General features: G+C 35.7%; 13 protein-coding genes, 2 long non-coding RNA genes and 3 pseudogenes across 23 annotated transcripts; 13 read left to right on the top strand and 5 right to left on the bottom strand.

Annotated features, from left to right (window-relative positions):
• The first annotated feature begins 10,882 nt into the window (after nt 1-10,882).
• On the top strand, nt 10,883-17,493 carry LOC143607175 (E3 ubiquitin-protein ligase UPL7-like). 3 transcript variants are annotated; one of them, XM_077082717.1, is made up of 14 exons: nt 10,883-10,991; nt 11,729-11,851; nt 12,010-12,250; nt 12,509-13,077; nt 13,556-14,437; nt 14,980-15,314; nt 15,544-15,822; nt 15,896-16,148; nt 16,228-16,398; nt 16,487-16,579; nt 16,657-16,764; nt 16,913-17,029; nt 17,197-17,286; nt 17,397-17,493. In XM_077082717.1, exons 1-14 carry the CDS (start codon nt 10,968-10,970, stop codon nt 17,478-17,480), a joined length of 3,369 nt encoding a protein of 1,122 aa, XP_076938832.1. In that variant the 5' UTR covers nt 10,883-10,967; the 3' UTR covers nt 17,481-17,493. The 3 variants fall into 3 exon arrangements, 2 of the variants coding, with proteins under 2 accessions (XP_076938832.1, XP_076938836.1); XM_077082721.1 differs by lacking the exon at nt 10,883-10,991 and adding an exon at nt 11,501-11,549; XR_013148904.1 differs by lacking the exons at nt 16,657-16,764; nt 16,913-17,029; nt 17,197-17,286; nt 17,397-17,493 and having other exon boundaries at nt 15,896-16,138.
• Nucleotides 17,494-21,305: 3,812 nt separating this feature from the next.
• LOC143607166 (threonine dehydratase 1 biosynthetic, chloroplastic-like) lies at nt 21,306-24,910 on the bottom strand. The gene is made up of 9 exons (XM_077082711.1): nt 24,432-24,910; nt 23,270-23,449; nt 22,905-23,174; nt 22,620-22,826; nt 22,301-22,549; nt 22,115-22,188; nt 21,905-22,022; nt 21,687-21,821; nt 21,306-21,606 (listed from the first exon to the last, which is right to left on the bottom strand). The coding sequence occupies exons 1-9, from the start codon at nt 24,861-24,863 to the stop codon at nt 21,466-21,468; spliced, it is 1,806 nt and encodes a 601-aa protein (XP_076938826.1). The 5' UTR covers nt 24,864-24,910; the 3' UTR covers nt 21,306-21,465.
• Nucleotides 24,911-27,330: 2,420 nt separating this feature from the next.
• LOC143605533 (aspartic proteinase 36-like) lies at nt 27,331-31,110 on the bottom strand. The gene is made up of 10 exons (XM_077081616.1): nt 30,784-31,110; nt 29,462-29,591; nt 29,129-29,376; nt 28,818-29,045; nt 28,548-28,710; nt 28,392-28,465; nt 28,186-28,282; nt 28,008-28,071; nt 27,793-27,864; nt 27,331-27,723 (listed from the first exon to the last, which is right to left on the bottom strand). The coding sequence occupies exons 1-10, from the start codon at nt 31,023-31,025 to the stop codon at nt 27,569-27,571; spliced, it is 1,473 nt and encodes a 490-aa protein (XP_076937731.1). The 5' UTR covers nt 31,026-31,110; the 3' UTR covers nt 27,331-27,568.
• Nucleotides 31,111-42,101: 10,991 nt separating this feature from the next.
• On the top strand, nt 42,102-43,542 carry LOC143605524 (uncharacterized). Its single transcript, XM_077081610.1, has 6 exons — nt 42,102-42,150; nt 42,322-42,395; nt 42,501-42,602; nt 43,046-43,119; nt 43,258-43,347; nt 43,460-43,542. Exons 2-6 carry the CDS (start codon nt 42,348-42,350, stop codon nt 43,506-43,508), a joined length of 363 nt encoding a protein of 120 aa, XP_076937725.1. The 5' UTR covers nt 42,102-42,150; nt 42,322-42,347; the 3' UTR covers nt 43,509-43,542.
• Nucleotides 43,543-48,503: 4,961 nt separating this feature from the next.
• On the top strand, nt 48,504-50,042 carry LOC143605509 (NAD(P)H-quinone oxidoreductase subunit T, chloroplastic-like). The gene is made up of 2 exons (XM_077081594.1): nt 48,504-48,876; nt 49,558-50,042. The coding sequence occupies exons 1-2, from the start codon at nt 48,524-48,526 to the stop codon at nt 49,979-49,981; spliced, it is 777 nt and encodes a 258-aa protein (XP_076937709.1). The 5' UTR covers nt 48,504-48,523; the 3' UTR covers nt 49,982-50,042.
• On the bottom strand, nt 50,013-52,598 carry LOC143605515 (vacuolar protein-sorting-associated protein 37 homolog 1-like). Its single transcript, XM_077081602.1, has 7 exons — nt 52,520-52,598; nt 51,540-51,641; nt 51,218-51,305; nt 50,917-50,956; nt 50,776-50,822; nt 50,348-50,468; nt 50,013-50,281 (listed from the first exon to the last, which is right to left on the bottom strand). The coding sequence occupies exons 1-7, from the start codon at nt 52,540-52,542 to the stop codon at nt 50,109-50,111; spliced, it is 594 nt and encodes a 197-aa protein (XP_076937717.1). The 5' UTR covers nt 52,543-52,598; the 3' UTR covers nt 50,013-50,108.
• Nucleotides 52,599-58,977: 6,379 nt separating this feature from the next.
• On the top strand, nt 58,978-61,645 carry LOC143605499 (pentatricopeptide repeat-containing protein At3g16610 pseudogene; annotated as a pseudogene). The gene is made up of 2 exons (XR_013148556.1): nt 58,978-61,274; nt 61,312-61,645. The product of XR_013148556.1 is annotated as a pentatricopeptide repeat-containing protein At3g16610 pseudogene (transcript).
• A 988-nt stretch (nt 61,646-62,633) lies between these two features.
• LOC143607158 (uncharacterized) lies at nt 62,634-68,957 on the top strand (annotated as a pseudogene). Its single transcript, XR_013148898.1, has 8 exons — nt 62,634-63,003; nt 63,300-63,493; nt 63,566-63,691; nt 64,295-64,332; nt 64,413-64,581; nt 64,999-67,829; nt 67,992-68,110; nt 68,669-68,957. The product of XR_013148898.1 is annotated as an uncharacterized LOC143607158 (transcript).
• A 4,605-nt stretch (nt 68,958-73,562) lies between these two features.
• Nucleotides 73,563-75,824, top strand: LOC143605495 (uncharacterized). Its single transcript, XR_013148553.1, has 3 exons — nt 73,563-73,708; nt 74,494-74,686; nt 75,671-75,824. It is a non-coding gene; the product is annotated as an uncharacterized LOC143605495 (long non-coding RNA).
• A 45-nt stretch (nt 75,825-75,869) lies between these two features.
• Nucleotides 75,870-77,034, top strand: LOC143605488 (uncharacterized). Its single transcript, XR_013148551.1, has 3 exons — nt 75,870-76,660; nt 76,742-76,778; nt 76,866-77,034. It is a non-coding gene; the product is annotated as an uncharacterized LOC143605488 (long non-coding RNA).
• Nucleotides 77,035-82,704: 5,670 nt separating this feature from the next.
• On the top strand, nt 82,705-85,768 carry LOC143607141 (uncharacterized). Of its 2 annotated transcripts, none has more exons than XM_077082698.1 (7): nt 82,705-83,974; nt 84,635-84,755; nt 84,837-84,923; nt 85,006-85,087; nt 85,171-85,230; nt 85,314-85,366; nt 85,451-85,768. In XM_077082698.1, exons 2-7 carry the CDS (start codon nt 84,667-84,669, stop codon nt 85,698-85,700), a joined length of 621 nt encoding a protein of 206 aa, XP_076938813.1. In that variant the 5' UTR covers nt 82,705-83,974; nt 84,635-84,666; the 3' UTR covers nt 85,701-85,768. The 2 variants fall into 2 exon arrangements, with proteins under 2 accessions (XP_076938813.1, XP_076938809.1); XM_077082694.1 differs by having other exon boundaries at nt 85,006-85,090.
• On the top strand, nt 85,750-87,413 carry LOC143606192 (increased DNA methylation 1-like). The gene is made up of 8 exons (XM_077082045.1): nt 85,750-85,886; nt 85,963-86,086; nt 86,173-86,385; nt 86,471-86,535; nt 86,636-86,692; nt 86,782-86,875; nt 86,960-87,100; nt 87,183-87,413. Exons 1-8 carry the CDS (start codon nt 85,750-85,752, stop codon nt 87,276-87,278), a joined length of 927 nt encoding a protein of 308 aa, XP_076938160.1. The 3' UTR covers nt 87,279-87,413.
• A 519-nt stretch (nt 87,414-87,932) lies between these two features.
• LOC143605480 (putative white-brown complex homolog protein 30) lies at nt 87,933-94,322 on the bottom strand. Its single transcript, XM_077081579.1, has 14 exons — nt 93,963-94,322; nt 93,793-93,869; nt 92,618-92,911; nt 92,464-92,527; nt 92,221-92,367; nt 92,101-92,135; nt 91,464-91,537; nt 90,559-91,349; nt 89,859-90,155; nt 89,033-89,452; nt 88,809-88,957; nt 88,416-88,705; nt 88,200-88,330; nt 87,933-88,127 (listed from the first exon to the last, which is right to left on the bottom strand). The coding sequence occupies exons 1-14, from the start codon at nt 94,169-94,171 to the stop codon at nt 87,974-87,976; spliced, it is 3,132 nt and encodes a 1,043-aa protein (XP_076937694.1). The 5' UTR covers nt 94,172-94,322; the 3' UTR covers nt 87,933-87,973.
• A 2,750-nt stretch (nt 94,323-97,072) lies between these two features.
• LOC143607128 (uncharacterized) lies at nt 97,073-99,604 on the bottom strand. Of its 2 annotated transcripts, none has more exons than XR_013148893.1 (2): nt 97,669-97,693; nt 97,073-97,427 (listed from the first exon to the last, which is right to left on the bottom strand). XR_013148893.1 is itself a non-coding variant. In XM_077082684.1 (2 exons), the coding sequence occupies exon 1, from the start codon at nt 99,531-99,533 to the stop codon at nt 98,175-98,177; it is 1,359 nt and encodes a 452-aa protein (XP_076938799.1). In that variant the 5' UTR covers nt 99,534-99,604; the 3' UTR covers nt 97,073-97,427; nt 98,132-98,174. The 2 variants fall into 2 exon arrangements, 1 of the variants encoding a protein (XP_076938799.1); XM_077082684.1 differs by lacking the exon at nt 97,669-97,693 and adding an exon at nt 98,132-99,604.
• An 11,736-nt stretch (nt 99,605-111,340) lies between these two features.
• Nucleotides 111,341-113,712, top strand: LOC143605461 (protein NUCLEAR FUSION DEFECTIVE 6, mitochondrial-like). 3 transcript variants are annotated; one of them, XM_077081572.1, is made up of 4 exons: nt 111,341-111,471; nt 113,078-113,199; nt 113,328-113,382; nt 113,562-113,606. In XM_077081572.1, the coding sequence occupies exons 1-3, from the start codon at nt 111,341-111,343 to the stop codon at nt 113,333-113,335; spliced, it is 261 nt and encodes an 86-aa protein (XP_076937687.1). In that variant the 3' UTR covers nt 113,336-113,382; nt 113,562-113,606. The 3 variants fall into 3 exon arrangements, with proteins under 3 accessions (XP_076937687.1, XP_076937676.1, XP_076937681.1); XM_077081561.1 differs by lacking the exon at nt 113,328-113,382 and having other exon boundaries at nt 113,562-113,712; XM_077081566.1 differs by lacking the exon at nt 113,562-113,606 and having other exon boundaries at nt 113,328-113,535.
• A 2,253-nt stretch (nt 113,713-115,965) lies between these two features.
• LOC143607119 (phenylalanine ammonia-lyase 1-like) lies at nt 115,966-117,198 on the top strand. The gene has a single exon (XM_077082678.1). It carries the CDS (start codon nt 116,008-116,010, stop codon nt 117,196-117,198), a length of 1,191 nt encoding a protein of 396 aa, XP_076938793.1. The 5' UTR covers nt 115,966-116,007.
• A 10,625-nt stretch (nt 117,199-127,823) lies between these two features.
• LOC143605450 (synaptotagmin-3-like) lies at nt 127,824-133,177 on the top strand. Its single transcript, XM_077081554.1, has 11 exons — nt 127,824-128,298; nt 129,488-129,586; nt 129,666-129,716; nt 129,805-129,928; nt 130,045-130,265; nt 130,356-130,430; nt 130,505-130,581; nt 130,663-130,918; nt 131,375-131,743; nt 132,798-132,932; nt 133,006-133,177. Exons 1-11 carry the CDS (start codon nt 128,188-128,190, stop codon nt 133,132-133,134), a joined length of 1,647 nt encoding a protein of 548 aa, XP_076937669.1. The 5' UTR covers nt 127,824-128,187; the 3' UTR covers nt 133,135-133,177.
• A 2,692-nt stretch (nt 133,178-135,869) lies between these two features.
• LOC143607106 (large ribosomal subunit protein mL102 (rPPR5)-like) lies at nt 135,870-138,696 on the top strand (annotated as a pseudogene).
• The last annotated feature ends 2,983 nt before the right edge of the window (nt 138,697-141,679 follow it).

The following is a 141,679-nucleotide window of genomic DNA, read 5'->3' as shown; positions in this document are numbered from 1 at the left end:
AGAATTTTGTTTGGTTGGTGGAAAATTTTGGATTTTGAGGTTGGAAATTAAGGCTACTTGCAAGTGGGATTGATATATTTGAATCTGAGTTACCGTCATCAGATATGGCAGCCCTTTTTGGTTTGGAAATCAAACACGAAATAAAAATGGTTGGGACAGGTATTTGTAGATGATGAGCAGGTTGGTCCTAGAACCAAAAGCACTGCTCTGATACCATGTTATGAATGGATATCCAAAAATGAATTGAATGTATGTTTTGCTAAGAAGTACAGAGAATGATTTTGTTTTTATTACCTTTTTTCATCTTTCACAATGGTACAAGAAGAAATCTATACATACTATTAAAGCAAGATGCAATTTCTACTTGTCAACATCCTAGGGCCTCCACATCAATGTCACCTCAATGTCATGTCACCCATTCCTTTCATAATTATGCCAACTCATCATCTAACATATATTTAAACAATAACATTTCTTAATTTTTCACCCTAATCATGTTTTTCTATCTTTCTCTAATAATAACCAGACCATCTTTCATCCTCTCCCATATTCCGGCCACTCCATATCTATATCGTTATTAATCGTTTTTCGGTAAGTTTCTATTATATATTAAATTCCGATTGTTGATCTATGTATTTCCGGCAATAATATATTTTCTTCCGGTTATTGTTTTCTCATATCTTTTTATGTTTCTTCAAATAATATCAGTTTAGGTTTTAACTAAAGAAAGGCGATGTCTACAATTTTTCGATGTGCTTACTTTTTTTTCCTATTCTGGAGGTTAATGGTAATCAAATCAAACTTTACCATTCAATTACAACCTTGAAACTTGATTTCATTGGTCTTTCTCGTCTTTATATCTCTCATTCACAAAGGGTTCTGCGTTGGATCCAAGTTGAATTGACTAATCCGGTATATTTTCCACGTTTATAGGAGTGCATCTATGTTTCTGCTTTACGAATATGATATTTTTTGGGCATTTCTGATAATATCAAGTCTTATTCCTATCTTTTCTTTTCTCTCGTTTTTCTTTTTCAAAAAATGATCTTGGAGCTAGCAACATGATCATTGCTTACTATTCTTTTGGCACTAACTCAGGAAGGGATCCCACTGAATTGAATTGGGTCCAGGAATCTAAGAAATAGTGAGAATTCTTGATTCCTAAAGAGTAGAAGGAGTGCTTACTGCTAGGCTAACATCACTCCTTTCACATTTTAAGTAGCTGCGGGCACCCGACTTTCTGCTTTCTCACAAGATCTAAGTCGCTAGTAAAGATTGTAAATACCGGTACCGTACTTCAAGTAGGTGATGGTATTACCCGTATTCATGGTCTTGATGAAGTAATGGCGGGTGAATTAGTAGAATTTCAGGAAGGTACAATAGGTATTGCTCTTAATTTGGAATCAACTAATGTTGGTGTTGTTTTAATGGGTGATGGTTTGCTGATACAAGAAGGGAGTTCTGTAAAAGCAACAGGAAGAATTGCTCGGGCAAATAGAAGTCAATTTTAAGTTGGGTCGAATTAAGAAATGGATAGGCCCCATGGCTTCAATTAATTTCATTTTGATTATAGGGAAAGAAAAAGCAATCCAATGAACAACAACGATTACTTAGGATCAGCTTGCGAATTTGTGGCACCGTAGTAGAATCATTACCAATGGCCTTGAATAAAATGTTTCTTGTAACAATATAAATAGATATAGATATTTCAACCTAACGTTTTCAATTACGAAATCCAATTATCCAATTAGACGTTGGATTAGTTCGCAAATCATGACAAGAATTATATCTCTATATAGAGAAAGAAAAAAATCTATTTTTGGTGACAAGACCTGGAGATATCAGAAGTGAGAATGCTGACATGAGTAACGATAAATCCTGTGAAAAACACGATCGCCTCTGGTTTTTTTCAGATTTGGCGAGCATCTGTAATAACTAGCGAATTACAACTCTATTGTACCGCAATTGGTGCATTGATCTTTGCAGCGTTGATCCAATAGTGTTCCGTTAGATAGGAACAGATTTGATAAATACTAATAACTCTCGGATAGAGTATTAGAACGGAAAGATCCATTAGATAATGAACGATTGGTTCTAAGCCATCTCTGGCGATTAATCAACAATTCACAAAACCTTATACCTTTCATTACAAAACCAATAAACCAGAAAAAGATGGATTATTTTGTGAAAGAAAAGGCATTGCAAATGGCGTGCCCTTACTCTAATTATAAATAAAGCTCTTTTGCGCTCTTGGCCAGGCCCACAGCCGTTGACAAATCCGCCTTAGCCTCAGGTAGTTGATACTTTCAGGGGGAGCAGGATCATCATTTCCACTAAAGTCGTGGGATCAAAGAAACTAGCGGACTGATCACTAAATAGATACAAATAGGTGCAAATTCTGACATCACCACAGCCCACTTTGTTTTCTCGCTCCTAGGAATAAGATAAAGGAGGAGGACTTTTTTTACTTCAACCGAGGAAGACTCGCACCCGCGTCTTTGTTTAAATCACTGGCAATTCGGGCAGGCCCGCAGGACTGGAATTCTGAAAAGAAGGAATGTCTGGCTTTTCCTATTCTAGTGCAGGTTCTTGCTCGGTATAAATCGCTTCACTTTGAGTGGGCTTGGCCCGCGCCTTGTAGTAAGTATTGACGGTAGGTTTTTCCGGTTATATGTTATACTTATAACAATGATTGTTTTATATTTGTTAGTATTTTTTATTTTTCCTGTTTTTTTGTTTGACATGTTGTTATGTTCTATATCAAAATTATATTCATCCATCGACGGTATCAAAATATGAGATTGCATGGTTAAAAACCATATTTGTTTTTTCCGGTAAGACAAACAATTTTTCCGGTTACAAATTAAAAATCAAATATTCAATAATATTATACTTTCTGATTTCAGGTCAATGCCAAGAGTAACAGATCTTCATTTCTTCAATTCTACACAAAAATCCTACATTTGATTGTCATTGTCACAATATCGTTTTTCCGGTTATTAACTATAATTCAAAAAAATAATATCAAATATTAATTTTCGATTTCATTATTTCAGGTTATTGTCCGACTCATAGATGATTGATCAAGACTTCATAACATTTTTTTATTATTTTATCATGTATAGATTATTTTTTTTGAATAATCGTGTATTTCAATATTTCAATATAATATGTACATTATATGTCCTATGTCAATAATCATGTATAGATTATTCTTTCCCGATTGATCAAGACTTTATAACCTGGATGCATATTTTGTTTTCCGGCTCCTTAATAAATTACACAATTAACTATTCCATTAATTCCAATTATTCTCTTTGACTTTCCTACTTTATGGTCATAACATAATTCCCATGATTATATACATTGAATTTCCTACTTTATAATTTAAATTTCAATTTGTCTTCCTAATTAATGTTCATACTAATTGTTTGATTAATTTAAATTTGAATTTATAATTAATGTATAAGCTTATTTTGACTTTCCCTTTTATTTATCAATTGTTTGACCATATTATTTTTGTTAAAAAAATAATATCAATAGTTAAGGCAAATATAATTTTTTAAATACAACAAACGTAACAAATTAAAATGCACTTTATTGTCATAACGGAATTCCCATTGTATATACATTGACTTTCTCAAGTAACTATTTCTTAATTTTGTTGCTTAATACAACTTATTCCATTCAAATTTCATACACAATTTGTTTCCTTAATTATTAAATTAATAGAGATTTTACAAATTAAGTTCATTTGTTTCCTCATTTACTATCTTGACCATATCAATGTTGATTATACAATAACATTTACACATACATAGAACTATTTTGACCATATCAATTAATTTGACTTCCTAATTAATGTCCATACTAATTGTTTGACTAATTTAAATTTGAATTTATAAATAATGTGTATGTTTATTTTGACTTTCCCTTTTATTTATCAATATTTAATTTATTTTCACAGATTATGTTAAATTTAGAAATTATTAAAAATATACTTTACAATTTCAATTTTGTTTCTAAATTTTTAAACGGGTCCCAAAACGTTCCTCATTTACTATTTTGACCATATTCTTTTTGTTATAAAAATAATATCAGGCAAGTATATTTTTTTAGATACAACAAACGTAACAAATTCAAATATAGTTCTAAATGTTTCGACTTATATTATGATAAGCAATTCAAAAATATTTAAGTTAATTTGGTATTCGAAAATATTTAAGTTAATATTAAAGTTGATTTGAATATTTTTTGACCATCAAGTAAATAAGTTAATCTTGTATATTTTTGGTACAAGTTAATATTCACTTACAATCCATTATTATGTTATTAAGAGTTACTAATAATGTTGAAAATAGTAATCGTAAATTTTTAATGGTCTTTAAGTGAAGCATAATTTATGCATGTTTATACATATAATTGTGTATTTATCAATAATAATAAATTGGAATTTAATTATATTTTGACCGAAATCAAATAATTAATTTGTATTAATTGTATTAACTTTGCTTCAAGGAAAAGAAAAGATAGTGGACACATTTTGGATTTTTAAAAAAATGCATATATATTAGTTGACATTTTGAAGTCAAAATATGACATTTTAAAATTAAAAGTTAGACCTTTTAATTCAAACATGGTTTGTTAATTTTTTTTCAAGATGGTAGGTTACTAACTATAAATTTTTCAAGATGGTAATAATTAATTCAAACATGGCTTGTAATAAATATTTTAAATTGATGTGCAAATAAACACGGGTACTATCTTAGAATAATAAATATTACAGTTATTGATGTGTAATAAATGTCTTAGATAGTCTTTGTTAGTTTTTGTATGTTTTTGTATTTGATTCAAATAAGTTATAATGTCTTATAATTCATGTAAAAATATCATTTATTTATTAGGACAACATATGCATTTCATTAAATTTATATTATGTTGCATATATATTATGTTTTTAAATATGTCCCACCGTGTGTAACACGGGTACTATCCTAAATCAATATTGAAATCCAATTATATGTTTCTTTTAAGAGATTTGGATCACTTGAAGCTTGCTAATATTATAAAAGAAAGGATACATTTGGATTTGAAAAATGAAGTTAGTGATAAATGTTTTTCAAAATGGTAATATTTAATTCAAACATGTTTTGTAATAAATGTTTTAAATTGATATGCAAATAAACACGGGTACTATCTTAGAGTAATAAATATTATAGTTATTGATGTGTAATAGATGTCTTAGATAAAGTTTATCTTTTGACTCAGCATTGAGATAAAAGTTTTGTTGAATCGACATTGTAGAATTGTTTTATTGATTTGGAGACTAATTTCTTTTGTTTGCTTATTATTGTACTAACGATATAAGTTATAAAATATTTTAACTTTTCATTCATCTTTGTTAGTCTTTGAATATTTTTGTATTTGATTCAAATATGTTATGATCTCTTATAATTCATGTAAAAGTATCATTTATTTATAAATACAACATTTGCATTTCATTAAATTTATATGATGTTACATATATATTATGTTTTTAAATATGTTCCACCGTGTGTAACACGGGTACTATCATAAATCAATATTGGAATCCAAAGATCTGTTTCTTTTAAAAGATTTGGATCACTTGAAGCTTGCAAATGTTATAAAAGAAAGAGCACATTTGGATTTAAAAAATGAAGTTAGTGCTAAATGTTTTTCAAAATGGTAATATTTAATTCAAACATGGTTTAATGTTTTAAATTGATGTGCAAATAAACACGGGTACTATCTTATAGTAATAAACATTATAGTTATTGATGTGCAATTAATGTCTTAGATATAGTTCATCTTTTGAATCAACATTGAAATTAAAGTTTGTTGAATCGACATTGTAGAATTATTTTATTGATTTGAAGACTAACTTCCTTTGTTTGCTTATTATTGTACTAATGATATAAGTTATAAAATATTTTAACTTTTCATTTATCTTTGTTAATCTTTGAATGTTTTTGTTTTTGATTCAAATAAGTTATGATATCTTGTAATTCATGTAAAAGTATCATTTATTTATAAATACAAATTTGCATTTCATTAAATTTATATGATGTTACATATATATTATGTTTTTAAATATGTTCCACCGTATGTAACACGAGTATTATCCTAAATCAATATTGGAATCCAAAAATCTGTTTATTTTAAGAGATTTGGATCACTTGTAGCTTGCTGATGTTATAAAAGAAATGACACATTTAGATTTGGAAAATGATGTTAGTTAGAAGGTAAAATGGTTGTTAGAGTGTGAGAACTATAGGTCAAATTTTGATGATCTTTCAAACTCTTTGGAATCTGAAGATAAAATTTAAAGTAACACCAAAAACTTAGTTATGTAATTGATTACTCTAAATTTGTTACTTTCATTGTTTACTTTGTGTTTTCTATTTAAGTTATTAGTTTAGTTCATAACTAAAAACTTTCAAAAACATACAATAAACTTCTATAATTGTTTATTTTGTTTGTTAAGTTATGAAGGCAATTTGCTTTTTTTGGTGAAATTTTTAAGAAGTTGATGGTTGGTAAATTTGTCTATATTGATTTTGTTATTTATCTATTTTCAACCCGTGTTCACATAAAGTCATTATGATATACGTTAACATTTTTGTTTAATTCTTAATTGAGTTCCATTGTTTGTTTGTTTTTTTTCAGACTTTAAGGTCGGATGATTTTGTTTGAGGACAGGAATTTTGAAGATCATGTTGGTATAAAACTGTTATATCTAATATTTTCATGACTTTTGTTACAAAATTAGGTTTGTGAAATTAGTAACTGCTTATGTAAACAATGTTATTCTCTATATCTCCAATATAGAGATATATGATCTTTTTTGGTTGTAAATTTTATGATATCTTATGGTTGTTTATATACACTTTCTTACTTATCTAATGTCAACACGTGTGTAACACGGGTACTATTCTAGTATTAAATAAACAATGGTGTTGACTCTTAACAAGGAAAAAGCAAAAGACATGGAATGTCATATCCCATGATTTAAGCTCGAATGTTCAAATCTCTTTGCTGCCATATAATTTGTACAAATCTTCTATTTTGGGTAATAGTGAAAATTGATCCTTCCGAACTTATAATTATTTTATCTTCTAACATTTTCCATTCATAGAAGAGTAAAAACTACGGATCATCTATGAACTTGCAACAAGTTGTAAACCTTTTGTTTAAGTGGGGAAGTTACTAACCGAACTCACAACTTGGGCATCATTCATTTCAAAATATACATGGACAAGCTTAAAGAAACAATAACCAAAAAAGGTATGTTGATTCAGAAGCTTAAATTCTTATAGATGTAGTTGTTCAACCACATTAATTTGTAGTAGTGGGCAACGTCAAGAGTCATAAGTGAGCATATATAAATAAGTGCATCCTTCAAACTTTTGTATATAAAGGAAACACAAGTTCAATATCATTGTATTTTAATCTTATTATTATGATATTAGAGCTTTAACTAGGTAATAAACCTTCGCGTTGCGGCGGTGCAAGACACGTGTTCGGTCAGTATTGGTTAGATACGTTACGGTGACGGCAAACCGAAAAAGAAATTTAGTAAACGGTTAGAATAGTGTTGACAATCGAATAGACTTATAAAGCAAACATGTCTAAAACGACGTGCAGTCGGTTGGTAAAACACACATAGTGTGGCTGCTAGTTGGAGCGAATTCGATCGATATCGGTACGACGCTGGAACTAAACAAAAAATAAATAAATTCGTCAATGCTAAGATACAACTAACATATTAAAAAAATCTCGTGATACAACATTGAACCATAATTTGTCAGGTAGCGATGCTAACGCTACTAAATCGTTAACATAATTTAGTATGCTAATAATCATGTATCTTTTAAAAGAAATTAAGGTATGTGTTTTTTATTTAAAAAAATGCTTAAACCACTCACTAAAAAAGTACTCTAAACTGCACATGACCGAGTTTGGAAACTGAGCAAAACAATTTGTTGAACTTTCAAGGGATGCTTGGGAGACCACCAAAGCAACAAATAATAAATGATAATGCTTTCTAAATAATTATTTAAATGGTTGGAATGGGAGCATTTTGTGTCACCAAAATTCAATATATATATATATAAGGGTTCAGTTTCCTAAGAATGGTAAGAACCAATAAATTTTGGACATTTGGCATTACAAATATGGTGAAAGAACAATTCTAGGAAACTATGTCGGTTATAATGATAAAAGAGTAATTCTAGGAAACTATGTCGGTTATTGATAATTTTAAATCTCAACTATTGATTAACATGATCCAATATATATATATATATATATATATATATATATATAATATATAATTACGCTCTTGGTGGCCAAATCATTTATGCTTGTTTGTTTGAACTGACATTTACCCTAAACTTCAAAAAAAGATAGCACAAAATGCAACACAAGTATGCAAAGTAGAAGTGGAAGAATAAGAACATTCACATTTTGGTTTCTACTTCAAAGACCTAATTATTATCATAGCTATTCTTATTTATTTTTATTTTTTTTGTTTCAAGCTCCCATGTGTATAGTATGAGTAGGCATGTTAGAGCTTCCCCAAAGCGGACGTCTAGATCCGATGTGAAGTTGATGTGGAGGGGTGAGAATGGTGAAAAGGAAGAGAGAGGGCGGAGAGCGCCTGGAATTTTAGACCAAAAACTGAACGTCTGGATGGGTTTTGTGAGGGGGGGGGGGGATGGATGAGGGAAGAGAAGAGAGAGAGAGAGAGAGAGAGAGGCGAACTATGGTCTTAATACAACTGCGTGTTATTCTCATAGGGCACTTGATTTATTGCAATTACTTGAGTGACATGTAAGTGCTAAAAATAGTCATTCTATCTATGAAAGACAAGTTCCATGAGTAAGCCTCATAAATTTGATTAGATAATTGTTCGTATCTAATAAAGTCAAGTTCTACGACCAAAGGATCATTGTCCTATCAATATCAAGGTGATTGATGAAAGTTTGCATTTTCAGATGGTGAAAAAAGTCTTGTGATTGTAAAAATATATAATTTAGAGGTAGAGTTAAAAAGTATATGAGTTATACTATAACAAAAAAAAGCGATAACTATTTCATCATTTGAAACTCTATCACAAGATGTTTATAGTAAAAAGTTATCACCGGTGGTAATTTTAGTGTATGTTGTATCACCTTGAAAATAATATGTTTTTCATCAACATGCAAGTGAAATGGAAAAGAATACTTCACCGTATCATATTTTAGCTATCGCATCTCATTTTTAACGTACAATAACATATTTTCTAAATATCAATGAGATAAAACATCAAGCTAGGCATATTAAATAAGCGAACAATGCAAAATAAATTCCACAAGACCACCCAATTACAAGCACAGAAGACTCAAATTTCGTTACTTTCCCCCTTGTTTTAGGCATATACCCCCCCCCCCCCCCCCCCAAGCCAACATCACACTATTGTCCAAGCTATTGCCCAAAACTAGAGTTGTGCCTTCTCAAATGTGTTATAATCAAATTAAAATATACACGTACTCAATCGACAAAATTCAAAGAGATTTAAGAAATGCTTAATATACAATGGAATTCATTTTGTTACATACAGAGGGCTTGTTGTTGATATATAATGTATTTTTATAGAAAAATACAATGATATTTAGGATGCCAAGGGTTCAATTTAGATTAATGTTAATCTAATGAGCTTTTGTACCTTTTTTAATGATCTAAAATATGATGTACCAAAATCTTAATTCTATACTATTTTGTGCAATTGACCGTATCTAATAAAGACTATTATCATGGCAATTATTTCATGTTATAGCAAGTCAAAATTTTAATGGCATAGCGTAGACATGCTTAATTTAGAACATAGAGTCTTCCCACAATGTCTCATCTTCCTTAATTTTATCTCGTATACCACATCAACTTTTTTCTTATTTCTTATTTTTTTCCCCCAAACTTCATGATGTAATTCAACTTCTAATTTTTTTCTCATTTCTTCCCAAAGGGGTCCATCACACACAAAGATATGGTCTAGAGTGTTCCATGTCTACATTTTTACGTATAAAACATCTAAAAGCTATTATCTAGAGATTTCCATCAAAATATCTAGCAACTTGTGATATCTTTTGGGTCGTTCTAGCAGCTTTGGTCAGCCTTTTCTAAACCTTTCCATGTATTAAATATCTTGGTAAGTAGATAATGGTTCAAGGCTGGTCTAAAATCTTCCAAAAAGCAACTTTGTGGCTGAATACGTAGCTCTAGAAGCTTCTTTAAGACAGTTTCTCATATCTTCTATTGAACAAAAGTGTACATCCATTTTAGGCTATTTCAGAACGTTTATGAGTTGTTCTAGGCAATACCGAACATCCCCATATGGTCCATCATGTTGCGGGCACTTCTAGCATCCCTGGCCCTTCTTGGATAACCAGAAAAGTTCGGAAAAAACGATAAAACGAGATGAAAATTAAAAGTGCGTGACCGTTATGCTCCTATAAAATGTGATAAGTTAATAAACTATTTATCAACTTATATATATTAATATAATAACTAATTTAACGAATAACTTAATTTTTACTTAAATCAATCAAAATTAATCCCAAACACCCGGTAACCAATCAGTTAGGTCAAAAGTGCAAACCAAACATACCCGGTGATTGCGTAATGTATGTACTTCTAATGCAGATGGATGACCTCATCATCACATCTATCATCGATCATCTGCTCTGATTCAACTCAAATTACGTCCATCTTCTGCTCTGATTCATTCGCCATGGATAATAAACTTCGTAAACAACAGGTTACTTTTTATCTCTGCTATTATCATCACATGTTTAGCGTAATTCATATTAATTCGATATAGCATATAGATTAATCAATTTGTGGACTCTAGGTCATACGTTTGCCTCTGATTTGACTCAAATTACTTCGATCTTCTGCTGTTAATCGCCATGGATAGACTTCGTAAACAACAGGTTACTTTTATCTCTGTTGTTATCAAATTAATTCGATATCTAGGTATAGTTAGCATATAGATTAATCAATTTGTGGACTCTAGGTTATACTTTTGTCTCTGATTTGACTCAAATTACTTCGATCTATGGATAATAAACTTTGTAAACAACAGCTTACTTTTATCTCTGTTGTTATGGAATACGTGTAGCACAGTTTAAGATGATTCGATATGCTAGGTGTTGTTAGCATATAGGTTAATCGGTTTGTGTTTAATTATCAGATAGTTTTTTGACTCTAGGTCATCCTTTCGAGTTTCATCTCTGATTTGACTCCAATTCGTTCGATCTTCTGTGTCGAATCACCATTAGTAAGCAACAGGCTACTTTTATCAAGCATGTTTAGCGTAATTCAAGTTAATTCGATGTGTAGGTGTTCTTAGCATATTGATTAATCAATTCGTATTCGATCATCAGATGAGTCGACAATGCTAGTTAGGTCATACTGTTTTCTCTGATTCAACTAATAGTTTCGTCGATCTTCTGCCTTGAATCACTATGGATAGACTTCGTAAACAACAGGTCGCTATTATTTGTTCTATTATCGAACATGTTTAGCATTTAGATTATCAGTTTGACTAGATCGTGACCGTATTATATTGAAATCGTATCAGTATTCAAGTGGTGAATTAGTTGCAGGTTGGTTGGTTGGTTGAGTGTTTGTGTTATTTTTCTTCTGAATGATGTTTTGGTTGAATTAGGTCTCTCTTCGGGGAGCTAGCGCGAAGGAGATCACTAGGGATGCTTTACTTGAGAAGGTTGCTCAAGAGAGGGAGTTTCGCAATTACATGCGCCGAGCTACCACAGCTTCACTTTTTATTCAGGTTTTTCTTTTCAAAATAAGAGATTTACAATTTGAAAACTTATGTTATCATCAAGAACAAAAGAATTGGTCTCATGATTTTGTTCAACAATGTTGTGCTTTTTACTGCAAGCAAGTCTTCAAGTATCATGGCATGATTTTTTGTCAAATTTTGTGTAGAGGGTTTGGAGATGCTATGCTTCAATGAAGATGACAGCTGTACATCTTAGAGAAGAGTGGCTGGAGATGGTCAAATGTCTTCCAGTTCCTGTGAGCAGAGTTTGGATTTCCAACAGCCTATTGAGACCTTTTCTTTTCTTTGTTACAACTTTAGCAACTCGAGGTCGAAGGTTTGAAGATAGGGATGTAGATTGTATGCAGATTTGCTTCAGAATTCTTTTGGAGAGCATAAATTCCAGCGGTATGGTTTTACTGTATTAAATGTGAGATTCTTGGAAAACTTTATAGCATAATCTTCGTGCTTATCAGTTTTTATCTTTAACTTTAGCTGGTTCTTTTGTTTTGTTTCTAAAGATGTGTTTTGTAAGGCATAGATTAATAACTTAGAAGTTAATCTGCAGTCTCAAAGTTAATAATTTAATGCTTTGACATATCTGTCTATGATATTAAACAGTTAAAGCTGAATTCCATTTCCTTAATTGAACCTTCTCTTTTGAAGATCCACAGAAAAACTTTTGCACTCTTGCGACATCTAGCATCGAAGAACGAAGTACATGGAAGTATCAAGCAAGGAAATTGAATTCTTTATGTGTACTCATTCTTTCAAAATGTGATTACTCAGACAAAGAGGGAAACCAGTTTGTTGTTCTTACATCTATGGCAATGCGGTTTGTTGTTAGCTTGACTGATTTAAAAAGTTGGAAAGGTCATAATGATATTACCCTGCAAGATGCAGATACAGCAGTCAAAGATCTAGTTTGTTACATGTGCAGTGACAAAATTCAACTTTACATTTCCATCAAAAAATACCTTAGTAGATTGGATGTTCCTTTTTCTTCACCGACGAAAACAGTTGGCCATACAGATGATAGGTTCTTGATTACTGCAAGCGCAATAACTTTGGCACTAAGACCCTTCAATAATGACAACGTTAATATGCGGTTTGCTGCTGAACAGTACTGTGTGCTTCTGCTCACAATTCCTTGGTTTACTCAACGCCTGCCTGCTGTGTTGTTATCTGCTATAAAACATAAATCTATCTTATCACCTTGCTTCAGGGAAATATTGGTAAGGCTTATGGGAACGCATTCTGAAAGCATGTTATAACATCATAAATGATAACTTTTATGTATATTATATCACCTCTTTTTATCTGCACATGCAGTTAAGTTTTCTAAGTGCACACTTTTCATTTTGTGGATCACTTTATTAGGTGCAGATGTGGTTTTTGGGGGACATTAGTACAGTTTTAAGCTAGATTTTGTTTCTCTTCATGAATTTTTATGTTCATATTGTGAACTACTAAGGATTTAGAAGTAGGATTGACTTCAATAACCATTTCTAGCAATAGAATTACACAGCACATCATGTTATCCTAATCATATTTCTTGGACCCGTGTGACAAACTTTTAATGTTTAAGTGATTTTTTAGAATATTTGAGCTTTTATTCATTAGTCACACAGATATTCTTGTCAAACTTTAAAATAAAACTGCATTAATATATAAGGCATGAGAAGCTGATCAATGTTTGGCAGGTGATGGCAGATGTCAAAAGAGAGGGTTTTAAAAGAGATTTCAAATTTAAATAGTTCGGAACAGAGTTCAAGTCCAAATATTTTGCCACCTGTTGGTTGGGCACTTGCAAACATTTTATGTCTTGCAATCGGGTCAGACAGCAATTCAAAGGATTCTGGAAGGTTCACTCAAGATCTAGACTTTTCATCTTTCATTCGGGTTGTTATCATTCTTGCTGAAAACCTGATAACTTACTTTGAGAAAGTTGAATGGACCCAAGTTAATAGTGAGTCATTGGCTGAGTTATCCCAGAAACAGTCAAATATGCTATACACAGATTTACTGAAGCCCGTTTGTCAACAATGGCATTTGATGAAGTTGTTGACCTTGGTCAAAGACCCATCCATTCAGAAAGCTGATGAGAAGTGTGAATTAACAGATGTTGCATATTATTATTCTTGTATGCTTAGAATATTTACCATTCTTAATCCAGTGGCCGGGTCAATGCATATTCTTAATATGCTCGCTTTCACCCCTGGATTTATTTTAAATCTATGGGGACCACTTGAAAAGTCCTTTTTTCCTATATCAAGTTCTGCTTCTGAGACTAACTTATCCAATCATAACACTATTGAAGACTTAAAGGACGCGGTTTCCAAGAAGAAGAAAAAGTGGGTCAATGTATTAAATAAGATAACTGGAAAATCCCAAGGAGATATTGAACAAACAGAGTCTGTTAGTAACCTCAGTATTCAAATTGGGGATGACTCTTCTGATGTATGGAATATTGAGTCTTTGAGGAAGGGTCCTGAGGGTTTAACAGCTGATGATTCTCATCTAATCCACATCTTTTGTGCAACTTATTCACACTTGTTGCTGGTTATTGATGACATAGAGTTCTATGAGAAACAGGTAGTGTGATTCTTTCCCAAAATCAATATCAATATGTCCTTATTTCTAGGGGTGTGCAAACTTTACGGGTGCGCGTGGCTCAGTTTTAGGCTAAAACCGAACCGAAAACCGAAATTTTGGTTTTTGAAAACCGTTTTTTTTTCTGTTATGCCATTTGGGTTTATAAGTTTTGTGCTGAACAAAAAAATATTGGCTCAAAATAATGAATATGGTTTAAATCTTATTGTTAATTAATACATAATTATTTATTAAACATTTAGGCTGAAATATATAGGTTGCACAATGTTCGAAATAAAAAATGAAAATCTGTAAATTCGGTTCAGTTTTTTCGGTTTTTATTACATGCAAAACCAAAACCGAAGAAAAAGTTCGGTTTTTACGAAAACCTAAAACCAAACCTTCGTTTTTGGTTTCAGTTCCGTTATTTTGGTTTTATTTTGGTTTCCGATCAGTTTGTTCAGTTTCGTGCACAAGATGTTGCACGCCCTATTATTACTATTGTTATTCCTATTTGATAACAAGTCATATTGGGAAATGCGTAGGTTCCGTTTATACTGGAGCAGCAACGCAGAATTGCATCTATGCTGAATACTTTAGTTTATAATGCTCTGTCCCATAATGTTTCCCGCCAAAACCGTCCTCTTATGGATGCTGCTGTGCGCTGTCTACATTTGTTATATGAAAGGGATTGTAGGCACCAGTTTTGCCCTCCTGATTTGTGGCTTTCTCCAGCTAAAAAGAATAGGCCGCCAATTGCTGTTGCTGCAAGAACTCATGAAGTTATGTCATCTAATTTAAGATCTGATGATGCATTGGCGATTTCAAGCATGCACTCTGTTATCACTACCACCCCTCATGTTTTTCCGTTTGAAGAGAGGTAATTGCAAGTTAATGTGGTTATAGTTAAATCCATCATTTCATAATTTGTATACTATGAAGATTTTTGTTGGCATTAGATAAAAGAGTTTGTATTCTCCAACATCATATTAGACACAATAACAATTTCTTAAAAGTGCTACCCATTGAATTGTTTCTTACAAAATCAGTTACTGTTTATCATTTTCTTGGCAAATTAAAATGCTGAAAGAAGTCTGCTTGTTTGGCAGAGTTCAGATGTTTAGAGAACTTATCAGCATGGACAAGGTATCTAGGAGAATGGCTGGTGAAATAGTTGGTCCAGGCCCACAAGCTGTTGAGGTAGTAATCCGCCGTAGTCATATTGTTGAAGATGGATTTCAGCAATTAAATCCTCTAGGGTCAAGATTAAAGTCTAGCATTCATGTATCATTTGTTAGTGAATGTGGTCTCCCTGAGGCTGGACTAGACTATGGTGGTTTATCTAAAGAATTTCTAACTGACATAGCAAAAGCCGCATTTTCCCCCGAGTAAATATCTTCCACTTTTACACCACTTTCTGACTTTTAAAGTTATAATAACCCTGATTTTTGTATATTGTAGTTATGGATTATTCACACAGACCTCAACTTCAGACAGACTGCTAATTCCAAATTCAGCTGCAAGATTAGTGGATAATTCCATACAAATGATTGAGTTTCTCGGAAGAGTTGTTGGCAAAGCACTTTATGAAGGGATATTACTAGATTATTCTTTCTCACATGTTTTTGTACAAAAGCTGCTAGGTCGCTATAGCTTTATTGACGAGCTGTCAACACTTGATCCAGAACTCTACAAGAATCTTATGTATGTTAAGGTAAGCATTTATTATATACTAAACTGTGGTAGTAGAAATCTTTATTTTGGTTGCAATAAATAACATGTTCATATTGCAGCATTATGATGGTGATGTCAAGGATCTGTCACTAGATTTTACAGTTACTGAAGAATTACCTGGAAAGCGGCATGTTGTAGAACTTAAAGCTGGTGGTAAGGATGTCAGTGTAACAAATGATAACAAGTTGCAATACATATACGCTATGGCAGATTATAAACTTAACCGACAGGTATATATAATGTTATGTTCATTATATGAATATGATGCTAACATGTAAACCTTTTTTAGTTGATTTGTGTTCTTGATGCACATGCCAGGTGTTGCCACTTTCAAATGCCTTTTGTAGAGGATTAACAGATCTTATATCTCCATCTTGGTTGAGATTGTTTAACGCCGGTGAATTTAATCAGGTATTGTTTATTTGGGGTGTATGTGAATCTGAATTTGAATTTAAAGGGTAAGACTGATAGCTGGTGTCTGTTTTAAGCTTCTTTCTGGTGGCAATCATGACATTGATGTTGACGATTTGAGGAATAATACACGGTACACTGGTGGTTACACTGAAAGAAGTCGCACAGTAAAGCTCTTCTGGGAGGTATACATCCTTCCTATAGTTGGTTACTATTGGAACTTTCCATCTTGAAAGCTTATATTGTCTACCTCTAATAGTTGGTTACTGATTATAAAAAATATATTTATATCGAGTAGTTAACAATGACATTTTGCTGCTTACCCTGGCTCAGGTTATTAGGGAATTTGAGCCAAAAGAACGTTGCATGCTTATGAAGTTTGTCACAAGTTGTTCCCGAGCTCCATTGCTTGGCTTTAAACACCTTCAACCAGGTTTTACCATTCACAAGGTATTATTTTTTTACTTTTACAATCCATATTGTTACCTTTATTCCCACCCTTCTGGTGCTCTCTCCCATTTGTCTGATCGGAGATGATATAACATGTAAGGGGTTAATGTATACATTATATAGCAACGAGAAGAAGGAAAATAACTGTTGATTTAATCTGTATATAGGTTGCATGCGATCTACCTCTTTGGGCCTCGTTTGGAGGACAAGACGTGGATCGTCTTCCATCAGCTTCAACATGCTATAATACTCTAAAGGTATTATCAAACACACACATGTATATGTACATTATGTTTGGTTCTGTTTTGTCATTAGTTAAAGGAGTTAATTCAGATATGTATGTTGACCTTAATTTCGTTGTATGCAGCTCCCAACTTACAAACGGTCAAGCACATTGAGAACAAAGCTACTATATGCCATCAATTCCAATGCAGGATTTGAGCTTTCATAAATATTGAACATAGTATATGCGCATAGGTAAACCCCTTTAATTACTTTCGATTTGCAATTATATAAATGAAAAAAGGCCATGAGATTTGAGCCTTGGAGGTGCATGCTTTGTAGCCAACATGCCACTTAACATGTATGAGAGCCTCAAGAGAACTTTTTGAGTTTTTGAACGAGACATTTTTAGAGAGCATTTAACTTATTTGCATAGGGATGGTGAAAAGGGGGACTGAATAACCCGCATGATTCAGATGAGGTTCGGGTTTAACTTATGATTTCCCGAACTCATTAGTGCATACACAATACACCTTCTCTTGAATAAACCTTAGTTTTCGGCTTTTAGTCCTTAGTCCCTACTCCCTACTACTGATTCCATAAATCTGTGGGTGCTCGTGGTTCTGATTTTTCTTTAAAGGCAAGTTTTATTTAGTCAATTTACTCATATTCCTTGATTTCGAGTAGGGTATTTAAGTTTATATAATGCACATAACTTGCAAGAGTGCGGCTTTCCGTTTATTTTTGGATTGTGTAGTGTATCAATAGTTGATTACATTGTTTGATAATTCATTAAGGTATATAAGTAACTAGCTATGTTTCTTCAAAATGTTTTAAGATGTCTTTGTTAGTCAATTTTAATAAACACAATGAAACATGAAAATTTAACCAAAAGAAAACAGGAAAGTCGTAGCGTGCATGATCATAGTTGATTAGCTTCCTTTTAGTTCTGTGGTGGGTAAAGGTCTTAGGCGTGATTGTAGTATTTTTCAACGATTGTTTAAATTTAGATGTAGAATTAACCTCACTAAAGATGCTTACTAGATGTTTCTTGATGTAATGAGAAAAGTTTATAATTTTTTTTTCTTTTATAAGAAACATCGGTAGAATATGCTACTCACAGTTATACCTCCAGATAAAGAGTGAAGTATACATGTCTTATCACACAACCAACATAACAGCTGAGAGTAGGGTACGCGGATTTTACCTATTACCGAATGCCCTGAATTCTGAATGAGTAGATCGGTTCGGGTACTTTGGATTTGCATGTGACCGGGTTTCGGTTAAACTGATCTAATATAGTTTGGTGAATGGGTGGTAAAAAAACTGATTCTGGTTACCCTAACAACCAGAAGTCTTTCATATTTTGGAGAAAAAGGTTCGCCGGAGAAGTGAATATTAAACAAATCCGTGTTAACCTGAATAAACCGATGGTATTTGGGTTATATGGGTTTATGTTTGAAAGTCTAACCAATAACCAACCCTGTTTACAATCAAGTATTGGGGGTTGGTTAGGTTTAATTGGTTCTGGGTATTATATAGTCTGCTTAATATAGTGGACTTCAACGAGTTTGCTTTCGAGGTTTTAGTGAATTAGTGGACTTGAGTATGTGGGCTTGGAAAGCAAATTCACCGAAGTCTGCTAGTTTAAGTGCGTTGTTTAATACTCGAAATTCGATTAAACCAGCCTGATAACCTAGTACCTGATTAAACCGATTGTAATTAGGGTCGCTTATCGGTTAGACTTACAAGCGTAAATATCCGAATAACCTACCGATTAACCCAATTACCATCTTTTTGTTTCGGTTAGACCGAAACTGTTTAATACCCATTTTTTCTTGGGCGACCCTTCTCCCACATTTGAAAGTCGCTATATCCTGTTATTCCGGTTAACCCAAATCTTTTCTTTTACCGTCGATTCATCGAACTGAATTAGACCAGTTGAGTTGAAACCCTATCACATGCCAGTCCGATACCCAAACGTTCTACCCTTTCAGGATTCAGATTATTTGGTTACAGGTCAAATCCTCGGCTTTTAAGTATGAGTTACTATATCAGCTTTTACATACCGAGGCTTTTTATTGTTATTTCTAAGTATTCATTTTTAAATCATCACCAAAGCTGTTGAAACAGCTCTAAAAATCTTTAAACCTAGAACTAATACCACCCACCCCCTCAAAGAAAAAAAAATATATGAAAATCGTTAAATTGAAGTTTCTTATCTCCTTAGTTATTTCTTTTGGGAGATCTTTTATTTTTTCTGTAATTCAAAGTTGAATTAATGTACAAGATATATTAAAAGCTTACAAGATCTACCAAAAGGAAGCTTAACTACAAAATGGTACATAAAACTAGTTTGTAAATCGTAGATGTAGAATGGTTTTAAAAAAAATACTAAACCACAATTAAAACAAATTACAAAAATTTCTAATTATAAATTGCCAAAACATTGTATTAAACTGTTAATAGTTACATACTTACATAAACCCTAACACGTAACCTCAGGAAGCATCATGATTCACAACCCCAAAAAAAGAATAATAAATCCTATGGTTGAACAATCAACTTTGGTTCTCCGTTCTCATTCTAACAGGAAGCATTACAATGTACAAACCCTAAGAAAGACGGAAAGTAGCAGACTTGGCAGATTATATGCATATAAACCATACTCAAAATAGAGGACAAAAGGGTAAATCTATTGAGTAAAACTTACATTCACAGAATGATCTGAATCAAAAACAGTCGGGAGGAACCGTGACTTAGTTAAATTGGGGACATGGTATTTTGCTGGTTCGGTTTGAGGGTAAGATTGTGATGATGAAAATAAAAAAACCATACGTTGGGAATATAGGATGCATGGAAATATATTAAGTAATAACTATAAATGACATTAGTGAAGTTTGTTACTTTACTAGTTGTAACCAGAATTTAAAGTCAACTTGAGTAATTGTACAATACAATCGTAGGTCGTATATTTGTCACACCTGCTACCATAACTTAACGATCAGGTGCTTAACGATAACTGCTGTTAAAAGAACCTTACTGTTGCATGTAGCATGATCATATCGTACCAGTTGTTAAATTAGCACTTTCCCACAAACTACCTGTAACTTGTAATTTTCGATTTTAAAGATTAATATGGATGGTGTGGAACTGATTCATAAGTGTTAAATATCTTTTCGCAGGGAAAACTGCCTGGTAGGTCGATCTCGTGCTGATATAAAGACGTACAGACTGGAATCTCCGTCTGCTGCAATCTTGTGTTATTGTAACTATATTGAGAGTTGTATAATTTGCTTTGCGGTGTAAATAATATCACAGATTTTTGTAGACGTGTGTCTCTAAACAAGAACTAACACAAAACCTGATCTAAACTTTCATACATCGGCTGGTGTGTTTTGCCATAATTGCTTGCTTAATCACAGTTTATTTTCCTTATTTTGAGTTTTCAGCGAATTGTTGCCTTTCCGTATTCATCCGTAGGGGAAAAAATCCAAGCTATTAGCAATTTAGGCTTGTATTTAGCGCGTGACATAAAAAGTTTTTGAGCATTACTCAGAGTGTTTGTAACACCCAACCCCGTTAGGACTGACATGTCTTGGTATAAATGCTTAACTTGTTACAATATATCTAAGAACCACCTCAACAATTATCAGTTGTATTGGTTTAACTTTATTTTACTCGTATCAACCTTTTATTAGGGTGGCAAGTTACATAGAAATCATGAACAAATAAATATGGATCAAGATGCAACATTTTTAAGATAAACTAGTGCTACAACTAAGTATGTTTATTGTTTATTACATAACCCAAGTCGTCGAATATAGAACAGAAAGGGTGCACGTTTGTTAGGTCCGCAAAAACTGATCACACCAAGCTAATAGCGTGTTATCGTATTAGGTTCATCGGTTAATGGCTGAGATCTAATGTTAAGCTAAGACGATCCACTTATCTTACATCCCAACCCACACACACATTTATCAAATAGGTTATATGCATAACCCGTTTCCCTGTTTTATCGTTTCAGGGACTAAAAATGAAAACTGCAAGAATCAGCCAACGTACACACCCTTGATAAAGCCAATTATTCTGAGACATGACACATCGTTACAAGAGACATAAATCAAAAGTTACACAAGCACCCATATCTACAACAATGTCATGTTTTGGGTGACATAAAATTAATGTTTGAACCTTAATCGCTAACACGCATCTTAACGCATTAAAAGTTGGAATGCTTCATTATGGGTCTCAACTGCATACTCGTATCCAAGATTCTTTGCATGATACCGAAACTCATCCAACTCATTCGATGGAACTTGAATACCAACTAAAACATTTGCCCCCATTTCTCCCTACAAACACGAAAACAAGCTTTAGAATCGCTAACATCAAAAGGGTAAAATAGAAATTTCAGTTTGTTGAAAACCCAAACCTGTGCACGGTAATGAAACAAGCTTATATTCCAACGCGGGCTAAAAGCGTGCAAGAATTTCATCAAAGCCCCTGGCCTCTCGGGGAAAACAAACCGACAAAGAAGCTCATTTTCAACATTAGTTCGCCCTCCCATCTGAAAAGTCGAGAGTGGTTTTTGGTTTAACTATTAATCCATATAACCTAAATAATATATATTCCGATAGTAAAAAATGTTACCAGATGGCGTAAATGATCTTTAACCATGTCGTTATTTGTAAACTCAATAGTTTTCAGGTCATATGACTCCATTCTTTCGACCATTGCTTGGAGCTCAAACTTTGTATGAAGACCAACACTATAACAAATCACAAAACAAATATCAATTTAAAATTAAAATAAAAATACCAGAAAATAAACTTTTTTTTTAAATAAATTAAATATTCTTGCCTGTATAGAACTAGAGCTTGTTTCTTTTCAGATTCATATCTGTACTTGAACTCAGTAATATTCATCTTCCCAATCTGCCAACAAAATTATTAATATTATGCAAAAAAATTTAAGGGGTATATATGGCATTTTGTCCATAATGAATGACGTTTAATAGTTTTTAAAAAAAAAAAAAAAAAAACCGACCAGTTCGGCAAATTGTTTAAAACTTCCAGGTTCCTCGGGCATGAAAGTTGCAAGAACAGCCTCTCGTTGTCTACCAACGTTTGCAAGTTCGGTTACTAATCTTAATCTATCAAAATTCATGTTGGCCCCACTAGTTATCGCTACAACATTAATATCCTTAAGATTATAAAACTTGCAATATGCTTCCGCACCCGCAAGAGCAAGTGCACCTGCTGGTTCTAAAATGCTCCTTTTCTCCTCAAACATGTCCTACAAAACAAACACTTTCATGAAAAAAGATTCCATGAGAATATTCCAAACCGCACGAAAACGAACTCACTTTTATGGACGCACAGATGGCATCACGACTAACAAGAACCACTCCATCAATCAATTCCCTGCATAACCGAAACGTTTCTGAACCGACTTCTTTAACCGCAACACCATCTGCAAAGCCTCCAACTTGGTCAAGCATTACCCTTTGACCATGATGCAATGATAACGCCATTGCGTTTGCATCAGCTGGCTCTACACCAATAATCCGTACCTATATGAAAAAGTTGATTAAAAAGTATGTTTCAAGAAAATAAAAGCTTAAACGGTTATACAACATTTGAAATATTACCTCTGGTGATACTCTTTTCACATAAGCAGCAATACCAGCTATTAAACCGCCACCACCAACAGGTACAAATATGGCATGAATCGGGCCTTGCATTTGGCGTATGATCTCCATTCCAACCGTCCCCTGGCCCATTATAATATCCGGGTGGTCAAAAGGTGGAACGAAAGTTCGGTTCTCACTCTCTCCTCGTTTTTTAGCATATGCTTGTGCTTCATCATAAGAATCACCTTCAAGAACAACTGTTGCACCTAACCTCTTAACCGATTCCCACTAAACACGTCATTCAACAAAAAAAAAACTACTTAAGTTCGTATAAGTTATGTGTAATATGTGTAATGTATTCATGTTACATCAAGCAAGCAAACCTTGATCCGTGGTGTGGTGACTGGCATGACGATAACAGCATCACATCCCAGTGTCTTGGCTGCTAATGCAACACCTTGAGCATGATTTCCAGCGGACGAACATATGACACCTTTTGCCAGTTGTTCTTTTGGAAGCTTTGCCATCATGTTATATGCTCCACGAAGCTTGAATGAGAAGACCTGCAAGTTCAAATTTGGCATCTTAGTATTATTATTATTGTTAGAGTTATGAAGACTTGGTTGGCCTTTTGCATGGTCCACATGAAGAAACAAGAAAATGGGGGCAATCTTAATTATTTTAGGCGTAGCTAATAAAAATCCTAGTTGCAGCTAGGGGTGTACACAAGTTGAATCACGCCTAAACTCCTCTAGGCTCGAGCTTGGCTCGTTTTGACTTACAAGAGATCAGCTCGTTTCGAGCTCTTTTTCCTAAGTGAGTCATTTTTTCAAGCTCGAGCTCGGCTCGTTTTGACTTATGAGAGATCAGCTCGCTTCAACTTCTTTTCCTAAAGCTCGAGCCCGGCTCGTGAGTCATTTTTTCAAGCTCGAGCTCAGCTCGTTTTGACTTACAAGAGATCAGCTCGCTTCAACTTCTTTTCCTAAAGCTCGAGCCCGGCTCGTAAGTCATTTTTTCAAACTCGAGCTCGGCTGGTGAGTTGTTTTTTCAAGCTCAACTTGTTTATTACTTATTACATACTTTTAATTATTCTTATATGTTAAGAAAAACCTTAAACAAGCCTAAGCTCGGCTCGAGCTCATATGTAGCGTGTAAAACAAGCCAAAGCTTGACTTGACCTCGGTTGTGCGATGTGAAACTCATACATAGAAGTCCAGAAGAGTTAAAAACTTAAAAATACACAAAGCCCGTTAAGGCTCAACAAACCTAAACTATCTTCCCATACAAGGCTTGAGCTCAGGCTCGATAACTAAACAAGCATTATTCATTTATTTAAGGCTTAGTTGGCTCGTTTGCACCCCTAATTGGAGACGTTGACATAGGTTTCACATCAAAACCAAACCGCGTTTATTGTTTTGATAACAATAATTGAGATATCACAATTAGGCACATATGTACAAAAACCATCAATATCGGCAATCCGGCATACTAAACCTAATTCGAATCAAATTATTATGTAATAAAGGAGTTGAAGTTTTTCCTTACAGGCTGAAGATCTTCACGTTTAAGCCAAACATTCACCCCTAACCTCTCCGAAAGCTTGGGAGCAAGCGACAAGGGCGATTCAATGGCGACATCATAAACACGATTCGACGACAAGATATTCGTCAAATACTCCATCTCCGTCAACGCCCCATTCCCTTCCTCCACCTTATGGTCGGGTACAGCTCCCAACCGTCCCGATTCGTATTGAAACGAAGACGGTGAAACCCTAAGCCGTTGCTGTTGTTGTTGTTCTCGCACCTGTTGCTGCACCACGTCCGTTGATTTTGACACCGTGGCGACGACGGAGAGTCTGAGTCTCCCTCGGCGCCACGGTGTCGTGAATGACGCCGCACCAGCGGCATTACCATTGTGTGGTGCGGCGTCATTTGTAGGGAGATTGACGTACGGTGTGAAGCACAGGGCGTGTTGCATTATGTTAGTTATATTTATATGATGTTGTATGACTTATGGGGTGTGGAGGCGGGATTGTTGTTATAATGTTGTTGGTTTGATGAAGAGAGAGAGAAATGAAATCAGGGTTGATGGAGGTTTGTTAAAGGTACAGGGTTTTGGTAATGAAAGACAAGACAATTTGGCAGCCGCCGGTTTTTATTATTATTAAGATACATGTGTTTGTTAATTACTAATTAGGTCGGAGTTACGGATAGTGATAGAAGCATGTTAAGGCGACCCCATCGCATAAGTGTCAGGCTCAGCTTGGTGGCAAAGCTTTGAAATATATGTTATAGGGCCGAACTTAATATGTATAAAAATTTCATAAACAAGAGAGAGTCGAGCTCAAATTTTTAGTCACGGGTAAATTTACGTTGCGTATACAAAAATTTTCGCATGAAAAATTATAAACTTACACTAGCGAGCCAAAACACGGAGGGGGCCTGGGACTAAGCTATGCTCATTGCCTCTAGCTCTTTCTACACTATCAACCTATGTTATACTATATTCATAAATGTTCTATTATTTTATTATATTTAAATTTAAAACAAGACGAAAAATTATAAAAAAGGGAAAAATGCATTTGGGTACGGTGCTCAATGGCTTCCACGCCAATAGTGGTTTGCGGGTAGGAGCGCGGTGTTTCAGTGAAGCCACTAAATCAATAATGTTATCTCAGCACCACTAATGGTGTTTTTTAGTTCATACCACATAGACTAACTGGTGTTCTAGACTCATTCTACTTGGTTGAGTATTCGCTACTCATTATCCTTCCAAGGCGCTTTTTTTTCCAACTCGGCCTGTATTATTACTAGGACTCGGATAGTGGCAATCAACTCAACGCTACTCGACGATTACTTGGATCTTGTTGGTGGCCCACTTGGAAATACTCAAAGATTACGCAGATCTAGTCGCTGGCAAACTCGGAACTACTCGACGATTGCTTGGAGCTACTTGGTGATTACTCGGATTTAGGACATTTTGAATATGCGTTTGTTAGATTAATATTGATATTCATGTATTTTGTTATAAATATTAGTAAACTTATGATAACTAACATTTGATATAATTTTCTAGAAAATAATTTCTTTATAATTTACCATGTCGAGTACTCCTCGAGTAGGCCAAGTACTCACAATTCACTTGTCCACGGACCTAGTAGTGCCTAGCAAATTCTTCGATTCGGCACTCGTTGGGTTTTATCATGTAATTACTTGTAAGGCGTTGGATATACCCATAAGTTTGCTAAAACTACCCGTTGATATTCAAATACATTTTGTACTATTTTAACTTTTAAATAATTTTACTATCAAAGAAAATTAGAAGTTAATGAAATCCTAGATTGTTTTATTATTCAAGGACAAAGAAAAATAAAAAAGAGAGAACTTTTATGGTATTGTTCAGGTAAAAATGAATTTTTGTTTCGATAATTGGGGCGGGCGTTATCTAATACCATGGTCCATAGCCGTCCCATGCTTAATTTTAAGACTAGTCTAATAAACGGTTGCTGGGGGTAGGGGGTACATTTTATCGTTTTTATTTTGTCCGTTAAATTCTGGTTCATTTCCCCTTTGTAACTGAATTGAATGGGGAAACGTCCCTTGGTAAATGGTACAAGCTAGCGAACGGTCTAAAAAGTCACAAATCTTCAAGATTAATTAAGTTTGTGTATAGCATTCCTGCTTTTCAAATGTCTACATGTTAGGTTGTCATTTAAGAGCCTCATTAGTCATTATTATGACAATAATGATGTGATAAGATTCTAAAGGGTTATACACACAAAACACGTTTATAACAAGTTGTAAGAATCTCATAGGATTGGAATCTGATTCCGTGTCAAAACGGAATTATTTGAATTTCTTTACGAAGTGATGGAACCTATGAGTTAAATTGAATAAAACACGTTGATAATTATTGTACCATACTATATCACGCTATATTAAAACCATGAAGCTCAAAAACAAATTGTGTACTTCGATTATTTAAATAGGCTAAAGGGGTTGGCGGGCCAAATAAGTAGGCGGTTTTGTAATCAAGTTGTAAACGGGCTATTGATTCATAAAAAAAGTTGTAAACAGGTTGACGAGTTAAGCTTTATAAAATTGTATATTTTAAATTCTAATATTAAACAAGTTGATGGATCGACCCGTCCATTTACATCACAACTCGTTTATTGAACGTATTAGACGGGTCAGCCAGTTTACAACCCGAACATAGACCTAACTTATTATCCGTCTAAAGACCCAAACCCTAGTTAAAGCACAATAAATACAATATACAACCATATACATACAGTCTTACAAACATATGTTACAACGTAAGTTAACATGAAAAATCAATATTAATAAATATGTATATAGTTATTTTACAAAGAATAGTTACATAAATCATCACTAAAAAGTGGTTCAAAAAAAAAATCTAATAATTTTGAACATGTTACCACAACATGAAAATGGACAAAAACCCAAAAGATCGAAAACCGTGTTCTAAACAACTAGGACGACGGGCCCTTAACTCGAACCAAACTTAGCCAGAGTTCAACTTAACTCAAGACCACGGTTTTAATCTTTCCACAAGCAGCATAGTGCTGCCTGCTCATCGCCAAAACATGGGCCGACACAACCAACGGGCCAAAACAATGACTTTCGAGTTATTGACTTTTTGAATCATTTGTACTTGACTTTTTACCATAGTGAAGAACCAAGAGTAGCTGCTACTATATGAAGCAAAAGAGCTTGAATAACACTTATGGTTCTTGATGAACCGCTCTCACTCAACTCTCCTGCATACCGGGATTCGTCTTTACTTGAAGTTATCGACACATTTACATCATTTGAACCTGAAAAACGGGTGTGAAAAAGACGGTTTTGGTATAAAAAGAAAGTTAGGTAAAAAATATTATGCTTACAATCATAATCAGTCCATCCGATTCGTTTCTTCGATAAATCATAAACGAATATCTTATCTTTAAGAACAAGATCTGCATAAAAAAATAAATAAATAAAAAGGTGATCAAGAAGTAATATATGAAAAATTAAACGAGCGGGTCAAGTGAAATATTTTTTTTATTACAAATAACTAATTAATTAATGTATGATTTTAATCCAGACTATTTTAACTGACCTCCAAGAATTGATACGCCGTTTTGAACCTTTTGGAAGCCAATGCACCATGGTGTACCTCCGTCCTGTAAGCATTCGTGCAATCAATATTAGCTTAGTGCTTTTTGATATACACTTTCGTTTTGAATTTAAAAAAAAATGAATAATAATAATAATAACTGAATATTAGGAACACTCACAACGGGATCTCCATGTACAAGATAGTTCTCGGGCTTAAGGATCATAGCTGCACCGCCCGCAAAGTTTAAAGAAACATCTGGGAAAATCTCATTTATGCTTTTTTATAAAAAATAATAATAACAAAAAGAAAAAAAATTAGTTGGATGTCCAAATGACTACAAGTAAAAAACGAAAAATAAAATAAAAAATAGGCATCAGGAGGTACCTTGATGTAACCAAATAACATTGGGTGTCCTTGGAGAGAACAGGTGTTGCTAATTGCGAAACAGCAGCCGTTATCTACAACGTTTAATGTTGAACGAATCTGACATACAACACGTTTGACCACCAAAGTCAAAAACATAAAAAAACCAAAACTTACAGCATTGACAAAAGGTTCAAATGCTTCTGCGACAAGGTATGTCAAAGTTGTTCCAGAGTCAACAATGGTTCCTCGGTTATCTGACGTGGCAAAAACAGTCGGGTCAATTGGCAACATCTGTCCATTGACTGCAATGCTTTGCAAATCCAGATTGTAATGAGGCCTAAAAGATTAAACAAAAAATCCAGCATTTACTTATTTGCCAACTTCAATATTTGACTAATCAAGAAGTCGCGATTAAAAAAGTTAAAAAAAAATAATAATACGTACTGTGACGGGACAAGGGGACTATAAACCATGGTGGGGTCCATTATTTCACCAAGAACAAGCTTCCCACCACCCGTTCCGTCTCCTTTTAAGCAATGTGAAAATACCTTTAGAGTAATCCCGTGTGACGAGAGTTGTGACACGACAGATAAACGTTGTTGACCAAAACCAAAGATCCCGTCAATCGCCTTATCCGGTTTGGTCAAACTACCTGTTTGATATGTGCTACACCTATTACAAGTTATACAAAAATATAAAATTGTGACATTTTAAGAAAGCTTTTAAAACACATGACAAAAAAGCGAAAAACTCACCCGAAAGTAATGTAAGCCGAAGAGTTAGCGACCATGGAGGGTCCCACAATCGTGTCAAAATAAAACAAATCCGTGACATAATGACCCGAAGTTCCACTACCATCTCCATACTGAAACTTATAACTACATTGATTGCCTTCAGAACACAATGCATCCGAGGTTTGAACTATTGAAGAACACATCGAGTCTGAACATGATACCGTAGAAGCCGTTGTTGAGCTTCCAATATCAAAGAAATTGAGATCAATCTCTACATTATAAACCCCAAAAAACAAATTTTTAATAAAAACATTTTTAATAAAAATTAAAAAGCAAAAGAATAAAGAAGCGAACACCGAATCCGCTTGACTGAGGGCAGTCACTGCAAGAATTACAAGTAACCCATAAAATGTCACTCCCGGTGTCGATCTGCACATTGAACTCTTTTGGTGGAGAACCCAATTTCACTTTAGTAAAATACAACCTGTAACACGGATAAAATGACACATTTTGACTTTTTTAGTCAAACAGTTTCTTCAAAAACTTCATATTTGTTCTAAAGTAGGGGTGCAAACGAGCCGACTGCTCGCGAGGTTCTCGAGCTCGGATCAATAAAAAGTTTGAAACGAGCCGAGCCCGAGCCTTATAATAAAGCTCGTTCAGTTACCTAGCCCGAGCTTGAGCCTTGTATGGAGAGCTCGTTTAACGGGCCTTATGTATTTTTAAGTTTTACCTCTTGTGGACTTCTATGTATTAATTTCACACTGCACAGCCGTGCTCGAGCCAGGCTTTGGATCCTTTAAGGTACTACATGAGCTCGAGCTGAGCTCTAACTCGTTTAAGGTTTTTCTCAAATTATATAAAAATAATTACAAATGTATATAAATTAATTAATTAATAATAAACAAGTCGAGCTCGATCTTGAGAAAACAACCCACGAGCCAAGCTCGAGCTCTCATAAGTCAAAACGAGCCGGGCTCGGCTCGTTTACACCAATAATTATCTAAAGTATGCAACTTTTTTTAATAAAATCAATAGCCATATTAAAGTTACAACCAGCAGCTCCAAATGAACTATGTAGGTGATCAATAAGTGACAGAATCCATATTCATTTTTGTGTTTGTAAACCAATAAATTTGACTCCAAAAGGTCAAAATGTATCCAACTGTCAGTAATCATTAAGTCACATTTTTTAAAGAATCTATACATATCCATATTCACATTCATACTCAATATGTTACACAAATACCAGACAAACAAAAACATGATCACCGACAATAATGCATAATTCACACCAACAATATAAAAAAAATACCAACTTTAAGAAATTCAAAACCCACTAATAAAATCAAAAAATATTTATGGGTCTTCAGTAAAATTACATAATTCACACCACCAATAAATATAAAAATACCAACTTTATAATAAACTAAGAAAATCAAAACCCATTAATAAAATCAAAAAAATATTTATGGGTTTTCAATAAATTATAATGCATAATTCACACCACCACTAAAAAAACCAACTTTATAATAAACCAAGAAAATCAAAAAATACTTGTGGGTTTTATAATTCACACCAACAATATTAAAAAAATACCAACTTTATAATAAACCAAGAAAATCAAAACCCACAAATAAAATCAAAAAATATTAGTGGGTTTTCAATAAAATTACCCGCCGTAGTAAGGATCGGCGGTTCCGGCGACATTGAAGTCAACAATGCCACCGGAGAACCGTTGCAAGATTCTGGCGTGTCTCACACGGTCACGTGCTCTGAGGACTTCAACCTCCACCGTCTTATTCGCCGGAAACACCCTTTCCAGTGTCAGCACTCTCTCCGGAATCCCGCCGTCGCCGATCACCACGGCGGCAGCTGCCACCAGTAGAATGAATATTATTATTATTAATAGCTTCATGCCGGTCTTTACCGGCGGTTTAATGATTAAGTAAATTATTATTTTTTTTTACTAATTCATTAATTGGTTTTTGTGGGTGTGTAAAAAATTAAAGAATTAAAGAGTGTGGTGTGAATTGTTAACGGTTGAATGTGTGTGTGTGTGTGTGTGTGTGTATATAGAGTTGTACACGAAAGTATTTGTTTTGTAGAGAGAGAACTGAGGATGGTGGTGGTCATCATTGATTTTGATTGTTCATTTTATTTAAAGGTGCACTCCTCGATTGCTACAAATAATGTGTATAGTGATATCGATTAGGTTCGTAACAATAATGGCAATAAACTCAAAAGATAAGTTTGTAAATCAGAATGACGTTGACATGTGGTGAAGCTTGGATATACACGTTGAGGGGGGGCGGATTTAATATGTATAAAAAAATTCATAGACTAGAGAGGGGGCTCAAAATTTCGGTCAAAACGGGTGAATTTATACAATGTATAAAAATTTTCAGCTGAAAATGGATAAATTTACCGCCGAGTGAAAAAAAGGAGGTCGGACTCAAAATTTCGATCGAAAACGGGTAAATTTACTTTTGTATAAAATTTTCGGGCAAAAATTGGATAAATTTACACTACCGAGCAAAAAAACCGAGAGGGCCGGGCTCAAAATTTCGGTCGAAACTGGTAAATTTACACTATGTATAAAAAATTTTGCCGAAAAAGAAAACTTTACACTATCGAGCGAAAAACAGAAGGGGCCGGGGCCACCGCTGGCCCAACTAAAGCTACGCCCCTGATATTGACGATCGCATAATTCTGATACAAAAGCATATTTAAAATGATATGTGTTTTGAATTCAGTTGGTACCAAATTACATAACCAAAATTAAACCAAAAAATGCAAAATACAAAATACAAAAGCATATTTAAAATGATGTGTGTTTTGAATTCATTTGGTACCAAATTACATAACCAAAATTAAACCAAAAACGCAAAATACAAAACGTTGTTACGTCTAAAACTAGAACAAAACATGCACGTTGTGGTGACAAACTAACACGGATTCGGTCGGTATTGGGTTATGAAATCGAAACTAAACCAAAAATTAAATTCATTGATGTATATATACACAAATTAACATATTTAAAAAAAAACAAAACCCGTGCGTGACGATGTTGAATTGACGCAAATTCGGTCAGTACTGGTATTAAATCGTAAACAAAGTGGTGAGCCCAAAAATAAATTTAATAAAAATGGCTAACATGACACCACGACATCCCGTCACGTGTTTCAGTCAATTTCTTACGCTGATACCGATAATGCATATTAATACTAAGTGTAATATATAAATTAACAGGAAAAATAATAAAAAATTAAGATTGTTAAATATTAAAACTCTTGGGTTTTGTATTAAACCAAATCATGAGTAAGTGATCAAACGATATTTTTAGTTGAAACTTTGTATAAAGTTGATATATTAAATAACTACAAGCTCCATTCTGTATATGTAGCTTATTGAGCTTTCTACACTATGCTTTAATCTCAATGTGTTTCTAAACTATTTAAAGGCTTAAACCATTAGTTTGATGTTTAAATGATTATGAATCATTTTGTAAGAAACAATAAATGAGAGAGAATATTACAGAAAAAACTTTACATAGACCAATGACACATTTTGGTGCAAACGTGATTCGACCAAATTTACGTTTGGCATATTATATTTAATGATTGACAAACATGTCTGTTAATGTTTAGGACCTTAAGGTTTCAAGTTTGAAACATGACTCAATGGGGTTTTCTTTTTGATGGTGTAACTGTGTGAGTCAAGCTTAGAGCCTTAAAATCAGTTTCTATGGTTGACATCCAGTCTCAAGAAAGCTCACTCGGGTATTATGATAGTTTCAATGATTGTTAAAAAAAAGGTTTTGGAGCTTTCAGATATAGAGAACTGAGATAGAATATGAAGTTCACAACAATGCAAATCATAGTCATCAGTCATGTATCTTTATTCAAAAGTGTGTCAAAAGTTAAACTCATTAAAGACTTCTACTACAGTACTACTTGTTTGATATATTGTGGAACTTAATAAATAAGACATGGTTTTAATGAGAAAAAAAGTTTACCAAGTACATCAACCCCGACCTCTTATCCTTCGAAGCAGCTAAACAAGGCTTGTTTGTACATCAGTAACACATTTTGGTAATTGGTACATACATGATTTCATATTTGAAATTAGACCAAGAACATAGAATTTGATATCAATCAAGATTATTTTTTTATGTCAGCCTACGCTTGTTAAGGAAGCTGTCTATGTTTTTGACAAAGGGCTTCAAGCGGCGATTGAGGATATTGTGGTATATCGGGTCCGTTTTTGGGGATTTTCAATGAAGACTAGCCTCTCTCCCTATTCATTTCGGTGGTTTAGGGTTATATTCAGCTGAGAATGTTTCCACCTATGCTTTCGTAGCCTCGAGAGCATAATCTTGGAAGTTACAGGACCACATTTTGCGTGATTGTGGTGTTGATGGGTTAGATTCCGATTTTGGGTGTGCGATGGATTATTTGCACAACTCTATTCCCGATCTTGATTTTGGCGGGTTCGCTAATAAGGATGTGACATCTGCCCCGATCCGACCCGACCCAGGTACCCGTTTCTCTGACCCGATCTCTTTCTTTTATGATTTAGTATTTATTTATACTTATATTTTACTTTTAAAAATAATATATATATTTTCCTTCCCGCCTCTTTCTCTCTCTTTCTTTCCGCCGTCCCGTCCCTCTCCTTCTCTCTTTCCGCCTTCTTTTCCCTCTTGTCGCCGTCCCGCCCTTAAGCCTTGTTTCCCTCTTTTTCTTCTAACTCTTTGCTTGTCCTTTGGTTCTTCCCGCCTAAGGTTGTCTGCGCAGCTCCACGCGCCAGACTCCCTTACAAGGAATCCTGCGTGTAGACCACCTGTACAGCGATTCGCGAGACGAACTCTTCTCGCAGCGCGCTAAGAATTGTAATTCTTCTCGCAGCGCGCTAAGAACGGTAGTTCTTCCCGCGACGCGCTAAGGATTTGTAGTTCTTCTCGCAGCGCGCTAAGAATCGTAGTTCATCCCTCGACGCGCGAAGAATTATAGTTCTTCCCGCGGCGCGCTAGGAATTTTAGTTCCTCCCGCGGCGCGCTAAGAAATGTGATTCTTCCCGCGACGCGTTAAGGTTGGTTCTGTCTGCCTTCGCGCTCGCGCACTTTTGCCTTCGCGCTCGAGCCTTCTCGCGCTAAACCCCTTTGAGTTTTCTTCTGTTTAATCTAGCCGTTGCTTTTGAGTTGTCTTATCTTTTGAGCTGTTGACCTAATCTGCTTTATGTCTGAAAAGTTACTTTCGGCGCAGCATGCGCACCAACCCCATTGGTTGGCAGATAAAGTGACTGACATAATCTTTTGAGATCTGCTTTTGCCATGCTTGACCTGTACCTTTATCTGATCTGCCCATGCTTTTTACTGTTCCCTGACAGCTTTATCTTGCTCCCTGCAGCTGCCATATCTTTTGATATCTTTTGCTTTTGGAATCTTTTGCTTTTTGAGATCTTTTCCCCTTTTTCTAGGGATTGTGTTCCCTAGGGTTTCTCTATAAATAATAGTATTATTTTTCCTAACACTACACACACAAAACACTTAATCTCTCCTGTTCTCCTTGCTCTCTCTGCCGCCTCCCTCTCTGCCTCCGTCTTCCTCCCTGTTCTGCCCTGCTTTTCCGGTAATATATATATATAATAATTTGCTTATTAATTATGCTAACTTATAATCAAGACTTAAAACCAATCATTAAAACAATAATCTTATTCATAGGTTAACTTGTGCTTGTTTAAAGTTGGTTCTTGCTTTATCTTACACCGCATCGTTTATCAAGTGAGTAATCTCGTACCTAATCCCTTTTTGCTTTTAATGTTTTGGGATGTTCATGTGTTCGTACAAACTTAGAGTCTTAAACTTGTTTATGAACTTTAGTCGCGCAGTATCCCATGTGTTGAGGACGTTTACTTGGCTGTTTATTTGTATGTGTGTATCATTAACCGCTTTGTTCGGCCTATTCCGAAGTTTTCATGGATCCATTAGATGAACACGGGAGACCTATCGTTTACGGTTTTCTTTGTTTACACTTGCACAGATGTTTTCTCGTTTTTGTGCTCAATTGGGAGCACGGATTGAACTATGAACTATGAGCTATGATCTATCTAGGCTTGATCACAATCTGATTGCACCCTTGTTGAACACCAGACATACACGTGTTGCGCGCAGATTTATTGTTATCTATGTATTGTATTAAACTTGATTTCTCACCAACACGCAAGTGTTTGACGTTTATTTTAACACATGTTCAGGTTTGCAGTAGCCGTTTTGGAGCTTGTGGACACGTAGGAAGTTTTCTTTATTTTGGACCTAGATTAAAATGTATCAAGACAAGTTTTTGTTGTTCGAATATTATGATTTATCATATATTGATTTATGATGATTTATGTTATCTTGTTTACTTTGCGCGTGCGCGAATGAATGTATTTATTAAATATTGACACCCAATAGTGTCACGAGTAATGAAACAATATGTGGCGCCCCGATGTATAATCCGCCTTTGGTCGGGGTGTTACAAAGGACACCCCCCCCCCCCACACACACAAAGTCCAAAATGTTTTGGTGAGTGCCCTTTATAGTAAAACTGTCCAAAGTTTGGGAGAAAAGTTTGTCATGTCCTCTCGTCAAAGAGCGGTATTAGAATGTCTTCAGGCTACTCATACTCAGAACTTTTTGACAGTCACTCACTCACCCCCATCGAAGGGTTAGGCCAGCACATGTCAGCAATGGAGTACCGAGCCATTCTTAAATATCATTTAATGATCCCCCCCCCCCCCGTTCCCATTTGATAAGCCCTGCCCGGTCTGTAGTAGGGTTTGTTTAGATAATTTTGGTGAACACGTGGTTCATTGCAAAGAACTCCCGGGGTTTAAATATAGACATGATTTGGTCAGGGATGTCCTTTGTGATGTGTTAAAACGGGCGGGAATCTCGGCAAGAAAAGAGGCTCCTGTCAATTTCTTGTCGGATCCGCGTGAAGGAATGTCTACTCTCCGACCAGCGGACATTCTTGTGTTTGGATGGGCTGGGGGAGCATGCTTGTGTGGACCTTACTGGGGTGTCCCCTCTTGTCGAGCTTAGGGACACCGGGTTTGTTGCCAGGCAGGCCGTGCTAAAGGCAGAAGTAGAAAAAATTACTAAGCACGAGAAAGCGTGTGTGGAGAATCAACACGCCTTCATTCTTTTTGCTTTTGATACATATGGGTTTCTTGCTCCCGATGCTACCATGTTTCTAAAAAGAGTTCAGCGGGTCGTGTATAGTAACTCAACGACGTCGAAGAACGATAATTTTTTTTCAGTATGATCGGTTTTGCCATTCAAAAGGGGGTGTCGGCGCAGCTTGTTGCCCGCTTACATGTCTCTTTATTATAATTGAATCCTTTTATTTGATATGAGACTATCAGATTTTTGGCAAAAAAAAAAATTATAAAGTTACTGGTTTAATTGATGATAATTAGAGCAATCTTTTACTAATTAATATATGATTAATTTTCTTTTCTAAAAACAATGTTAAAAGAAACTGATGTCAATTGGGTTTTACCGGGAACGGTCAAGCCAAACTCGGATGCCAGCGTGGATCTCGATATGTCAACACAGTATGGCCCGAGTGGGGTGGCAGGGCTCCTCCACCTGTTAGACTGGGGAGTGTGATATATCTTAACTGCGAAAATCACCGTTCAAAAAAAAAAACTGAAATATTCTACAAGAATAAACTCTATAAACCTAACATGTTTTACACATTGAAACTTAAACATGCCACATGCGCCTATATATTTACATTTCAAATTTTAAACAAACATCCCATATGCTTTGAACATTCATAAATGATTTGTCAGATTTGTTTGAATATCTACTTTGGTCTTGCAAGCAGAACCGGGTAGGAACCGGGTTGGAACTGATACTGACATACAAATAGGAGAACCGGGTACGATTTTCGGGTACAAAAATACCCAAACCGGGTATTGTACTAACCGGGTTGGAACTGGAACCGGTTCCGGTTCAGTTCCACCAGTTAGGTTCCGGAACCGGTTTTTTTGTGCACGTCTACTTGCAAGCAAATTCAGTGTTAACAATTATGAAAACACCCAAAAAGTTTGATGTATGTGGAATTGGGCTTTGGATGATACATGGGCATTTTCAGGTTATTTACTGAAAATGCCGCTATGAATGTTATGTGGTCGTGACAAGTCATCTTAAGTTATTGTACTACATTTCACTTCGTATGAAAGAACCGTTGCATTTATACTTGTTTCGTCTAAACTCTCTGAAGGAAGTGACGCAGACAATTATTTATGGAAATTCAAGTAAATCATTTTCCAAAGAAATAAGTATTGAATAACTATTTATTATATTTCTTAACAGTTATCTAATACTTTTAACTTTTAAGAAAGTCATTTGTTAAATTTTGATTATTAAATAACATAACAGTCTTAAAATAATTTAATGTATATTACACGGTGTTGCTTATATTAGATTTAATTTAATATTGTTGTTGCAAAAAATAATTAATTGATAAATTTGTTGGGTGTGATGTGATGATAACTTGAAATACGGAATAATGTATACAAGGAATCAAATGACAAAATCACCCTTATTTCTAGTGTATAGTTGGTACACTACGAGGTATATTTAGTGGGTAAATTTGACTTTTCCGGTTTTTAATTCCTTTTGATAATATAGATAAGTGTTTTTCTCATACGATTAGCATTTGACTAAATACAACTAAAGAGTAATCTACACTTCATATTGATCAAAAGGATTTAGCATGTTACAAGTTTTGTTTGTGTTTTCTTATGTTGTTTTCATCATGAAACAAAACAGAACTTATCCAATTACATAAAATATATTTTTAGTCCTTTATAAGTTTTATTTTATTTTATTTAAGTTTTAATCATTAAAAAAACATAGCGAATACAAACATGTCATGTACAGTATCTAGCTCGTATCTTTAGAAGGTTGTTTATGTAATTTACATCATCCATGTTTGTTGTAAGATAATCCTTATTATTTTCTTTACTAAACGTTTCATTAAATCCCACTTATTCCCGCAACGTTTTCGTTCTGTTATGCACATAATAGGCGAATAGCCATTGGCTATAAGGAATTCTCCTCTTCGTACATCATTAACGCATATTGGATGCATGGTTTGTGAATGGGGAAAAAACCTATACAGTTAAGTGTGATTGAGTAGGATCAATCCAATGACAGGAAGTAATCTAAGGATGAGTGTCTCTTGGGAAGTCTCTAGTTGGCAACTAAAAACAAAAATGTGATCTCCTTAATGGTAAATAACTAAATATCAGCTTGTATGAGGAGCCAAAGGATATCAAAGTCACTCATATTTTCTTTTGTAACCCTGTTTACCCCATGAGTATTTCTTAAAAATTCTATATACAAATATTTGTCGCTATAAAAACTGAAAACAATGAATAAATTCCGTATAAAATTGGGTTAGAAATCATTCAAAGTTAGCTTTGTAACATGCATATAAGATGAAAAACCACCTAATTTACACGTAAAATTAGGTTGGCATATAATTTTTTTTGTTTCGTATTTGGTTCGACACAAACACATCAACCCGAGACCACAATCACCTTTATAACTTATAAGTAATAATCTGAAATTAGATTATCTCACTTAGGAGTTTAGGCTCATCAAATTAAGAAACAAGCAGTCATGGACTAGCAGAAAGATGATTGAAACTTCATTGGCATGATATATCATATAGTAAAATACAACCTGTAACACGGATAAAATTACACATTTTGACTTTTTTAGTCAAACAATTTCTTCAAAAACTTCATATTTGTTCTAATGTAGGAGTGCAAACGAGCTGATTGCTTGCGAGGTACTTGAGCTTGGATCGATAAAAAGCTTGAAACGAGTCGAGCTTTTTCGATATCGAGCCCGAGCCTTAAATAAAGCACGTTCAGTTATCTAGCCCGAGCTTGAGCCTTGTATGGAAGCTCGTTTTAACGAGCCTTGTGTATTTTTAAGTTTTACCTATTGTGGACTTCTATGTATTAATTTCACACTACACAACCATGCTAGAGCCAGACTTTGGCTCGTTTAAGGTACTACATGAGCTCAAGCTGAGCTCTTACTCGTTTAAAGTTTTTTTCAAAATATATAAAAATGATTACAAATGTATATAAACTAAGTAGTTAATAATAAACGAGTCGAGCTCGAGCTTGAGAAAACAACTCACGAGCCAAGCTTAAACTCTCATAAGTCAAAACGAGCCAGGCTCGGCTCTTTTACACCAATTATAATATAAAGTATGCAACTTTTTTAATTAAACTAATAGCCCTATTAAAGTTACAACCGGCAACTCCAAATGAACTATGTTGGTGATCAATAAGACAATAAGTGACAGAATCCATATTAATTGTGTTTGGCATATAGCTCTATCCGTAGCATATAGGGGTGTTTATTGTAAAGACGGTTTTTTTTTTTTTTTGATATTTAATGTTTATTTTAGTTTTAATTTAATTTTTTTATTTTGATTATTGTGTCGCATGGGAAAAATCAAAAATAAATTCGGTCTCATGGGAAAAATCGCCGAAACCCACCTACGCCATCTCCCCGGAAAGTTCATTTGTTCCAACAACGAATCAATATACTGCCAACTAACCGAGTTATAGGCCTTTTCGATTTCTAGCTTGATTGATTCTTGAATATCATACTTTTTTTTTGTCAGATTTATTTAACCAAGCAAAAGCTAATTCATTTGCCATCTCCACTTTGGTGGGATGGTAAAGGCTTAGGCCTTTGGGTGAGAGGTCCAGGGTTCGATCCCTGGTAATGGCGGTTTATTGTAAATAGTATGAGGCAAGTATTCACATTTTGGTTTTAACAGTTTCTAAATTATATCGTGAGCCAAACCGTTGGTTCAATTTTTTTGTTATTGAGAACCGAAACTGAACCGTTGAAAGTTTAATCTGAATCGTTACAAATGGTTTGGTTTCACTTATTGAACTTCAATAATAAATTTACTGTCCGATTCGGTTTTATATGACCAATTTTCTATTAAACCATAAACCAAACCCTTTGCTATGGTTTCAACATTCGGAAGCCGGCTGAACAAAAGTGATGATTGGTTCAAACGTTTTCAAAACCTTGAATATCCACAATTGTTACATGATTACTATAATTTTTGTTCCCTGTCGTATCGCGCGCCACCCATCTAGTTATTAATTAATATAAGGCCATAGGAAGTTTTTCAATTAGCAAGTTGATGAAAAGAAACATAAGCTAATTTTCATTTTCCTTTTAATTCCACACATGCTGCTAAAGTAACCGTCAAAATGAACCAATGCATGGGTGTGGTCTTAAAGCTGCACTTCTCGTTTACTAGACACTAGTTTTATAAATCCAAACAACATAGCATTCGATAATATTAATGCAACCTCCATTGTTTTGGTTTCTAAAAATCAATTTAATGCAAGTGTCTCTTTAAAAAGGAAAAAACTTCATCCACATTACAATCACTCTATTACACACACACAGAGCAAAATCATGACGATGTTAACCGCAACACTCATTACTTTGCTCACCTTATTGACTTGTGTCATGGCAGTTACACTTGCTTATGCAATTGCCTCCGATTACTTCACTTCTTGTTTCGACCCCAAAGCCAGGTAAAAGCTTCTTTAAATAAGCTAAAAAACCATCTTCAAATAAGCTTCTTTAAATTAGCCGATATAAGGCGGGGCTAGGAATGGCAACGGGCCGGGTATTGGTAATCCCATACCCATACACGTTTGTAAAATCGTGTCCCATACCCGGCCCATTACCAGTCGGGTATTTTTCGGGTAATTACCCGTCGGGTATCGGGTATACCCGTTGGGACTTTTAAGTATATATTTTTAAACATTATAATTATTTTATACATTTTGTTCATATAAAAATTAGGGCTGTTCACGAACCGAACCGAACACGGGCATGCTCATACTTGGTTTGGTTTGAAAGCGAGCCGAACCGAGCGGATTGAATTTAAAGAAACGAGCGATATCTTTATGCTTGAACTTGGTTTGGTTTTGAAACCGAGCGGCTTGTTCGGTTTGGTTTTGCTTGATTTCGTACAAAGTTTCCAATTTTAAATTTGTAAAACTTCAAAATGTCATTAATTCAAGACTTTTAACTCTAAATTGTCTAAACTTTCACCTTTAAAATTGTATAAAACTCATAGTTAACAACAAAACATATATAAAACGAGTGGCTATGGTTTAAATTTGAACTTTGAATTCAACACAAAAGAGGAAAATTTTAAAAACTTAAAAAAGTAGTATACTTTTATATATATACATAAAGATTATATATAAAACTAATAAATAAAAATTAATTCGAGCAAAACGAACCGAACCAAACCGAGCGAGGCTTTGTTTGTGCTTGGATTGCTTTTAAACCGAACCGAGCCGAACGGCTCACTTCCAAACCGAGCCGTAATCGAACGAGCATTTTTGAGCAAAATTCGAGCGAACGACGAACGAGCGGCGAGCAGTTTGGACAGCCCTAATAACAATTATTACAAATTTAAATATAATAAGCGTGACAATAAATAAAAAATATAATTATTTTTTATATACTTTTATATATATATGCTTCACAACCTACGAAATACAAAGAATTTTCTGGGTATATGGTTCGGGTAAACGGGTATATGCTTTCGGGTAATCGGGTCGGGTATCATCTAATCCCATACCCGGCCCGTACCAGCGAAAATTTTGAAATCCTAATCTCATACCCAACCCATAACCATCGGGTTTTGTGTATACCCGTCCCATTTATTTCGGGTTTCGGGTATACCCGTCGGGCTCGAGCTTTTTTGTCATTATAAGCTAATAAGCATAAGCTAAAAAAGCTAAACCAAACACCAAGTTAAGCTTATATATATATATATATATATATAAATTTTTAATGGCGACTCACAAACACCTATCTATTTCTAAAATATATCTATTTATACAATCAAATTTATTGCAGGTGGATGCAAGTGGGATTGCTGGAATTTGTGACAGATATTTCTCTTATAATTGTATGAATTTTCATTTTATTATCAACCCAATCTTTTAAAGTTGCTTAGTGCTCCTCGGTTTCACTTTATATTTATAAACCAATATTTGTATGTTGTTTAAAATTCAAGTGTTTGCTTATTTTTTATTTTACCCGCTGAACTCATATGTGGTTGTTTACTTGTAAATTTTAGGCTTGGTATTTCTACAAAGAATCAAGATGGATCCTGCGAGTTATATTTATATTTTTAACATTTTGGTTCGGAAGGTATTTTTTTTTATTTTTTACATATATATTAGCATTGTAAACCATATAAATAATTAATTTGAACTGAATGAATAGTTGTTAAACCAATTATTTTTCCATGTACAGTTTTATTATATGCGGATACATAATTTTAGAGATCTTCAAGTTATCACCCGAAGAATCTTCGAAAGATCCTATTTATTATGTGTTGGTGAGACGTCAAAAAAGGTAAGAACAAAGTTCATATATAATTATATATGCTTCTCCTAGGCCATATTCTTTGTTAAGTTTGTATTTGTAATTTTGTTAGGGATGCCATTGGCCACACGCGGCGAGTTTTTGTTGTTACAACAAGAACAATCTTAATTTTACTTGGTTGCTTGATGCTGGGATCATTAGTTTTTGTCTTTGCCATAAAGGGATCTCCATTTCATGCAGAAGTATTATCACCGTATGTATATTAGTTCCCGTCTTTTATAATCTATTTTGCATTTCATTTTTTAAGTAAAATGAAATTTTAAATAATTTTCACAGGTGCATGGTACCATTGCTAGCAGACTTCATAGTCTTGCGTGTGGTGGTTTTTCCGGTATTTATCTTTACATTTATGTTTATGTATGTACTAGTTACCGCTATAACAACAACATTACACATATATATATTGCATTCAGATGTGGGTAGCATATAAGGAATCAAGTCGGATTAATGCTTTTGCTTGGATTCTTTTAATCATATGTTTCGGGAGGTAAATTGTTTTCAATTTATTTTAGGAAATTTTTAAATTTGCCTTTGATTTATCGTACCGTAATTTGTGAATTTGCATATATGCAGTGGCGTAAAATGCGTAATATATATGTTGCTGATGTTTATTGTTTTTTTACAGTATGGCTTTGTGTGCATACGTAGTGCGAGAGTTGTTCTACCTCTCACCTGAACAACCTGTTTTTCTTATACTTTTCAACAAAAGTGACAAGTAATTAATTCCAGCACAAAAGTTGAATTTTTGGTTAGATTGTTTTTACTTTCATGCTAAATACTAAAAAAAAAAATCTTTATTTTTCTCCTATAAATTTTGAATTTTGCAGAGAACTGATGTTGACTGATCCTTTACTAATGGAGAATGACAATGTTTAAGTAGGATATGCAACATGTCTTTTCAAGAAATGATGGATTAATCTTAAATAAGTGTTGTTGATGTTGTTGCCTATTTATTATCAATAAACACTAATATCACAAATGTATTGGGGTATTGTTGCTTTATTTTTCTCTTTTGGGAGTAAGTTATATTTTTGGTCTACATAGTTTAGTCAAATATATGGGTTTATCTCACATTAGGTTGTTTGACAACCTCTGCTATGAATGAAATTTGATAAAACATTCATAAACGATTTAACAAATGTGTTTGACAATTATGAAAACACCTAAATATTTGATTTAAGTGGAATTGGGGTTTGGATGATGCAGGGGCACAAATGCATTTTCATCCTATTTACCGAAAATGTCCCTATGCATATACGTTGGCGATGTGATTTCGTTACACCTAAAAAGAATGTTATGTGTCCGTGACACATCGTCTTAAGTTAGTGAGTGTATTGTGCTATGTTTCACTTTGTATGAAAGAATTGTTGCATTTGTACTTGCTTCGTCTTACTCTAAACTCTCTTAAGGAAGTGATGCGCATATTATGAAAATGTTAACAAAATCATTTTCTAAAGATTTAAGTATTGAGTAACTCAATTTTACTTCTAAGAAAGTAATTTGTTAAAATTTGACTACTAGACAATATAACAATCTTAAAATAATTTTATATTACACGTTGTTGCTTATAATAAATTTAATAGTGTTGTTGCAAAAAATAGTTAATTAGAGAAATTTGTTTGGTGGTGGTGTCATGATGATAACTTGTATGGAGTAATGTATGTATACAAGGAATCAAATGACAAAACCACCCTTATTTCTAGTGTATGGTTGGGTATGCTATGAGATATATTGTGAGGGTAAATTTGTCTTTTCCGGCTTTTGATTCATTTGGATAACAAGTAGTGTTTTTTCTCATACGATTAGCATTTGACTAAATAGAACTAAAGAGTAATTTACACTTCATATTGATTAAAAGGATTTGCATGTGACAAGTTTTGTTTGGTGTCATTTATGTTTTCTTACGTTGTTTACATCATCAGACAAAATAGAACTTATCCAATTACATAAAATATATTTTTAGTTCTTTATAAGTTTATATTTTATCTATGTTTTAATCATTATAGAAACGTAGCGTATACAAACATGTCATGTTTACTATTAACATCAGACTTGTATCTTTAGAGTGTTGGTGTTATGTAATTTACTTCAATCCTTGTTGGTTGTAAGATTATCTTTGTTATTTTCTTTACTAAACTTTTCATTAAATCTCACTTATTCTCGCATCGTTTTCGTTCTGCCCACATAATAGCTATCGGCTTTAAGGAATTCTCCTCCTCATTCATCGATCATTAACGCGTTTTGGGTGCACTGGTTGTGGATTAGGGGAAAACTACACAATTAAGTGCAATTGAGTAGGATCAATCCAATGATGGGACTTGGGAGAGTAATCCAAGGACGTGTCGCCTTTCGGGAAGTCTCTAGTTGGCAACTGAAAACAAAAATGTGACCTCCTTGAGGATAAATAACTCAATATCAGTTGGTACGATCATACGAGGAGCCAAAGGATATCAAAGTCACTCACGTATTCTTTTGTAACTTTGTTTACCCCATTAATGTTTCTTAAAAGTTATACATACAGACATTTATATAAGCTGAAAACTATGAATAAATTCCGTATAAAATTGGGCTAGAAATTATTCAAAGTTAGCTTTGAAACATACACATAAAATTAGGCTAGCATATAATTTTTTTGGTTCACATTTGGTTCGACACGTCAATCCGAGACCACAATAAGTAATAAGCAGAAATTTGATTATCACATAGGAGTTTAGGCTCATTAAATTAAGAAACAAAGAGTCATGGACTAGCAGAAAGATGATCAAAACTTCAATGACATAATATAGGGTATTCCTTCATTGACAATTATAAGATTCAAATTTACTTCCTGACTAATAGATATGAACATTATCAATGACAGACCCACGGGGCACATTTACAATGACCCCGTTTGTCTCTAAAACGGTCATGACTTTGTTATTGATTACGTGACGTGTGTCTTTAGTTAATGCACAACAAAGAATGAGTGAATGGGAGTTGGAAGCAAGTTTGAGGGCATTTATGTAGTAAGTGAAAGGTGTGGTTTTTTTTTTAGTAAATTGTGGTTTTCGTCCATGTGGCTTGTTCAAATAGGCTGTTTTAGTCCAGTAGTTTTAAATCTGTGGTTTTCGCCCATGTGGTTTCATTTTACTTACAATTAAACTCGACCCCACTAACCCCGTTAAGTATGGTCGTTAAACCCATCAGTGTGCCCCTCACATGAGGTGCAATTTTGTCCTTTTCCCCCCAAATAAACCTCAATCCTAATTCGCAGCCCTCTCGCGTGAGGAGCTGAGGTGTATTTGAAGATCTTAGAAGTTGGTAGTTAGTGATGTTTATCCCTTTGTAGACCTTAGATGATCTTAGAAGTAGATGGGTCAGGTCTGCACCAAGAAGAGTTTATGCAGACGTTTTTTTTAATAAAATGTCTTTCAAAAAACAAACCATCTACAGATGACAATATCAGCACGTGATCAACACGACACAGACAAAAGAGCTCGAGCATACCATCTTTTATAAAAACAGACACCACCTTAAACGGCCGAATGAACATACTATTTAAAAATATTAAACTTTAATCACTAGGGAGTTCAAACTATGTTAGGCCCAAGTCCCAACTATGAAAGACTAAATACATAACATTATATTAGATAATTAGACTATTAGGCCCAACTAAAAGGAATGTTATTTTATTCCAAATCTCCACCAATAATTATATAATAATCATACCAAATTACTAATCATTAAATCAACACATCTATAAGAACTGGCTAGCACGTTGCAAGTAGTTCATATCCACTTCAAATTTTGGTCAACTTCATGCATTATATATACACACACAAATGCAATTCATGGCACTTGTCTTGTATACACAACCATCAAATTATTGTTTTTAGGTTGTAAAACAAAAAAAGATGAAGTTGGTGTGGTCAATGGTGTTGCTCGTTGCCGCCACGGCGGTAATGAACGTGGCTGAATGTTATGAGGATATCCCCGCCAGCGTTGGTGGCGGGGTCTTTCATGTTGGTGGCAAAGTGCTTTGCCAAGATTGTACCGAGGGGTGGAATGAATGGGTTGATGGAAATAAACCTATAGAAGGTAAGCGGGTTTTATTTTTTATTTTTACTTTTACTTTTTTTTTGTCGTTTTTTTAATCTACAACTTGCAACATGACATGTGTTTCTAGGTTGTGTTGTTTCCGTGACATGTATGGACGATAGAAAAAGAATTGTTTATTATGAAAGCGACAAGACTGACAAAGCTGGTGAATTTGAGGTTACCATAAAGAAATACATATATGGAAAAAAGATAAACCCGGAAGCTTGTTTCGCAAGGCTTGTTTCTTCGCCCGACCCTATTTGCAACATCCCCAATGATTTCGCGGGAGGCAAAACTGGGGTCAAACTTGGTCGCTCCGAGCATCATGTACCGAGATACAATCAAACACATTCTCGACCCGTTCTATTACACAACACCTATGTGTGATGAACCGGATACAAATGATAATGATAACGATGGTAATTCATACGGGAAGGAAAAGGATAACAGTAACGATAACGATGGTGATTCTTATGGGAAGGAAAAAGATAATGATAACAATAACGATACCGATACCAATGGGAATTCATATGTGAAGGAAAAGAACTATTGATGCCTTAATGTTTAGTAGTTCTATTAAGTGAATTTGTCATCATCTTTTGTTATGCAAAAATGATATAAAATCAAAGGATACTCCATTTTCTGATATTGTTGGTTTATAATGCTTTGTTCGTTTCTAAACTAGTATCAAATTTATTATTATATTTAAGTGTTCATAGAAAGATATCATCTTATGCTTGTTAAAAAACCTTATATATCCCATAATCCCAAATAAACGACTTGACAAAACCCGGGCGATGATAAACTCAAACGTTGTCGGTCCCGGATGTTGTGGCGGTAGGTCGACGCAAATTCGGTGGTTTTCAGTTGAGTGTTTTATGATACCGGAACTAAAAACCAAAAATAAAACAAAATCATATGAAATTCGAGGTGAATCAATTGAGTGGCATCAGTTGGTAACATTCGAGGGTTGGGAAGATCCGAGCATTGTCAATCCCGAAAGTTGAGGCGGTGAGTCTACGCAAATTCGGCTGATTTCCGTTACGGTACCGAAATTAAAACAAAATGCAGTGAGTCTACACGAATTTGTTCTGTTTTCGTTATGTTCATCACGGTACCAAAACTAAAAAACCAAAAAATAAAATAAAATAAAATAAAAATCAAGAACCAATACGGTGCCACCAAGTGGCCGAATCGGCACTTAGCGACACCAAAGTTTATAATTGTTATATATAATAATAACCGAATTGAACACGTTATTTAAAAATGGGTTATCGGATTTTAATAATCCCAACTTTTACATATTGACCGGTAGAGGTGCACAAAATACCCGGTGTACCTGACCCGAAACCGGTTCTTACTCGTACCCGACCCGCGGTACGACCTGGTATATGACCCGAGCAGTACCCGGAACCGGAAATACCCGGTCAAAACCTGACCCGACCCTACCTGAAACCCGAAAAAAACCCGGTCAAATACCCGACTATATCTGGAACCAGTTCCTACCCGGTTCCGGTTTGAGCATCTCTATGGACCGGGAGTAATCGTAACACAGTAAATATTTATTTACAGTCTCAATTTTAAACATGTTTCCCCCATCAATTTTCTAAAATAAAAATATAATATAGTAAATGTCGTTATACAAAAAAAGAAATACTATAAAAAAGTATTTTTTATTTTTCTAAACTTAATAATATGAAGGGGTCATGTTGGCAGAAAATAAGTTTCAGCCACACAAATGCAATAACATCTAAATTTTATGGACACAAAAGACTACTACTAACATTAGTTTTATTCAACCACCAAATATTCATATGGCTGCAACAACAGCAATACCCTCACCATCACTGTCTCTGCTACCAGGAAGAGGTGGCATCACCACCGGAACCGCCACGTCTACCGCAGGCTCGTGGTTGACATGGGTCACCCGAGCAGGCGGTAGAGGTGTTATAAGGGTCTATGCAGCACAAGGGAAAGAAAGTGGTAGTAAGAGGCCATCACCAGACGTTGATACTAGAATTCATTGGGAGAATGAAGATGAAGGATGGGTCGGTGGCGGTAGCAGCGCTGCTAAGGCTACCGAATCGGTGGAGGAAGAGCAGAAGAAGAATTTGCTTGGTGAAAAATTCTCTGAATTGATCAATAATTCAACTGATTCTCATTACCAGTTAGTGTTCATTATTTCATCTTTAAGACAAATATTAGTTGTATGATTAGAGTGAAGTATTGCACTAGTTTGCCATATATTCGTAACTGGAACGGTCATCCAACTGATCTTCTTACTGGTTCACTGATCAGACCAGTTTTTTTCGAAACCGGCTGAAAGCATAAAGAGCTTAAAGGAAATATAAAACTACTGTCTTTTGGTATTGAAATTTGAAGTTAACAAAACATGAAGTTTTAAAAAAACAATAATAATAAATTGAAATACATCCAAGCGGGCCGCTTATGTAGAGGTGTTCATTGGTTCGGTTTTCGTTTAGGACCAGTTTGTAGGTTTCTTCGATTGAAACCGAAAGCCAAAACGAATTCGCATTTGATTTGGTTTTTAGTTTTGAGTCTTTTGACCAAAACAATCGAATAACCATAATTTGTCATTGGTCGGGTTGACTTCAAATTTGGCTAAAACTTGAACTTAATTATTATTCTATATACACAAAATTTAGATGTTTGAAATAAAAAACTGAACATGAAATTCGGTTAGGTTTAAACAGTTTCGGTATGGTTGAAATTGGTTTAAAACCGAATATTGAACACCTCTACATTAAGCCAGTACCCGGGTCTAGCATCATATTACACTTGCAGCTAGAATTAAACTATACTTACTAACCTTGTTGACCAATGGCAGATTCTTAGGGGTGCCAGCAGAAGCCGACTTGGAAGAGATTAAAGCAGCTTACAGGCGGCTATCCAAAGAGTACCATCCAGACACCACTTCTCTCCCACTCAAAGCCGCCTCTGAAATGTTCTTGAAACTAAGAGAAGTTTACAACGTGTTGAGCGACCCAGAGAAGCGAAGGTTCTACGACTGGACCTTGGCTCAGGAAGCTGCGAGCCGTGAAGCTGAGAAGATGAGGGTAAAGCTGGAAGATCCATATATGAAAGATATAGAAAACTGGGAGTCAATCCCGGACATGGTTGACCGGCTCGGAGGAAGGAACATGGAGCTGAGTGATCAAGCCAAGTCCGCTCTTACTTTCGATATTGCTATAATTATTTTCTCAATATGTTGCATTCTTTATGTGGTTCTCTTCAAGGAACCTTACTACTAGTCAATAAGATAGTAATAATCAATATGTATATAGTTGAATTTTTACGGCCAAATATAGTGATTTTTATAGTTTAAAAATATATACATCACAAAGTCTAATGAGAATCATGAAAACACACACTAACTAGTTAAAACTGTTGATTAGCCATAGACATATTGATGGCGAGACGGGTGAGGGCCCACTTATGGTACGACTTACGAAGCGTCTTGTACTTGTGGATGAAAGTAGTGACATCAATCACTCCATTTAGAAGCTGTTGGTGGAGCGCTTCTGATTCATCTTCTGTGTTACGCATTGCCTCTGCAAAACGCAACGCTTTTAGATAATTTGTGTTATATATAACTTTTGAATAAAGTGAAACTTTACCTTGCAGACGATGAAGCAAGGATGCGGGAGAGTAAAAGTTGAGTATTTCTTGTTTTTGCTTTTCAAGGTCGTTGAGCTTCTCTCTAGCAGCAGCCAGTTCAGTGACCCGAATTATTTGGCACTACATGCAAAAAAGAATAAGGAAATATGATCTAATTAATACAGGTCGAAATGGGTCAGTTGGGCTGACCCGAAACTTTTTCAAAGACAAATCTTTTTATGATTACAAAAACTATATTATATTTCAATAATAGATTAACGTTACGAAGAAATGATTTAGAAGGTTTTATGCATTAAAAATACACTTTAAGCTACTTTTGACTTGTTTTTTTAAGCCAGTGTTTTTCCGTCATTTTACCTGTTTGACCCATCAAAGATAGAACATGACACGAATGATTACAAGACACGTGATGATATGAAGAACTAACCTGGTTTCGCAGCTCCTTGATGCGTGGTTCTTTTTCCAAGTTGTGTACTGCATAAAAGAATCATTATGTTGACAAATTATGCTGACTTTGCGTTCTATTAAACAAGTTTATTGCTCGTTGAGAGATTATTGAAGAACTCACTTGCAAGCTGAATAGTTTCATTCCTCAATTCGTTCCTCAGCTGATATTAAGAATAAAGTGAAGGTCAATGCTAAAATATATTCACAGCAGTTTCAAACAGAATGGTCTTTATGCATAAAGATGCATTTCTTATATCTTAAGTCTTAACCGTGTAGGACGACTTGCCACATTGTTTAAGAAAGACATGACTGTCATTAAAGAAAATTTACAAAAAAATTGTATGCACCCAAATCATTGCATCAACTTATTTGTAATCATGATAACGAGCAACAAAATATCATGAAACCGGAAGATGACTTACACGAATCTGAGTTTGGACCACATCAAGTGAAAGTAAAAACTGTCGATATGCATTTTTGTCGATCAAAAGCTTGTGCAGGTCACTAGCACTACAAGCAAAAACAGGACCGGGTCAAAATAAAATTTTTAAAAAGCTGCAATTGTGAATATGCTCACAAGAAGATTCTTTCAATTTCAATTCTGCTAGCTGCAATCACTTTGGGAATTTCTTTTTACGAAAACATTATTACTAACTTATTATTAGTAGTAGAAAACACATACCTCATGAATTTTTTAAATAACTGCTTAATAAAATGCTAATAAAACAAAGCAGACCAGTAAACCTTTTGTCTTTCAAGATATGAACAATCCCAGCAGCCTCGGGTGGAATACGCGATACTGGTCTATCTACATTTTTCTGCGTATGATGCTGTTCTTCATCGGCCCTTCACAAAAAGACAGTTAAAAATAGTGAAAAAAAAATCCTAAAATTATAACACTTGTTCAGTTCTTCCTCTCAAAACATGAGTTCATAGTTGACTTTCATGCAGCGCTGTAAACAAAACCAAACGTTTGGCAGGAAGTTCGTTTACATTCGCTCATTTTAAAAAATAAACGAACATGAACATGGAATTTCGTTTGATTACTAAATTAGTGAACACGAACAGATGCCATGTTCATTTAATCGTGTTTGTGAACATTTGATAATGCGTTCTATAAGTTCGTTTATGTTCTTTAATGTCTGCTTGTCTATGTTAGCTCACTTAAGGTTTTTAAAAATTTGTAGTTACTTTTCTAATCTTATCATATAGATTTAAGCAAATTATTAACTACAGTATAAAGCAAAAAATATACGAGTATTAGTGATTAGTGATTAATTTATATGTAAAATTAACATATGAATATGAAAACCCCAACAGAAACTTGGTAGCTGGACCGAACCGTTGACACTTGACACTAATTATTCTTGCTTAGCTATATATCAAATAAAACATTGTTTGTGAACTGTTGACGAACAAATTCATTTCCTTAACGAACGTACACAAACAAGAAGTTCCGCTCGATTAACTGTTCATGAACCGTCCGCTTGTCCGATAAAAGCTTAACAGACGAACGTGAACAAGACGTTGTGTGGTTTAGCAATTAGCATATTCATGATCCACTACTAAATCATCCCTAAAACAACTTCCGATGCTCTAAAACTCAGTTAAATTGAAATTACAAAATTATAAATCAGCTAATAATAATAATAATAATAATAATAATAATAATAATATAGGATAGTAAACCCTAGAACTGAGTGGAAATGAATAAATAAGGTTACCAGAAGGAGTTGTTGTTGAACATGATTACAGCCTGATTGATACTACAGCAAAGATGTTGATAAATTGATAATAAATACTTCGATTATTATTGTTATTGTTATTATTATTATTATTGTTGTTGTTGTTACATGATCAATCAAGTGTCAGAGAATTTGCCGTGTGATTACCGTTCTTACTTTCTTTGCTATTTGCTGCTACTACAAGCAGACAGACACTGGTCACTTGTGGGACCATTGACGTTATTTCGGTCAATTATTTATAAATAATAATTAATAAAAAAGTCGTAGGTAATATGTCACGTCAACGTATGGCAACTAGGCACGTAACTTACAAATAAGTGCAAGTGTAAACTCTCAGGGCCATCTTTGAGGCATGGCAGGGTAGTCGACGGTCACAGGCCCGACACCCCGCTAGGCCTGAAATTTTTTTTTTCAAAAACAGTTATATGTATTTTTATAAAAAAATATGTATGATCAATGTTTCAACACAATTACATAACTTTGTGAGTCTAGTGGTAAAGGGCTATGACATCTAACCATAAGTTTTTGAGTTCTAGTCTTATTTAAGACAATTTTAATATTATTTTTATACAAAAGTTTTTTACACAACTCAAATCATAATCAAATAAGCCCATTTAAAATTAAATTGTTTAAATCCAACAAAATGTTTCTTTTATTTAAGGGTCAAAAAAAAATTTCACCTTCGGCCCAAAATTTTTTTCGCCTTCTCGAAGCCGGCAATGTAAACTCTTAGCATCTCATGGCAAGTGAAAAGTTTGTAAAGCATAAAACTCAAAGCTATATGTTTTCTTGTTGAATTACCTGACGTATATTTTTTTTTTTGTTATTACGTCGATAAAATATGTTGTAAAGAGGAGGAAGAAACAATCATAATTGCGGAATATCACGTTGTTTTAGAAATTGTTAAAGATGCATTGGTTGTAGATAAAAGGGTTCGTTTGTTTTGGAAACCAATGAGAAATACATCATATTTTTGGTTATTTCTTATACACGTTTTTCATAACAAAACAATACTTGTTCTTGTGTTTCTTTTCTGAAATAACTAGATATATATATTTTTAGAATATCACTGAAATACGTTGAACTAAAAGTGATTTTTTATACAATTCATACATATGCTTATAATATTTCGAAATTGTAAGACATACCATGCATATTAGATTACGTTGATCTCTAAAGAGGCCATAGTGGAAGAAAGCTATGGTTGTGCACTTAATATAGTTTTGATAACTAGTGACGAAACTTGGACGAAGATGTCGAAAGGGGCGGGTTAAACGATACATTAAAAAAACGAAGGGGGAGGGCCCACCCCTAACCCCAACTATCTTTCGCCACAAACTTATGCGATACTATTAAACAACTTGTAAGTTACATAAATTTTGTGTTACTGAAATATTAAATTCTCAAATATCAACATCTTATACATACAAGACTACAACTATTACAGTAAGCAAAAGTCATAAACATTATGTCCGCTAGCATAAACCAGAAATAACTAAAAAATATAAATCACAAACAGTTTTATACGTCTCGTCACAGCAACTTGAAACCGGTTGGTTCATTTATGCATGTCGAAATGTTATAACTAAACCGCCTCGTAAAATATAATATATCACACCAAGTTTTAATATAAATACTTTTTTTTAAAGACTGTATTATATTCACAACGCGAACTAGCAACTAACTAGTCCGTAAAACTACAGTATAATTATATGTTTCCGACATTAAAATTACACCAATTTTTCCAATCTAACGAAACAGTCATATCATTATCAATGCCAGTCAACACATCCTTCTACCTACAAATTCTCGAGAATTCAGTCAAATCAAGATCACTAACGTGCTCATGATGCCTTGGAGAACGAGGAGCTCAAGGCCAAATTAGAGGCTCTCCAACGTGCTCATGATGCCTTGGCAATGGAAGATGCCAAGAAACTCCAAGAGATCCTGGACCAGAGGGGCGTGCTTGATCACACCGAGCGGAAGCTTAAGGGCGTTGAAGAGGCTGCTGCAAAGGAAGTGCAACTTGCCAACCTCAATAAAAGCGAAGCCGAACGCGCCTGCACCCAAGCCCTGGCTGCCAAGGAATGGCTTCTTCGAGAAGCGTTGCCTCAGGTATTTTAGCTTTACGTCTTCACGCTTTCCTTTGTACATAGAAAAGGTGTTTGACACTTGTATTTTCTTTGTAGGTTGTGCATCGGGTCTTTTCAGAGACATCCTACGACGATGCGATGAGCGCAGCCCTCAACGCTTCTCACGAGGATGGGGAACGGGCTGGCTTCCTGCTTGGTCTAGGGTTCGTTGAGAAAGGCTTCCCGCCTTCCAACTTCCCTTTGTACAATGTTGACACTGAAGCCATATATGACCAAGCAGTAAATCAATATGCTGCCTTCCCGCATCCAGTGATGGAGAAGGTGAACCAAGTAGCTGCTGCTGATGATGGGTTAGCTATCCTTAAAGCTTTCCTCGAACCGCCCCGTTCTTCTGATGGAGCGGGTCCAAGTGGAAGCGGCCCTGAAGCCTGATCCTGAAGATCCCTTCCCACTGCTAGGATAGTCTTGCACAGATGTACTTATTTTTTCTTTTCGTAGGCGGGTAGTTACCCGGCCATTCTTGTAATAATTCATTTGTGAAATATAAATCTTTTTGCGTATAAGATTGTTATTTCCTTCTTTGGGTTCCTTGCTTTATAAACTTATGACTTGCATACTTAGTTTAAATTAGCAATTTTCCAAGTGTTTATAATAAGTTAACCTGTTGAACGTGGTTGATAATGGGTTAAAGTTTTGCTTCCTCTTTCGTGATTGTGCGGGTAGAACCGTCACTTGCACTTAGTAGGATGGCTAAACTTTAACCTTTATCTGACCTGCGTGTAGGTTTTCCTCATCTTTTGAGGATAAGTTAACCTTTGAACGTGGTTGATAATAGGTGTGAAGTTTTGCTTCCTCTTTCGTGATTGTGCGGGTAGAACCGTCACTTGCACTTAGTAGGATGGCAAAAGTTTACCCATATCTGACCTGCGTTTAGGTTTTCCTCATCTTTTGAGGATAAGTTAACCTTTGAACGTGGTTGATAATAGGTGTGAAGTTTTGCTTCCTCTTTCGTGATTGTGCGGGTAGAACCGTCACTTGCACTTAGTAGGATGGCAAAAGTTTACCCATATCTGACCTGCGTGTAGGTTTTCCTCATCTTTTGAGGATAAGTTAACCTTTGAACGTGGTTGATAATAGGTGTGAAGTTTTGCTTCCTCTTTCGTGATTGTGCGGGTAGAACCGTCACTTGCACTTAGTAGGATGGCAAAAGTTTACCCATATCTGACCTGCGTGTAGGTTTTCATCCTTTTATTGGGTTTGTGCGGGTAGGACCGCCTTCCCACGCAACGACTTCACGTAATGTGAATGCCGTCACCAGTGTTGCATAGTTTAACCGTTCGACGCGCGGTTGTTGATAGGTTATTGTTCAGTTTCCTCATGATTCGTGCGGATAGACCGGCACTTTCATTTTTGGGTGCTGAACCTTTCCCCTTCAACTGACCTGCGTGAAGGTTTTTTCCTATTATTGGGTTTGTGCGGGTAGAACCGCCTTCCCACGCAACGACTTCACATAATGTGAATATCGTCATATTAGTGTTCAGAAAAGTAAAATCATCAGCTTCGATGTTCTAAAGAGAATCATTTCCATTAGAAGTGGCTCTTGGCCTTTTCTTTACAAATTGGAATTGATTTACATGCAAATTGTGTAAATGAGCTCCCTTCCATATTGTTGGGATGGGAGTGCCATCGAGCCGATACGCACCTGGTTCGGGATCTCGTTCTTTACGCAGCATGTAGTCTCGATATTGAAGCTGGAATTTGTATTCGTGTTTTCCCCAGCTGGGGTTCTACACGCAACCGCCTGCTCAGCCTTTATTGTGCCACGAGGTGCGCGAGCGTCCCATCTTTGACAAATGCTTCGACCATGTCTTTTACGTCTATGCATTCTTCAGTGTTGTGGCCTTTTGTCTTGTGAAAGTCACAGTATTTGCTCCGATCAGCATCGTGACGATGTCGGATTATTGGAGGCTTTGGCCACGGGAGCTCTTCAGTGGCGAATATCTCAGTGACGCTTTTGCTGAGTGACGTCCATCTGGAGTTCCGATGCGGCTGTGCGTTATCCCTTCCGCCCAATCGATGTTGCAAGCCGGATGAGGTGTCAAAGTTTACCCTTGACTGCCAAATGCCTTGCTTCCGCTTTTTATTTAGTCGGGCGGTGAGGACGTTGTCTTCTCTCGTTTTCTGAGTGTAGAGGTTTGTGCTCTGTGGGAGATCTCTACCCAGTTGCTTCTCCGTTTCCGCATAGCGTTTTGCTGCTGTCATGATGGCATCCCATGTTGATGGCATGCCATCTTTACCCGTTAGGGTGCGGATGAGCTCTGGGTCATGCGCGCCCTGGATGAAGGCAGCGCGAACAAGATCTTCGCTGATATTGCCCAAACTTAGCTTCTTTGAGTTGAAGCGAGTGATGAAGTTTGGCAGAGATTCATCTTCTTCTCGTATGCATTTGAGGATTGTCCATTGCTCCTCGGTATACTTCCGTTGCTGGCTGAAGTGTTGGCTAAACTTCTGCTGGAAGTCTGCCCAGTCGTAGATGTGGTTGACCGGTAGGCGATCAAACCAAGCTCTAGCAGCCCCAACAAGCGTCATTTGGAACATGTAACACCACGTGGGTTCCGTCCAATTGCTGACGGTTGCCCCCGCTATGAACCTGTTCAAATGATCGTCTGGATCAGATATACCGTCATATGTGCCTATGTTAGGCATTTGTTTGGCACTCTTTGGGGCGATTGCTTCGGCAATGTCCCTTGCAAATTTGGACGTTCCTGCATTTGCAACGTTTGGTCTGAACGTTTTGGAGAAGTCTCGTGGACTTCCACCTGTGCTTTTTGGTTTGAAGGCTTGTCCAAAATGCCTTTTCGGTTGGGGTTCCATTTCCTTACGCTTCCCTTTTGCCCTATGGCGAGGGTTCGCGTCGGAGTCGGATTCCTCCGAGTCATCCTCCCAGTATTCGAATTCGTCGGCCTGTTGTACGGAACGCAAGCGTTCGTCCAACTCAGACTGGAATTCCTTTTGTCGCGCCTCCGCCCATGCCTTAACTTCATCGAGAGTTTGGCGGGGGAGTCTTCGTTTCTCAACCTGGGTATCAGTGGATCCCAGTAGGCGATCATTTACTGCACTTGCCCCAGCTTGAGTAACCGGGGTAGTGTTCGTAAAATTTACTTCACTTGCCCCGGCTTGGGTAACCGGGGTAGTGTTTGTAAAAACTGTGTTACCGGTATTCCCCCCAGTAGCTGGGGTTGTGGTTACCGGAATTTCTCTAACCATCTTTGTAGAAGTTTGAAAAAACTGGAGAAAAATGAAGTTCTAGCTTTATGCACGGATGGCGCCAATGAAGAAACACTAACCGAACCCCAGACAGGTTACTGGTAATCTGGGGGTTGGAGAGGTTTCCCACGAGGGGTTGGACCCTTGGAAGATGGTTCTTCTGATAACCTGCAAAACAGACACCGTGAGCTCGTCACTGAGAAGGGGGGGTTCCTCCTTGTGACCACCCTCCGGCGTGAGAATCAGACTAGATTGCTCTTTAAATATAAAAGTATATTAAGAGGTTGCTAGAGCAGATATCAGGTATAATATGATGATATAAGATAAGATATGATAATCCAAGATAAGATGAGATGGTCATACCATTTGTGGTATTTATAGCCGAAGGTAGGTTTCCAAGGAGGTATGGCCGGCTGCAACAGTGCTCCTGTTCCACCAACAGTAACCTACGCACGTGTCCTGCTGGTAGTTGGTGGATAGGTAGCGGCTGATAGTGACCAGACCTGCTGTATACTATTCCTTTTCCACCAACTGCCAGCTACGCACGTGGTATGACAAGAGTTGGTGAGTAGGCAGCGGCTAACAGTGACAAACAGTGTAGGAGCATGCTGCTCGCCATACTGTTGTCCATAAGCTGTCGTATCTTTAGTCAGATCTTTTTCCCATACCTCGTCAGGTACAGTACAGAAGATCTTCCTGTATCGTACGGACTGGCTTGTTTGGGCGGGAGTATTCCCCCTCCTGCCCTTGTGCGGGATTGTTCCCGCCTTCGCTCATTCCTTCAGGTGACACTGAGTGATTGAGAGCTAAGTGCCTTGTGCGTGTAGCCTTGCTGCGCGGGTGGCCTTCCCTCATGGCTTGTATCCGAGGCTGCGGGAACAGACGGAGTCCTTCACCATGGGAGGCATATCCTGCGGGAACAGCTTGCGTACTGCGCGTAAGGACGTCACGTCTCTGAGCATGGTTGGTCCTGCGGATCCTGTTGGTTTCTGCGCAGACGTCCCTGTTTAAGGTGAGTCCTGCGGGTCCAACTGGGCTCTGCTGGGACCTACCTCTTCAACCGCCAAATCAATCCACCAACACTACCTAAAGCACAACGCTACACACAACTCCATCATACTTGACAAACTGGCCCGTGTCTACGTTTCATTTCACCAACTCAAACATGCCCACCAAGTGTTCGACCAAATGCCTCAACCAGAAAAAACCAACAATGTATTATTATGGAACCAGTTAATCAGAGCCTATGCTTGGGAAGGACCCTTTGACCACGCCCTTGAGTTGTATAATGACATGGTTCAATCGGGTGTCATTCCGAATAAGTATACCTACCCATTTGTTTTGAAGGCGTGTTCGGGTACTCGGGATGTTGGGTTCGGTAAATTGATTCATGAGCGTGTGAAAAGTGAGGGTCTTGATGATGATGTGTACGTTTGTACCGCGTTGGTTGATTTTTATACGAAGTGCGGGTTGGTAAGTGATGCGCGCCAGGTGTTTGATAGAATGTCTGATAGAGACGTTGTGGCGTGGAATGCGATGATTGCGGGGAGTTCGCTTCACGGGATGTGTGACGAAACGATTGGGTTGGTTAAGGAAATGCAGGAGGTGGGAGTGAGCCCGAATTCGTCGACTGTTGTGGCTGTTCTTCCGGCTATTGGGGAGGCCGGTGAATTGATGGTGGGGAAATCTGTGCACGGGTTTTGTATTAGGAGGCGGTACGATGGTTATGTGGTTGTTGGAACCGGGTTATTGGACATGTATGCAAAATGTGAATATTTGGATTACACAAGGAGAGTTTTTGATTTAATTAATGTGAAAAATGAGGTGACTTGGAGTGCTATGATAGCCGCATGTGTTGCTTCTGATTCAACCATTGAGGCACTTGAACTATTTGACCGTGTGGTAAAAAGTGGTGCGAACATATCTCCTGTTATGCTGGCAACCGTTCTTCGCGCGTGTGCTAATCTTACAGACATTAATAAAGGAAGACTGATACACGGTTATTCATTAAAATTAGGTTTTGTTTCTTATTTAATAGTTAGTAACACCCTTGTTTCACTCTACTCCAAGTGCGGGATCATAAACGATGCAATGATGTTTTTCAATGAAACGGGGTTAAAAGACACGGTGTCTTTTAACACCATCATATCTGGTTGTGTGCAAAATGGTGATGCAGCGGTTGCTTTTAATATGTTCAAGAAAATGAAATTGTTTGGTATTAATCCCGATATAGAAACCATGATTGGTTTCTTTCCCGCATGTTCGCAGTTAGCAGCTTTACAACATGGAGCATGTGGTCATAGCTATTCCATAGTTCAAGGATTTACCGAGTCTACCAAAGTGTGTAATGCTATTATTGACATGTACTCGAAATGTGGTAAACTAGACATCGCACTGTTAATTTTTGATAAAATGCCTAAACGGGATTTGGTTTCATGGAATGCTATGATTTTAGGTTATGGTATACACGGATTCGGGTCGGAAGCAGTTTCATTATTTGAACATATGCAAACTCTAGGTTTTGATCCAGATGGTGTCACTTTCATCTGCCTGTTATCCGCTTGCAGCCATTCAAAACTTGTCGCAGAAGGGAAAGATTGGTTTGCTGCCATGATTGACAAGTTTCACATAGCACCAAGGAAAGAACACTACGTGTGTATGGTGGACCTATTGGGCCGGGCCGGGCTTTTAACTGAGGCTCACAGGTTCATTCAAAATATGCCATTTAAGCCCGATGTAGGTATCTGGAGCACATTACTTGGTGCTTGTAGAATACACAAAAACGTTGCGTTAGTGGAAGAAATTTCAAGAAATATTGAGATTCTTGGACCCGAAAGTAGTGGGAATTTTGTACTTTTATCTAATATTTACAGTACAGCAAAAAGATGGGACGATGCAGCACGGGCCCGGGTCTTGCAAAGGGAGAAAGGGTTTAAGAAAAGTCCGGGTTGCAGTTGGGTTGAAATAAATGGGACGGTGCACGCGATTGTGGGTGGAGATAAGTCGCATCCACTATGGTTATTCATAAACAGAAGGCTAGATGAACTGCTAGCGGTTATGAAAACTATGGGATATGATGGAGATTACAGTTTTGTCCTTCAGGATGTTGAAGAAGAAGAAAAGGAGAATATTCTACTTCATCATAGTGAGAAGTTAGCTGTTGCATTGGCTGATGTTAGTTTAATGCCAGGTAAGCCTATACTTGTGACAAAAAATTTAAGGGTGTGTGTTGATTGCCATACAGCTTTGAAGTATATGAGTAGAATAACAAATAGAGTTATAACTGTTCGGGATACGATTCGGTTTCATCATTTTAAAGACGGGACTTGTAACTGTGGAGATTTTTGGTAGGGTTCGTGTTTAAAGTGGAATCCGTTGCTCGTCTTCAAACGGGTCAAATGGGTTGCATAGTTCAAAGAGGTTAGTCAATTTTTTATGCATATAACCTCATAAAGTGTTGTATTTAGATATTTAAATTGTTATTGTAAAATAAAAGTAATATTTAGTGAATAAAGAAGTATTTGCGGGTCAACCTGTTACCCATCTTTGTCCATCAAATTGAGCTACTTTTGAATATATGAGCTAAAATTGTTCCATGTAGGATAAATGCAAAAGATATCTTGCATCAGTCATTTTAATTTGTCTGATAAACGGGCCGTGTTTCTAAGCTAGTGGGTTTAATCGGACATGAACTCAAAAACTTTACACGAACTTGACGCAACAAGATTAAGAAACATTACAAATCTGCAAAAGGAAAACTATTTTTATATCATTAATAATAAACTTTATAAAGTAAATGCTCTTGAACATAAACTTTATAAAGCAAAAAAACATAATCAATTTAAGCTTTGACATGAATAATACTAAAAGTTTATAAATAAAGATTGCAGGTTCAACCTCTGCTAATGATCCTAACTAAAACTGTATAGAAAAGAAGTATTTTATTTTACATTTTTATATTATTTTTTGAAACAAACAAACAAAAAAGATATCTCAGATCAAACTTATAGTTAATATCGCCTATCCACAAGCCCATTAGCTACATAGCAACTCAAAAAAATAAATATTTTATCTAACTATTTTGTCATTAAGGACTAATTTGGAGGAAAGTACATCAAATATTCCAATGCCCTTCTTTGGAATTATTAATTAAACCTTGTCGTGGAGAATATTTTATTGATCAAAGTTACCAAATAATTTAATTCTAATACAAACAAAACGTAAGAAACTGCGCCGTTTTATGGATCTGTTCAAACTTTAAACCAATGAAAATTAAGCATGTATGCAAGCTCCAAGGAAAAGAAAGGCACTTTGTGCAATAATGATAAAATTTCAAAATGCTACGTCAGTATTTTTATAATTCTAATGACACCCCGGAATTTTGATACAACGCAAATAACTCTCCATCTTTTTTTTATTTAACTAAGTGAGTTTATCTTGAACCACTATCATTTTTTGACTGAAAAAAAAAGCATATCCAGCAAAAACTGTGATTTACCTGATCCTACTGGTTAGTAGGGTATTGACGGGTCCCCTGAGTTTTCCAGTAACACTTTCTCATAGTTGTCAATTCTTAATATATAAGTTAAGGGTATTGATGGGTCCAGTAACACTTTCTCATGGCTATCACCGAAAAAAAAATAAGGAACAAGAAAAATCAAGATTATTATATCAATTCTTAAAATATAAGTTAAGGGACAAAAATGTCAATTATTAAACGACAAGGATTGATTTTGTTGTTTCTAACTAAATCATCATATGTAAACTAACACCAACGGTTCTGGTTATCTTCTGTGTTGAAAATGGAGTTATAAAGCAGAGGAAACAACATAAACATCCATTTTTGCCTTGTTAATATCACTGCATTGTGATCAATCATTCCATAATAACAACAAGAACATTAAGGAAAAAAACAAACCCTTTTTCATTCAGTGTAATCATGGTTTTGTTGATGATGAGATACTAGCTTTCACAATCTTATAGAACACCGATAATCGGTGAGCTGCCAGCTAGATAAAGATGTTTAGATCACAAAGAAACGGGAAGTCTCCGAGTTCAGGAGAGAGAGTTGATTTCAAATTTTCAAATTTCCAAGCTCTTCAGGTGAATGATTATTTTCTTTCAAATTAATGAATTTATGTGTGATATTAGTTGCTTTTATTGCAGTGTTTGTGGTTGATTGGTCATTACTTATGTAAAAACCGTCTCGTTTTTCTTGCATGTTAGTGTTATTTTTCAAGTTTTCATGGTGACTCTTAATTACTTTTCAATACAATTCTCTGAATCGGAAAGTGTTTCTGTGTTTTTTTTGTTATTCTGCACAATTATTTAATAGTTGATCATATCAAACTTATGGTGAATAATAATAATGTTTTGGGTTGGGGATTTTGTTGTCATAGGTACCGAAGGTATGGGACAAGCTTTTAGTGTCAATAATCTCAGTAGAAACAGGAAAAACAATTGCAAGATCAAACAAAGCGTTGGTGCGAAACGGAAATTGTCAATGGACCGAAAGCCTATCAGAATCTATCTGGATTTCACACTATGATTCTTCAAAAGAGCTTGAAGAACATATAAGTTTGTTGTTTCCATGGTATGATTGCTCTTGATCTTGAAATTAAGAAAATTTATCATTTGATCTCAACTGTCCATTTTGCTATTGTAGGGATCTGCTAGATCTGGCATTCTTGGGGAAGCATGTGTCAATATTGCACGGTATTATACGAGTTCAAGATCATCAGCACTGGTTTCTTTGCCTTTGAAGAAATGCAACTATGGCACAATTTTACAGGTGAAATTTGCATTTAGAATGTGAAAGTTATAACAGTTTTGTATTTAAGCGAATCAAATTAGAAAATTGAGAGGAGTTCATATACATACCATTATAAACTTGTGAAATATCATATAAACCAAACTTTAAAACTAGTTAAAACACCATATTTACTCATTTTATTAAAAACAATTCAAAGAGAACTATTTTACCCTTATTTTTCTTAAGATTTAAAACTTCATATATACCCGTTTTTTACCTTAAATTTCATAATTACGTATTTCTCTCAAAATATAAAATTCACGTATCTTATTTAAAACCAGTCAAGTTTAACCTTTTTACTTTCTTTGATAATTCGTTTTTTTAATTCTTTTACATAATGCATAAATCACATACTAAGGAGCCATGTATATGATTTTTAATATTTAATACAATATAATAATTTCGTATGTTTTATGCATTAAGACTTTTGCTAACTGAGTATACACTTTGGATGACTTTTGACATTAAGTCGCTAAATCAATGATCCTTAAGAGACTTGACTCATAAAAAAACTTATGGCTGTAAAGACAACTTTGTATGCATGAATGTTATTGATTTACGAATTTATGCTGTCATTTTCAGGTCAAAATCCAGTGCCTGACACCAAGAACAAAACTCAGGTACTTGTTTATGTAAATTTTGTTTTTTTTTGTTAAATCATGTGTATAATGATGTTAAAAGTTGTAAATACATATCGAAGGGTCAAAGGATCAAATTACCCGGGATCCAATACAGAAGCTGTGGATGACAATTATGACGACGCAGGTAGCAGATCTAACGGATCAGCTGCCTCACCTAATCTCAGTGCTGACTCCCCTCCAAATCAAGATCTGGCTCCCACTTCACTTCTTGAAAGAATTAAATTCATGGTAATGTTTAATGATGATCAAGAATCCCCTCCAATCTCAGCACTTTTAATAATAAATTTCTGAGCTAAGCTATATAAATTTGAACATGAAAATAATTTACTTTGACTTGTAGTTTGACCTCAAAATTTGCCTCCCACTTTACTTAAAAATCATGGTAATGTTGGATATGATAATATGATCAAGATTCTCAAAAAGTTGACCTTTTTGGTCAAACACGTTAAATTTAACTTCAAAATCGACATGCTTACTTAAGTTCTTCAAGAAACATCAGATGATTACATAATATCTTTTCAACAAGAAATAAAGTATATAGCACTTTTGATTCCTAAATTTCTGAAATAATCTATATTAATTTGAACATGAAAGTAATTTACGTTGACTTTAAAGTTTGACCTCAAAAGTCCATCTTTAATGCAGGAAACAAGTTATGATCCATCTGGTTCGAATCAGAACAATGATTCAGCTGAATATTCTTTAGAAAAAGAAAGATTTTATCAAAAAAGTCATATAAATGGAATCAAACAGAATCTTAATTCAAACTCCAGAAACAGTTCACCTCGAAGCTTTTACACGAACGAAGAAGATCAATCCATTTCAAAGTCAAACAACTCATCTTTCAAATCAAGAATAACCCATGACGAACAAGAACCGGAATATGAGGAAAGCCCTCCACCTGTCCCTCCCTCGACGTCTGCGATAAATGCCGGTTCTTCAAAAAACTTTCTTGAAGCAGCTGAAGACACCATTGAAGAGCTCCGCAATGAAGCCAAAATGTGGGAGCGAAATTCGCAGAAACTAATGCTTGACTTGGAGATTTTAAAAGAGAGATTCTCTGACCAGTCGAAAATTTTGGCGGGAAATCAAATGGAGCTGTCTGCAGCGTTGGCTGAACGTGATGGTATGAAGAAAGAAGTTGATCATATAAAGATGTTATTAGAAGAATCACTTGTCAAGCAAAAGTTGACAATGGGGTCAAAGTCAATGTATAACTCAGAAAATCAAAGTCAACTCATGAAAGAACTTGAAACCGAGCTGCAAGCTCATAAAAAATCGAATCTTGATTTGACCCAACAACTTAAAAGGAATCAAGAATCAAATATTGAACTTGTGTCAATTCTTCAAGAATTAGAAGAAACAACAGAAGCACAAAGATTGGAACTTGAAGAACTTTTGGCGGTTAAGACAAAGTTGACCGACTTAGAAAAGTCCTTCAATTCCAATTTGGTGGAAACCAGAAGCTTGCAGCTTAAGTTACAGCAAATGGAGGAATCAGAGAAGACTTTACAAGCAAACATGTTGATTCTTGAACAAGCTTTGGAGAACAAAATCAATGATATGGAAAATGAGCGAGTTTCGAATAGTCAAACTTTGTTAGATATTGAAAAGGAGTACAAAAACACCTTATCTGTAAAAGAAGAAGATATTAACAATTTGGAGTTAAAATTATCAGAAAGAAAAGAAGTTGAAGAAGATCAAATGAGAGAGATCCAACGGCTGAAAACAAAAGTTAGCGAGATGGAACACGAATGCAGTGAGCTAACCAATGAAAACTTGGAGGTGGTTTGTGAGCTTGAAGAGGCAAAGAAAGTGATTCAAGAAAGAAACACCACAATTGATGAAAGTCAAAAGCTTCTAGAAGAGTACAGTTTGAAGATTCGGGAGCTCGAGAGTTTGAAAGTGGAACAAGAAGCTCAAATTGCTGATCTTGAAAAGGAGAAAGAAGAGTTGCAAGAAAACATGGAAATTGCATTGAATGAAAGCAATATAACCTCTAAATGTTTAGATGATTTAAGAAATGATTTAATGGTGCTTAGCAATAGTGTTGACTCACAAGTTGCTGCTAATAAGTTACTCGAACGAAAAGCAACCGAGCTTGAAAAAGTCAAGGGTGAAATAGAGGTTAGTTTGTTTGAAATGGAAGAACAAAACATCAAGTTATTGGACCGCGTGTCCGAATTAGAAATTCAACTAAAAGATACAAAAGGTCAACACGAGTCCGCCCTATTGGAGTTGGAGAAATCTGAATCTGAAAAATCAGATCTTCAACAAGAAGTAAAAAACTTGCAGAATGTAGAGAAATTGTTATTAGACACTCAACAGGAGTGTGAATATGTGAAATCTGAAAAACAGAAACTGCAAGATTCCGCTGAGAAACTAGTCGAAGAATGCAATAATCTTCAGAAGTCATTTGAAGATATGACAAAAGAAAAGGCGAAACTTTATGATCAAGTTTCGCGTTTGGAGCTGGAGTTAACCGAAGCTAGGGGTAATTTGGTAATTTCATCTGAAAAGGTAGCTGATCTAGAAGAAAAGTACGCTTCTATGTTGGAAGAATATATGTTTAAAGAAAAGAGTCTTTCTTCACATTTGGATGAACTTAATCAAGAAAATTGGAAATTAAAAGAAAAGGTTACAATGGAAGAAAGTTTGTTGAATCAAATGTATTTGGAAAAGACAGCCGAGATTGAAAACTTGGAAAACGAGATGGAAAATCTCAAAGTAGAGATTTCCGGGCTTTATGAACAGAAGTCAACGTTGACTTCTGAAAAGTCAACGTTGGAATCTTCTCTCAAAGAAGTTCAATCAAGAACAGAATCGATTGAAAACGAGCTTCAAACTGTTCGTGAGGAATCAGAGTTGAAGATTCAAGAGCTAACAACTGAGCTTGCTGCCATCAAACAAAACTATAAGAAACTGATGACAGATCACGAGAAAAAGTCAAAGCTGTTGACCGGTTACCGAACAAGAGAAGAACGAAAGAAGACAATGGAGAATGATCTTGAACTTAAGCTTACGATTTCAGAATACGAACGTCAACAACTCATTGAAGAAGCTGCAAATTTAAAAGAAAAACTTAATGAAACTTTGAGTCTCGAAAATGAATTATTGGATTATAAGCAAAAACTTGATAAGTTAAAGATTGAAAAGAGTAATCTAGAGGCTTCACTTCGTTCGGTTTCTAGCAGTTTTGAAGAGCTTAAAGCTGAGAGGATGTCAGAATATGAGGACTGTAAAAGTCAGAAAATTGCATTAGAAGAAAAGCTAATGAGACTGGAGGGTGATCTAATGGTTAAAAATGCATCACGATCACAGGATGCTGATATGAAAAATGAGATCAGTAGGATCAAGAGTGCTAATTTGCAGCATCAGTTGAAAATTCAACAACTTGAAGGCGAAAAAAATGAATGCTTGAAGAAATTTAATGCTCTTGAGGAAGATCTAAACTATTGTCAGCAAAAAGCAAAGCGGTTTGTGTTCAAGTCTCAATTTTTTTTATTAAATATTAGTATGTATGATAAAAAAAGATTAGATCTTGGTTCACATAATATCTAAATATTCTTATATTTTTACTGGGAATATAATCTTTTTTGCTGAATCTAAATTCTTGGCTCTCTTGTCTTTTGTATCAGGGTGTTAATGAGACTCGTTCTCAAGAAGATATCGATTATGTTGCGAAAATAGAGATGCTTGAAGCGGAGCTTGACGAGGCTCTTGATTCTAATAACAAGTACCGACTTCAACTTCAAAGGTTAGTATGAAAAAAATTGCTACAATCATTACACAATCATATCATCTTTTTGACTTTTATGAGTCAAACATCAATGGGTTTTCTCACACAGGGGTGTAAACAAGCCAACCCTTTAAAAGCTCGAGTCCAGCAGAGCTAAAATTAGCCAAGCTAAATAAGCTCGTTTAATAAACGAGCCCGAGCTTCATAGAGCCGAGCTTGCGAGCCTAAGTGAGGCTTGTACTTAAATTAATAAATTAAATGTTAGTTAATATAGTAAATATATATATTACACAGTAAAATAAGTATATACATAAGCATGACAGAAATAGCTACATAATCTTTAATGTTATATCTATAAAACTATAAAGGGAAAATGTCATAGAATATTTTTATAAATAAACGAGCCGAGCTCAAGCTTGAAAAATTTTCTCGCGAGCCGAGCTTGACTCGTTGACTGTACAGTCACATTAATATAATGCATGGATATTTATTACAATATATGATAAGGGTATCAGAAAAGCATACACAACTGTTGTATATGGTTATGACATCTAACTGATCTGCATATCTCTGCAGGTTGAAAAAAGAGGGGCGCAACAGTCTTTTAACATCGAACGGTAAATCAAAGACCGAAAGTGAAGTAGTGACAAAAGAAAGGTTTGAAAGGACAAAGTCATCTTTGGAGACCGAGCTAAAAGACCTTCGTGACCGTTACCTTGAGATGAGCCTAAAATATGCTGAGGTGGAAGCCGAACGAGAAGATCTTGTAATGCAGTTAAAAACAAACAGTGGTGCAAAGAAACGATTTCAGTTCCTCGAGAACCCATGATAAGCACAACCCATTTGTTCTTTAAAGATTAATAGTTTATGAATTACGATTATACTTATACACGGACACTAAAATAATCATCAAGCCACGGGCCTCGCCTCGTTAGAACATGTTACGACTTAAACATAATAAGATGTTCTTATTTTAAGATTTGTTCATGTGATTCTGTTTTAGTATGCTACTTCTTTTAGCAATACAATGTATAAATATAGTTCTATCTTTCTGAAATAATGTTTATGTGAACTAAAGGCTCAAGGTTCCTTCTGACTTTTCATCATTTGATATGTTCTTGTTTCTTGGTACTTACATATTAGAGCTATCAGAAACGAGTGGGTCGGGTAACACCTCAAAACGAGGATTTCCTGTTAGTAAAAAAACGGGTTAGACTGAGTTGGCTTGTAAACACTATTCATTTTGTTTATATATAAAAGTTTTAGGTTTAATGTGATTGAGGAAACAATTTTACTAATTTTTGAACAAAATTTAGGAGGTTTTATGCATTTAGATATATATTATCAGTTTGAATAAATATAAGTGAAAAAATGGATAAATCTCTTGGTGAAACTAATAAATGAGAAAATAGTGGGCCTTTAGGCCTTAGTGTGAACAGTGTGATGATTCTTATTGGGCACTTAACGAACTTATATATTCTCTACGTTCTTTCAAACTATCATATTCTTTTATTTGTAAATTGAGACTTCTCATATATTTGACCCGAATTTACGAGTATAATGCTCACCAAACCCAGATAACACTTAAACGGGTTATAACATCTAATTAAATTAAAAATAATCTCACCAAATATTTGATATGAAAATCCTATAAAATAGGGATATACTAAAAATTAGTATCTGTTTTTTTTAAAGATATTATTTATAATTAAGAAACAATTTTATAGTATAAAAAATAAGTGGGTCTGGGGTTTCACCGAACCCAGAAACTAACCGGTTCATAACATCTCATTTATTTGTGAAACCCTTTCATCATCAAATCTTAAGTGTATTATTAACTTTCTTAGAACATTCTCATCCAACACCCCATACTGTGTGAGGGAGTGTTTTTATAATTTAAAGAGTGATTTAGGGTGTTGTGAGTGAAGAGTTTTTATATTTTAGAAAATGTAATATTTATCTGTATATTTGAAAAACTATTGTTCACCCCCTATGATTTTTTAATATATTTTGAAAGTGGTTGTGAGTGAATGAAAAAGAAATGGTAATGATAAAGGTATAAAAAAATACTATTAAATTGAAAAAGAGAGAGAGATTGTAGTGTGTTTTTGTGTAATTTTGGATTTAGTGATAGGGAGTTGAATGAGAATGCTTTTACAATAAATATAATTAAAATCCAAAAAAAATAAATAAATATTAGAAACGAATAATGTAAAACAAACCCGTAATACGAGAGATAAAAACTAGTTATACATATAAGGTTATACTTGATTTTAAATACAAAAATAGTTTAATAAACGAACGTGTCTAATAAAATCTCAGTCATAATAAAACTATTGCTAGAGTCTGATATAAGAACATACCTTAAATTGATCTTAGAAGATAAAGATGTTGCTCCAACTAAGATTTTAACTCTGAGATATGTAGAAAATAGTAATCAAATTAGGTGAGAGGGTAAAAAAAGAAAAGGAAAAAAGAAATCAAGTACTAATATAATAGTTGTAAACTACCGGCAACAAAAAAAAATGAAGAGAAAGTTATAGTAGTAACATATAAAAGATCCACAGACAAAAGAAAAAAAATAGAAAATAGCACAACCCCCTTTCAAATACCTATATACTCCCTTAAAAAATTATAGTAATAACTTATAGTAATAACAGATAAAAAAGCAACTGACGAAAAAATAGCACGAGCCCCCCTTTCAAGCACCTATTTGCTCCCTTATATAGTGTCTTACTCAAAGACAACGATAAGACAATCCATCGATAAGACAAATAAAAGTGTGGAAAATGCTAAGACCACAATAGACGTCAAAGCTAATGTATACACTCCCATAAAAGTTCATTATCTATACGCCTTCAGAAACTCATATATATGATATATAAGAAAAGCACATAAACTTTAATCTATTAAATATCCTAACCTTTATGATTTAAAAAAAATATCCTAACCTTTATGATTTAAAAAAAATATAACTTAGAGACGAAACATATTACATCAACCATATCAAGTCATGGATAACACTTAGCCATGTGTATCAAGTTTTTATTTGAAAATGTATGAAATATATACTAAAAAATACACGCTCGTAAGGAACACGCTATACACGTCAAAAGATAGACACAAGCCGACTTACTACAAAACCATCACATACTTTGGAACCTCATCCATCAACACTTTCTTTGATGCACTTTAGTGTCGTTGGTTCGTATATTTCCGAATAAGAAATCTTTGCATCATGGGTAAGGGCATCGCCTCATAAACAATGCAATTAAAGTTGTAAAGCCCTTGAAACTTCTATATATGACTTAACCAAACTGCCCTTAAATGTCTCTCTCTCTCTCTCATCACTCAAGATTTATTTGCTTCCAACAAAGGAAAATAATAAGCTTGATCTAGCCCTGTTACTTTTTTAAACAAGTATGGCGATAACAAAGAAAATTTACGAAAGAAAGTTAATTCATAACCGCAAAACTCAAAAGTCGTTGATATGATTTGTTAGAGCATCTCCAACGGAGATGAAAAAAAAAACATCCGCTATTCCCTCCATATCACCACCCCACCGATCCTCTTACGCTCTACCTCATCTTCTTCACAAAATCGTCTGTTAATATGGACGGTTTCTTCTCTCTCTATCCTCCATCTCGCTCACTCTCTTCCGTTCTCCTTTTTTAAATTTTGCCGACAAATGACCTTAGTATACATACATCATATTTCTTATATTTCACCTTCTTGAAAATTATTTGATGCTCTTGTTTTACTAGTTAACGTCATGTCCCATCTAAATACTAATTTTACAAAAAAACGATTCTTTTTTATCAATAGTTTTGTTATAGTTTTCTAACAGATGACAAACAACATAAAACGCCTTTTATCATTAGATTTGTATTAATCCAAACTATCATTGTATTTTGGTTGTTGTCGGTCTTAATTAACAAATTAACCACCTGACGATCCCGTTTTTTACAGTATTTGTTTCCGTCACCCGCAACAAATATTGTTAGGATTTTATTATTCACTAATCATATATTGTTTTTTGAATGGAATAATGGTTTGAACTTTTAACCGTATAACCCAAAACAAATTGAAATTGAAACCCTAACCCCCAAATTATTCAATCCATTGTGTTCATAACTATATTTATCAAATCTGATGATGATTTTCGAAGACGGAATTCGACGAGGAACGAATAATAATAATAATATCATGAATTTCACAGAGTTTTCATAACAAGGTAGCTTCTTCTATTGCTTTTACTTATTATTATTATTATTATTATTATTATTTGTTGTCATTTGCACTTTATATATCTGATTATACAGGTTTGAATCAAGTACAAATTAAATTAAAAGCGTGCTAACGGTGAGAATCAAGCTGTGTAATTATATATACAACATAGTTAAGGGTGCAAACGAGCTGAGCTGGGCCCGAGCTCGGCTCGCGTAACTTACAGAGCTTGAGCTTGAGCTTGAGCTTGAACTCGGCTCATTTCGAGCTCTATTTTCGAAGCTCGAGCTCGGGTTGTTTAATATTTATTAATTATTTTTTATATAGTTAGAATTATTTTTATATATTTTTTTTTCTAGTATAATTTTATATATAGAATAATATATATCAATTAGTTATGTTTATTTAATTTTTCATAATATTATATATATATCAATTAATAATTGTTAAATATATATTTTAAAAAATTATATGAATGACATGCTCGTTTAGGCCCGCGAGCCGGGTCGAGATCGATAAGTGAAGCTTGGGCTCGATTAAGCTCGGCTCGATCGAGCTTTTTAACGAGCTGATCTCGAGTAGCTCGCAAGCAGCTCGGCTCGTTTGCACCCCTAAACATAGTGTAATTATAGTATAGTGTAATTACACTATTTGATTCTCATAGTTAGCACGTTAATTTAATTTGTACGATAACTTTCCTCATACATATATAGGGGGCATATATATGCAAGTGATAGTTTTCTACTTAAAATGGGTCTGAATGAGCTGGAGTTATTTTTCAAATCGGTTGATGCCACCTTGCACCAGACACACAACCAGTGTCGATACGCTCGCAACTCCACGCGTCACTCGGCGCGATACTCACGTAATGTGGCATTGGACGCGTGTAACTTATGCGTAACCCAGCGCTGGTAAGCGTGAAAGGTGTAATCGAGCCTGGTGCGTGGGTATATGCACGAAACTCAAACCCACCGACCCGTTTGCCAGTTCTATTTAAGATTACTTTTCATTACATACACAAATCTTTTTGATCAATACACCATGATATTTTGCTTATCACCGTATTACCATCGCCTTTTGAGAGTGGTGTACATGATTTTGGAGGTGTGAGGGTATTATGGTAATATGCAAAAGGTTGGTAGTGTGTATGCTTGTATGGATCAAATAGAGTTACATACAAATCGCTTCCTCTTCCCCTTCTTTATGGTGACTAAATATTTTAGATTAGTTTTTAAGTCTTCAGAATATTATTTTTAGCCTATCTCTTTACTTAATTAAGGTTCTACAGTTTGGAAGCATATGGTCATGTTGGTCGAGGGGATCATTATATGATGCAACATTGCGAATGCAATGCCTAAACACTACTTGCCTTGCAGTTGTGCTAATGAGGTATTATTGCTGCTTAAACCTTTTACCATTGTAACTTTTTTGGGACATATATTGCTGTATTGAAATTCTAGTATGGTGATCTATGTTATATATATAGAGAGACATGTTCAATAGATAACCAATTTTAGGTAGAGAAGCATGAGAATCGCATAGACATTTATACAATTATACCTGTTGCTTAAAGTGTGATATACATAAAATGTTTTTCTAGCCACCTCTCTTTTTTTTTCTCTTTCTTTCATTCACTTTCATGCATAGCTTGATATCCTTTAAAAGTATGGATGTTTAAACTATATATAATCTTTAATGTTAATTTTTTTTTTGTTTTTGTTTTATATATTTTTATTTTCCTTGCATATCAAAAGAGGCACATTTAGTTTTACCGTTTAATAATCTCGACCTAAAGCAAACTTTGGTAACACTAAAGATTGTAGCACTTTCATGGAAATGATGACATAATTTGATAACATAAACATTGATATCATGAAATAAACAAAGAACATCTACTTAATTTAATACTATCTACGGTTATAAACTGCCCCACTAAACTGTCTCCTACAAAGTAGTATCAGTTTGATTTAGGCAGGAATTAAGAGCAGGAATAAAAACGTTTTGACTGTAGGAGTACTTCAGGTTTGACCCGAACCAGGTTCTTATCACATTGAGTATTTTATATAATCATGTTGGAGTTAGTATATGTGACAGCAATGTTAATTTGGAATACAAATTGAAATTAGAAGAAAAGGTACCAACCTTTTGATTTTTTTTTGTTTCGTCTTTTGTAGTGACAATCTGCAACACATTGCTTGGGACTTTGATTTTGGAACTGATCTTGGTGGATTGCAAACTTCATAAAAATGAAAGATGCACCTCAAGGTACCTTTATCTTCTTTCATGCTTGCAACAGTCAAGTGCATAATCTATTGCACTGTAGCATCCGATGTTCCTAACAAGTTATTAGGTACCAAATTACAACTTGTTTTTTACAATGATCACACTCCTGTAATGTCTAGTTAGTAACGTAGTATAGATTCGACATTGAATACGTGCTCGTAACTAGTAGGCCCTTTCTTAGGAGAAATTTAGGGTTGTGTTGTCTATTTAGTGGTACATGTTAGCTTGAAGTATGGATGAAATTTCATGGTACATAAAATTGGCAGTTGCAATTTGCAAAGATTCTATTCACTAATTCTTACATCAATCTAAACCGAAATAATATTTAAGCATACTGCTTAACACTTCTCAATAGCACTTCCTTAAGGTTGCATTTCTATTTTTATAGAAATAGCAAGATTGCATCTCTACTTCTCTCATATGTATGTTATGTTTTCTTCTGGTGTAAGATCATACATCTTTGTATTATATGGATTACCATACTACACTATATTTTACAAAAAGAAGATATATATATATATATATCTTTTTAATAGCAGGGAGGTCTCAATAGGTATAAGTAGCTTTGCTAAAAGTGGGATTTTATTGGGCTGGTTTGTTTATTTGTAAGATCATAGGTCTTGCCATACACTGGGGTTGATAGCTTAAGACCGAATATGTAATTAATTGGGGTTGATGCTTTAGCATTTTTGCAATACGTTTTGGGTATAAGTTTTGTGCATTAAATGTAAAAGGCAATTTCTCATTTTGAAACATTTTTATTGTTTATATTGAACCTCTATAATAAGAATATTTACATCCTTGTGTATTCTAAAAAATGAGTTTTCAAATTTGAAAAATTTACATTTTGAAAATTTACATTTGAAATTTGAAATATTTGAAAGTTTTACATTTTATTCTTTTGTAAACATGTTTACATTTAAAATCCCGCGTTTGGGCTTATGTTATAACAATGTGATTGGGTGTTCGAGTCCTTTAAAGACCACACTTCATTTTATTGCGTGCTTTTAGTAGCCACCGTCACACAGTTGACTTTGTTCCTGCCTTTTTAGGGTTTACTTTCTTCAGCCACTTACATGCCAGGGGTGCCACCGATCGTCACTCTTTCATCTGCATACAGGGTATACCGATTCTCCACTCTATGCATCTCTTATCTGTGTTTATATATGTACATGAAATTGTTTTGCTACGATTTTTTTAAATCTTAAAACCACCAACTTTATATAATCGATGCTATCGTAGACGATTTTTTTAAATCTTAAAACCAACAACTTTATATAATCGATGCTATCGTAGAAATCGGAGATAGAGATGAAAGTTTACTTGTCGATCTTCTTTGTTGGATCTTTATCTGTTAACAAGAGCTCTATTGCACCTCATAAAAGAGTACTTATATTGATTTTGTTGCTAAGTTAATGTCAGCATGTTTCAATGTGTATTGTTTGTTGTAAAGATCTAGTGTAATTGTCAATATTAATGAACGCCGATTAGCGTTGAATGTTGATGTCAATTGCCTAACGTTTGAAGCGTAATTCTTGTTTTAGAACGAAGTTTTTGTTTTTCATAAAACTTTCATCTTTTGGTAAATATCTCTTTAATTAAAGTTTTCAATCTCGTAATTTCAACTTTGGAGCTAGAGTTTGTATTTAATGCATCAACATATGTAGTTCATTTAAGGTTTAGAGTTGCAGTAAATTGCTTAATTGGAACATCTGCAAATTTGGTTCCCACAACATTTATCAATTTCATTTTGATAACAGTTGATAAAAGAGAAAATGATATTTTAATATCACATTTTGGTCTTTTCTAATACCTGTATTGTTATCATCTTTTGATGTTTAAACAGCGTCGTCATTTGGCCTTTATGGATACGGAACTTCTTGAGGATCTGCCTATAATTCTTTTTTTAGAACTGTAAGTTCTTATATTTTAAACACAATTAGATAGACCTCTTAATGTTCATCTCTGTTATGACATTTTTACGGTGGGGGTTTGCAGGTGGTCAAAGTCAAAATCTGTAACCTCACTGCATCAAGTAAAACGTACGATAAAGAAAAGGTTGGTATATGGTAATTAAAAATTTGTGGTACTGAACTACTGACACTTATAATAGTTAATCTTTGTTTTTTGTTGATTCAGATAAAACGAAAAGACTAATCCAAAAGTAACATCCAAGGTGGTCTGTGATTATATCAATTACCTCGTTAATCATACATTGACGTGCACGGAACTAACTTTACGTGTTTTCTGAATCGATGTTTAGGGATCAAAACAAGCATAAGGCGGTATGAACTATGAAGCAGCATGTTGTTGGTTTTTATCTTTTTATTATGGCTTGACTGGTTTTTGTCTCTTTAGAGATGTTTGATTGTTAAGAGTAGTATGAGACCATGTTTTTTTATAATGTTTGTCAAGATTTGGATCTTTTTTCGGTTTGCATCCTGCTTTTTGTTTTGATAACCGTGCAAGCCTCATGGGTTCTGCCAATACCCTCCGGACCATTGGGACCAGTATAATGTGAGCTTATACCGGTGGCGTAATCCTAATTTGTGAGTTGTGACGCAGTGGATATGGTTTTATGCGTTTTTGTGTCATGGGCTGCATTTTACTACAATATTTATGATTTTTAACCTGTTTAAATTCGTTTTAAGTTTTTAACCTTAGCATTTTATATATGTTGGATATGTAGTATAGTAAGCCGAAACTTATGAATGTCAACGAGTGATGCGCAATGGATTATACTACGAAGGAGCTTAATGGTTCTGGATTTAGTCTGTTCGTGCATCTTTTGTTGGCTGTGAGGTTTATTGCTTGCTCAAAACCATAACTATTTTTTTCAATTATACAGTTAATGCTGTTCATTTCAAAAATAATATTTCTTTTGATAAATCAACAATTTTTACAAAAGAAAGAAAAAAAAGAGTGTTTTTATGTAAACCCTTCTGTTTAATAAACAAGTTCTATAAACAAAATAAAAAAAAAAAGGACATAAGACAATTTATAAGCAGTTTCATTTTGTAATGTGGATGCTAGTAAATTCTACTTAAAGTTCAGGTGTTCAAGCTTTCTACAATTGAATGTTCTAAAGTGTTCTGCTTTACATTCAATATGGATTATGTAAGTTGTCTAATATGAAAGTTTGTGATACAAATTAGTTTATTGAATAAGAAATTCTGGTTTGAAATTTACTATTGCAAGTGTTATTGCTTTTTATTCAATAATAGTTTTATTTTTAAAATTTTATAAACACTGATTTAAAAAAAAATTAAGTGACAAAAGGAATCATATATGAACTGTAATTAAAAACAACCAAACACCCTTCCTACCAAGAAGATAGCAAAGATCGGCACAAATAAAACTAAAAACAAATTACACAACTAAAAAGGTTTCCATCTATCTAATCTAGAGTCAAACAATCGGCCCTATTTCTAAAATTTTAATCTATAAGAAACTAAAAATCTTTACATCCCCAAGAATGTTTTCAATCTTCAAAGGCTTGTTATCGAAATCAAGTTGTTATGATCCCACCAAATACACAAAACAACCACCATAACTATCGATTGAACCATTTTCCTCTTGTATGCAACTTTTGGATCTTGTTTAAAAACACTAAGAATATCACCAACCGACGTAGCATGAAAAGGTTGAATATTGCACCACACACTGAATAGTTTTCACACCACCGTCACAAATATAATTGCTGCAATTATTCAGGCCTTTTTCAATTTTAATTAAAAATATATGAAGATATTAGTTTGTGTTATATATTATTATGTTTATATGTAACAATTGAGAGTCGTGGTGCCCAAGACCTTATTAGGCCGTTTGGTGACACCTTTTTAATGCAAGTTTTTTTTGGGTAATGAACATAAGGAAAATAGACCGAATGCTAACTTTTTTATTTTTGTTTTGTTTTGTTTTTGTTTCTCTATCGTAACGAACGTGACGGAAACCAATCGAATGACGGTTTTTTTTGTTTTAGTTCTTGTACCGTAACCAGTGTTGCAAAAATCCCGACTAGGGCCCGATTAATCGCTAGTCCCCGTCCCACTGATTAATTTTGGCTAGTCAGCCATTTAATCAGTCAATGGTCCAATCCGGCCAAAATCACGATTAATCGGACTCAGTCAGTTTTTTCTGAAGAGGTTCCGGTCAAAATTGACGGTTTCTAACGAGATCTGGCCAAATTAATCAGAATGCATATGTATATATAAATTGAAACTACGTATAAAAATGTGTGCATGTGTACAAAAATGAAAATTATATATACATTAGAGTCTGATTTGATTAATCCCGATTAATTATGATTAATCTCAATTAATCGCTAGTTCTCAGCCCACCGCCCGACTAGCGACTAACGATTTTTACAATACTGACCGTAATGAACGTGATGAAAACCGACCGAATTTGCATAGACTCACCGACTCAACTTCCGAGATCCACAACGGTCAGGTTTTACCAACGCTCGAGTTTTATCACCCGACACCACCCCATTGGTCCACCTAAATTTTTATAACTTTTTTGTTTTAATTTCCGGTAACCGAAAACCTATTGAATTCTTGGAAACTTACCGCCCTCAACCCTTGGGGCTTAGTTCCGGGACAATCCCTGACTACTGATTCAAATCGCCCACATAATAAACCCTAACCAAAATACTAGACGAGGCCATCGTCAGATCACCGGCTGGCTGTACGTTGATCTCGAATTGCTTGCTTCTAATGGTTTTACTCTATCCTCTGCTTGCCTGCTGTTTAGATCTTATTATTATTATTATTATTATTATTATTATTATTATTATTATTACTACTACTACTTTACCTAAGACTGACTGACTTCATAATTGATAAATGCACCTTACTTGTTACGCACACATATGATGAATCAGTGTAATAATTATTCACATAATTAATTTTTAGGTTTAAGTGTAAATAGATGATGACATAATGTGTGGTTCATTACATGAAATGAGGCTGTTAACTGCGTTTTGACCTAATTAAAGTTAGCACTGCAAACTAGCCGAGCCCGAGCTTGGTTCGTTTAACTTACACAGAGCTCGAGCTCAGCTAATTTACTATTTATTAATTGACTTTTATATATTTATAATTATAATTACTTTTATATTTTTTTCAATTATAATTTATATATATATTATATAAAAATGATAGGCTTGTTTAGGCTTGCGAGGCAGCTCGAGCTCGAGCTCGTTTATTGAACAAGCTTACTTATAGGCTCAGGCTAGGGTTTGTTTAGGCTCGGCTTGATCAAGCTTTTTCACGAGCTGATCTCGAGTAGCTTGCGGGCAGCTTGGCTCATTTGCGCCCCTACTTAAAATTAATGACAATCACATTTTCACTATAAGACAGTTTGAAGTTTTGGTCACCAAACAATATCTATACATTGATATTCTGTAACTGTTAAATATGCGAGATTTTCTCATAACACAATTCTGAAAAATATCCAGTTGAGTTTTTCGGTTGGGACCTATGACACTTATGCTCTGCGTCATGGCCTAAATTCCTATCAGTGCATTAATAAATATAAAAATTGTCTTCTGTTATGGTTAAATATCATGAAGGTATGCCATTTGATAAACATATTACACTTTCCACATAAACAAGTGGGTAGATATGTTTTTGTTGTTCACTTTTTATTTGAGTTTTGATTTAAAAATGTCACCGATAGACATGAGCCGACTTACTGCACAACCATCACATATTTTGTACCCTTATCAAACAACACTCTTTTCGATGTGTATTATTCCCAAGAACTATTTCTGCATCCTGCCATGTTAAAAACCTTCATGACTTTTAAATCTTGAAGTTCGTTTCGTAGACACATATAGATAATAAGGTTGTAAAACATTCAAAGATGTTACAAAACAGTTAGCATATCACATATTTGATTTATTGTTTTCGATCTTTTTGTTTTATTCTGCAGGATTTGGTTACTTATATGGAAAGAAAAGAATAGGACCTGTCTCTTAACTTACTATATAACGATGGCGGTTACAAAAAAGTTTCATGAAGAAAAGCTATTCATAAATGCGACAAAGAAAAAATATGAAGCCAACTATTCATGGACCAAAAGGAGAAAGGTAATATAAAAGCTATTTGACACAAAAATCCAACTGTTAATTGCTTAAGCTTTTCAATTTAGTGTCACATAAATGGTTCATTTGATATTAAGAAAACCTAATGGATACCAGAACAAGAAACGCTAATGACAACATTAAGCTCTATAGGTTGCTGCGAATCTGCGATATCAAATGGTTTAGAGAATTTTTCTACCCAATTGCTGTGTCTGTTTTGGAACTGAGCCACGTGTGGCCCGGGGGGGGGGATTCAAGTATCAAATAATTTGGAACTGAGCCGGCGAAAAACAAAGAGGTGGTTTGCTATTTTGGTAAAAGGACACGCCAAAGGTATTCTGCGTTATCATAAACTTGACTTGTTTTCAGTGGTTTACCAATTATTCTTTGCTGCTTTATTTTAGTTAATGCAAAATTTGTTTTGTGAAAATTGATTTGCAGATTAATCTTTTATTGAGTTTAAGAGATATTTTATATTTTGTTCATCTTACCTTACTTCTCACTTCATCTAAATAAATGCTTTGTGCTATTCACAAAACTTTCCAGTTTTAAGGTTTAAAAGCAGTGCAATGTAGTGTTCATTACTTGTAATGGATTTCAAACAAACAATAACAAAAGTCAAAAGCATTATTGTTACATTATTGGATAAGTTTTAATGAGAGTGCTGCTAAGTGCTGTCAAACACTGTAGTTTAAAATTTTTGTCTTTCGTATGAAGCCCTTTTCATTTTGTAGACCAGATGTCATTGGTTTTTGATTTACTTATTTTTTGTTTTCCAAAACAATTCAAATAACCTATATACACTAATGCAGTCTTCTTGGCATAATTAGGATCTTCGTGCAAGTTGGTGGTTATGTTGCTCAATGGGATCACCTTACAATGCAAGTGGGACCTTGTGAAAGCAACATCACAGGACTGTTTGCCTTGTGCTTGTGTCAATGAGGTTCTGACTTTAAACCTTTTAGTATTACTTGTATCTTGAAATTTATATTTTTAGACATAATAATTTGGTGTTTGATATTTGTGTGTTGCGATTCTTGTTGGCTTTGTGTCACGATGTAGTTCAGTATGTGCTATATATATAGATCTACAACTCCAGACCCTTATCAAAATACTAATTCCTTGACCCATTGTGGTCCTGAGATACATGAAAATAATGAAATGACTAAGGACACTAAACGACAAGTCAACAAAGGAAATATTTGGTTGTGTAAGTGCAAAGTAGTTATGCTCCCAAACAATTGTCTATATCGTTCAGTATCCTTTATGGGGCTATGTCCTCTCAAAGGAGGTTCCCTGTAGGAAGCATTGGGCTAGTCTTGCAGCCTAGTAATCCACACTCAGTCGACATGTGAATGACATACTTTTGCTGAGAGATGTTGAGAACGAAATACATCTATGTCGACTTAAGTTGCTAATTTGGAACTGAGACTGAAGCATATATCACGTGCTAAGATATGCAGAAAGACAGAATCTGGTGTTAAGGTTACTGAGGGTAATGGATTAATGGAATGGAGAGAGAATGGAATGGACAAGGGAATGAAATGGATCATTATAATTCCATTGTCCTGTGAGAATGAAATAGTTTATATGTTTGGTAGGCACGAAAAGATGTAGGAATGAAATACAAATGACAAAAGTACCCCTCCTCAAATACATTAAAAATGGTGGCGGCGGTGGTGGTTGGAGTGATGGCGACGGTGGTGGTTGCAGTGGTCAGGTGGTGGTGTCGAGAAAGGAGGCTGAAAGAGGGGATGGAATGAAAAAAAAAAGCAGGGGGTGCGAAGGAACGGTTTTGATGGAATGGGATTCTTTGCGTAATCGTTGATTCCATTCTATTGACCAACCAAACATCCATTTTTTCATTTCCTCACAATGACCCATTCCATTCCACATGTCATTCTTGCATACCAAACGCTACCCATGAATGAGTTTGGTTAACATGACTGACCGATAATACAAGGGAAGTGCGAACATGTAAGACAGAGTCGAGGGATTAAGATGAAGTAGGCTGGGGGACAAAGCAACAGTAGTAGGAGGTGAATTAACATAGTGAGAGAGAGAAGAGAAAACATGTTTGTTACTACATAGACTGATCTTGAGTAACATAGGTGGAAGGATTACATGTATGGCTGGTTGCAGTAGAAATCTTATGTTTGGCTAATACTCCCGGTAACTATATCCTGCTTGTGCCATGTGCACCACGTGAACTGTGGTGCAGACTCTGAAACTTGGACTTGTTTCGGAAGCGTGTGCATATCGTGTATGAGGCGTGTGAAGAGGTGCTACAGGTTGACCGTGTTTCTTACAACATTACCTTCTGTCGATTGTTGCATGGTTTTCGAGGATGCACCGTGAGCCTTAGGCCTAGGCACAAGATGCTTAAAAAGTGTGGGCCTAAGATTAGCAAGGCACATAGCATAATCATGCCATTTTTGGGGGTTTTATACATGTTTTAGGCTTGTTTAGGCCTGTTTCAAGCCATTCTTAGTTGTTTCAGACCAATTTGCCCAGAGTTTGCAAAATGTTGCCGATTGTGTCAGGAATAGAGTAGCGAACACAGTGGTGGTGGTTGAGTGATCACACTCGCCGGAAAACAACCAGAAACTGCAAACGGTTCCTGTAAAAACTTTCATTAATGTCTAACTCATGTCGAGTAGACTTTGCTGTTTTGAAAATTCTTAGTTCATGAGTTATAGGGAGGGATTTATGTCACCACAAACAGAGACTAAAGCAAGTGTTGGATATGTCGGGGGATCCAGTGGCACGTGACTGAGCCGGTAGTGGCCGGGGTTGTTTGGTTTTGGTTAGTTTTGAATGTGGAGGCTGTTTATGTGGCTGGTGTTACTAGGTAATGAGCGATTAGTAGATTCTAAGAAATAGCTTTGATGGTGCCAGAAATGATACGGTGTGGTGGAAGGTGGCTGTTGTAGTTGACACACGGCAAAGACAACCTTCTAAAGCTCTAATGCCATGTGAAGATAAAAGAGAGAGATTATTGAGATTTTACTATAATCTCATGTGCACGTATATATAGACAGATTCAAGAACTCTAACGGGCTTAGCTAATGGGCTTATGACGGCGGCCAACTCTCACACATATTTTTTTAACATTGGCAAAAATGCATTTTACCGGGGTATAAATATTCATTTTCACAAAGTTGACTTTCATTCGGTCTTTCTAGAGTTTGTATCAAGCTCACCCCCTTTCATCCTTTGCCGCCGCTCACGCTGCACCGTCGCTTATCTATCTCTTTACGGAAACTCCATCATCTGCATCTAAGGTGCGCCGATCGTTGGTTGTGTCGATCTATCGTATGTTTTAGTCGATGATTATTTTGCTTTTTTGGGCGTCTGTGTATGTAAATTGATATCGTTTTTACTAGGGTTTTCTAAATCTAGATAGATCTGTGATTTTCAACTTGATTAGACTTAAATTATAGCAGATGTTGTAGGCAGAGAAGGAAGTTTACTTATGGGTTATGCATCAATGCATCTCTAATTTCTTGTTGGATCTTTGTCGCCAATTTAGCATCAACATTATTTAATGTCTAGTGTACTGTATATGTTCTATAGATCTAATATGTCTGTTGATTTTTTTGAAAGAGGTTTAGAATTGATATTCGTTTCTCGTAACGAGTTTAATGTTAAAAGATTTAAACATAATGTATCTATTTTAGAATGGATGTTTTATATTTTATGAAACTCAAATCTTTGGTAAATAATTAGCTATACTTTCAGAGATGGTCATTAGCATATCAATCCTAACTGCTGAGTATCATCAGTGTAACGTGTTTTGTTGAAATAAGTATTTTTATCCCAAAAAACTTGCTGTTATTTTTTGACCGTAGAGATAGATTTTGCTGTTATCACATCTTTAACATATGTAATTCATTAACTAGTTTTGTTTGTCCTATGTACCTTCTTTACATATCATTGTTTAGTATTTTGCAGTTCTCATTAGGACTGTCTTCCGATGGATTTTCAGGGTTTTGTTTTGACTCGTGATTTTAATTTTGTACCGTGTTCATATGAAGACCATAGTCAACATAATGTATTGACTGAGTGAGTTCTCTTCTTTTAACTCTACAACGATAGGCCTTTCTTCTTATATCTATATGACAACTTTATGGTCCGAATTTGCAGGCCATCGAGCTCCAATTCAAAATCAACGAAGAGGGCAAAGAAATCCACCTCTTTAAAAGTGAAGTCAAATAAAAAACCGACTGTCAAGTTGATCTCTGTTCGTAACCATTTACTCTAAATCATACCTTAACACAAAATAACGTTTGTTATTTTTCCTTTCATCTTTAAGGGATCAAAGAATGCATAAGTTCCTATTTGAAAAAGGAGGATTAGAAGATGGAACTCGTGTAGCTTATCGTATATCTAAGGGAGTGGTAATTGAGTTTAATAATACACATGTTAAATAGTTGAACACTTCAATTATTTTATTAATCTGACATCCTCTTCTTGGCAGAAACCGCTAAAAGGTAAAAAGGAAGACTGGGGTATACGCTGTTCCTGCTGCAATACTGTGGTAAAATTTTCTGAACCTTGAATTTACAAGCATTGAGGATGAAATAAGTCATTAATTTTTTTATTATTATTATTTGTAAATAGATTAGCCCGTCAATGTTTGAAGCTCATGCTAACCGGTCCGGGCGCAGAAAACCGTGAGTTTTTTCACGAAAACACACATTTACTTTTTCTTAAAAATTCAGGGTAACTTATTAATCTTCATATTCAAATATTGTCAGATATGATCATATTTTTCTCTCAAATGGAGACTCTCTACATGCATATGCCTCTAAGTTAAAGCTAACTGGCAAACATATGGCTTTGAATAAAGATGACGTGTGTGACGTTTGTCAAGAGGGCGACGATCTTTTTCCATGTAGCGGTTGTCCTAGGTCTTTTCATGCTGGCAGGGTTCATATTAAATTATACTCTTGTTGTCATTTTAGGTGGTCTAATATTAATTTGTCACACAGGATGTATATCGACTGATACACTGATCCCTCTTGAAAACTACTTATGCAAACATTGTCAAGACTCGATGAAGTGTGTGGGACCAATTTCCAACGAGGTGTCAGGTGGAACGGTTTCTGCAACCAAAGAAGAGGCTACAAACCGTTGCATTCGGATTAATGCTAATCAAACCGAGCATGATCTTGTTGCATGTTCATTATGCAGGTAACACCGTGTTTCACTATTAATTTGTACTATACCAAATAATCTAATCCTGTTTGAATAACTTCGTTGTATCCAGATCGTATGAGTTTAGCATTTTAAGTGTAGACGGCTTTAATGATAAAACCGTTATCGTGTGTGATCAATGTGAAATAGAATTTCACATTGGCTGCTTGAGGGCGCATCGCAAACGCAATCTGAAGGTGGGATAATACTATAATATCTAGTAAATACTCACGTGACAATGACTTAGTCTTGAGTTTTAATATCAATATCCATTGTGTTATAGGAATTGCCACCTGGCGGATGGTTCTGCTCTTCCAAATGCTGGCAACTCAATCGTGATGTCAAGGTTCTGGTTGTTTTGGGATCACAAAAGGTCCCGGACTCTCTGATGGGAAATTATGCAACAAATTGTGACGCTGAGTGGCGTATCGTTCGTGGCAAGCATACCACAGAAGAAAACAATCTGTTGCTTAATGAAGCTGCAAAAATCTTTGATGTGAGTGTTGGTTTTCTTTTTTTTTTTAAAAATCAAATTGTTATATTTTGTCCCTGTGACGAATATCGTATATTCATGCTGACAGGTTGGTTTTAATCCAATCATTGATACGAGGACGAAAAAAGATATGATTAAAGCTATGACTTATGGGTAAGCAATAATCATATAACAAGTTACTTACTGAATTACTAGCTCTAATTTATTTTTTCTTTTAGTGTCTTTATTCTTTAACATTCTATCCAACCAACAGGACGGAGATAGCTGGTTCGGATTTTGCTGGGGTCCATTGTTTCATTTTAACAATAGGGTAAGTCCACATTGGTTTCAACTTTCCTCAAATTTTATGGTGACTAATTATTAGTAAATTTTATTCTAATTTTTTATGGTGGGTTGCAGCCCAAAAGTCGTTACAGCGGGACTATTCCGTGTGTTAGGACATGACGTTGCTGAACTTCCAATTGTTGCTACCGGACAACAATACCAAGGGCAGGTGCGTGTGTGCGTGTATTTATACATATTTGCAAATACTATGAATTCTTTAATGTCATTCTTTAATCCTACTATACATTTTCAGGGCCACTTCAAAGTTTTCTTCAGATGCTTTGAGAGACTGCTCTCGCAACTAAACGTCAAGAAGCTTGTTGTGCCGGCTGCCGAAGAAGTAATAGCCATGTGGTGCAACAAATTTGGTTTAAGAAAAGTCACCCCGATAGAGGTTTGTTTTTTCTTTTTTAATGTTTTTTCTTAAATTTTAATGTTTGACACGGATAACTTATGTGGTTTTGGCGTGGTTTCAGCAAAACGAGTACATGCAAAAACATACATCAATGGTGGCTTTTACTGGCACCAGTTTGCTGGAAAAAGAGGTCCCTGAAGGTCAGAGACTTTTGTAGACGAGCCTTATTTGAACCTTAATATGGCGTGAGCGGTTCTTGTCATGCAAAACTAGAAACCAGTGTAGAAGGGGTCGACTGTTTGAAACTTGGAACCAACTGTTTAATCTTATTATTTGTCTTTTAGTATTCTGTTAGTGATGCAAAAACTTGTTGAAACTGTTATGGGTTGAAATATTAGCTTTAAGATACCGGTCGAAATGAACTAGGTCGGGTGGGTTAACAAACACCTATGTTTTATCTGGTTCTTTTAGTTATATGCGTAATCAATCTAATCTAATGTTACTTGTTTGATTTGTCATCGTATTAGTCGACTGTATGCGTGTATTCTTATATGACGAAAGAGGTATCACACACTCAGAAAAACGCTTATTTTCAAGATTTGCTCGGTTAAAACATACAAGGTGTGAGACATCTTTGGATCATGTAGAACCAACCGTTTTCGTTGTACAATTACTTGGGGATTATAGGATTCAAAATAAGCTACAACTATAACCTAGAAATAAAACTATAAACTATTTGTACAAAAAACAGCTAACACTACAAGGCTTTCTTGACTGGTGTATCTAACATCTTTAACTCAAACCTTAGTCCTACCGACCAACGAGTGTGTCCTCTCACACCTCTTACTTCTCGACTCACCAAGGACCATTGATTGACCGGAAAAAGTCAACCTGTTAACCTCAAACTTTCCACTACTTCGACCTCGACATCAGACATATGAAAGCTAAAATCCGACAACCCATTCCCGTCACCATAAGATAACAAAGACATTTCTTCGAGTTATGAATATCAAAATTAAATTTCTTCAATGCAGCACATCGCGTCATAAGCCACACACCCGTATACCTGCAAAAATACCCAAAACGAGTCAATAACATTTCCATACTTCCAATACTAATATTCGAGCTCATGACATACTCTTTCGCATTTGCAGTCACAAACGCTTCCAAAGCCCATCTCGGGAAAACAAATCGCCCCACTAACGAAACTGCAGACGTTTTGTCTTGATTCGCAATGAGAGTCAAAACCACAGGCAAAAGTACAGACCACTGAAAAATAATAAATAAATAAAAACCGTGTTAGTATACGTATACGCATATGAAGAATTAGTAATTATTTTGAAATGTGACATACCAATTGGGCTTGGCTAAACTCGAGTGAGATGGCGAGCGTATACGATATGCCCGTGACACAATACACGAGGCATAATAATACTAAATAATTCGACTCGAAGCTCGATCTAGGGTAACTGAAAAAATAGAACATGCAAAGATAAACTAAAGGCTTCATGACTACATTTAAAAGGTCCATTGTATCCTTGGCTAGAAAATAAGATAAACTATTCATCCCGCTCGCACTCTCACGCCTGTATTGCAATTTATCCTGAGAAAATGTCCTCAATGCCCCAATCATACATAACAAAGCTGAAATCATAAAACAAAAAAAAAAACAAATTCTTTAGTTTCTTTTTAACAAATTTATACTTTAAAGACGAGTTTTAAATTTAAATAAGTTTTTTTTACTTACAGACAGCAATGACAGTATACTGGTAACCAGTATATCCAAACGACACGTCACTCACTTCAGCCATGGTTCCTAAACAAGCACCCGCGAGTAAAAGTATTATATAATCGGCTGCTTGTACTCTCGCGTCTCTCAAACGTTGTTTAGCAACCCTGCACGCGCACAAACCAGTCTTTATAATTTATACTAGAAAAATAAAATATATTTCATATGAATATGAATTTTACCTTCCAATGTAATATCTATACTGCCTAAAAACACCAGGAGTAACCCGGCCCGATAAATCAGGGGTAGTAAAGTAGTTATACTTTTCAACTTCGCGTTGACTATCCGCATGTTCAACGGGCTCAACAGATGATGATGATGATGAACCGTTTTGATCACACAAATGCAGCATATCAAGTGGCACACGGTAGCCATTGTGAAGCATCCATTTAACAGGAAGCTGCTGAGCTGTCACATTCCCGCCTGGTTTCGTTATTCCTTCGAGAATATCGATTAAGTGATCGGGAGTGTTTACACGGTCGGGGATTGTAATCCCCATACCCCCGAAATATCCCTCAACTTTCTCAACGGGCCCATGGTACACGGTTATCCCGCCTTTTGCTAGAAGTATTAAATCATCAAACATCTTGTACAACGAGTAACTGAAACAGAAAACCGTTACATGATTAATAATAATAATAATAATATCACTAGTAGTGGTAGTAGTAAAAATAGTAACAGCAGTAGTAGTAATAATAGTAACAATATTAGTAGTGGTAGTAACAGCAACAGCAACAGCAACAGCAACAGCAACAGCAACAGCAATAATAATAATAATAACAATAATAATAATAACAACAACAGCAACAATAGTAGTAATAGCAACAGCAGTAGTAGTAATAGTAACAGTATTAGTAGTGGTAGTAACGGTGACAGTAATAATAATAATAACAATAACAGCAGTAGTAGTATTAGTAGTAGTAATAGTAACAACAGTAGTAGTAGTAACAGTATTAGTAGTGGTAGTAACAGTAATAGTAATAATAATAATAATAATAATAATACTACCTGGGTTGGTGTACAACCATGCTTACGTTGACACCTTCAAGGGCTTCGCGCCGAAGGGCCCGAAGAAGTAAACTAGAAGATGCACTGTCTAACCCGGAAGTTGGTTCGTCTAAAATTAATAGTGACGGTTCCATGACCATTTCAAGCCCGACATTGACCCGTTTCTTTTGACCACCAGAAATCCCACGTTTTTCAACCGTCCCGACTTTTGAGTCTCGCACTCCTTGCAGTCCCAACGCCTCGATCACTCTTTCGGTTATTAAGACTTTATCCGCTTTCGGTATATCAGCAGATAGTCTGATACAAATAAACAGTCAATATATACCATATAATAATCTTTATCTTTATCTTTATCTTTATCTTTATCTTTATCTTTATACTTAACAAATAAGTAAATGTGGTGCCATGTGGCACAATTCTATGAACCCAACATAATCTTTATTGTTAATTAATTCATTATTCATTATATCTAATAAATAAGTAACTGGTTGCGCCACGTGTCACACTTCTGTGAGCCCAAGATTACTTTTCCACTTCTCTTATTTTTCCCAAGATTATTTATCTCAAAATATTGTTTATAATTCCTATATTTATTATTGCTAACTATTTAATATTTCATTTATTCAACCCTGTAATACACAAGTTTCTAACCTGGTAATATATTATGACAAAAAGGATTGATTGAGTAGATTTAACATACCGACATCGAGCACTGAACCGGAGGTTTTCTTCTACGGTCAAATCTCCATGAACGATGTCATCTTGCGGGACAAACCCGACAATTTTTTTATACGAGTGAATAGATTCAGTTTTTCCGTTGACTAAAATATTCCCAGACATGTTACACCCGGTTATTTTTCCTGTCAAAGCGGACAAAAATGTGGTTTTTCCAGCGCCAGACGGGCCCATTACAGCCGAAATTCTACCAGGTAAAATCTTTCCACTGACACACCTCATAATATTCTTTCGTTTTCCTTTTAACGTTAACGTTAGTTCATTAAACCCGATTTCAATACGAGGGCGTTTCCTTAACGAAATGCCCTCGCCATCGTACACCATATCCATGTTCCCATCCATTGCTTTCTCTCTCTCGATTTGACCATACGCGTATTTAAATATTTGACTTCGCGTATGCAACTCTTTCGAAGCTTTACGCGCGTGTTTTGCATTAAAATTTTTATCCCCACTTTCCAAATTTGAACTTTTGTCTTCCAAATTATCATCAACCGAATTCGTGTCTTTCTTATGCACTTGTGGCCCGTTTGCATTTCTAGTTTTTGTTCGTGTAAACGTTCGTGACAGTGTTTCCTGCAAACCCTGTAATCCTGAAGGTTTCCATTCTCTTGACGCTCTAGACTTTTGTCTCGCGTGTGCGGTTTCACGTGCATACTTTGCTGCTGCTTCTCGGGATTTTGCTTGTTTCTCATATCGAGTCGAGATTACTTGGTCTGAGCAGTTATATACAACTATCAGTATAGCTGTCAGTAAAGCCTACAACACAATTGCATAGCATTAAAAGTTAGGACTGCAATTCGTGTCTTAACGCGTTACAGACGACGCGATTAACACAAGTATAACCCGCTTATTAAACCATCGACTACTTACAATAAGCAAAACTCCAAAAACCTGCATGCTCGGGATTTCGGTTCCCTTGTCACACTTAGTGCCAGCAAAGCATCCTGTGTTAAGCAAAACTCCACAAATATATTTAACTCAAATCATTAGATCTTCATAACAAGAAGAATACACATATTAGGGGTGTATACGAGCCAAGCTGCTCGTAAGCTATTCAAGATCGGCTCACTTTGCCTGAATCGAGCCGTGCAAACAAGCTCGAGCCTAAAAATTAGTTTGTTTAATAAACGAGCCAGAGCCCTAACTTTACTTATCGAGCTTGAGCTGGCTCACAAGCCTGTTATTTATAAAAAATTTATTTAATACATTAAATATATGTTTATGCGATAATTATGAATATATATGTTATGTTTATATGATCATTATGATAAAAATAACCATATAATATATATTATGTTATAAATAAAAATTGTAAATAATATAAAATAATTAAAAATGTACATAAATTAATTAATAAATAATAAACGATCCGAGTCTGAGCAGAGCTTGAGCTCTCGTAAGTTAAACGAGCCGAGCTTGAGCATGTTTGTCAAGCTCAGGCTCGGCTCATTTACACCCCTGCAGATATGTATATTTTCTCAAGATTTAGTTTATCAAAAGCACTTACGGTATTTAACTCTAGAACCCATCCTGCAATAGTATCTGCAATCACACGGAAAGTTAAGCATGAATGAAAGCGCATCAGAACGAAAAAAACCAACGAAATGTGTTATAAATAATTAAATACCCTCGAGGGCATTCGATTTTCTTGATGGTTGTAGGACAGTAATATCCTGGATCACATAACATCTCGTTACCCAAATGTACGGGAACCCACATATCAGCTGCACCACAACTATGATTCAGCTTGCCTGAAGGTAATTGGTAATGGTATCTGTAAAAAGATTTCTAAGAATATATGTCTTAATAATGTACATGCATATAACTTACACACAATGTCAAAAAGTTTGATATTTATGATGAAACTTACGGTGAACAAATCCCGATTGCTGGAATGAGCTTTGCCACAGGGCAGTGCGCACCCAACGGGCATGCTGCAGTCAAATTAACATAAAATGAAAAAAAAATGTAAAAATGTCATAAAATTTGCAACTTTAATAGTTTTAAGATTCGGTTTAACTTACGGATCATGCAAGTGAGACCTTGCGGGCAGAAAAAGCCTTCACAACATGGTTTGCTGTTAGATGTTCTGAAAGGCATTTTTTTGGGATTTGTTTCATTAAAATCGTATTTCTGGCCCGGGTTCGCTGCACTGGCCCAGCCCGCCTCGCATCCGGCTGACCATGACGTTAGGTTGCAGTTTCGGTTCGGTTCTAAGAAATGAGATTCAGACACGCTCTTCTTGTCGCCACTTTTTTTTAAAAAACTTGTGAAGTATACTTTGAGTTCGGATACGGTACACAGTCGAAGTGGGAGGTCTGAAATTAAGTTATAGTTAATTATGGACATATATATATATATATAGGGGCGTGTTTATTTTAGAACCAGTATTATGTTGAGAACCGAGAGAACCTATTACAGTCAGAACAATATTATGTTCAGAACCACTTATAGTTATTAAATTTTGAGTAAAGTACACGGATGGTCCATTTAGTATGTTTATATTTCACTTTTGATCCCTAACTTTGAGAAACTACACCACTGGTCCAAACTTTTATATAAATGTAACATAAATGGTCCCCGGAAATAGACGGTGTTAACTTTTTCTGTTAAGTGTGTGTGAAATGACTAAAATACCCCTCTTGATCAAAAGTAGAAAATAAAAAACCTAAAACTAAAATAACATACCCTTTTAACAGTTATTAATATTCTCAAGGCACAATATAGTCTTTAGATGCTTATTAAAACTACACGATTTTCAACATAATATTGGTTCTGAAACGAGCACGATATATATAAAATAACAGGAATGGATCACCTTGAAATGACTAAAATACCCCTCTTGATTAAAAGTAGAAAACTAAAAACCTAAAACTAAAATAATATACCCTTTTAACAATTATTATTATTCTCAAGGGATAATATAGTCTTTATACGTTTATTAAGACTACAACTCTCAATAATATTGGTTCTGAAACGAGCGCGATATATATAACAATAGGAATGGACCACCTTGAAATGACTAAAATACCCCTCGTGAAGTAGAAAATAAAAAACCTAAAACAAAAACAATATATCCTTGGCAATATAGTCTTTAGACGTTTATCAAGACTACACGATTTTCAACATAATACTGGTTCTGAAACAAGCACGATATATAATATATATATATAATAAGTTAATAACAGGAATGGATCACCTTGCAACTTTTCATGGCACTTCTGGAAGAATCTATCTCTACCTTGGAAATCAAAAGCTCCATGAAAATCTTTGTTCCTACAACAAAACACAAATACATGTAAAAACCAAAAAGGGTAAAATGGGAAATAATTTAAAAAAAAAACAAAATAAAATATGATCAATACTTACACATCTTCTGTGCAAAAACCTATCACTTTTTCGATTTCGGGCTGGTGTTTCTCAACAGTTTGGTTAAATTTTGCAAGAAAAAGATTCGAAATAAGCGGTGTGATTCTCGGAATCGGTTTGGATTTTTGGGAGCAAACATTTTGTGGGAAATGACCCAGAAATAATATGGATATGAAGATCAAGAATGTAACCCAACAGGTATTAATCATTTTTTTTCTTGTTATTCCATGTGCAATATTAATATTATTATCATGGCTGGTTTGCAGTAAATGATCCAAGAAATGATTTTTTAGATGAATTGGTGAAATGGGTGTTGTTTGATTTGGATAATCTGGAATAAAGTTGGATTCTTTGATTGATTGTGTTTGGATGGATGAATGAATGGATTAAAGATTGATTTGAGGGTTAGAGTGGTTTTCGGATGAAGAAATTGCGGGAGAAATTGGTGGGAAGAATCTCCAAAAACGTTACCGTTGCATTTACTATTCTTGGCTTGTTTTGATTTACGAGTTACAAGAGCTCGATTTCGATTCATTTCGAGCTCTTTTTATGAAGCTTGAGCTTGGGCCACGTTTTTTCAAGCTCGAGTTTGGCTCGGGCTATTGTTTATTGATTAATATATATACAATTTTATATGTTTGTGTGGCGTGAATTTTTATTTTTTTGTTCGATCGGTGACTTTCACAATTAAGTTATCTCACTACGCGAACACGTCGTGCCCCACCACCCCACTCAGGCCAACTATGTTGACATGATCGGGATCCACGCTGGCATCCGAGTTTGGCTTGGTGATCCTGGTAAAACCCAGTTGGCTTGGCGATCCCGGTAAAACCCAGTGCGAAATTAATATATAAAAGTCTAGGCCAATTAAAAATTTAAATGCATAATGTTCGTTAAAGCTTCACGGGCCTAAGCGTAAACGATGTTCTTATACAAGGCTCATGCTTGATAACTAAATAAGCTTTATTTGAGGCTCAGACTCAATAAGGTTTGGCTTATTTAAAACCTTTTATCAATATAATCTCTAATCTCAAGTAGCTCGCGGGCATTTTTTCGACGACCTGCAACTAACAATGTTAGGGTTCTGTTAGCCGTGGACCGTTGCAAACAAATACACATTTAGTTGCGACCATCACCAGCAAAATGTTAAGTTGATGCTATTATTTGCTAATAAAACATAATTAATAATTAAGATTATTAGAAATCAATTTTCCGTGTTATAATGCATATTAATATGTTTATTTATGTATAACTAACATGAAAAGTAGTTATGATCTTGATTTCTCTTAAAAAAAATATAATTTAGTATTCTGATTTACGATCAACCATTTAATAAACTAGTGTATTAAAACTTGTTATCTTAAATAATTATATTAAATATATATAAACGAAACCTTTAAAAGCTCTATAGGTGCTTCATACATACTCTCAAGCCATCGGATTGCTTTATTTATAAATGGAGGTTTCTTATGCATTTAACCCGAATTCATGGGTATGAGTCTCATCAAACTCAGATAACCCTTCAACGGGTTATAACATCTCATTATATTAAAAATTAATCTCACCAAATATTTGATATGAAAATCCTATAAAATATGATATACTAAAAATTAATATCCAATTTTTTTAAAAGATCTTATTTATAATTAAGAAACAACTCTATAGTAAAAAAGTTAAATAAATAAACGGGTCATGGGTCCCACCAAACCCATATAGCTTTTAAACGGGTTATAACATCTCTTTTTATTTGTGAAACGTTTTTATCAACAAACCCTAAGTATATTATTAAATTCTTTTTGGGACGCTATAGTATTAAGTTATACGTACATGGTTACCCGAAACCATTTACCAACATCAAAACATAATATATTGGTAAATTATATAATCTTTAAAAATATAATGAATAATATTTAAAATTATGGAATAATGCGTAATTAAGTATATGCATCTCATGTTTGTGTTTTAGGTGAGTTCAAGCTCGAGTTTAAGTAATGAGCATTTAAATGAGTAACCTTAACCATACAAGACTATAAACATGTATACTCAATATCCACGAGTATATTTGTAAACCCGATAGGCAATGAGTAACAAGTACTCGGCGGCTAGTATGAAACCGTATACAAGACATGATACCACCACCATCCTATTACTTAATACTTATGTTACATGTATAGTTACTAGTTGTTAAATTAATAACAAATTGTTGGCATCCCACCATGATTGCATCTTAGGTAGGAACTGATATATGCAAACTGAGGTACCCTTTGCTTGAGGGTATCTTGATCACCATCAACAAATGCCATCTAATACTTTCCAACTAAAATATCAATAAAGTATCTCAAAAGTATCACCATTATTATGTAACATGTCTAAAATATACAAGCAAGGTATATCACAAAACTTACAAAAAAAGAAAATCATAATTAAAAGTTGCTTTAGTGAAATGAGCCACTTTGTACTCACAACATATAGACTTTAGAGTGCTCAATCATTTTCAAACTCCCCTAACCACACTCTTTTTGTCACATACTCTACTCTCCATCACTCGATTTAGATGACTCAAATCAATTATGTGGTCATCGACACACGACTATACTAAGACACCTTAACGTGCATGTGCTGCGTTAGTCATGAATATCCGGACAAATGTTTCGACAAAAAGAGAATACAACAAATATCACAAACAGATATATGAGGAAGGTAGACAGGACGCATTTTTCGATATTTACATGTTACTTTATAATATTGTAAAATGTACACGCGTACGGGTAACACTACACATAAGATGTCCGTCACTTCGTAGAAGCTTCTTATATTCATGCAACCTATATGTTCGTACAAATATCGTATAAGACTTCAGTTAAACATAAAATCCAAAAAGATACTTCCAAGTCATATCTTAATACGCCGATGCATATATATGTACATACAAGATATAAGCTCTTCAACATCTACACACTATATATATATATATATATATATATATATATATATCTCCTAGTTGCCTGTACTCACTACATTCACTCTCTCCATCCATAATACCCACCCCCCCCCCCCCACACACACACACCCCACCAACCAAACACGCACGCACGCACACAGCTAAGGCACATATACATCTATATATGCATACTTACATAAGATGGTTCAAGTGAAGAGTGTGAAAGCATGGCTTAAGAAAACGAGACATACAAACGGAGTTGTAGCGTGGTTAAGATGTGAAAAATGGTGGTCATGGGCAACCAGATGGACATCATCATCTATGTATGATGTTGAATATGATGAAGATGATGATGATTACATTCCAAAGGATGTTCCCAAGGGTCATTTAGTAGTCTATGTGGGTGAAAACCAAAGGCAGTTTGTTATCAGTGTTAAATTACTAAAACACCCCTCGTTCAACATGTTGCTGGATCAAGCTCGAGATGAGTACGACTTCACTGCTGGTTCCAGACTCTATATCCCCTGCAACGAGAACGTTTTCCTCAGCGTCGTTCAGTGTCAGAAGATCAAGTTTAAATCTAATATATTTAAAAGTTAGTCTGTAAAGTATATGCATATTTAATGCAAGATCAATAAACACAGTTTTTGCATTTGTTGGATGAAGATGATGATGAAGATGCATTTCAAGGGATGTCCAAAAGGTCATTTAGTAGTCTATGTAGGTGAACACAAAAGGCGGTTAGTCATCACTATATGAAATTACTAAAATGCCCTTTGTCTAACGCGTTCATTACTGATTCATTTTCTGCATTCGAATTTGAGATGATTTTACTAAAAGACTGAAAAACTAGTGTAGAGTATGCAGCTTTATTGCAAGATAAATGAACCTCATTTTGTTAATATGGTAACCTCATTTCTTAAGTATTATTGTAAAGGAAACTAGCTACAATTTACGATAGCGAAATTGATGATCAAACCATCAAAGTCCTACTATTTTAATCAAATTCTTAAGTATCAACTAAATTCTGCAAGTGACCAAATAACAGAAGACTAAAAACTGCAATAACCAAAATATAGAAAATTGTTTGATTAACCAAACCTAATATAGACGAACCGAAGTACACGTGTATTACGTTTTTGAAGCATGCTGTTACAAAGCATTAAGTTCATATCATCTAACAAAGGAAACACTAAACCAAAATATAACTGTTTCATTAAACACTCACAGTTGTATAAGCGAAGCAATTTCGCAAAAAACGATCTTAATGATCATCTATCGTCCCTAACCATATCTTCAAGCTCTCTTTGACCAAAAGGTACACCGTTATTACTAGCGTCTATAGATCTAACAGAAAGATAATGCATCATCCATGCCACCATGAAGTAAACCTCCAAAAACGATTGAACCACGGAAGCAAACAATGTGCCAAAAAAATGTGTAAGTACATGTCTTGCAAACGACCCGCAAGCAATACCTTCTAAACACTTGAGATTAATAGCAGGATTAATCATTAACGACAGTAACCGACACCCTTCTTTAATAACTTCTTTCCCGGTTTTTCTCGAATCCACCATCGCCACCCAAGCGTCCAACGCAAACACAAAAGACATAACCAAGTCTATCAAGAACCACGATAACAGAAAAGCGTAAATCTCCTTTTCGAAACCTTTAACAACCCAAGGCGCCAACATCGAAAACGGCATAAACTTCAACCGAACAAAAATCTTGAAATACGAATACTGATCATCAATCTCCCCGAAAAAGTAAAGTCCCAGTAACTGAGTCCATCCATCCCAAACCACCCACCTCATAATAACGAACCCCGACAACCGTCTCGCCCCCAACATCGCACCTCTCTCGAACACTTCCCGAAAAGAACCGTCTCTCTTCAACAAATCATTCACCACCAACACAAACACAACCCCATGAACCCAAACATAAGTAAAAACATATACCGGAATCATAACCCAATACGAACCCGACAAAACCCCAATCAACCACAACAATGTATTCAGCTCATGTTCTTGAATCCCAACCCGAATAAACAAAAACCCGAAATTGGCTTCACTTTCATTCTTCACATCATCAATTACCACAGACCCATTAACCTTATCAACAATCTCAACCAATCTAAACGTCAATTTAGCATCCGACCGTACAACATCCGAAACCCTAATCCCATTATCAACTACCAAATTAGAAAACCCCAATTGCGGATCAAACGAATCAAGAATAAAATTGGATTCATTCCCATGTTTTCTCCCCAAATTCCCGAACAATCGGTGGTCAATTTCATCATCGCCGGAGAAAAACCCGTCGTCTAGGGTTCCGACGCGTGTCAGCTGCAGAAACGGGCGGCGGCGGTGGCGGGAAATGGGTATTGTCGGATTCGGGTCGGGTTGGGTTCTGGACAAAAGGGTTTGTATATCTTGGTCGGAATCGATGTAATGAGTGAGGTATGTAGTTAGGGTTTCGAGGTTATTACGGAGGGAAAATAATAAGAATGAGAGGATGAGAAGTGATCGGAGGTTGTGGGTGGTGGAGAAGATGAAGGTGGTGGTGTGGTGGATGGTTTGGGTGGCCGTACGGAGGTGGGGTATTGGTGGTGGTGGATGGTGGTCAGTCATGGTGGTGATGATAAATCTTGATATTATTATTAGTTGTAAGAAGTTGTTTTGGACTGTTAAATTGTTGGATTTTGATTATGGTTTTTATGATTTTGTTGAGTAGTTTTGGTAAATGGGTATTTAATAGCATGAATTGTTGGATTGGTGAATGGTGAATGGTGAATGAATGAATATTTATTGTTGGGTAGTGTTTTGTTTCTTGAAAATCTTTCCATTTTTGTAGTTACTAGTTAGGAAGGGGAGGTGATGAGTAATGTGTACTTTTCGAGACTAGACGAGTCGATTTGTTTGGAAGTTAAACGAGTTAGCTTGATTCGACGGGTTTGTTTTTAATAAGTTGAAGACGAGTACGAGTTCGGCTTGTAAAAAGATGGAATTAGCTCGCGATTTAAAGAACCGGCTAGATTAACCGGCTCGTGATTTGAAAGACATCTTTGAGCTATACAAATTCATCTCCATTTCAAACAGTAGGAAAAGGATGTTCCATTAGTGTTGGTTACTTATTGGTGCATTTGGCAAGCTAGGAAAATGAGAAATTTAGCTTCCTTTTGGTTGAAGGCTCGGTCGAGAAAGTTAGGGGTTGAGTGGAGAAAATGGTTGGAGTTCGATGTATAAGTTTGCTTTGTTGTTTTGTGTTGTTTGTATCGTGTCTCGTCCCTTGCTAGTTGCTGGATAGTGGGGTCACTTTTATTTTTAATGAAAATTGTCGTTAAAAAAATAAAAATATATTAACCGGCTCATGGAACTGAGTTATAGCTTGTGAACGTTTAAAAATGTGGCTAAACTTAAACGAGTCGAATGAGTTTATCTTGGTTTGAACCTAGCTTATTTATAAATGACAATTGTCAAGCAAATAAGCTTCGAGTGAGTTATGAGTCACGGTCTTTTTAACATCCTTATCATAATGTAATCAAATTAGACCTTTAGTGAAGAAACACTAATCGACCCCGGGCAGATTACGGATAACCTGGGGGTTAAATAGATGTTTCCCACGAGGGGTTAGACCCGGCAAAGATGGTTCTTCTAATAACCTGCAAAACAGACACCGTAAGCTCGTCACTGAGAAGGGGGGGGGGGTTCCTCCTTGTGACCACCCTCCGGCGTGAGAATCAGACTAGATTGCTCTTGAATATAAATGTATATTAAGAGATTGCTAGAGCAGATATAAGGTATAATATGTAATACGAGATAGTATATGATGATAAGATCATACCATTTGGGGTATTTATAGCCGAAGGTAGGTTTCCAAGAAGGTGTAGCCGGCTGAATAATATTCCTGTTCTACCAACTGTGGCCTACACACGTGTCATGCTGGTAGTTGGTGGGTAGGCAGCGGCTGACAGTGACCAGGCCTGCTGTGTACTATTCCTTTTCCACCAACTGCCGGCTATGCACGTGGTATGACAGGAGTTGGTGAGTAGGCAGCGGCTAATAGTGACATACAGTACAAGAGCATGCTGCTCGCCATACTGTTGTCAATGAGCTGTCGTATCTTTGGTCAGATCTTTTGCCCATACCTCGTCAGGTACAGTACAGAAGATCTTCCCGTATCGTACGGACTGGCTTATTTGGGCGGGAGTATTCCCCCTCCCGCCTTTGTGCGGGATTGTTCCCGGCTTTGCTCATTCCTTCAGGTGACAACTGAATTATTGAGAGCTAAGTGCCTTGTGCGTGTAGCCTTGCTGCGCGGGTGGCTTTCCCTGATGGCTTGTATCCCCAGCTGCGGGAACAGGCGGAATACTTCACCATTGGGAGGCATTTCCTGCGGGAACAGCTTGTGTACTGCGCGTAAGGACGTCACGTCTCTGAGCATGGTGGGTCCTGCGGATCCAGTTGGTTTCTGCGCAGACGTCTCTCTTCAAGGTGAGTCATGCGGGTCCAACTGGGCTCTGCTGGGACCTACCTCTTCAAGTCCCCCCAGTCCAATGTTCTTCTCATGAATGTTTAATAAAGCGAGGTGAACTTTTGGACTTAAGTAAAGGGTTTTGAAAAGGGTTTAGTTTTAAGGTTTTCCATGGGGATTCTTCCCACGGAAGTCCTTATGTCACTTGCAGAAATTCCCGACTTTCCTGCTTGATCTTTGGGTATGATGCGGGTAGGTCTGTAACCTCCTCGCAAGTCAGGAGCGTTGAGTCCCACTTGTGTGGATTCTCCATGAGGTTTTGGTAGTTTTGAACATAGTGATCAATTATGTTAAAACCACCAATTCCATCCTGGAGCTTCAAACAATGTAGTTCTCGACGTTCCCGCTATGCGGGGATGTTATTCCCGTTTCCGCAAGCATTGCCCAGAAGATCCTTCTTGGTTTCAATTCTCTGCGGAGCGCTAGGTATGTGAAGGGTTTTGCCTTAACACTGTACCCGCGCTCGTCTTACGGTTACTTTACTTCCAAGGTATTCCTGGCGTCAATTCCCTGCGGGTGCTAAGTATGTGAAGGGTTTTGCCTTAACACTGTACCCGCACCCGTCTTATAGTTACTTGGTTGCCGAGGTATTCTTGGCTTCAATTCCCTGCAGGTGCTAAGTATGTGAAGGGTTTTGCCTTTACACTGTACCCGCACCCGTCTTAGTTACTTGGTTGCCAAGGTAAGGGGTATTTTCCCGCTTACTTTTGAATCTTTTTGAATTTTTTGAAATTCGAAGAGTTTGTGAAAGGATAAGAACAGTCCAAACTGCTGAAACGTCGTGCGACGGTTTCTTCTGACTGTGTCAGGACGTGCAGGAAGTTATGGTGATGTGACAGTACCTGGTCATTCCAGACGCTTTTTCAGGCGCGTGGGCGCGATTTTTCGGGCGCGTGGCCGCGAAATTAATGGCACGCGTCCTTTCAACAGCTGTTGCCAGCTTGCTTTTTGCCACGTGTCATAGTTTCATTGCACCTTCGATTTCTCTCTCTTCCGCATTAAATTCATCGCATTAATTGCGATTAGTATATAAAGGGGGAGAGGGTTCTTTGTAATCCACACTTTCACTTCTCTTCATCTTCAAAACGATTTCCGGCGAATACTCATCTTTTCAATCGAGCATTCTCTTGAAATCGTTTTCTTCTTTCATATCTGCAAGATGTCGTCTCACGATCTTGAGGCTACAGCCCAGGAGGCTGGGGTGTACGCCGATGACAAGAGTACTGCTGGCGAGTGCCAGTGTGCTCTGCCTGTCGATCTATATCAGTACATCGTCAGGAAGTTCATGCTCGAGTCTCTCGAGCCTGAGTTTCCTGAACCCCATCAGACGGTGTATGATGCCCCCAGAGGCAAGATCGGGGTATATGCTGCATTCTTTGTCTATGGGAATCTTAGGTTCCCGTTGACAAAGTTTGTGTACCGTGTCCTAGAGAGGCACGGTGTACACCTGACCGAGGTGCACCCGATGGCGATCGCGAAGATTCGTCACTTCGAGTGGGTGTGCCGGATTCTGGGCATTGATCCCTTTGTCGACCGCCTGATGACCTTCTACACTTGGAGGTGCATCCAGGGGTGGTATACCCTGATAACCCGGATCAAGGGTTTGAAGATTTGCGTAACCGAGCGCAGTCTTCGTTCATGGAAGCGGGAGTTCTTTTTCATCTCCGCTCGCGCCATCCCCCTTGCCATGAAGTTCAAGAATGGGCAAGCACTTCCCAGCCTTCACGCCTCCAACTACCAGGAGGCGGAATGGTTCTCGAAGATATCCCGAGTCCAATCTCCAGTTTACCGCTTTGCGGAGTCCGGGATGGTGATGCTCGAGATGAGCCGGGTATGGAAGGATGCGGATGCGCAAAAGATCCCGATCGTCCTCGAATACGGTTTGAACTCTGTTCCTTACGGTATGCTCTGTTTACTTTGTTTATATAGGTTTGTCTTCTAACTACTTCTTTTATTTCAGAGGGGAACGACTTGCAGTCGCTCCTGTATCCGCGGGAGGCTGACAGTCCCGCTCGGATGGGTACTCGTGCTCTAGATGAGAACGAGTTGCCCATCCTAGAACAAACGGCGGATCGGTTCGTGGAGGTCTACCCGCTAGGCCACGAGATCCTGAGAGCCAGGCGGCCAGGTAAGGCGTTATTCAACCCTCGACCCCTCAATGCTGAAACCTCTGCTGGCATTCCTCTAATCTTATGTTCTGATGAGGAATCCGCAGATGGTCCTCCGTTGGTGCGGAAGAAGAAGGCTGCCGGCGGGAAGGGGAAGGAGAAGGTGGCCTCCACTGCCGATCCGGTGCCTCGGTCTGACTCAGAGGCCGAGAGCGAGGAGGTGGCGGGGAACCCCGGTGGTGATAAGACCACCGCTCCGGAGGCTGCGACGACTGTCACCTCCGGAGAGCCCAGGATGACAACGGTGAGCGGCGTGAAGAGGCCGGCTCCATCGGGTTCATCCCCGCCTGTCCGCACTTTTAGGCTCAAGAAAACCCGTAAGTACAAACTTTATTTTTAACTTCATGGCTTTCCATCATTAATACTTATCTTCTTTGCGCAGGCGTGGATGTTGACGCATTCCAAGGTGGAGCAGGGAAGAGTACCCCCCCGCCCATGACGGTAGGCTTGGTCAGCCTACCTGAGGCAACGACCCAGGCGGCTGCGCCTGCTTCCGCTGGTTCAGTTGCTCATTCCATTGAGCCAACTGTTCCAGCTGTGATGACATCACCGCCGGCTGTCAGTGCCATTTTTACCGCATCTTTCACTGAGCCGGCGGTTACTTTTGCTGCGGATTCCGCAGCGGCGACCGCGGCTGCCGCGGCGGCCTTCACCATGCCTCCTCCATCATCGGCAACGACGGCCGATCCTTCAGGTATGCATGGGGCTTCTCGCCAACCTCTGCCTCCTTCCCATCTACCTGACCTCTTGGACGGATTTCCCTTGGGTTCAGGTGATGGGTTTGGCGGCTATCGGCCTGTTATTGACCCTACAGGTGCGTAGGGTTCTTTTGGCCTATTTTTTTTTTTTTTTTATATATATCTTTTCCTAACTGCTTTTTGTTTTTTGCAGTGTCGGATTCCAATGAAGTGTATGTTCCACGATGGAACATCCACCGAGGAACAACCCTTCGCACACCTGTGGAGTGCGTGGAGTGGGCTCGTCACGCAGCTCCCAGTGGTGCGTTGGGGGAAGCCATGGCTAGCTACCAGGAGGGTAGGCTAACCAATGAGCTTCGGGTTCTCCTGGCCCGGATGCAGCCGCGCGTCGAGCTGCTTTGTCGTGAAAACGACAAGTTAAAAGCAGCTTGCATTCAAGAAGTAGCTCAGGCGCGGGCTGTCCGGGAGGAGAATAGGAGGCTCTCCGCCGCGGCCGCGGAGAAGGAGAAGGCGTTCAAGGCCCTTGAAGTTGAGGTTCAGGCCCGTCTCGAGGCCCGTTCCAAGGCTGCCCAAGCTGTTAATGAACAGCTTCGGCTGGCTAAGGAAACTGCTAGGAACGCAACTGAAAGGGCCACCAAGGCTGAAGCTGTTGCTGAGCCTCTACGCGTGGAGAATGAGGAGCTTAAAGCCAAATTAGAGGCTCTCCAGCAGGCTCATGATGCCTTGGCGATGGAAGACGCCAAAAAGCTCCAAGAGATCTTGGACCAGAGGGGGGTGCTTGACTACACTGAGCGGAAGCTAAAGGGCGTCGAAGAGGCTGCGGCTAAAGAAGTGTTGCTTGCCAACCTCAACAAAAGTGAAGCCGAACGCGCCCGTAACGAAGCTCAAGCTGCCCTCCAGGAGGCTCTGGTTGCCAAGGAATGGCTTCTTCGAGAAGCGTTGTCTCAGGTATGTTTAGCTTCATGTCTTCACGCTTTTCTTTATAAATAGAAAAGGTTTTGATACTTGTATTCTCTTGTAGGTTGTGCATCGGGTCTTCGCGGATACGTCTTATGACGATGCTATGAGCGCAGCCCTCAACGCTTCTCATGAGGATGGGGAAAAGGCCGGCTTCCTGCTTGGTCTAGGGTTCGTTGAGAAAGGCATCCCGCCTTCCAACTTCCCTTTATTTGATGTGGATACTGAAGCTGTTTACGACCAAGCAGTGAATCAGTATGCCGCCTTCCCGCATCCGGTGGTGGAGAAGGTGAACGAAGTTGCTGCTGCTGATGATGGGTTAGCTATCCTTAAAGCTTTCCTTGAACCGCCACGCTCTACTGATGGTGCTGGTCCAAGTGGAAGTGGCCCTGAAGCTTGATCTGAAGATCCCTTCCCACTGCTAGGATAGATTTAGCTTATATAGATTTATATTCTTGTAGGCGGGTAGTTACCCGGCCATTCTTGTAATGAATATTATGAAATATAAATCTTTGTGCGGGTAAGACCGCTATTTTCACTGGATTCCTTGCTTTATAAACGTTATATGTCTTGCATACTTTTGTTTAAATTAGCAATTTTCCAAGTGTTTAGAATAAGTTAACCTTTGAACGTGGTAGATAATAGGTTGAAGTTTTGCTTCCTCTTTCGTGATTGTGCGGGTAGGACCGTCACTTGCACTTAGTAGGATGGCTAAACTTTACCTACATCTGACCTGCGTGGAGGTTTTCCTCATCTTTTTAGAAATTTCTAAGTGTTTAGGATAAGTTAACCTTTGAACGTGGTAGATAATAGGTTGAAGTTTTGCTTCCTCTTTCGTGATTGTGCGGGTAGGACCGTCACTTGCACTTAGTAGGATGGCTAAACTTTACCTACATCTGACCTGCGTGGAGGTTTTCCTCATCCTGTTAGAAATTTTTTATAAGTATTTTGAATAAGTTAACCGTTCGACGCGCGGTTGTCAATAGGTTCGGTTTCCTCTCATGATTTGTGCGGTTAGGACCGGCACTTTCATTTAGTTGGATGACCAAAGTTTACCTATGACTGACCTGCGTGAAGGTTTGCCGTTTTTTGGGTTTATGCGGGTTTTGCCGCCTTCCCCACGCGACGACTTTCACACTTATGTATGCGGTGAAAACCGGCATCAGTGTTGAATAAATTAACCGTTCGACGCGCGGTTGTTAATAGGTTAGTGTTCAGTTTCCTCTATCATGATTCATGCGGATAGACCGGCACTTTCATTTAGTGGGATGACTGAACTTTACCTTTAACTGACCTGCGTGAAGGTTTGCCATTTTTTGGGTTTATGCGGGTTTTGCCGCCTTCCCCACGCAACGACTTTCACACTTATGTATGCGGTGAAAACCGGCATCAGTGTTGGAAGTTCATAAAAGTATAAATGTAAAATCATCAGCGTCGATGTTCTAAGGAGAATCATTTCCATTAGAAGTGGCTCTGGGCCTTTTCTTTACAAATTTGGAATTGATCTACATGCAAACTGTGTAATTGAGCTCCCTTCCATGTTGTTGGGATGGGAGTGCCATCGAGCCGATATGCACCTGGTTCGGGATCTCGTTGTTTACGCAGTATGTAGTCTACATTGAAGCTGTAATTTTATTCGTGTTTTCCCCAACTGGGGTTCTACACGCATCAGCCTGCTCAGCGTTCATTGCGCCACGAGGTGCGCGAGCGTCCCATCTCTGACAAATGCTTCGACCATGTCCTTAACGTCTGTGCATTCTTCAGTGTTGTGGCCTTTTGTCCTGTGAAAGTCACAGTATTTGCTCCGATCAGCATTGTGACGATGTCGGATTATTGGAGCCTTTGGCCATGGGAGCTCCTCAGTGGCGAATATCTCGGTGACGCTTTTGGTGAGTGGCGTCCATCTGGAGTTCTGGTTCGACCGTACGTTATCCCTTCCGCCTAACCGATGTTGCAAGCCGGATGAGGTGTCAAAGTTTACCCTTGACTGCCAAATGCCTAGCTTCCGCTTTTTGTTTAGTCGGGCGGTAAGGACGTTGTCTTCTCTTGTTTTCTGGGTGTAGAGGTTTGTGCTCTGGGGGAGATCTCTACCCAGTTGCTTCTCCGTTTCCGCAAAGCGTTTAGCTGCTGTCATGATGGCATCCCATGTGGATGGTATGCCATCTTTACCCGTTAAGGTGCGGATGAGCTCTGGGTCGTTCGCGCCCTGGATGAAAGCAGCGCGAACAAGATCTTCGCTAATATTACCCAAACTTAGCTTCTTTGAGTTGAAGCGAGTGATGAAGTTTGGCAAAGATTCATCTTCCTCTCGAATGCATTTGAGGATTGTCCATTGTTCCTCGGTATACTTTCTTTGCTGGCTGAAGTGTTGGCTAAACTTTTGCTGGAAGTCTTCCCAACCGTAGATGTGGTGGACCGGTAGACGATCGAACCACGCTCTAGCAGCCCCAACAAGCGTCATTTGGAACATGTAACACCACGTAGGTTCCGTCCAACTACTGACGGTTGCCCCCGCTATGAACCTGTTCAAATGATCGTCTGGATCAGATATACCATCGTAAGTGCCGATGTTGGACATCTGTTTGGCACTTTTCGGGACGATTGCTTCCGCAATGTCCCTTGCAAATTTGGACGTTCCCGCCTTTGCAGCAGCTGGTGTAAATGTTTTGGAGAAGTCACGTGGATTTCCATCTGTGTTTTTTGGTTTGAAGGCTTCTTCAAAATGCCTTCTCGGTTGGGAGTCCGTTTCCTTACGCTTCCCTTTCGCCCTATGACGAGGGTTTGCGTCACTATCGGATTCCTCCGAATCATTGTCCCAGTACTCTCCGAATTCGTCAGCCTGTTGGACGGAACGCAAGCGTTCGTCCAACTCAGCTTGGAATTCCTTCTGACGTGCCTCCGCCCACGCTTTAACTTGTTCAAGTATTTGGCGGGGGAGTCTCGTCTGTTGTCTTTCCGCCTGGGTATTATTGAATCCCAGGGGATGGTTGTTTACTGCACTTGCCCCAGCTTGGGTAACTGGGGTAGTGTTCGTAAAATTTACTGCACTTGCCCCGGCTTGGGTAACCAGGGTAGTGTTCGTAAAAACTGTGTAGTCGCCGGTATCCCTCCCAGTAGGTGGGGTTGTGGTTACCGGAGTTTCTTTAACCATCTTTCCAGAAGTTTGAAAAAACTGAAAAGAAATGAAGTTCTAGCTTTTGTCCCACGGATGGCGCCAATGAAGAAACACTAATCGACCCCGGGCAGATTACGGATAACCTGGGGGTTAAATAGATGTTTCCCACGAGGGGTTAGACCCGGCAAAGATGGTTCTTCTGATAACCTGCAAAACAGACACCGTAAGCTCGTCACTTAGAAGGGGAGGGGTTCCTCCTTGTGACCACCCTCCGGCGTGAGAATCAGACTAGATTGCTCTTGAATATAAATGTATATTAAGAGATTGCTAGAGCAGATATCAGGTATAATATGTAATACGAGATAGTATATGATGATAAGATCATACCATTTGGGGTATTTATAGCCGAAGGTAGGTTTCCAAGAAGGTGTAGCCGGCTGAATAGTATTCCTGTTCTACCAACTGTGGCCTACACACGTGTCATGCTGGTAGTTGGTGGGTAGGCAGCGGCTGACAGTGACCAGGCCTGCTATGTACTATTCCTTTTCCACCAACTGCTGGCTATGCACGTGGTATGACAGGAGTTGGTGAGTAGGTAGCGGCTAATAGTGACATACAGTACAAGAGCATGCTGCTCGCCATACTGTTGTCAATGAACTGTCGTATCTTTGGTCAGATCTTTTGCCCATACCTCGTCAGGTACAGTACAGAAGATCTTCCCGTATCGTACGGACTGGCTTATTTGGGCGGGAGTATTCCCCCTCCCGCCTTTGTGCGGGATTGTTCCCGGCTTTGCTCATTCCTTCAGGTGACAACTGAATTATTGAGAGCTAAGTGCCTTGTGCGTGTAGCCTTGCTGCGCGGGTGGCCTTCCCTGATGGCTTGTATCCGCAGCTGCGGGAACAGGCGGAATACTTCACCATTGGGAGGCATTTCCTGCGGGAACAGCTTATGTACTGCGCGTAAGGACGTCACGTCTCTGAGCATGGTGGGTCCTGCTGATCCAGTTGGTTTCTGCGCAGACGTCTCTCTTGAAGGTGAGTCATGCGGGTCCAACTGGGCTCTGCTGGGACCTACCTCTTCATTTAGTGAAACTAATTATGATATATCATATACAACTATACATATGGTGGGTTAATTAATTAGTATAATCTAATTATAATGCTCGTGAAATTAAGGCTTGGTGGGCTAAGAAGAAGCCGATGAAATTGAAACATGCTATTATTATGTGTAATAATAAATAAGGTGTAGAGCTACAGATAGCTAGGAAAAGTTTAGATATGGCATTTTTAGTAGGGTGTTTAATTGGATGGACCCCTTTAATTATGTTTAGTTATGAAAATCCTATTTCTTATAGCCGTTAATAATTTTGTATTAAAGAGAGATCAAGTAAAAGGAATGGTAAGTACAATCAAAATAACATCATTTTGGCTTTTCTAATATGACAAGATTCGTCCCATCTTTTTATCTGTAAGAACGTATTCGTTTTAATCTCTTCTAGTATCTTTGATATAGACGTCGTTTCGATGTTGGAAACGTTTTAGTTTTAAGCTTTCTATATATACCGGCAAGTGGTAAAAAAGATGGCATGTATAGTCATCCTAAAAAAGATAGCATGTTTTACGTTTGTTTAAAAATATCTAGCAAACCCGCGACTGAACTACCGAAAGGATGTGACAACTTACACCACACATAAATATGAATCCCAATGGACCCTGCGAACTTGCATCATAATGGTAGGTGATCAGTTGTTTCAGTTGAACTTTAAGCCTAATTTTTACATAAATGTACAACTTATAGCAATTCATTACTACGCAATTCGAGACGTAAAGAAAATGTGCAAGCTGACAAATCCTCATGCATCATCTAAATCTTTTTTCTTAAGAGTTCGTTTAAACGATTTTGAAATTGATCACCTTTCACAAGGTGCAAGGTGTTAACTTGTGAGCTTAAACATGACATCAAGAGAAAATTGTTAAATTGTTGATTTGAGTGTTGAGTGGCTGGAGATAGACGAGGTATGATATAAATTAAGATTTGAACCAACTATAATATAAGTTAACTCTGTTTATTTAGCTTAAACATAATTGGAAAAAAAATTTTAAAAATTTAAAACCGAAAACCTTATATGTTTCGATTTAAAACCAAACCGAACATATATTTCAGTTCGGATTCGATCGTTTATGTGTTCCCAAGTAGGGGTGTACACTGACCGAACCGGACCGGATGAGAGCATGTCCGTGTCCGTCCGTTAAGCTTTTGACGGACAAATGGATGGTTCACGAACACTCTACCAAACGAATATTCATGTCCGTGTTCGTCAATTAAGAAATTGAATTTGTCCGTTTGTTAATATTGTAAACGGACGTTAACGGGCACTAATGGACAACCGAACATGCGAACATTAATGGACGGACACTAATGAACAAACATAAATGGTTACATATTAATTCTAAACATAAATCCAAACAACTTCACCTACAAATTTAGAATTACACCATATAATATACAGATATACTTAACACTTAATATATTAACATAAAGTGGATCACTATAGTAATACAAAAGTGTGATTAATAACACTAGAAATTTCACAATTAAATTACAACACTGGATTAGATATAAACACTTACAATATCGGACGAACGTTATCGAAAAGACTTAGCCTGTGTCCGTGTTTGTCCGTTAAGCTTACCGAACGAATTTTTTTGTCCATGTACGGTTCGTTTATAAAATGGACGGGCATAAACGAACTTCTTAATGGCAGGATGCCCTGTTCGCTTACAGCCATATTTCCGAGTATCACTTACAATGTGTTCCCGAGATTCACTTATGGAGAACAAGGAAAAGAGAAAGGAATTGTTTCTTTCTTTCTTTCGTTTAATGAGACTCGGGAACACAAACGTGTTATAGGGTTTTAACATCATTTTGACCCCATAACTCAAAAGTCAAAACCCTTTGACCTAATGGCGACTGCAGCTGCTGCCGCTCGATCAATTTTCCGGTCATCCTCTGTTCGGAGCACGGCGGCTCAAGCATCCTCTCCATTTCGCATCGGTATCCAGCACAACAACTCTCTCTCTAATAGTATCTTCAGGTATCATTATGGGTTTCAATTTAGGAAATTGAAGGTTATAGTTGAAGAATTATATATATATATATATATATATATACATACATACCTGCATTTTACTCGTATCGGATTTGGTTCAAAAATGGTACAACCTGTTGAATAGTTTACCATGCAATTCCATCAACGTAAAAAATAACCTAAAAGTACATTAATAAACATCACACGTGAAACAATGATTCAGTCTGATAGGAAGAAGATTGTACTTTGTATACGAACTTAATCAATTACAAAAGACGTAAAGAAACCAACCTTGGATTTGCAGGATACAAATTTGGTTGATTACTGTGTTTACTCATTTCAAGTTTATCCGTTAGGTTAAAAGTCATTTTTAAAAAATATGGGCCGCAAAAAATTATCAAAAATCTCTTGTTCTAGATTCTAGGAAACCGCCCGAAAAATACCAGTTGCCTTATCAAAATCCAGTATAACCGGTTCAACCGGCCGGTACATACCGGTTTTTAAAACACCGGAGAGAGCTAATGTAATAAGCAATGAAAGGCATTTCACAGTTAATATTATAAGTTAATAAATAGTAACAGTTCATAAAAACATTCAATTTTAGTTTGTTACCATCAGCAAGACCAATCTAAACTTTAACAAGTGACAAATATAAACTTGGAAAAATTCATCGTCTGTTTGAACGATTGCTGATTAAAGTTCTGTCCCTCAGGAGAGACGTTCGAACGTGGCTTCGGGTTCCGGTAAGGACCATTGTCGTGACGGGCTTATTTGAAGCTTTATATTTCCCGGTTTAGTGGCGATAATCCTATGGGATGAATTGAATTCATCAAGCTGAGCGGTATTTCGATTTTTAGAGGGTGGTAGCGAAGGACCAAGTTAATTTGGCTTGATAACCTGGTTCTCCGGTGCTAACTTTGGGAAATTGAAATATTGCTCGGCTTGATAAATTTATCCCATAGGATCATCGCCACTAAACCGGGGGAAAATAAAAATTCAAATAAGGTTTCGCCTCACCCCTAGTCATGACCGTCAGTCCCTTACTGGAACCCAAAGCCACGGTCAAACCTCTCTCCTTAAGGGCTGAACTTCAGTCATTAGTCGTTCAGACATGACATTGAATTTTTCAAAGTTTTTATTTGTTTCTGGTTGAAATGGTTAAGAGATTGTTTTCTGGTATCTGTTATATCTACGTTGCTCTGATACCACAAATGTGGATCGATGGCGTTTGTAAAATGGATGACGAGTTGATTGTTCTGTTAACCCTTTTAGCGCTCTGAAGTTTACAAGGATATAATATTGTTCTGTCATAAACTGTTATGAACTGTTTAGACTCATGTAGGCACAACCTTGCGGCCCGTTTAAGTCCGACAAGAGAATGGATCTATGAAAAATTGGATCTCAAACTCCGTCTGTTTCTTTCGTTCAACGTTTCCAAAGATCCATTCTCTTGTTGGGCTTCTTAAACGGGCCACAAGGTTGGGCCTACGGGAGTCTAAACAGTTCATAACATAATCCTAGATTATTAAACCATCATGTGAAGATTCTGTAAAACAAACAGACATTAAACTAACTGAACTTTATTTATAACTTTTCATTTGCCTGTGTTCAGGTGTCCAGTTGAAGCGAGTGCGTGTTTGGAATCATTGCAACCTTTTCACACAGCCACTGCTTCGGCATTGATGACTTCTATGCTAACCCTTTCTCAACACGGTTATGGTTGGCTTCCTGATGGTAAATACACTTTCCCATAATTAGAATGCATGAAGAACTATGTCTATACTCTATTCGTTTACTTCAGTTTAATGACTTTAAAATGCGTGTTCGTTCAATGTTTGATTTGAGTTTTTTATATTGATTAGGTAACTGACAAACTGTCATACGTCCCTCCTTGATCTTCTTTCATTTAATCTTGAGGTACGTTAGTGTTCGTTAACCAGTGTCAGCAAATCACCAGTGGTCTAATCTTTATATTCAATAAAGCAACGTCTTAGACCTGTTTTTATTATTAAGTTTGGACACCTACGACATTTTTGTATGTTTTGAAATTAGTGCAATGCATGCTTATTAATTCGCGTTGTATCTTGTTTGATCAGCTTGCAATGACGATGTGTAGCAGTTAGAGACTCGCAATAGCAGTTATCGGTAACGCGAGTTGCCAAACTTTTTCAGTTTATTTTGATTAACATTCAATGTGAAGAGGTTATAATCAGGTGGAATGTATTCTCATCACAAACTTGAATAATGATTGGCACCAAAATGAGTGGTTATGCATTTGTTATATATATATACTAGGCTAAATGCCCGTGTGACACACGGACCCGATAAAAATAAATGCGAATACATCAATTTTGAAATTGTAGTATAGTTAATGATATATATGACATAAAATATAACAATAATATTAAAATAGTTATTACAAATTTCTAAACACTTATTTGTATCCAATCCCATTAAGTGATGTCTTTCTTGAAATTCGTCCAGATGTGTGATTTTAGAAAAACTTTTTGAAAGAATGAGTAGTTCTCATCAACTATATGTCAATCCTTTTTATAACATGGATAATAAACTTATTCTAAGGTGTGCGAAAACATCAAAGTAAGTGTCATGTTTAGAGAATCAAGTTTTTAACTATTTTGTTGTAAAATCAAATCTTTATTGTTTGAATAATGAAATCTTAGAAACTATTTAAAAAAGTTAACCATATGAAATATGAAAACATAAATGTTATTTTCTAGTTTTAAAAAGTAGTTTGGATCCGAGTTTTGTAATACATATTAAAAAAATTATTGTTTTATCTTGCTAGAGAACACTAAATGAGGGTGAAAAAAAAGATATGTCTTGTAAATATACGGTATGAAATTCTTCTAAATTGTTTGACTTTTTGTTATGTGTAACCATATGTAACTATTTTAGCTATGTATAAAATCCTATTAACTAATGTATGTGTTTTTAGTAAAAGTGTATGAAAACATACATAACTTTAAACCAAGTATATGTAAAGCCTTTTATAACATGGATAATAAACATATTCTAAGGTATTTGAAGACATCAAAGTACGTGTCATGTTTAGAGAATAAAGTTTATAACTATTTTGTTGTAAATCAAATCTTTATTGTATGAATAATGAAATCTTATCAATTGTTTTGAATTTTGTTATGTGTTACCAAATCTAGCTATTTTAGGTATCTATCCAATCCCATGAAGTGATGTCTTTCTTGAAATTCGTCCAGATGTGTGATTTTAGAAAAACTTTTTGAAAGAATGAGTAGGTCTCATCAACTATATGTCAACCCTTTTTATAACATGGATAATAAACCTATTCTAAGGTGTAACATCCCGAAATTTCTAAAGTAATATTTAATATATTATTTTGTCGGGTGAAATAAACGAGTTAGTGGAACGATAATAATAATAGCAAAATTATGAAGACTTAGTAGGATAATTAGATGGGATTAGATATGGACCAAAAGGAAATATGGGTCTTCGGTCCATGGGCTTAAGGGAGTATAAATACCCCTTAAACCCCAATCCTTTCCATTCCATCCATTTATCCATCCTAATCTCTACACACTCCAAAACACACACAACCCGAACCAAGATCCAAAGGCGAGGACCCGAGCTCGTTGGTGCTAGATCGTCGTGACGAACCAAAGCAACAAGACCAGCTCGTGCTCGTAGTTCGACTCATTTACGGTACGTTTATATCGAGAACTTGTCGTTTAGGTTTGGATTAGTATAGAAATGATAGATCTGTGTTTGTGTGGTAAAAACGAATCCAACAAAGCTAAACTTACTGAAAATGGTTACGATTTGATGGGTTAATCGATTGATAAAAGAACCCGTAACCTATATGCCTAAATCGCACCATTTAAACATCGATGTTAGGTCGATTTGATGGTTGGGGTTTGTAGGCGCTGGTCAGACGATTCCGTGGATACCTAAAAAGAGTTATTTGGTTAAGAAACGAAGACGATTAAAGACGAACAGTAGCTGCAGCCGACAACTTCGCCTGCAAGCTAAGTTCGCCTGATGAACTTCGCCTAAAGGCTAAGTTCGCCTGATGACAACTTCGCCTAAAAGCTAAGTTCGCCTGATGACAACTTCGCCTAAAAGCTAAGTTCGCCTGATGACAACTTCGCCTAGAGTCAAGTTCGATTAGAAAATAAATTAAAAACCTAATGAAAAATGTGTTAAGACAGTTAATGTAAATAAAATTTTTCCAAGCTGACCTGGCAGCTCGACCCCAGCCAGGGGCTCTGCCCCTTGGACCCTGCTAGGGGCTGCCGCCCCTAGACCCCGCTGCCAGGGGCGCTGCCCCCGGACCCCGTTCGTTGTGGGTCATATAAAGATAGAATTACAACATGAGTAGTAGTAGTTAATTGATACGTGTAACTTATACAGTCAGCCGAGCTCAGTTAAAGAAGGGATTTACAACTATCGGAGGAAGAAGCAGAGGAATTACAACATGAGTAGTAGTAGTAGTTAATTGATACGCATAAACTGAAGCATCACCCGGGTCAAATCGAGCCTGCGGCCATCATGGAATACATTCTCGACGGAAGCGATTACGTTAAAGCCGCGCAAAAGGTCCACGAGATGGACCCGTTGCAAAAACCAAAACAGGACCGATACGCGCTCCGAACCTCGCCACAATGGCTCGGCCCGCAAATCGAAGTCATTCGCTCCGCCACGAAAATGATCGAAAGGGAGATTAATTCGGTTAACGACAACCCGTTGATCGATGTTTCGAGGAACAAAGCGTTGCACAGTGGTAACTTTCAAGGAACCCCGATTGGTGTTTCGATGGATAACACGCGTTTGGCGATTGCCGCGATTGGGAAACTCATGTTCGCGCAGTTTTCCGAGCTTGTGAATGATTTCTACAACAACGGGTTGCCTTCGAATCTTTCGGGTGGGCGTAACCCGAGCTTGGATTACGGGTTCAAAGGCGGAGAGATCGCGATGGCTTCGTACTGCTCCGAGCTTCAGTTTTTAGCCAACCCGGTCACGAACCATGTTCAAAGCGCGGAGCAACACAACCAGGATGTGAACTCTTTGGGTTTGATTTCGTCTCGAAAGACAGCCGAGGCGGTCGAGATTTTGAAACTCATGTCGTCGACATACTTGGTCGCGTTATGCCAATCGATCGACTTGAGGCATTTGGAAGAGAACATGAAGTCAAAGGTCAAGAACACCGTGAGCCAAGTGGCGAAAAAGGTCCTAACCATGGGCGTCAACGGCGAGCTCCACCAGTCAAGATTCTGCGAAAAGGACTTGCTTAGTGTGGTTGACCGCAAGTACGTTTTCGCCTACATTGACGACCCGTGCCTCGCCACGTACCCGTTGATGCAAAAACTCCGCCAAGTGCTCGTTGACCACGTTTTAAGCAATGGGGAAACCGAGAAGAACTTAAACACGTCGATCTTCCAAAAGATTGCGGCTTTTGAAGACGAGTTGAAGGCCATTTTGCCTAAAGAAGTGGAAAGTGTGAGAGCCGCGTTTGATAACGGTACATTGGCTATACCGAACAGGATCAAGGCGTGTAGGTCGTACCCGTTGTACCGGTTCGTGAGGGAAGGGCTCGGGGGCGTGTATTTGACGGGCGAGAAGGCGACTTCGCCGGGCGAGGAGTTTGATAAGGTGTTCACAGCCATATCAAAGGGTCAGATTATTGATCCATTGTTGGAATGTGTTCAAGGCTGGAATGGATCCCCATTGCCAATTTGTTAAGTGTTTGATTTCTGATGTTTTTTTTTATTTAAGATTCAAATTTGTATTAATAACTGGTGACATTTCAATGAAGTTTATTCAAGACAAAGCCTTTTTAATAGAATCTCTTCTTAAGCTTGTTTAGAGTTTAATCTTGACAAAAGTATATGTTTGCATAGGAAAGCATAGATATTGCCATGCATAGAGTATATCAAGACATCTAAAATGTTTGAATCCTGTTACAAAGTGCTACAACCCATAACTTTTAAGAAACTTAATATGAATACATGTACATGCTTATATGTGATATGACTAAGGGGCTGTTTGTTTACATCTGAATGGAACCATTCAGATGTAAGCATCTGATTCATTCAGACTTCAGACTATTTGGTTCCAAACAGAAAAACATCTGAATGGTTAAAATTAGGTCTAAATCATTCAGACTTGTTGCTGCTGAATGGGACAGAGGCTCATTCAGATCTGACTCATTCAGATCTGAATGAACCAAACAACCCCTAATATTAATCATATTCTAGCTTAAAGATCGTTTTATTAGGTGGCAAAATGGGTTGGGTTGGGTTGGGTTGGGTCAAACGAGTCATGGATCAAAACGAGTTTGGGTCAGAATGGGTTTGGGCAAGAACGAGTTAATTAAAAAAAAGGTTGTTTTTGTTTGGTTCGGAATAGGTTAGGGTCGGACCGAGTTTTGAGGTTTTTTTTTGAACGAGAATAACGGCGGAAAGATTTTAGTTTTTTATTTATATCTTAAGTTATGATTTTTTTATTATTTTTTTAGGGGTTTTCTATTAAGATAAACAAAACCCTCAAAAAATATTCAAAAACAATAAAAAAAAATTATAACTCAAAATATAAATAAAAAACAAAAAAAAAGTAAAAACACTAAAATGTTTCCTACGTTGTTCTTGTTCCATAAAAAACACCACCGAGAATTGGACCGAAACCGAAAAAACCGACGAAAATGAAACAAAAAGCGAAAACCGAACCACATCAATCGAAATCGAAAAAATTAATCAAAACAAAACTAAAAGAATTCAAACTGAACAAAAACGAGTCCGGGATCGACCAAAAAGAAACAAAAGAAAACAAAACCCAACTCGTCCCGTGTGAAAACTCGTATTGGTTTGAAACCTGAACCGAACCCGTTCCAATCTGAAACTCGTTTCGTGTCGAAACATGTGTTGTACGAAAACCCGTTCCAATCCGAAACCTGCCGCACTTCCTTAGGACACTAACCCACATCGACCCATTTTTTTTGAACTTGTCGACCCATTTTGACCCGAAATTATAAATGATAGAATTTCAAATGACTCATTTTAATTCATTTAGTTAAAATCTTTTACCCAAACTAACTCATTTAATTTTTAAAAAACTTAAATTGACTCATTTGAAGGGTTTGAGTCAAAATTGTCATCCTAGTTTTATATATAACTATATAATGTTTTCATTATTCAACTTGTATAATACACGAACTTTTAACTTTTAACGCAGTTGATTAATAAAAAGTATTTAACTACAATAAATAGAAATAGAATATAGTGGTCATTCCAAACGTATCAATAATTTGTAGGCATTGGGTATCTCATTATTGGCAATTTATGTATTTTGATTGATATAAAAATATGAAGTAAACATGTTTGTCATGTGGCAAATTTTTTAGAATATTTATGACATGTAAGAACTAAAGCCAACATATATTTTTATTAATATTTGTTTAGTGACGTTTCAATCGTTCCGCAACTCTTGTCTTGATGTAAAATGTGACCCAACAATATGCACTTTTCATAAATGGAATCTATCTATTATATGTTCACGTGACATGTTAATTTCTAGCCATTTTCATGATTTTTTCACTTAAATCCCATTAACCCATATACAAAACATGTGGATGCTAACCCGGAACCTAACCCGCAATCTGTTCTTCGACCGGTAATCCTCCGACCATGTTTGTTTCTTCCTTCGCTTTTATCATGTCGCCGTCGACACCCTATGGTTCTAGGCCTTTATTAGAGTTAATCGTTGATATTTTATCTTTTGATTGGTCTGTTCTCTATTATTGATGCAAGGTGTTCTCTACATTGTAGATTTTATGTATTGTTTTGAGTTGTTAGTTTCGTAGATTCCTATTTCTTTCTTTCTTTTTTACTTTTCGGGTTGGATTTTGTTTTTTTGAGAAACTGTGATTACCAGGATCTTATAATTAGTATCGTAAATTGATGATTGTTTTGTGTAATCGTACCAAAAACCATATCAAAATTAGACTTCGAAGAATTAGGTTTGAAATCAAATGTACATGTCCACCATATGTTTGTGTGTGGTGTGCATGTTCGGTTTGAATTTGATTTTGATGTGTGCGTTTACTTTAATTTATTAGTTTGACTAGGGTATAGCCGGTGTTACACACGGGTGGAAAAACATGTCAACAAACATAATAAATTTAAACAACAAATTCATGCATAACTAAGTTATTTAATAAGCGTGACCTTAAATTTAATTTTCATAATCCAAAGAGTTCAGAAGATCATCAAAATTTGACTCGTAGTTCTTACACTCTAACAACCATTTTACTTTCTCGCTAACTTTATTTCCAAATCCAAATGTGTCATTTCTTTTCTAACATTAGCAAGATTCAAGTAATTCAAATCTCTTAAAATAAACATAGATTCTAATATTGATTTAGGATAGTGTTCGTGTTACACGCGGTAAAACATATTTAAAACATAATATATGTGTAACACAATATAAATTTAATAAAATGCAAATGTTGTACTTATAAATAAATGATATATTTCAATATTGCTCAATATTGTGTCCAAATGATAGTATTTGAACTAACAATATATTTGAAACCCGGGTAATATTTAAAACGAAAGTAAGAAATAATTCGTAGTAGTTGTAGAGATTATAATATTGGATTTAAAATTGAAAAAGATTGGAAGATAATTTTGAATTTCGATTTGTTAATATTAAAGTCTATAACTTATTTTTGTAAAGTTCATATAAAGTTGAAAATTATAGTCAAATCATTATTCATTATCATTATTATAAAATAAAGTCTAAATCATATACCAAAGATGCATACAATTACCGAAAAGTTAATTTGAATTTGTAATTTATATATATATATACAATATTGTATATTGTATACAATTACCAAATATATTTTTATAGATATACAATATTGTATATCGTATATATTGTATATGGTCCTTGAGTTATTAACCTTTATAAACACAATTAGATTAAGTTGTTTAAGTGTAACAATATAGTCAAAATTTAAATGTATATAAAATAATATTTTTAGTCAAATCATTATTATTAATATGGACCATTAATTATAAATTAATGGTTAATCATATACCAAAAATGTTTAGAATTACTATATTCAAAGCATTAATCTCCACTGACCTTAAATATGTAAGTTGAAATTTGAGTGCGTGATCAATTTTATAACAATCCATTACATATACTTATTTATGTAAGATATAATATAAATAGAAACGATAATAAAATTTTGAAATTAGAATCTTAAAATTAACAATATATTTCAAACCTGGGTAATATTTAAAACGAAAGTACGAAATAATTCGTAGTAGTTGTAGAGATTATAATATTGGATTTAAAATTGAAATAGATTGGAAGAAAATTTTGAATTTCGATTTGTTAATATTAAAGTCTATAACTTATTTTTGTAAAGTTCATATAAAGGTTGAAAATTATAGTCAAATCATTATCATTATTATATAATAAAGTCTAAATCATATACCAAAGATGCATACAATTACCGTAAAGTTAATTTGAATTTGTAATTTATATATATAGAATATTGTATATTGTATACAATTACCAAAGATATTATATATATATATATATAAATGATCAAATACAATAATCCCTTATCATACAATAGATACGTGAGTTTCTTCACCATCGATTTTCAAAAAACATGCGACCGTTTGATCCTCTGCTCCACTGCTCCATCGATTCAGTACGCCTTCACCGTCGCTGTCCACTGATTGCATCTACCGTCGCGACCGTCGACAGTACCGTCGTGAACACCATCTTCCTCGTCACGCCTTTTTCACAGGTCAGTTGATAAAATTGACCAATTGAAATTGAAATTGTTGAACTAATTGATCAATTAAACTTTGAAATTGGTCCAATTAATCATCAATTTGAAGTTTCAATTAATCAATTTTGAGTTTTGAGTAAACCCAGTTGCAAGCGTTCCATATTTTGTTCATATGATCGAATCAATGATCAAATTAATGGTCGATTGACGATTGTTTGATGATTATGAGATTATATGAAGTGATTTCAATGTTCAATTTCATGTTTACATGTGTTTAATTTTTTTTTGTTAGTTTTAGAAGTTATGAACACCCATAACTTCTTAGATCTTCTAAACTTTATCAGTTTTGAACACCCAGAACTTCTTAGAACTTCTAAAGTTTACCAATTTGAACACCCAGAATTTCTTATAACTTCTAAACTTTATCAGAACTTCTAACCTTTATTAAACAACCTAAACTTCTTAGAACGTATTAGAATGTTTAAAGATGTTCGTTTTTTTTAACACCCAAATCGTTGAATATATTAGAACGTTTAAAGATGTTCTTTTTTGGTCAGAACGTTTAAAGGTATTCAGTTTTGTTTCAGAACGTTTAAACATAATATTTTGAACCCTAATCAGAGCTCGATTGAGTGGGTTATTTCTGCAATTCCATAATTGATTGATGGATCTAAATGCTTCTACACATCAATTCGATTGATTAAATCATCATTTTGGTGTTTATTTTGGTCAGAACGTTTAAACTTTGCGCAAAACGTTTAAACATGAACCCTAATAAGAGCTCAATTAAGTGTGTTAATCTGTATTTTCATAATTTATTGATGATAAAGCCTCTTACACATCAATTCGATTGATTAAATCATCAATTTTTGATCAATATGAATATTTTTAATGTTCAGTGACGTTCTTTTCAATTTTGGTTTTGACTTTTGAGATTTCATACTGTAAGTTGTTATTAGAGTTTAGAAATTGAATGAGATAGATTAAGGAGTTCTGAATTTGGATCGGAATCGATTTTAAATCGATGAATTTGATCGCGAACTACTGTTTAGGTTATTTACCAAATTGCCACCGCGTGAAATTGAAATCGATGACCAGCAGTGTCGCGTACATAATGTACGATAAGTCATTATTGTATAATAACTCACCCCTATACACACACACACACACACACACACACAATATTGTATATTGTATATATTGTATACGGTCCTTAAGTTATTAACCTTTATAAACACAATTAGATTAAGTTGTTTAAATGTAACAATAAAGTCAAAATTTAAATGTATGTAAAATAATATAAGTTAGTCAAATCATTATTATTAATATGGACCATTAATTATAAATTAATGGTTAATCATATACCAAAAATGTTTAGAATTACCATATTCAAAACAATAACCTCCACTGACCTTAAATATGTAAGGTAAAATTTGAGTGCGTGATCAATTTTATAACTATCCATTACATATATTTATTTATGTAAGATATAATATAAATAGAAACGATAATAAAATTTTGAAATTAGAATATAAATAGTAATCAAATAGTTTTGTAAATTATCAAAATAATATCAAAATAAGGTAATATAACTTATCTTTGAAAATTTTTGTCAACTTATTATTTAAATTATTGATCATTAATCTAAAATTAAGTTATTTAAATGTAACAATATAGTCAAAATTTTAATGTATATAAAAAATATATTTTAGTCAAATTATTATTATTATTATGGACAATTAAATTATAAATTAATGGTTAATCATATACCAAAATTGTTTAGAATTACCATATTCAAAGTATTGACCTACATTGACCTTAAATATGTAAGGTCAAATTTGAGTGCGTGATAAATTTTATAACTATCCATTATATATTTATATATGGTGATCAAATTTATAACGATAATAATTTTTTTAAATTAGAATATAAATAGAAATCAAATAGTTTTATAAATTATAAAAATACGGTAATATAAGTTATGTTTTAAAATTTAGTCAAAATTTAAATCTATATAAAATAATATGTTATAGTCAAATCATTATTATTATGGACCATTATTTATAAGGAAAGTCAATATTCAATATTGATGTTAATTAAAGTGTGATTGGGATAATTAAAATATTTAAATTACCATATTCATATTAATTCGGTTATTTAGACAAATAAGGAAAGTCAAACTAAATCAATTGTATTAATAACCTGAAATAATAAAATCAAATATTAATATTGATATTATGGAGTATTTTAATTATAATTAATAATCGGAAAATTTTAAAGGTGTTACCGGAAAAACGAAATTGTGAGAATGACTATGGTATCTCGGATTTTTTCGTAGAATTTAAATTGAAATTAGGTTGTATGACTCGTGATATTTACCTGAAATTATAAAGTAGAATATTAATGTTTATGCTATGGAACATTTGATATTTAATTTATAACCGAAAAACTTAAATGTCTTACTGGAAAATAACAAATAATGATAATAACCATGGTATCTCCGTTTTTTGTTAAGAAACTATAATCAAATCTGTAAATCAATCGGGTAAATTACCTGAAATAATAAACTTTTGTTACAACATTAATATTATGAAATATTAGAATTATAATTTATAACCTGATAATTTAAATGTGTCTTACCGGAAAAACGAAATAATGATACTGAATATGGATGAAGCTGATTTATATTTAGAACCTAGAAGAAAAACATGTATAACAAAAAAACCGGAAAAATATTAAACTTCAAATAAATATAAAATACCCATTGTTATAGATATAACACATAAACGGAAAACTTACCGGAATAACGTAAATACGTAGAAATATTATCTTCATCACCATTTTTGATTTAGAACCTTAACAATGAAAATAAAGATAAAAAGGTTAGATGTACAATAACCGGAAGAAAATATGATGTTGCCGGAAAAAAATATAACTTTGCCGGAAAATCATAACATTGTTGGTCATTAAAGTATAATATATAACCTTACCGGAAAACGATTAATCTCGATCTACATGACCGGAATATAGAAGATGGTGGAGTTAGTAATTAAGCAGAGAGAGAGAGAGAGATTAAAATGATGTTTGAAAATTCTAAGGTTTAAATAGTGTGTGAGATGACACATAGCAGCATAATAGAGACTCTTAGAATGGAAATTTGGTGAGTTGGAAGCCTAGATGGATAACCTAGTAGAATGACATGTGACAAATTGTATTGATTTAATAGATTAGTAAGATTAGTTATATAATTATCTTTTGATTAATTTGTTCACGTGGCATGTTAATTTCTATTGATGTGAGATGTGCTCTACATTCTATGTTTTATATATTGTTCTGGTTTGTTAGTTACTTAGTTTAGTAGATTCCTAGTTTTTTTTGTATGAGAAAATGCAATGACTAGGATTTTATAATTAGCATCGTAAATTGATGATTGTTTTATGTAATCGTACCAAACAGCATATCAATTTTGAATTTCAAAAGAATTAGGTTTGAAATCAAATGTACATATCCATTGTCCACCATATGTTTGTGTGTGGTATACATGTTCGGTTTGAATTTAATTTTGATGCATGCTGTTATATAATTTGTTGTATTAATAATCCACTTGGAGGGTGTAGTTGAGAATTGCTACTTCTGGTTGATATTGAGTTCGGGTTCTAAGGTTGAGATTGGGGTTAGGTTTGGTATTTTACAATAATTTTGGCATTAAATTTGTCTATATAAATATTTACATACATGATAAATATAATCACAATAAGACTGTTGGTACAAATCTTAAAATCATTATTAACATATCCCTATAACATTAATCTGGTAATTTTATATTGGTATCAAGTGTTCATCAATTCCAGTCGTGTCTTTATTATCTGACATGTTCATTTTCAGATACTTTATTTCATATAGCTTTTTAAGAAATACACATTATAGTTATATAACATATTACTTTAGGTCGTTTGTATATGATCATATTGACAGTTAAAATGGTGGATATCAATTGAACTTCAAAGTCAAATCTATTGAAGTGAAGAAAATGTAAAGGGGTGAAAAGTGAGTGGGCAGGAATGCATTTAATTGGGCCTCAGCTAAGATAATTAAAAATGTTATGGCCCATATCAAAAAAGAAGAAAAAGCAAGACAAATAATTATGTGACATAATATTGGTTCTGAAATATCAAATATATATGTATTTGGTGTGTATATATATATATATATAGGTATTGGATCATTTCAGAAGTTTTTTTACTGCGAGAAGTGCGAGAAGTGAAGGTGTAACTCCATTAATCCCTAATTTCACTCTCTTTCTTATGTGTAGGTGTATATGTATAAGTGTAGGTACATGTGTTTGTATATGTGTACGTATGTATGTATATGTGTATGTATGTTTGTATGTGTGTAGGTACATAGGTTTGAATGCGGCTCGGTACATTTATATGTTTGTAGGTTGGTTTGAATGTGTAATTAAGACATAAATAGAACCAACCTACATATATGTATGTAACATCATATGAAAGAGAGTGAAATTGGGGATTAATGGAGTTATACATTTACTCCTTGCACTTCTCGCTGTAATATAACTTCTCGCAAGATCCATCCCCTATATATATATATATATATAAAAGATCTAGTTATAAAAATTATTCAACTAATTAACTAACTAGTCATTATTATTAACAATTATGCAAAAAAAAAAATCGTTGAACTTCACATATGTAACATTATCTCAAGGGCCAAATAAAGTTCATTTTAACTAATTAGGCCATGTGTAACATATTAAACAAAATACAAGAACTTATATTGGAATTCAATACCAAATATTATAAAAGAAATTCCATGGTATATGCTTTCTTCACCGGGCTTCTGCCTGCGTCACACGTGAAATGATCTTCTCACTGAAGAGTTAGTTTTGCATTCATTACCAAAACTTGCATCATCTTATATATCATTGATTGTTAATAGTTATCATTCACTTATCAACATAGAAAAGTATACCGTATCTTCGAATTCCAGATAAATATATCATATACACTGAATCAAATTATTGGTATAATATAAAGTGACAAGTATTATCACCATATAAATACGCCATGACTAAATGTATAAAATAATGAAGTGAATGAACGATTGTGTTGAGATCTCAAAAGTTAGATGAAGAAACGTGTGGTGTTGAATAGTCATGTAGAAGAAGTCTTAGGAATATTCTGTCACAAGTTTGCATTTTTTTTTTAATTTATTTTCCAAACTTTTTTACTTTAGACAACCCAATATATCTATATATGTATTTATATAAACCATCCATGTAGTTTGCTATTATTTCACTTACTTTTCTAATTCTTATTTTTGTTCTTTTGGTAACATGAGAAGTGAACAAGGGATATTTTCAAACCATTTTCTACATCATGTTACTTGTCACATGCAACATCCAAATAACTTCTAGTCGTTACATTGTTTTCCAGTTTAGTTTTAGTTATTTCTTTAATTAAGTAACGAGTCTAATGAGTCATTAACAAATGTTATAGCGACCAAAGAGCGACTTAGAGGCAAATTTTATGTTATGTACATCATTGGTAAGGAGTAACGGAATGGGCCAATCGAGATTGGCTCTAAATCTTGAATCGAGCAAAAACTTAAATGAGATTGAGCTGATATTAGGGTATGTTTAATAAACGAGGCCAAACACGAGCTTCATATATTGATCATGACTAGGCTTGCGAGCCTAAACTAGCTTAAACGAGCATATTGTTAGCTTATATGACATTTACTTAATATATTAAATATATATTTTGTGATACTTATTGTTATATAAAATTATAACAAATATAATTAAATAGCATATCTTATGTTATAAATAAAAGTTATGCTTATAAAATTTACTTATTTATATAAATGTACATGCATATCAGTTAATTGAGTATAAATAAAAAAAACTAGCTGAGATTCTAAGTGCAAACATCTACCCACGAGCCGAGCTTGAGCTTTACAGATAGAGCTCTAAACTAGTTGGATTCAAGCTCTCATAAATTAAACGAGGCAAACTCAACATAGACAAGACCTGGATGGGTCGGCTCATTTATACCCTGATACCAAATCCACGACAATACTCAAATGACTCAGAAAGAATGATTAATTTACAACCTTTCTAGTTGAAAACTTTCTTCGTCCATGTTCACGCTTACAATTCGTTTTTAAAACATAATCAAACTAGCTAAACAATAAAACAGTTTCATATTTATACTAAACATATAATGGATAAACCGAGAAACAAGATAAACTAAGAAATTGAAATTTAAAAAAAATAATAACTAATAAAGAAATCTGAATTCAAATAAGAAGATTCCGATTCAAATCTTCAAACAGTTATATATCCAGTTATCCACTTCAATCTTCCTTAACGCAAGTCACCAATCATGTCTGGCCATACTGTTAGATTGGATGCTCCTGCATCATACCCGCATACCCTAGTCATTGGTCCAAACTCCACAATAATGTTGAATCACTTATTTCCAACTAGTAAAACAAATTATTTTTTAAAGGGGTGAAGTTGATACTAACATAAACAACGAAGGGTACAAAACATAACTTAAAACACATCCCCTTTCTCTCCTCGTATCTATTCACATGATCACATCTTCTTTTGTCTTGTATCGCATCCTCAAAAGCCCATTTTTGTCTGTTTAATCATATGTTTCATGATACAACACTCTTTGCACTACGTTAACGCAAACCAATCTCATATTCATATACAATCTTGCAAGCCATAAACAATAAACATCATTCAATGCTTTTATTTCCCGTTAAGTGGTTTCTTAAATCCATTGTGTTTATCTTCCTTAGACACCATTCAATCATTCAAACAATCTTTTTATATTATTTAGAGACCATGATCAAGTTTGTTTGAATTATACAAATGAAACAATATTAAGATGAGCTTGATTGGTAGCTTGTTTGGGATCATAGGGTTTGCGATTGGGGTTCCGGTTGGTGTTTCTATTGGTTTTCTTATTTTTAGACACGCGGACTCGACAGATGTTAAGGTGACTTATTTTTTTCGTGTTTGTGATTATGGTTTTGTGAATATGGGTTTAACTTGTAGTTGTGTATGATAACATGTTAATTCAATGGAGTTAGTTTTGTACATTAGAGTTGAATATTTCTTGTATTATAATAATGTTGTACCATGGCTATAATATGGTAAAATGATATTATAAAACGGTGTCTTGCTGGTTGGGCTCCAGAATGTCAGGCACCGTTATAGCTTCGGCGATAAAAGTTTGGGGCCTAACTAGTACAGCCTAGAGCCTAACCAGCTGGGCACCGAGCGAGCCTAGGCACGGGATGTTAGACACAAATGGTGCCTAACTAGTTAGGAAACTTTATAGCCCAACCAGCCAAGGGGGAAGCTTGTATTGTGGCCCGGGCAGTTTTTGTGCTCAGTAATGTAAATTTATGCGTTTTCGTCTGAAATTTTTTTATATGTAGTGTAAATTACCCATTTGAAAATGAAAATTTTGAGTCCGGCCACCCCAGTTTATGAATTTCTTTATACGCATTGAGTCCGGCCACCCCGGTGTTTTCATCCAAGCTTTGCCACTGCAGCCAGCTTTGTCAGGCACCATTGTAGCCTAGCCACCATATCTGCAGTTGGCTTAAAATTTGGCTTGTCTGGGACAGAAGGGTGCCTGGCAGAGCCCATGGACGAAGCCTATTGAGGGCCAGGGGTGGCCCCGGTCCCCCTGTTGCGCAACAGTGTATATTGGCCTGTTTTTCGCCTGAAAATTTGTATACGTTGTGTAAATTAACCCGTTTCCAACCCCAAAACTGAGAACACCCCCCCCCTCCCCGCGTTTTTGTCTAACCTCCCGCCATGGTTCATCTGGAGTAGTGACAGGCATGTAAGATCTTAGCCTTGTTATTCACCTTTAGGCACTAATGTAGCCCATCTAGGACACATGTCACTTACCATATGTACCAACTCATTTTATACTTAAAACCGGTAGCGCTTTCTGGTGCCTAGTACAGCCCAAGGATGTTATGTGACCGAATATGATCAGTGGCGCCTAAATTGATTTAGGTTCCAAAAGCTTGCCTATTTCAGTATTTTGTTAATTTTTGGGTCAACTTTGCGTATTGATTAGACCGATACAAGAACTTGATAAAACTTCATTGCTTGATATAGTGATATAGTCATTTAGAGGTATCTCAAGTCTTAACTTACACTTGCAGGATCCATACATTAGACCGATTCAAGAACTTGATAAAACTTCATTACTTGATATACTACCCGAGCTTCCATTATGGGTAAAACACCCCGACTATGAACGAGTGAGTACTAAATCCAAACATTCTTACTCATCATCTTTAAACTTTTTATAACAATGCAGCATGGTTTTTAAAAATACAGGTGGATTGGTTGAATGACGTAATTCGTGATATGTGGCCTTACCTCGATAAGGTGACACAAATGTCAAAATTTCGACACTTTAATGAATCTTTAGGCACAAGAAGTAACTCATGTCTCACGTTTATTTCATTTTGTATAGGCAATATGCGGTATGATAGAAAGCATGTGTAAGCCTATATTTTCTGAATACATTGGCTTGTATTTCATAAGATCCATAGATTTCGAAAGCCTTACATTTGGAAGTCTTCCTCCTATAATCCAAGGTATGTTTTTTATTCACTAATCATTAGTAAGCTATAATGTTATATATATAATATTATAATTAGAGTATTAGACACTTTGCATAACATGTTATATGCTGCTGGTATTAACTCGACAGGTATAAAAGTACACGAAATGAACGAGGACAATTTGGTCTTTGATCTCGCGGCTAAATGGGCTGGAAATCCCAACATAATTCTGGTTTTAAATGTTTCACATCTAACGATCAAAGTTCAGTTAATAGATATGCAAATAACTGCATCGGTTCGGTTAACACTGAAGCCGTTTGTGCCAACTTTCCCATGTTTTTCTAATGTTGTTGTCTCTTTATTGGACAAGGTAGGTATGGTTTTTAACTAGTTGAGTCATTTGTTATCAAATATTAATATTTTGATGAATTTTATCATTTTATGTAATGTATATGTTTAGCCGGATGTGGATTTCGGGTTGAAAGTAATGGGAGGTGATATAATGGCAATCCCGGGGCTCTATCAATTCATTCAGGTCATCTTTTACTTCATTTCTTGAATAACATTTTGTTATCCGAATATTAAAGTTTAATGTTGGTTTTATGACAGAATATTATTAAGAAATATATTGCTAGTCTTTATCTATGGCCTCAGTATCTAGAAATACCGGTTCTTGATGCTTCGGTGTAAGTAAACTTTTTCTTAATTAGGCGGTGTTTCGTGTTTGAATTCTTATTTATCATATGCTAATATTGACTTGGGGACAGTGGAGCTGCAAGCAAACCGGTGGGCATACTGCACGTGAAAGTTATACGCGCTAGTGACCTTTTAAAGATGGATTTACTCGGTTCTTCTGATCCATACGTTAAGCTCAAACTTAGTGGAGCTGGGAGGATTATTCCTTCCAAGAAAACATCGGTAAAAACTAAAAATTTAAACCCCGTGTGGAACGAAGAGTTTAAACTTACTGTAAACGATCACATGTCTCAAGTTCTTGAATTACACGTATACGACTGGGAAAAGGTGCGTTTTTATGGGAAAATATTCAAAATAGGTATTTTCAGAAACAAGTTTCTGGTTTTAGGTAAAAAAAACTCCGATATAAATTTGACCTGCTCGGTTTTGAATAAAATTTATGTCGGCACGTAGATAAAACGTCTCAACGGTGTATTTGGATTTTAGTAAAACTTTATATTTTAAAAGTTATAAAATAAAACTAATTATGAGTAAAATTAAATATAATAATATAATATTAAGGAAAGTACCAACGATTTTATAAAAAAACTCGTCCAAACTATTTTTTTTAGTGCTTCAAAATACTCGTCCGTGAAATTTTCTTAGCCTAAAATAGTCGTCACGACTAGTTTAAAATACCTATTTCTGGAATTCTTTGCAACTGATACTTAAAACTAGAAACTCATTTTATTTTTTACGTCAAAACTTCATTTTGATCATGAGTTTGTAATACTTTGTATGCAGGTTGGGCTTCATGACAAGCTAGGAATGCAAGTTATTCCATTGATGATATTAAAACCGAACGTTAAAAAGGAGTTGACTATTGGTTTGGTCAAGAATTTGGATTCAAGTGATGCTAGAAACAGGAAGCCAAGAGGGAGTATAACAGTTGAGATGACATTTGTTCCTTTTGTGGAAGAAAACATGGGACTTAATGGGCCTATTGACTTCTATATGAGGAAAGAAACTGTTTCCAAAAACCTTGGAAGTGAATTTGTTAACAAACCAGGATTACTTTTAGTGACTGTAATCAGTGCCACAAATGTTGAAGGAAAACACCATAATAACCCTTTCGCTTTAGTCGTTTTCAAAGGCGATAAACGTAAAACCAAGGTGATTAATGATTATTAAATAGGCCTGGAACTGTTCGGCGGGAAGTTCGTTTATGCTCGTTTATTATTTAATAAACGAACGAACATGAACAAAAAGTTTTTGTTCGTTTAATTAAATGAACAAACATGAACACATGTTTCGTTTGTTTATTTATGTTTATTTACATATTAATTGAAAATAAATAAATATTAACTTGAACATAGTTATTAAAAGCGATAAAAGCGCACGCCTAGGCGCAAATTTTGGGCGAAGCGGTGGTTTCCCTCTTCTTAATGCTAAAGGCGCATATCCAGCAGATACTTCCTATTTTTTTTTATTTGTTTTTTATTTTTTCCGATCTTTTTTTACCTTTTTCTGATTTCCTTTTTTTAAATCAATAACTGGTTGATAAGAATCACCTAAAAAATAAGTCAACTTACGGGTAATTTACTCCAACATCAATAACTGATTCTGTATTAAATTTGTTTTTTATATTTTAGTTAAGCTATATATATATATATTTTTAAATATCATTATTTAAAAGGTTTTATCAATTTTTTTGTATTGGTTAAATGTTTTAATTGTTAATTGTATTGAATTTTTTTATTATATTTGGGAGTAATAATAGTTTTATGTATCCATTACATATATATTTTATTTTTTTTATTATTGCGTTTTTTTTTTCCTCAGGCCCTCGCTTTTTTTGCGCCTTGCGCCTAGGCCCTAGGCGAGGCCTATGCGCCTTGAGTGCGCTTACCGAATTTGATGCCTATGATCTTGAAGAGTCATCTATTTAATTGTTTTATATTTATTCATTTGTGTTTATTTAAGTTTGTTCATTATGCTCATTTATGTTTGTTTATCTTTGTTCAGCTATGTTCGTGAATTGTCCGTTTAGAATTTAAACAAAAGAACATAAACGAACACAAACATGTTCATTTTTAAATAAACGAACATGCACACAAAATATGTGTTCGTGTTCGTTCGGCTCATTTACAGGCCTATTAATGAATAATGACTTCACTAGTTTAGACTTAATAGTTTAATTCTTGACTTGGTTGACTTTTTACAACAGATAATGAAGAAAACTCAGGATCCAAGTTGGAACGAAGAGTTTCAGTTTGTGTTAGACGAGCCTCCATTTGAGGACGTTATTCATATCGAAGTAATAAGCAAACGGAAGCTTAAGATTGGATTTAGTTCATCAAAGGTAGACTTTTATATATATCTTTCAAGAACAAATGTTTAAATGATTCATTTGTTAGGATTGTCTTAACATGCAGGAAGCTTTGGGGCATGTGGATATAAATCTTGTGGACGTCGTTTATAATAATCGGATTAATGAGAAGTACCATCTTATTAACTCGCGAAATGGGATGATACATGTTGATATTAAATGGAATGCTACATGATGTACAGTTGCAGATATGGTTACATGAATGAGTTCATGCTTTAAAGGTTTGTCAAAGGTTGCATAGAGATTTGTTGGTTGTGACAAAGATATTATGATGAAAATTGAAAAGTACAGATTTATGAATTAAAATGGTGTTAAAAAAATCATTTTGTTTTAGATAGGTTGTTTTCTATATATTTATTTATGTAAATTCAAATTATTAATCATCTATTAAAATGTTCTATTGAGTTGATTTTATGACTTTTTTATGCACAATTACAAATTGTTAAGTGAAATGATGGATGATAAATGAAATTATAAAAGGAGGAATTATCAAACACGATTAGAAGCTTAAAAAAAGGCTTATAGTCTAGTGGTATCAAGATGTGTATAATGATGTTTCATCTCAAGTGGTCAATGGTGAGTATCATAATGTTCAACTTTGTAAATTCAAGAGCAAGATTAATTTTTTTAGCAAAAAACGCACCACTCCTAAATTCTACTCCTAAGATCCACCTATTGCCCACGTCTTGGGACTTGACCCCACACCAATTTGACGTAGATAAACACCATATGGCACTAGGTCAAAAAACCATCGAAAAAAGTAGGATTAGCGAGGGTGTGAGTTAGTCGTTCTAAAAGGAAGATAAAAAGGAAAATATAATTTATAATATTTTGTTTGAGTATATGTTCAGGTAAATGGGTCAGGTGCCAATAAATACCACACATATAACTGAACCCACAAAATTTTATATATTAATCTCATATTTGGAACCATCTACCCAAATAACCATCAAAGACGTTTCATTTTCATTTTCAAACGTCCATCGTTTCAGGTTTTTTTGCCAACTTAAATGGGGCAGTATTTAACACGAGACATAAATTATTAATTTTAGGTAAATCAAAACAAATTTTGATTCAAACCCATGTGTTCGAGTTGAGCTTAATTTGACGGGCTAGTTAAAGTTTAAAACTGAATGAAAAAAATATATAATTTTTAATTTCAACATGTTGACCCTTTCACGACCTCCGTTACATTGTTTACAACTTTCTTATTTACACCTCCAATTACCTCCCATCTAACATATTTACAAGTTACAACCTGGTTATTTCGAGTCACGTCGTAGTTTAGATCATGGTTATGAATAAGCTAGTAAATTTCAGTTTCATATATTAAATAAATGGATCAAATTACAATAGAGAGGTGAATAAGTGGGCAATAAGCTGCGCCACCACCCCCTTTTAAATATCAAAACCGATCCTATTGAAAACAAAGTTATGGTTCTTTGGCGTCAATAAGTTACTATGCACGACCCGTTGAACTCTTTTAATAAACGTGATAGCTTCGGGGGCAAGGGACCCAAATGTATCAAAAGCAAAAGAAATGAAGACATGTTGATTCTCAACACATGTTTTCTCATGCTTAACAATTTTTTCGGATTCCGCCTTCAACACAGCCTGCCTAGCAACAAGCCCGATATCCCTAAGCCCAACAAGGGGGATACTCCAGTAAGGTCAATACAAGCGTGCTCCCCTGCCCATCCAAACACAAGAACGTCTGCTGGCCGAAGAGTAGACCTCCCTCCAAGGGGATCTGACAGGAAATTCACAGGAGCTTCTTTTTTTGCTGAGACCCCAGCTCGTTTCAACACATCGCAAATGACATCTATGACCAAATCATGTCTATATTTGAAACCCGGAAGCTCCTTGCAATGAACGGCATGTTCACCAAAATTATCCAAACAAACTTTACATCCATGGCTTATCAACTGGGCATATGAGATCATTAAACAATATTTAAGAATGAACAAGTACTCCACTGCCAACATGTGTTGCCCTAACCCTTCAATCCATTACCTGTCACAAATTAAAACATTTTAGGTAATAAAACATTTATTTTGTTCACAATTTTCAAGAGACAAACCGAATCTTAATAATATAACATATTTGCAATTGACCAATAATAATCTCACATCTTAAAATACCTGTCACTGGAGTTAATAAAAACTTAACTCTGTTAACTTTTTTCAAATTTTAAACTGATGTTTTAGGGCTTTTGATGAAATGATGCTTCAATTTGGGTGTTTAAACTTTCAATTAACAAAATAAATCTTTTGAAACACCATTTCGAGGTAAGTTTTAATCAATCGATTTGTATTATTTCCAATCAAAAGCCCTAAAGACATCAATTTGAAATTTGGAAAAAAACTTAATTCCTGTAAGTTTTTTTTAACAACGGTTTAACAAAAACAACTAGTGTGAAAGGTATGACTGATTACAACTATTTTCAAAGATGAAATTATTAAAGTGAACATAGTTGACGACAAATTGGGAGAGTTCTGGGCGACAAGGGGTTACAATACCACCCCCAGGCGATAAGTGGATGTGTATGTGTGTGTGTGTGTGGGGGGGGGGGGGGGGTTATATAGATTTGTTGCCGGGTTTGGGTTGAAACTAATAATAATAATAATAAATAAAAAGGTGGGTGACAAAATCGTTGATCTAGTAACGTAACACCACGTGTAAAAAATCCTCTCATTTTATAACCCTTCACGACACGTAACCTCGACTAACTACAAATAGATTATATTATTATCAAAATCCATTTTTTCTTAAAAAAAAATAACCATATGAAGCATACTCGACTCTCGAGTTACTACCGAGTCGACTCGGTAATCGTTCAAAAACTAAAACCCTAGCCTTCAAAACAAACTTATCACCACCATCACTCCGCCATTTTCATCCTCCAAAACCATGTCTTTAATCTCTGCATCCAAATCCCATATCTCAAACAACTTCTTCTCCAACCTCTCAAGAATCTGCACCACCCACCAAACCCTCAAATCACTCCACTTTTGCACTTCAGCATCTCCCCCAGATGAAACCCATCAACCAAACCCGGATCAAGACCCGACCCACCAACCACAACACGAAAACACCCAGACCCACCAACCCAGATTCCCAAGAGGTAAGCATCAAAACCCAGAAAAGATAGAGGACACAATATCCAGAATGCTGGCTAATAGAGCCTGGACAACAAGATTACAAAACTCCATAAGAAAGTTAGTCCCTTTATTTGATCACAACCTAGTTTACAATGTCTTACATGCCGCCCGCAACCCGGACCACGCGTTACAGTTCTTTGGCTGGGTCGAACGGTCCGGTTTGCATAAACCCGACCGCGAACTGCATTATAAGATTATAGACATTTTAGGGAAAAATTCCATGTTAAATCATGCTAGGTGCATTTACTAGACATGCCCAAAAAGGGTCTTAAGTGGGACGAGGATTTATTCGTTGTGTTGATCGATAGTTACGGGAAGGCGGGGATTGTTCAGGAAAGTGTCAAGATTTTTAATAGTATGGATGAGTTAGGCGTCCTGAGGAGTGGGAAATCGTATGATGTTTTGTTTAAGGTTATTATGAGACGAGGAAGGTATATGATGGCGAAACGGTATTTTAATAAGATGTTGAGTGAGGGGATAACTCCGAGCCGGCATACGTATAATATTATGATTTGGGGGTTTTTTCTTTCGTCGAGGGTCGAGACTGCGAACCGGTTTTTTGAGGATATGAAGAGTCGGGAGGTTTCGCCGGATGTTGTGACGTATAATACGATGATTAACGGGTTTAATCGCGTGAAGAAGATTGACGAGTGTGAGAAGTTGTTTGTTGAAATGAAAGGGAAGAATATCGAACCGACTGTTGTGACTTACACTACTATGATTAAAGGGTATGTTAATGTCGGTAGAGTCGATGACGGGTTGAAATTGTTTGAAGAAATGAAGAGTTTTAGGATGAAACCGAATGATTTTACGTATTCGACTCTGTTACCCGGGCTTTGTGAATCGGATAAAATGACTGACGCACAAACAATCGTGAAGGAAATGGTTCATCGTCATATTGCCCCGAAGGACAATTCCGTCTTTTTGCAGTTGATATCGGGTCAGTGTAAGGCGGGGAATCTTGAAGCGGCTGCAGAGGTGCTTAAGTTCATGATGCGGTTAAATGTTATTCCAGAAGCGGGACATTACGGTGTGATAATCGAAAATCTTTGCAGAAACGGTGTTTATGATGATGCGGTTAAGTTGTTGGATCAACTTATAGAAAATGAAGCCGTGTTGAACACTAAAGGTAAGTTAGAGCTCGGGTCAACCACTTATAACCCGATGATTAACTATTTATGCAACAACGGTATGACGAGTAAGGCCGAAACGTTATTCCGACAGTTGATGAAGTTAGGCGTTTTGGATCCGGTTGGGTTTAATAGTTTAATACAAGGTCATTCAACCGAAGGCTCACCCGATTCAGCTTTTGAAATATTAAAAATCATGCAGAGGAAAAACGTCCCGTGTGATGAAACGTCTTACAAGCTGCTAATCGAGAGTTACTTGAAGAAAAACGAGCCGGCCGATGCTAAAACCGCATTTGACTGCATGATCGAAACCAGGCATAGCCCCGATCCGGTTCTTTACGGGTCGGTAATGCAAAGTTTGTTTGAAGACGGACGGGTACAAACCGCGAGTCGGGTAATGAAAATCATGATCGAAAAGGGCGTTAAAGAGCATAATGATTTGGTTATAAAAATCTTGGAAGCGCTTTTGTTAAGGGGTCATGTCGAGGAAGCTTTGGGAAGAATTGACTCGATGATGAATGTCGGTTTTGCCCCTGACTTTGATCATTTGTTGTCGGTTGTGTGTGCGAAAGGGAAGACGATTGCTGCGGTGAAGCTTTTGGAGAGAGATTATATTGTTGAGTTTTCGACTTATGACAAGGTTTTGGATGCGTTATTAGCTGCTGGAAAAACGCTTAATGCGTACTCGATTTTATGTAAGATTAAAGAAAAAGGGGGCGTTACTGATAAAAGCAGCGGCGAGGAGTTGATTAAGCTTCTTAACGATCAAGGGAACACTAAACAGGCTGATATTTTGTCGAGGATGATTAAAGGGACAGGTGGCAAGAAAGCGAAGAAACAAGCTGCGGTTGCGTCTTGACTGAATGTGAGTTGATTTATAGTTTGGTTTTACGGTTCTGATTAATAATATTTGGTGGAGTTATTGTAGCATGCATCTATCTCACTGTTTTAGTTGAGGTTTTAGATTTATTTTATAGAACATGTTATTGTCATTTCATCTTCGCTAAGACGAAGGGTTTCGTGTTTTTGTTATGCACTCGAGAACCAATTTTTATGCTTTGTTTTTGTGTTTTTTTATACGTTAAATGAATGTTATCTACCGACAGTTTTTGAATTTAAGTATTTTGTTTTAAGATTCATATTATACGTTGGTAGCGGAAAATTCTGTATTACTTGTTTAGGGGTAAGTCTGACAAACCAGGGGGGTTGGTAAAATGAAACTCGGGTTAAAACGGGTTGTTTTATGGCAGCGATGGTGAAAGCGAAAGCGACATCAGTTTGTGCAGGCGGCAAACAATGGCTGTGGATGGCGTCGATCCGTTTGTACCTGTTTTAAGTTATGATTTTTCGTAGGAGTGACCCGTTTTAACCCGTGTATAATTTGACTAGGCTCAATTTGGCCCGCTATATAATTTAAGATGACCCAAATGAACCCATATGTATTTTTTTTTTAATCCAAATCAACCCATACTTTAATGACTGGGTCATTATAGTTTAGTCTCCTGCCTGTGTTATTGTGTATGCATTATTATTATTAGTATTTATTAATAAATACAAAAATAAAAGCCTAAAAAGTAACAATAATATATAGGTGTATTGGTTTTTATTAATCTCAACTATCATCTTTTGGTCGCTGTCGGTCCCAAGTAACGAATTGGTTGCGGACAGTCTCATATTTTAACATGTTTGTTCTCAATGGTCTGCAACTGACAAATGCCTAACGTCATTAGTTGCAAGTCGCCGGAAAAACGTTTTTGGCTGGAAAACTCACATTTTTTCAGCAAAAAATATGACTTTTCCGGTGACCCGCAAGTAATGGCGTTAGGATTCTGCTAGTCGCGGATTGTTGGGAACAAATACGTTAAAAGATGGGACCGTCAGCAGCCAATTCGCCAGTTGGGACTGGTAGCAACCAAAAGATTGTAGTTGAGATATATAAAAACCAATATACCTAATATATATAATAATGTAAACTTGATGTATTCATGTAACTAGCAGAAAATAAGGATTTTTAAGTTAAGTTGAAACCATTCATATTATTCAATTTGTGTTTTGAAACCTACAATGATGTATGTGTTTATTATGTTAGTGCTATTTGGTCAGCTGAGCTATACATCTGCTGTGACAGCTTCTCTTTTGGCACATCTACAACTTGTTTGCGAAAAATACGTATTAAAATTGCAGATATGCTTATCGCGTCTTGATACAACAATAAACACTAGTCTCCGACATCCTTTTAGGCGTATGCAAATTGGATCGAGGCGTTCTGTTGCCCTGTTGGGTCGACATCATAAGGCACATTGTCGTTCTGATGTTTGTGCGGTCAATCGTCGATATGGGTTATTTTCGATATTTCGCTGCGTTAATGAGAGGGGCAATAAGGGAAGAAGTTATGAATGGTTTTTGATGAATCTACATCTCTATCAGCCCTCTTGGCCATTTGACTGTTTTTTTCTTTCTTTCTTTTTTTTTTTGACAGTTGTGGGATTGATTGATTGCTTGCCTGCTATACTCTTTTTGTCTGCTTTCATCTAGTGATTTAAAACTATGGGATGTGGCTTTCACACAGCCCAACATTTGCTTCCAAGATATTTCTTAATACATAAAAATCTTTAACATAGTTGTTATTTTATGAGAAGCAGATATTGCAATACTGGATTATTGGATATCAAATAGATAATATTTTTTTATTATTAATCTAAGTAATAATAAATAAATATCTAAAGGAGACATTTCAGTGTAAAAAAGATAATTTTTAAGTCAGTCAATTGATGTATTAACTTTAAAGACCTGTAATAACCATTAAGAACTATTGTTTTACCCGGCAGGTCGGTAAAACTTGGGCGGAGGCAAGACCCAAGCATTGTCGATCCCAAGCGGAAAGACAGTAAGTCGATGCGAATTCGGCCGGTTTCGATTACGTGTGTTATTGTACGGGACTAAAATAAAAAGGTCGGTAAAACTCACCAGATCTTTTGTAAAATTCGAGTGTTGTTGGTCCCGGGCATGATAATGGTGAGTCGGCGCGTATAACCGTTTTAATTATCACTTTAAAAACAAAAAAAATGAATTACTTGACCCAATCAAATTTTGTCAAGTGGACCAATCGTTGAAGAGTGTCCCTAAAGTTTTTCTTTATACTATATAATAATACAATAATAATTAAAATTTTTAATTACTTTAACTAGTAATGATGATGACCTGATAAACTTTTTTCTTATGTTTATTGTCATTTTCATATTACTATTTACTAGGATTTAGGTTGTTCAATTTGGTGTTTACAGTGCTCTCTATGTATGTTTCATTTTTATTGTCATTTTCATACACAAAGAAAACGAATAATGCGTGGAGCAATTGGCACACATATTTACATTTTTTTGTCAGCTAAGCACTACACGATGTACTTTGCTAATGATACACGAGCAAAAAGTGGGTATCCGATTTTCTCACGTATGCCCTGTCTTTTAGCCTCCGTTAAAGAATGGTGTCTAATACTTGAGAAAAATTATATACACGATTATAATTTTTCTTACATAATTATAGAACTATAACCAAAATAATGATGACTTTTATGACTTCTCGTGTATAAATTGTCCTACCTTTTATATCAATTTGATGCAAGTAATTATAAATGTGTTATCTTTTACTTTCTTAACATCTAAAATAATATTAGCTAAAAAAAATATTTGACCTAAGTTTTCTAATTAATATTTAATAATCTCTAGCTAATCTAAATTCTTATAGTTAAGGTTTAGGGTGAGTCATCACCACACAATGGTGGTTCGTTTCTCAAAATCATGTTCCAATTTCAACAAGTTACCACCAATCACCCTTTCACCGATCGTCACCCCTCCATTGGCGTCGTCCCTCCATAACCTACTTCGAGACCTCCCGTCCTCGCTGCTCTCCGCCACCGCCTGCCGTTTCTTTTGAACTTCGACGTTGTCTATAAGTGAAATTAACAACCTTCGAATATTTGCTAAAATTTTCTCATAATGAGATTGAAATTAGACATTAGGTTTTTGTGTATTTAAAAGTTTGAAATCAAATGTTGTATAACTATTATTTAAATTTCAATGTTTAAAAACTCTTTTCATTTTTAAAAATCGGTTTATTTTAATTTCATTTTATTTTAGCAGTCTACATAAATTAAAAAATAAACACACTTCTTATTATACAATGCAGAACTTTGATAAGAGGTGGCTCGTGGAACATCAAAAACAAGTTAGAGCTTTAGGCCTACACTTAATTAAGGCATTGAAGTAATAAAAAAATTATATATAGATATATTATAATGGGTACACTAACTCAATGTAATGTATTGGTGTGGTGGTAGGCTTGACTATTACTAAAGTATTGATTATGAGTTCAAAACTTTGAATAAGCAAATATTTTTTTCCATAACAATTGTAATGAGAAGGCCACAAAA

This window comes from Bidens hawaiensis, unplaced genomic scaffold, assembly GCF_021521415.1.
Source record: "Bidens hawaiensis isolate Kalapana, Puna unplaced genomic scaffold, B.hawaiensis_p1.1 tig00002123_1, whole genome shotgun sequence".
NCBI classification, from domain to species: domain Eukaryota; kingdom Viridiplantae; phylum Streptophyta; class Magnoliopsida; order Asterales; family Asteraceae; genus Bidens; species Bidens hawaiensis.
Note: the sequence above shows the minus strand (reverse complement) of the source record. Positions and strands in the feature narration are given on the sequence as shown.

What these genes read in the sequence shown, in the direction of transcription:
- LOC143607175 (XM_077082717.1), top strand. Translation starts at nt 10,968, where the DNA reads ATGGATAGACTTCGTAAACAACAG. An exon ending in CAGCTTCACTTTTTATTCAG is followed by an intron (nt 11,852 to 12,009) that starts GTTTTTCTTTTC and finishes AATTTTGTGTAG; the next exon opens with AGGGTTTGGAGATGCTATGC. An exon ending in CAGTAAAGCTCTTCTGGGAG is followed by an intron (nt 16,765 to 16,912) that starts GTATACATCCTT and finishes ACCCTGGCTCAG; the next exon opens with GTTATTAGGGAATTTGAGCC.
- LOC143607166 (XM_077082711.1), bottom strand. Translation starts at nt 24,863, where the DNA reads ATGCAACACGCCCTGTGCTTCACACCGTACGTCAATCTCCCTACAAAT. An exon ending in TGAAAAGAGTATCACCAGAG is followed by an intron (nt 22,827 to 22,904) that starts GTAATATTTCAA and finishes TTTTTCATATAG; the next exon opens with GTACGGATTATTGGTGTAGA. An exon ending in AAGATCATTTACGCCATCTG is followed by an intron (nt 21,822 to 21,904) that starts GTAACATTTTTT and finishes TCGACTTTTCAG; the next exon opens with ATGGGAGGGCGAACTAATGT.
- LOC143605533 (XM_077081616.1), bottom strand. Translation starts at nt 31,025, where the DNA reads ATGAAGCTATTAATAATAATAATATTCATTCTACTGGTGGCAGCTGCC. An exon ending in TCGGCTTACATTACTTTCGG is followed by an intron (nt 29,046 to 29,128) that starts GTGAGTTTTTCG and finishes AACTTGTAATAG; the next exon opens with GTGTAGCACATATCAAACAG. An exon ending in CGGATGGACTGATTATGATT is followed by an intron (nt 27,724 to 27,792) that starts GTAAGCATAATA and finishes CCCGTTTTTCAG; the next exon opens with GTTCAAATGATGTAAATGTG.
- LOC143605524 (XM_077081610.1), top strand. Translation starts at nt 42,348, where the DNA reads ATGGATCCTGCGAGTTATATTTATATTTTTAACATTTTGGTTCGGAAG. An exon ending in TTGGTGAGACGTCAAAAAAG is followed by an intron (nt 42,603 to 43,045) that starts GTAAGAACAAAG and finishes TATTGCATTCAG; the next exon opens with ATGTGGGTAGCATATAAGGA. An exon ending in CTTTTCAACAAAAGTGACAA is followed by an intron (nt 43,348 to 43,459) that starts GTAATTAATTCC and finishes TGAATTTTGCAG; the next exon opens with AGAACTGATGTTGACTGATC.
- LOC143605509 (XM_077081594.1), top strand. Translation starts at nt 48,524, where the DNA reads ATGGCTGCAACAACAGCAATACCCTCACCATCACTGTCTCTGCTACCA. An exon ending in TCAACTGATTCTCATTACCA is followed by an intron (nt 48,877 to 49,557) that starts GTTAGTGTTCAT and finishes GACCAATGGCAG; the next exon opens with ATTCTTAGGGGTGCCAGCAG.
- LOC143605515 (XM_077081602.1), bottom strand. Translation starts at nt 52,542, where the DNA reads ATGTTCAACAACAACTCCTTCTG. An exon ending in TGAAACTATTCAGCTTGCAA is followed by an intron (nt 50,823 to 50,916) that starts GTGAGTTCTTCA and finishes TCTTTTATGCAG; the next exon opens with TACACAACTTGGAAAAAGAA. An exon ending in TCAAGGAGCTGCGAAACCAG is followed by an intron (nt 50,469 to 50,775) that starts GTTAGTTCTTCA and finishes TTTTGCATGTAG; the next exon opens with TGCCAAATAATTCGGGTCAC.
- LOC143607141 (XM_077082694.1), top strand. Translation starts at nt 84,667, where the DNA reads ATGGATTTTCAGGGTTTTGTTTTGACTCGTGATTTTAATTTTGTACCG. An exon ending in ATCGTATATCTAAGGGAGTG is followed by an intron (nt 85,091 to 85,170) that starts GTAATTGAGTTT and finishes TCTTCTTGGCAG; the next exon opens with AAACCGCTAAAAGGTAAAAA. An exon ending in GTTCCTGCTGCAATACTGTG is followed by an intron (nt 85,231 to 85,313) that starts GTAAAATTTTCT and finishes ATTTGTAAATAG; the next exon opens with ATTAGCCCGTCAATGTTTGA.
- LOC143606192 (XM_077082045.1), top strand. Translation starts at nt 85,750, where the DNA reads ATGAAGTGTGTGGGACCAATTTCCAACGAGGTGTCAGGTGGAACGGTT. An exon ending in AAGCTGCAAAAATCTTTGAT is followed by an intron (nt 86,386 to 86,470) that starts GTGAGTGTTGGT and finishes TCATGCTGACAG; the next exon opens with GTTGGTTTTAATCCAATCAT. An exon ending in TGTTTCATTTTAACAATAGG is followed by an intron (nt 86,693 to 86,781) that starts GTAAGTCCACAT and finishes GGTGGGTTGCAG; the next exon opens with CCCAAAAGTCGTTACAGCGG.
- LOC143605480 (XM_077081579.1), bottom strand. Translation starts at nt 94,171, where the DNA reads ATGATTAATACCTGTTGGGTTACATTCTTGATCTTCATATCCATATTA. An exon ending in GTGCCATGAAAAGTTGCAAG is followed by an intron (nt 92,912 to 93,792) that starts GTGATCCATTCC and finishes ACTTAATTTCAG; the next exon opens with ACCTCCCACTTCGACTGTGT. An exon ending in AGGTCTCACTTGCATGATCC is followed by an intron (nt 92,528 to 92,617) that starts GTAAGTTAAACC and finishes ATTTGACTGCAG; the next exon opens with CATGCCCGTTGGGTGCGCAC.
- LOC143607128 (XM_077082684.1), bottom strand. Translation starts at nt 99,533, where the DNA reads ATGACTGACCACCATCCACCACCACCAATACCCCACCTCCGTACGGCC.
- LOC143605461 (XM_077081561.1), top strand. Translation starts at nt 111,341, where the DNA reads ATGGCGACTGCAGCTGCTGCCGCTCGATCAATTTTCCGGTCATCCTCT. An exon ending in CTCTCTAATAGTATCTTCAG is followed by an intron (nt 111,472 to 113,077) that starts GTATCATTATGG and finishes GCCTGTGTTCAG; the next exon opens with GTGTCCAGTTGAAGCGAGTG. An exon ending in TTATGGTTGGCTTCCTGATG is followed by an intron (nt 113,200 to 113,561) that starts GTAAATACACTT and finishes TTGTTTGATCAG; the next exon opens with CTTGCAATGACGATGTGTAG.
- LOC143607119 (XM_077082678.1), top strand. Translation starts at nt 116,008, where the DNA reads ATGGAATACATTCTCGACGGAAGCGATTACGTTAAAGCCGCGCAAAAG.
- LOC143605450 (XM_077081554.1), top strand. Translation starts at nt 128,188, where the DNA reads ATGAGCTTGATTGGTAGCTTGTTTGGGATCATAGGGTTTGCGATTGGG. An exon ending in AACACCCCGACTATGAACGA is followed by an intron (nt 129,587 to 129,665) that starts GTGAGTACTAAA and finishes TTAAAAATACAG; the next exon opens with GTGGATTGGTTGAATGACGT. An exon ending in TCTTCCTCCTATAATCCAAG is followed by an intron (nt 129,929 to 130,044) that starts GTATGTTTTTTA and finishes TTAACTCGACAG; the next exon opens with GTATAAAAGTACACGAAATG.